Source organism: Chelonia mydas, chromosome 28 (assembly GCF_015237465.2).
Source record: "Chelonia mydas isolate rCheMyd1 chromosome 28, rCheMyd1.pri.v2, whole genome shotgun sequence".
Taxonomy (NCBI): domain Eukaryota; kingdom Metazoa; phylum Chordata; order Testudines; family Cheloniidae; genus Chelonia; species Chelonia mydas.
Window position 1 is genome coordinate 1,842,521 of NC_051268.2, and position 108,449 is coordinate 1,950,969.

At 59.4% G+C, this 108,449-nt stretch overlaps 4 protein-coding genes and 3 non-coding genes across 16 annotated transcripts; 5 read left to right on the plus strand and 2 right to left on the minus strand.

The window, feature by feature from the left end:
• The first annotated feature begins 13,034 nt into the window (after window positions 1-13,034).
• On the plus strand, window positions 13,035-43,553 carry LOC102946032 (hydroperoxide isomerase ALOXE3-like). Its single transcript, XM_037887271.2, has 14 exons — window positions 13,035-13,181; window positions 30,677-30,881; window positions 31,803-31,887; window positions 32,065-32,187; window positions 32,674-32,777; window positions 33,303-33,475; window positions 33,884-34,027; window positions 35,055-35,258; window positions 35,589-35,675; window positions 37,809-37,978; window positions 40,364-40,485; window positions 41,429-41,529; window positions 42,090-42,260; window positions 43,263-43,553. The coding sequence occupies exons 1-14, from the start codon at window positions 13,035-13,037 to the stop codon at window positions 43,440-43,442; spliced, it is 2,016 nt and encodes a 671-aa protein (XP_037743199.1). The 3' UTR covers window positions 43,443-43,553.
• A 10,099-nt stretch (window positions 43,554-53,652) lies between these two features.
• TRNAS-UGA lies at window positions 53,653-53,734 on the minus strand. Its single transcript has one exon. It is a non-coding gene; the product is annotated as a tRNA-Ser (tRNA).
• Window positions 53,735-54,793: 1,059 nt separating this feature from the next.
• Window positions 54,794-54,865, minus strand: TRNAA-UGC. Its single transcript has one exon. It is a non-coding gene; the product is annotated as a tRNA-Ala (tRNA).
• Window positions 54,866-55,645: 780 nt separating this feature from the next.
• Window positions 55,646-62,550, plus strand: TMEM107 (transmembrane protein 107). 6 transcript variants are annotated; one of them, XM_037887652.2, is made up of 6 exons: window positions 55,646-55,667; window positions 56,075-56,202; window positions 59,205-59,272; window positions 59,566-59,666; window positions 61,797-61,893; window positions 61,994-62,550. In XM_037887652.2, exons 2-6 carry the CDS (start codon window positions 56,116-56,118, stop codon window positions 62,061-62,063), a joined length of 423 nt encoding a protein of 140 aa, XP_037743580.1. In that variant the 5' UTR covers window positions 55,646-55,667; window positions 56,075-56,115; the 3' UTR covers window positions 62,064-62,550. The 6 variants fall into 6 exon arrangements, with proteins under 6 accessions (XP_037743580.1, XP_037743581.1, XP_037743578.1 ...); XM_037887653.2 differs by lacking the exon at window positions 61,797-61,893 and adding an exon at window positions 60,107-60,203 and having other exon boundaries at window positions 55,649-55,765; window positions 56,079-56,202; XM_037887650.2 differs by having other exon boundaries at window positions 55,649-55,765; window positions 56,079-56,202.
• A 3,099-nt stretch (window positions 62,551-65,649) lies between these two features.
• On the plus strand, window positions 65,650-65,776 carry LOC119564659. Its single transcript, XR_005223628.1, has one exon. It is a non-coding gene; the product is annotated as a U8 small nucleolar RNA (small nucleolar RNA).
• Window positions 65,777-66,928: 1,152 nt separating this feature from the next.
• AURKB (aurora kinase B) lies at window positions 66,929-85,570 on the plus strand. 4 transcript variants are annotated; one of them, XM_043537184.1, is made up of 9 exons: window positions 66,929-67,077; window positions 78,377-78,428; window positions 79,544-79,694; window positions 80,132-80,195; window positions 80,937-81,128; window positions 81,737-81,875; window positions 82,786-82,934; window positions 83,014-83,188; window positions 84,994-85,570. In XM_043537184.1, the coding sequence occupies exons 2-9, from the start codon at window positions 78,378-78,380 to the stop codon at window positions 85,168-85,170; spliced, it is 1,098 nt and encodes a 365-aa protein (XP_043393119.1). In that variant the 5' UTR covers window positions 66,929-67,077; window position 78,377; the 3' UTR covers window positions 85,171-85,570. The 4 variants fall into 4 exon arrangements, with proteins under 4 accessions (XP_043393119.1, XP_043393118.1, XP_037743567.1 ...); XM_043537183.1 differs by lacking the exon at window positions 66,929-67,077 and adding an exon at window positions 67,087-67,163; XM_037887639.2 differs by lacking the exon at window positions 66,929-67,077 and adding an exon at window positions 67,496-67,659.
• Window positions 85,571-86,378: 808 nt separating this feature from the next.
• VAMP2 (vesicle associated membrane protein 2) lies at window positions 86,379-98,207 on the plus strand. Of its 2 annotated transcripts, XR_006287718.1 has the most exons (6): window positions 86,379-86,549; window positions 92,768-92,885; window positions 92,969-93,127; window positions 94,243-94,294; window positions 95,884-96,482; window positions 96,602-98,207. XR_006287718.1 is itself a non-coding variant. In XM_043537187.1 (5 exons), coding segments are annotated over exons 1-5 (348 nt in total). In that variant the 5' UTR covers window positions 86,379-86,547; the 3' UTR covers window positions 95,901-98,207. The 2 variants fall into 2 exon arrangements, 1 of the variants encoding a protein (XP_043393122.1); XM_043537187.1 differs by having other exon boundaries at window positions 95,884-98,207.
• Window positions 98,208-108,449: the final 10,242 nt, after the last annotated feature.

Genomic DNA, 108,449 nt, shown 5'->3' on the forward strand with positions numbered 1-108,449 from the left:
TGGCTTTCGCCTGTAAATAACTCTCCAATCCCTTTGTCCTTGTAAATAAACCTTCAGAAAGTTTATTTCGGGATTGGCTACAGGCGAGACCTAGGGGAACCAGTTGACCTGGGGTAAGGGACTGGTCTCTTGGGACAGGAAGCAACTTGAACGTGGGGCCTAGGCGCTGGCTTTGATTTTTCCCCGCGGGTGCTCCGCCCCAAGGCCACGCCCCGCACTCCGCCCACTCCCCCTAAGCCCCGCCCTATCTCTCTCTCTCTCTCTCTTCCCGCCCCCTGCCCCAAGCACCTCCTACCACCCACAAAACAGCTGATCGGCGGCTTGGGCTGAGAGCTGTTAAAGTGCTTTGGTTGTTGCCCTGTTCATAACAATTTATGCCACCGCTTTAATCTCCCGCCAGGGAGCCGCCAGGCCCAAGGCGCCGAAATAAATGGGTTCTGTCTTTATTAAAACGTGCCCGAGCCAGGAGCTTACGGGCGGATGGGTCCTGAGAAGGTGCGAGGCAGGTGGAGTTGCTACAGACACCGATTTTGGCTGGCGAGCGGTGAGTCATTCCCCACAATCAAAGGGAGGAGGGCGGAGAAGGAAGACGCAGGCCAGGAGCTTTGGCGTTTCAGGGCTGAACGCGGGCAATTCGGGCTGGCATGTTCCGCCGAGCTCACAACAAAGTGGATGGGGATCAAAAGGAAACGGATGCAAAACGGGAACGGATGCAAAAAAGGATCAGGATCGAAAGGAAACAGAATCATTGGAGGGCCCAGTTTTGGCCAGGCTCTGCACTGCGCCTGGCACAATGGGGTTACCCCGATCTCAGCTGGGGTTTAGCCTGGCGCCCCAATCTCAGCTGGGGCCATCCCTGCAGCGCCCAGCATTAATGAGGCCCTGATCTTCGGGCCGCTAATAAATGGATCTGCAGCGTGTGAGGGTGTTTGGAGTTCAGCAGGAAACCCAGAGGAGAACCCAGGGAGAGGTGGATACGGGGCGAAAGGGGGTACACAGGGCTTCTGGTATGGAAGGGAGAATAGGGTACCTGGCGTGGGGGGCAGGGGCAAATGCAAGGCAGCCAGAGCCCCTGCCAGGGGGAGTTGGGGCGAGTCCGTGAAATAGTGGGGGATGGGAAGGGGCACCCAGGGAGGTGTGGGGGGAGAACTAATACAAGGCTCATTCCAGGTTCTCCTCAAGCCCTTGTCCATGCGAGGGGCCGAGCAGCGACGCATGCTGTCGCAACGCCCCCTATTGCCGGCACTTCTCGCAGTGTGTGGGGGGTCCTCCTGACCCTAGTGCCCCCTCTGCCCTGGACCCCAGCCAGCCCCTTCCCTCAAGGCCGCACCCCTGCCTGCCTCTTCCCACCCCACTCCCACCTCCACGAATATTAAAGGCACTGGCATGTGAAATTGCAAACCCGACAGCAATCCGTGAATGCAGCGTCGGCGCACCCTATGACTGGGGAATTGCTAACGTATTACCTATTTTTCAGAAAGGGATGGAAAAAGTGATCAGGGAAACTACCGGCCTGTTCGTTTGAGCTCAGTTGTACACCAGGACTTGGAACAAAAGTTTGAGGAGAGAAAGCAGTCAAGGACACAGAGGTTAACGGTAACTGGGATAAAGGACAAGGCGGTTTTACCAAAATCGGATTGTGCCAGACCCACCTGATCTCTGTCTTTGAGACGAGAACTGATTTTTTAGACAAAGAAAAGGCAGCAGATCTAATCCACCTGGATTTCAGTGAGGCATTTCATACCGTTCCATGTGGAAAATTATTCGTTCAACTGGAGACGATGGGGATTGAAAGGAGGATTGAAAAGTGGGAGACTGGATGGGGAGGGCTCTGAGTTACTACAGATAATTCTTTCCCCAGTGCCTGGCTGATGGGTCTTGCCCACACGCTCAGAGTCTAACTGATCACCAGATTTGGGATTGGGAAGGAATTTTCCCCTGAGACAGATTGGTAGAGACCCGGGGTGGAGGTGTGGTGTTTCGCCTTCCTCTGCAGATTGGGCAAGCGTCAGCTGCAGGTTTAAGCTAGAGTGAACGGCGGAGAATGAGTGGGCGAGGTTCTGCGGCCAGCAACATGCAGGATATCAGACTAGAAGATGGCAATGTGTCTGAGTCTCAGTGAAGGTGAGGCAACCGTACAAAAACCACAAAGTGTGTAATTATAGACCTGTCTGCCTGGCTCTGCTCCCAGGCAAGATAATGGAACAGCTGACATAGGTAATATCTATAATGCCAATCAACAAAGGTTTATGGAAACTAGATCCCGTCAAACTAACTTGATACCTTTTGATTTTATAATGAGATTACAAGTTCTGTTTGCCAGAAGCTGGGAATGAGCGACAGGGGATGGATCACTTGGTGATTACCTGTTCTGTTCATTCCCCCTGGGGCACCTGGCATCGGAAGACAGGACACTGGGCTAGATGGACCTTTGGTCTGACCCAGTCTGACTGTTCGTATGATAAAGGTCCCGGAGTTGATGTAATCGACCTGGACTTCTGTGCAGCATTTGGAGTAGTACCACCCGACGTCCCGATTAACAAGTTAGAAAGTAAGACGGGGCGTGTTCGACGGATTCAAAATTGTCACCAGGGAACACCATCGAGCGAGGAATCAGCCGAGTTACCTCGAAATAAAACTGATTCCGTCCACACGACCAAACCAGTTTTTTCAATGTAAAGGGCTCTTTACTCCAATTTCTGTACTCCACCTCGGCAAGTGGAGTAGCTTTAAAATCGAGATCGCAGTTCCGGGTTACAGGTACTGTGGACGCAATTCGACGATATTGGCCTCCGGGAGCTATCCCAGAATGCTCCCTTGTGACCGCTCTGGACAACACTCTGAACTCCGATGCACTAGCCAGGTAGGCAGTAAAAGCCTTGAGAACTTTTGAATTTCCTGTTTGGTCACCATCAGCACGGTCCACCATCACAGGCGACCATGCAGAGTCCACCATCTCAAGAGCCCACGCAGTCCTGGATTCGCAGACGAGCTCCAGCATGGTCCGAATGGGAGGTACTGGATCCCATCGCATGTTGGGGAGACGAATCTGTTAGGGCAGAACTACGTCCCAAAAAAGGTTTCAGAGTAGCAGCCGTGTTAGTCTATATTCGCAAAAAGAAAAGGAGGACTTGTGGCACCTTAGAGACTAACCGATTTATTTGAGCATAAGCTTTCGTGAGCTACAGCTCACTTCATCGGATGTTGAGCTGTAGCTCACAAAAGCTTATGCTCAAATAAATTTGTTAGTCTCTAAGGTGCCACAAGTCCTCCTTTTCTTGTTCCAAAAAAAGAAACGCAAATACATACGCTAAAGTCTCCCGGGCTATGACGGAAAGAGGCTACTCCAGGGACACAGAACAGTGTCGTACAAAAATCAAGGAGCTCAGACAAGTGTACCAAAAAGTCAGGGAGGCAAATGGGCGCTCTGGGTCACAGCCCCATACACGCCGCTTCTACCGTGAGCTGCATGCAATTATGGGGGGTGACGACACCACTACCCCACCACTGTCTGTGGACACCTGCCAGTGGGGAGTAGCACGGAGCGAGGAGGATGGGTTTTTGGAGGATGAAGAGGAGGAGGACAGTGCACAGGTGGCAAGTGGGGAATCTGTTTCCCCCCCTAGCCAGGAACTATTATTAACGCTGGAGCCAATAGCCTCCCCACACTTCCAAAGCATGCTCCCGGACCATGACCCTGGAGAAGGCACTTCTGGTGAGTGAGAGCTTGATGGATGCAATGCCGGGGGGGGTGGGGGGAAACCCAGCCACGCTGGGCTGTTCGCGTTTAGTTTAAAGGGCTCATTCTTGCTCAGAGCCTCATTGGAGCCCCACGGTGTGTGTGTGTGGGGGGGTGTGTGGGGAGGGAGGGTGTTTTGTGAAGCGATCATCCCAGAGAGCCCGCAGGCTGCCTGCAAGCTGAATTCTGTAGCCCGGCCGCACATGATGGCTTACTCACACCAAAGTGGCAGGCACTTCAGTATAAGAGGCAAAATGTGACATTGTACAGAAAGAACGTGTGCTGTGTACTATGAATTGCCTGTTTCACTGAGAAAGAGTGTCCCCTTTCTTCTCTAAAATGTCTCTTTTAAAATACGACCCTCCCTTTTTCTCCTCCTGCAGCAGGTGCAAATGTTTCAATGTGGCCCCTATCTACTACGTCCCAGAAGCTGGTTCAGATTAGAAGGCGGAAAAAAAGAACTTGGGATGACATGTTTGCCGAGCTCACGCAGTCCTCCCGCACTGATAGGGCCCAGCTGAATGTGTGGAGGCAAACAATTGCGGAGTCACGTAAAGCGTTACGTGAACACGAAGAGAGGAGGGACGCGCGCGACGAGAGCAGGCAGGATGCTAGGGTCAAGCTCATGGGGGAGCAAACTGACATGCTCCGCTGAATGGTGGATCTAATGTGGGAAAGGCAGCAAGACCACAGGCTGCCGCTGCAGCCTCTGAATAACTGCTCTCCCTCCTCCCCAAGTTCCATAGCCTCCTCACCCAGACGCCCAAGAACATGGGCGGGGAGGCTATGGGGACCCACACAGTCAACCCCAGAGTATTGCACAAGCAGCAGAAAGCTGGCATATCCTAAATTTTGATTTGGTTTCTGGACTTGTCCTTCCCTCCTCCTCCACCCCCCTAACCCAATACCGCCCCCCCCCCCGCCCACCCTTCTGGCTTCTGATTTCTTTCAATGTTTTGTGCAACAAATAATAAAGAATGGTTTTTAAACAACTGTGAATTTATTTCCTTTCATATATATATATAGGGGGCTGGTAACTTTAAGAGAAACAAACACAGCTCTCACACTGTACCCTGGCCAGTCATGAAACTGGCTTTCAAAGCTTCTCTGATACGCTCTTCTAATTGCCCTGTTGTCTGGCTGTGCGAAACTGGCCACCAGGCAAGTTGCCTCAACCTCCCACCCCGCCATAAATGTCTCCCCCTTACTCTCACAGATATTGTGGAGCACACAACAAGCAGCAATTACAATTGGAATATTGGTTGTGCTGAGGTCTAACCGAGTCAGTAAACTGCACCAGCGCGCTTTCAAACATCCAAACACACATTCTACCACCTTATTACTGTCTAGGGTGCCTGTGTACGGCTTCATGAGCCATGGCATTAAGGGGTAGGCTGGGTCCCCAAGGATAACTATAGGCATTTCAACATCCCCAATGGTAATATTCTGGTCTGGGAAGTAAGTTCCTTCCTGCAGCTGTTCAAACAGACCAGCGTTCCTGAAGATGCAAGCGTCATGCACCTTTCCCGGCCACCCCACGTTGATGTCAGTGAAACGTCCCTTGTGATCCACCAGTGCTTGCAGCACCATGGAAAAGTACCCCTTGCGGTTCACGTACTGGCCGCTCTGGTGTTCCAGGACCAAGATAGGGATATGGGTTCCATCTATCGCCCCGCCGCCGTGAGGGAACCCCAGTGCATTAAAGTCATCCACAATGGTCGGCACATTTCCCAGGGTCACTACCCTTGATATCAGAAGATCTTTGATTGCGTTGGCTACTTGCATCACAGCAGCCCCCACAGTAGATTTGCCTACTGCAAACTGATTCCCGACTGACCGGTAGCTGTCGGGTGTTGCAAGCTTCCACAGGGCTATGGCCACTCGCTTCTCAACTGTGAGGGCTGCTCTCATTTTGGTGTCTTTGCGCTTCAGGGCAGGAGACAGCAAGTCACAAAGTTCCATGAAAGTGGCCCTACGCATACGAAAGTTTCTCAGCCACTGGGAATCATCCAAGACCTTCAACATTATGCGGTCCCACCAGTCTGTGCTTGTTTCCTGGGCCCAGAATCGGCATTCCACAACATGAACCTGGGCCAACACCACCATGATCTCCCAATCGCCATATGCTGTGCCGTCTGTGTCCATGTCCTCATCAGTATAGTAATCGCGCTGTCGTTGCTTCCTCGCCCGGTTTTGCAGGGACTGCACATACTGCTGGATAATGCGCGAGGTATTTACAATGATCAAAACTGCAGCAGAGATCTGAGTAGGCTCCATGGCTATGGTGCCTGCACGGGTAATCCTGGAAAAAGGGCGCGAAACGTAGGAGAGCAGAGTGGCAGCGGACGAGGTGCTGTTCGGTTCACGGTAGCTGAACAAAGGCAGGAAATGATTGTCTTCTGTGGCTTTCACGGAGGTGGGAGCCCAGGACAGACAATGTGGAGAAGCTCGGAAGCGTGGCACCGGCGGGAGAGCAGAGTTGGCGGTGGAAGGTGTGCTGCTCGGTTCACGATGGCCGAGCAGAGTTGGCGGTGGAAGCATTCGATGAGGAAGAGAAAGAGTAGACAGTAGAGATTACATAGGAAGAGGAGAGAAAATGAGAGGTGGATTCAGAGTAGCAGGAGAGCAGCGGTGCACTGTCTGCTGAGACCAGTATGGCGTCTGCATGCCAAAAAAAGGCGTGAAACGATTGTCTGCCATAGCTTTCTGATGACACGCACCCAGAAACACCCGGGAGAATGTTTTTGCCCCATCAGGCATTGGGAACTTAACCCAGAATTCCAGTGGGTGGCGGGGACTGCGGGAACTGTGGGAGTGCTACCCACCGTGCACCGCTCCGACATTCGATGCTAGCCTCGGTACTGTGGATGCAATCTGCCGAATTCACGCTCTTTAGTGAATTCACAGAAGACCGAATGTATAAAATAGCTTCCGAAAATTCGAATAGAATAATTTCGAAATAATTTCGTACTGTAGACATACCCTTAGTCTTATGCTACTTAATGTTTTTAATCCATGAGCTGGAAGGAAGCATAAAACCAGCCCCGATATGGTGTGCAAAGGACATCCAAAATTTGGGGAGTGCTAAATAAGGAAGAGGATGGGACACTGATACAGAGCAAGGGGCTCCCACGCCCATCCCCACCCCCAGGATCTTCTCCAGCACATACCGCCTGATGCTACCGCTCCTGCCCCTGGAGTCACAGCATCTCTGCCAGCTCCTGCTCCATGGAAAAGGTCCTGGTTCTACACCCCCTGCCGACCCAGGGAGAAGCACCCCCCAGTTTGAAAACCCAAGCACCAGGGGAAAGCAGTTTTTATATCCTTGATATTTCCACAAAACCATCTCGGTTCAGTCTTGTAGCAGTGAAGGATTAAACTGCAGGTTCAAATCAAGTCTCTGGAGAACATCCACAGCAGGGATGGGTCATTCAGTCCTTTGTTCAGAGCTTCCGTTTGTAGCAAAGTTCCTCCAGAGGCAAGAAGCAGGATTGAAGACAAGATGGAGGAGCTTCCAGGGCCTTTTATATTCTCTCTCTTGTAGGTGGAAACCCTTTGGTGCATCCGATGAAGTGAGCTGTAGCTCACGAAAGTTTATGCTCAAATAAATTTGTTAGTCTCTAAGGTGCCACAAGTCCTCCTTTTCTTTTTGCAAATACAGACTAACCCGGCTGCTACTCTGAAACTTGGTTCTCCTGTGCAAGATCACAGCAAGATGGAGTTGGAGTCACCTGGGCAAGTCACATGTCCATGCATGACTCAGTTCTTTACAGGCCGATGCCATTGTGTACATGTTAGTTTGAACGTTCCCAGGAAAGCTCAGATGTGGATTGGCATCTCCCAAAGTCCATTGGCTGTTAAGTGTTTCTTGACTGGGCACTTACTGAGAATAGTCCCTTGTGAAGAAGCTGACCAAATGCTTAGCTGAGGCTACTTAGAATCAAAACACACGGAGAAACAAGTCCATAGCCAATATTCATAACTTCAACTACAAAGATGGTACACACATACAGACAGCATAACCATAATCAGCAAATCACAACCTTTTCATAGACGCCTCACACGACAACCTTTGGACAAGATTTGCTGCAAATATATAACAGTGGTTGCAACAATAATCTATATGGTCACAGTTTATGTCAATAACGTCACAGTGCTCTCCTTGGAGAAGCTATGGAAGTGGATTGGGACCAAGAATTTTTTTAGAGGCGAACAGCAAAGCCGGGAATCAACCCCCTACTCCCCAGTGCTGCATCCACTGAGTCACACTTCCCATTTGACAGGCAGGAAATAAATCGCTTTTGGAAATTTTTTCGGGTCTCTTAAAAGGGCACAAACCCTGCAGCCACCTGCGTGGAACTCAGAGGGAGGGGCACAGGCTGCAGGAGGGAAGCATTTGGAGGAGGCATCTGGAAGTCAGTCTGTGTGCCTGTGGCTGGAATGGCGCTGCCCAAGGAGCGTCTCTAGAAATAGCTCTCTTAATAAAGAGCCGATGTACTTATACCAATGCAGCGTCCTCTCCTCTCATTACCTGGCATGTGGCCCAGGAAACAAATTCTAGCTGGTCTTTCCTTTGGCAGGTCACCTTTCAAGATGATTCATGAGTGACCACCAGGATCTTCCAGACTGAACTGTGGCATGGCATGGGCCAGGGAGTTATTTCTGTACAGGGCCCAGAACTTGTACTGGATCTCCTAGAGCAGTGGTTTTCAAACTTTTTTTCTGGGGACCCAGTTGAAGAAAATTGTTGATGTCCACGACGCAGCAGAGCTGGGGCTGAGGGGTTTGAGGTGTGGGAGGGGCTCAGGGCTAGGGCAGAGGGTTGAGGTGCGGGGCTGCGGGATGTGGCCGGGAATGAGGGGTTCAGGGTTTGGGGCAGGGGGTTGGGGTGCGGGAGGGGGTCAGGGCTCTGGGCTGGTGGTGCAGGCTCTGGGGTAGGGCCGGGGATGAGGGGTCTGGGGTGCAGGAAGGGGTTCCGGGTTTGGGGGGGCTCAGGGCTGGAGTAGGGGCTTGGGGTGCAGGGTTGGGGTGCAGAGGTTACCTCGGGTGGCTCCCGGTCTGTGGCGCATTGGGGGTGCTAAGGCAGGCTGCCTGCCTGTCCTCACTCCGCGGACCACGATGTGCCCGGAAGTGGCCAGTAGCAGGTCCGGCTCCTAGGCGGAGGTACACAAGCGGCTCCTCACGGCTCTCGCCTGCTGGCACTGTCCCCTCTCCAGTGCGGAGCCAGTGATCAGGTCAGGGGCAGCGCACGGAGCCCCGTGGCCCCTCTGCCTAGAAAACGGACCTGCAGCTGGCCACTTCGTAACCTTTCTCCGCATACCTTACAAGGCATGCTTTATATGTAAGATCACGATTATATGAAAATGAGGCATCGGGGCTTACAATACGCTCCCCCAAGGTATAGAATGTCACAGCCAGGTGCCCCAGAGGGAATGAACAGGGCAGGGCAATTAATGAGTGATCCATCCCCTGTCGTCCAGTCCCAGCGTCTGGCTAGCGAACCCCAGAGCATGATGGGGTTGCATCCCAGAAAATCTTGGCTAACGGCCATGGACAGACCTATCCTCCAGGAATTTAGCTGATCTCTAAAGTGCCATATTTCCAATTGGAATTTGCTTGGTTTAAGCGCCAGCCATTGGTTCTTGTTCTGACTTTTGCCACGAGGCTTAAAAGCCCTTTAGTTCCCGGGATTTTCTTCCTGTTATACGACACGATCATCCTCTCTGTCATGAGCTAAACCATTCTCCCTGTCAGGCAATTTCTGCAGCCCTCAAATCACTTTTGGTGGATTAGAGATGGGGTATAGGGTTACAGTTATGGGTAGGCGTTAGTTTTAGGGTTAGGGATGAGATATAGGGTTACAGTTATGGGTAGGGGTTAGTTTTAGGGTTAGGGATGGGGTATAGAGTTATAGTTATGGGTAGGGGTTAATTTTAATACTTGGAGTTAAGTTTAGGGTTGAGTAGTTGCTTAGGGTTAGAGATGTGATTAGGGCCAGTATGTTGCTATTTACCCCTTTTTCATAACACGAGACCAAGGTGGCATGGCACAATGGGGGAAGTGCCCTGATCTGGCTTGGGGTCTGTGCAGCACCCGGGGGCCGTGGTCTCAGCTGGGACCTCTAGGCACTATGGGAATGATATCAATAGTGCAAAGAACTGATGTCCAATATAAAAGGAAATACATTTCCGATGACAGATAACTCATTTGTGGAACTCCCTGCTGCAGGAAATAATTGAAATCCAAAAGCTGATGTAGCCTCAACGCACTAGTCGAATTTTTTTCCTCATCATATGTCACTTTCCAAAGTACTGAAACCAGCTTTAACCACGCCTTCGTGCAAGCCCATGAGTCATATCCTGGCAACAAAAAGACCCTCCACTCCGGCGGACTCCTTGACATGGCATCAGAGTGAAGCAGATGGGTATGCCCTTTGATCTGGCGGCAACATTCATCCCGGCTATAAATCACAAGTTAATGAGCATTCTGAGGAGGCTGGGACCTTTTGCAACATGATTTGGGCAAGCACTTCCTGCGTAGCCACGGGACAGCGTGTCTGGCAGGAAGCGGATCTGGGGAGCTGGGTAGAAGGCTGGGAGGGAGGCGTGGATGCAAATAAGAGTGCAGGGGAATTCAGAGAAGAGCCACGCGAATGATGAAAGGGTTAGAAAATCGGCTTTGGAGTGACACTGAAAGAACTCGATCGATTTAGCTTAACAAAGGGGAGGTTAAGGTGTGTCTTGATCCCAGTCAGCAAATAGCAACACAGGGAACATGGGCTCCTCAGTCCAGCAGACAAAGTATAACACGATCCAGAAACTAGACGAACTGAGACTGGAACTAGTGGTGAGAGCAGTTAACCACGGGGACAATTTACCAAGGGCTGGAGTGGATTCTCGGCACCTGGCAGACCCACTCAGCTGAATCGGATCTCGCTGCTCGCCCGCCCCCATCTCACGCATTGTAAACTCCTTGGGGTGGGCTGGGATTCGCTTTCCTTTCCAGGTGGCCCCTGGCATCGTGGGGCTTTCAGAATAATCCCTGGCAGCTTTCACAAGGAGATCGCAATGGAGCCCAGTATCCTTAACCTCATTTTATAGATGGGGAAACTGAGTCATGCAACCACAGAAGGGAGTCAGCTGAGATCAGCCTGCAGGCCAGAGCTGGGAACAGAAAGCAGGTCAGACGACTGTCAGGCCATCACCCTACAATGCTATGGGACAGAGGTTTAGCTTCCCCATGCATTTGTAAAAATGAGGGGGGCATTCAGAGATTTCCAGGCCAAAAGGGACCTCTGTGATAATCTAGTCTGCCCTCCTATCGCAGGCCATGGGATTTCATGGGAAGAAATAGACATCTTCGCTGCCCCTTTCACAGCCACGTGCGGGATTTGAACCCACGACGTTTGACATCAAAAAGCAGGCATCAAAATCATAGAAATGTCAGATTGGCAGGACCAAGTAAACCTAGACCATCCCTGACCGGTATTTGTCCAACCTCTTCTTAAAACCCTCCAGTGATGCGGATTCTACCACCTTTCTTGGACACCTAGAATCATAGCAGATCAGGGTTGGAAGGGACCTCAGGAGGTATCTAGTCCAACCCCCTGCTCAAAGCAGGACCAACTACCTATTCCAGAAAGTTAGAAAGTTTTTCCGAATATCTACCCTAAATCTCCCGCGCTGCAGATTAAGCCCCTTACTTCTTGTCCTGTCTTCCGTGGACACGGGGGACAACGGATCTTTATAACAGCTCTGATCCTATTTGAAGACTGGTATTGGATCCCCCCCCAGTCGGCTTTTCCCAAGACTAAACATGCCCGTTTTTTGTAACCTTTCCTCGTAGATTGGCTTTTCTAACCTGCTGATCCTTTTCGCTGCTCTCCTCTGGACGTGGTCCAATTTGCCCACCTCTTTCTGAAAATGCGGCACCCACAATTGGCCCCAGGCCTCACTAGGACAATGACTTCCCATGTCTTGCGTATAACACTGCTGTGAATACACCCCTGAACGATATTTGCCTTTTCTGAGTTCTTTCCTCCTTTTTTCAGTCCAACCAGAACAATTGAACGAAACCGACAAAAATTCACGGAATGGGTCAGGGTCCTGAACACGGCCTTTTTTTTTTTTGGATGAAAAACGCTTTGACTGGAAAATTTCAACCCATTCTCTCTGTAATACACATAAGAACGGCCATACTGGATCAGACCAAAGGTCCATCTAGCCCAGTGTCCTGTCTTCCAAGAGTGGCCAATGCCAGGTGTCCCAGAGGGAATGAACAGAACAGGGAATCATCAAATAATCCATATCCTGTCACCTATTCCCAGCTTCTGGCAAACAGAGACTAGGGACACCATCCCTGCCCATCCTGGCTAATAGTCATTGGTGGACCTGTCCTCCATGAACGTATCTCGTTCTTTTTTGAACCCTGTTATAGTCTTGGCCTTCACAACATCTGGCAAGGAGTTCCCCAGGTTGACTGTGCATTGGGTGAAGAAATACTTCCTTTTGTTTGTTTTAAACCTGCTGCCTATTGATTTCATTGGGTGACCCCTAGTTCTTGTGTTATGAGAAGGAGTAAATAACACTTCCTTATTTACTTTCTCCACGCCAGTCATGATTTTATAGATTTCTATCATATCCCCCTGTAGTTATCTCTTTTCCAAGCTGAAAGTCCCAATCTTATTAATCTCTTCTCATATAGAAGTTGTTCCCTTCCCCGAATCATTTTTGTTGCTCTTTTCTGAACCTTTTCCAATTCCAATATATCTTTTTTGAGTTCTTCCTTCTCCCTACTCCAGGGCCTTCTGCTGGTATCTCTCTATTCACTACAGGTCGACTGCCTGAAAATCATTCCCTGCTACCAGCTCTGCTATAAGAAGCCCTTTGATCACCCGCTGAATTTTGTGAAGCAGCAAGAAGAACCCATAATGTGCCCCCCAAAATTGTGCAGTGGGATTTCTCCACTTTAGGGGCCCCCTGAGAGTCCCTGGGCTGTCACTGCTTTGTTTTGTCACCCTGTGTGGGCAGGGGGCGGAGGCCTCCTTAATCATATATTGGAAACGAAAATTAGCCAAGTCAGCCTCACCACCCTTTGCCTGTGTCCAACCCATCATGATGCTGGGGGTGGCTGATCCATGGAAGAACTCGCAGCTCACATCACTGGCTGCTTAATGAGGGCAATATAAAATCCAGCAGCGGGGCAGGGCTGGGAAATAGCACCAGCTCTCCAGCAAGGATAGACAGCCAGACAAGGGATCCTGCCAGATACGCTCCTCCCTGCCTCACCAACTACGATGGGCACCTACAAAGTCCGCGTCACCACCGGGAACTTCCTGCTAGCCGGGACGTTCAGCTCCATCTCCATCACCCTGGTGGGGACCCACGAGGAGAGTGACAAGAAGCCCCTCGACAACTGCGGGAAGGACTTCAACCCTGGGGCGGTGAGTACGAGTAGAACGGGGCCAGGCTCAGTGGACAGAACCTCCCAGTAGAAAGTGCAGGGGTCGCTGAAACGATGCTGCCCGTGGGAGCCAGCTGAGGTCACTGAATTAGTGTGAACAGCAAACAAAACGGGGCAGACCAACCCCAGAAGCTGGTGGATATTTTAATACTTAGATTTACCCAGCCAGCCCAAAACAGCTTCTGTAGCACCTCCCGGGTTACTCAGATGTCCAAACAACACAGTTCCCTTAAAGTACCCAGCCTCCGGCCTCCATCCAGACACACACGTCAAACATAGGATGATAAATTCTGAAAATCTTCTCTCATCATATAGAAGAAAAGGTTCTCCTGACCCCAAAGGACCAAGCCCCAGACCTAGGTCAAATGGTAACTTTACCCAAAATACACGCTTATAGTCAATTCTTGTTAACTAAACTAACATTTATTAAAAAAGGAAAGAGAGAGAGAGAGTCGGTTAAAAGATCAATGTACAGACAGACTTGAGTTCAATTTCTTGAGGTTCAGACACAGAGCAGAGATGAGTTTGTAGTTGCCAAAGGTTCTTTTAGAAATAGTCCAGAGGTTATAGTCCAATGTCCATGCTCAGGGTGACTCCAGTCAGTGACTGGGGATCTCCATCCTTATGGCTTAAGGTTTTCCTCTCTTTAAACTGTCATACAGCAAGGCCAGACGGCAGCAGGAGAGTGTTAGAAGGGAGCCTTATTCCCTGTAGAGGGAAGAAAGTTTCCTATAGATTAATTAAATCACCTGAAGCCAATTAGAGCACCTGAAGCCAGTCACCTGATAAAACCCCCCTGCTTCAATCAGACAAGGGAAGGAGTTGAAGCAGAGTGGATCGGCGTGGGAGCAGAGAGCAGTTTGGGGGAGTTGAAGCAGAGTGGATTCGCGTTGGAGCAGAGAGCAGTTTGGAGGAGTTGAAGCGGAGTGGATCGGCGTGGGAGCAGAGAGCAGTTTGGAGGGGTTGAAGCAGAGTGGGTCGGCGTGGGAGCAGAGAGGAGTTTGGAGGAGTTGAAGCAGAGTGGATTGGTGCTGGAGCAGAGAGCAGTTTGGAGGAGTTGAAACAGAGGGGATCGGCGTGGGAGCAGAGAGCAGTCTGGAGGAGTTGAAGCAGAGTGGATTGGTGCGGGAGCAGAGAGCAGTTTGGAGGAGTTGAAGCGGAGTGGATCCGCGTGGGAGCAGAGAGCAGTTTGGAGGGGTTGAAGCAGAGTGGATCGGCGTGGGAGCAGAGAGCAGGTTGGAGGAGTTGAAGCAGAGTGGATCGGCGCGGGAGCAGAGAGCAGTTTGGGGGAGTTGAAGCAGAGTGGATCGGCGTGGGAGCAGAGAGCAGTCTGGAGGAGTTGAAGCAGAGTGGATTGGTGCGGGAGCAGAGAGCAGTTTGGAGGAGTTGAAGCGGAGTGGATCCGCGTGGGAGCAGAGAGCAGTTTGGAGGCGTTGAAGCAGAGTGGATCGGCGTGGGAGCAGAGAGCAGTTTGGAGGAGTTGAAGCGGAGTGGATCGGCGTGGGAGCAGAGAGCAGTTTGGAGGAGTTGAAGCGGAGTGGATCGGCGTGGGAGCAGAGAGCAGTTTGGAGGAGTTGAAGCGGAGTGGATCGGCGTGGGAGCAGAGAGCAGTTTGGAGGAGTTGAAGCGGAGTGGGTCGGCGTGGGAGCAGAGAGCAGTTTGGAGGAGTTGAAGCAGAGTGGATTGGTGCGGGAGCAGAGAGCAGTTTGGAGGAGTTGAAGCGGAGTGGATTGGTGCTGGAGCAGAGAGCAGTTTGGAGGAGTTGAAGCGGAGGGGATCAGCGTGGGAGCAGAGAGCAGTCTGGAGGAGTTGAAGCAGAGTGGATTGGTGCTGGAGCAGAGAGCAGTTTGGAGGAGTTGAAGCGGAGTGGATCGGCGTGGGAGCAGAGAGCAGTTTGGAGGAGTTGAAGCAGAGCGGATTGGTGCTGGAGCAGAGAGCAGTTTGGAGGAGTTGAAGCGGAGTGGATCAGCGTGGGAGCAGAGCAGTTTGGAGGAGTTGAAGCGGAGTGGATCGGCGTGGGAGCAGAGAGCAGTTTGGAGGAGTTGAAGCGGAGTGGATCGGTGTGGGAGCAGAGCAGTTTGGGGGAGTTGAAGCGGAGTGGATTGGCGCGGGAGCAGAGAGGAGTTTGGAGGAGTTGAAGCAGAGTGGATTGGCGTGAGAGCAGAGAGCAGTTTGGAGGCGTTGAAGCAGAGTGGATTGGTGCGGGAGCAGAGAGCAGTTTGGAGGAGTTGAAGCGGAGTGGATTGGCGTGGGAGCAGAGAGCAGTTTGGGGGAGTTGAAGCAGAGTGGATTGGCATGGGAGCAGAGAGCAGTTTGGAGGAGTTGAAGCGGAGTGGATCGGCGCGGGAGCAGAGAGCAGTTTGGAGGAGTTGAAGCAGAGTGGATCGGCGCGGGAGCAGAGAGCAGTTTGGGGGAGTTGAAGCAGAGTGGATCGGCGTGGGAGCAGAGAGCAGTCTGGAGGAGTTGAAGCAGAGTGGATTGGTGCGGGAGCAGAGAGCAGTTTGGAGGAGTTGAAGCGGAGTGGATTGGCGTGGGAGCAGAGAGCAGTTTGGGGGAGTTGAAGCGGAGTGGATTGGCGCAGGAGCAGAGAGCAGTTTGGGGGAGTTGAAGCAGAGTGGATCGGCGTGGGAGCAGAGAGCAGTTTGGGGGAGTTGAAGCAGAGTGGATTGGCGTGAGAGCAGAGAGCAGTTTGGAGGAGTTGAAGCAGAGTGGATTGGCGTGAGAGCAGAGAGCAGTTTGGAGGAGTTGAAGCAGAGTGGATTGGTGCGGGAGCAGAGAGCAGTTTGGAGGAGTTGAAGCGGAGTGGATTGGCGTGGGAGCAGAGAGCAGTTTGGGGGAGTTGAAGCGGAGTGGATTGGCGCGGGAGCAGAGAGCAGTTTGGGGGAGTTGAAGCAGAGTGGATCGGCGTGGGAGCAGAGAGCAGTTTGGGGGAGTTGAAGCAGAGTGGATCGGCGTGGGAGCAGAGAGCAGTTTGGAGGAGTTGAAGCGGAGTGGATCGGTGTTGGAGCAGAGAGCAGTTTGGAGGAGTTGAAGCAGAGTGGGTCGGCGTGGGAGCAGAGAGCAGTTTGGAGGAGTTGAAGCAGAGTGGATCGGCGTAGGAGCAGAGAGCAGTTTAGAGGAGTTGAAGCAGAGTGGATTGGCATGGGAGCAGAGAGCAGTTTGGAGGAGTTGAAGCAGAGTGGATCGGCGTGGGAGCAGAGAGCAGTTTGGGGGAGTTGAAGCAGAGTGGATCGGCGTAGGAGCAGAGAGCAGTTTGGGGGAGTTGAAGCGGAGTGGATTGGCGCGGGAGCAGAGAGCAGTTTGGGGGAGTTGAAGCAGAGCGGATTGGTGCTGGAGCAGAGAGCAGTTTGGAGGAGTTGAAGTGGAGCGGATCGGCGTGGGAGTTTGGAGGAGTTGAAGCGGAGTGGATCGGCGTGGGAGCAGAGAGCAGTTTGGAGGAGTTGAAGCAGAGCGGATTGGTGCTGGAGCAGAGAGCAGTTTGGAGGAGTTGAAGCAGAGTGGATCAGTGTGGGAGCAGAGCAGTTTGGAGGAGTTGAAGCGGAGTGGATCGGCGTGGGAGCAGAGAGCAGTTTGGAGGAGTTGAAGCGGAGTGGATCGGTGTGGGAGCAGAGCAGTTTGGGGGAGTTGAAGCGGAGTGGATTGGCGCGGGAGCAGAGAGGAGTTTGGAGGAGTTGAAGCAGAGTGGATTGGCGTGAGAGCAGAGAGCAGTTTGGAGGCGTTGAAGCAGAGTGGATTGGTGCGGGAGCAGAGAGCAGTTTGGAGGAGTTGAAGCGGAGTGGATTGGCGTGGGAGCAGAGAGCAGTTTGGGGGAGTTGAAGCAGAGTGGATTGGCATGGGAGCAGAGAGCAGTTTGGAGGAGTTGAAGCGGAGTGGATCGGCGCGGGAGCAGAGAGCAGTTTGGAGGAGTTGAAGCAGAGTGGATCGGCGCGGGAGCAGAGAGCAGTTTGGAGGAGTTGAAGCGGAGTGGATTGGCGTTGGAGCAGAGAGCAGTTTGGAGGAGTTGAAGCAGAGTGGGTCGGCGTGGGAGCAGAGAGCAGTTTGGAGGAGTTGAAGCGGAGTGGATCGGCGTGGGAGCAGAGAGCAGTTTGGAGGAGTTGAAGCAGAGTGGATCGGCGCTGGAGCAGGGAGCAGTTTGGAGGAGTTGAAGCGGAGTGGATTGGCGTTGGAGCAGAGAGCAGTTTGGAGGAGTTGAAGCGGAGTGGATCGGCGCGGGAGCAGAGAGCAGTTTGGGGGAGTTGAAGCAGAGTGGATCGGCGTGGGAGCAGAGAGCAGTTTGGGGGAGTTGAAGCAGAGTGGATCGGCGTGGGAGCAGAGAGCAGTCTGGAGGAGTTGAAGCAGAGTGGATTGGTGCGGGAGCAGAGAGCAGTTTGGAGGAGTTGAAGCGGAGTGGATTGGCGTGGGAGCAGAGAGCAGTTTGGGGGAGTTGAAGCGGAGTGGATTGGCGCAGGAGCAGAGAGCAGTTTGGGGGAGTTGAAGCAGAGTGGATCGGCGTGGGAGCAGAGAGCAGTTTGGGGGAGTTGAAGCAGAGTGGATTGGCGTGAGAGCAGAGAGCAGTTTGGAGGAGTTGAAGCAGAGTGGATTGGCGTGAGAGCAGAGAGCAGTTTGGAGGAGTTGAAGCAGAGTGGATTGGTGCGGGAGCAGAGAGCAGTTTGGAGGAGTTGAAGCGGAGTGGATTGGCGTGGGAGCAGAGAGCAGTTTGGGGGAGTTGAAGCGGAGTGGATTGGCGCGGGAGCAGAGAGCAGTTTGGGGGAGTTGAAGCAGAGTGGATCGGCGTGGGAGCAGAGAGCAGTTTGGGGGAGTTGAAGCAGAGTGGATCGGCGTGGGAGCAGAGAGCAGTTTGGAGGAGTTGAAGCGGAGTGGATCGGTGTTGGAGCAGAGAGCAGTTTGGAGGAGTTGAAGCAGAGTGGATCGGCGTGGGAGCAGAGAGCAGTTTGGAGGAGTTGAAGCAGAGTGGATCGGCGTGGGAGCAGAGAGCAGTTTGGAGGAGTTGAAGCAGAGTGGATTGGTGCGGGAGCAGAGAGCAGTTTGGAGGAGTTGAAGCAGAGTGGATTGGCGCTGGAGCAGAGAGCAGTTTGGAGGAGTTGAAGCAGAGTGGATCGGCGTAGGAGCAGAGAGCAGTTTAGAGGAGTTGAAGCAGAGTGGATTGGCATGGGAGCAGAGAGCAGTTTGGAGGAGTTGAAGCAGAGTGGATCGGCGTGGGAGCAGAGAGCAGTTTGGGGGAGTTGAAGCAGAGTGGATCGGCGTAGGAGCAGAGAGCAGTTTGGGGGAGTTGAAGCGGAGTGGATTGGCGCGGGAGCAGAGAGCAGTTTGGGGGAGTTGAAGCAGAGCGGATTGGTGCTGGAGCAGAGAGCAGTTTGGAGGAGTTGAAGTGGAGCGGATCGGCGTGGGAGTTTGGAGGAGTTGAAGCGGAGTGGATCGGCGTGGGAGCAGAGAGCAGTTTGGGGGAGTTGAAGCGGAGTGGATCGGCGTGGGAGCAGAGAGCAGTTTGGGGGAGTTGAAGCGGAGTGGATCGGCGTGGGAGCAGAGAGCAGTTTGGAGGAGTTGAAGCAGAGCGGATTGGTGCTGGAGCAGAGAGCAGTTTGGGGGAGTTGAAGCAGAGTGGATCGGCGTGGGAGCAGAGAGCAGTTTGGAGGAGTTGAAGCAGAGTGGATCGGCGTGGGAGCAGAGAGCAGTTTGGAGGAGTTGAAGCGGAGTGGATCGGCGTGGGAGCAGAGAGCAGTTTGGAGGAGTTGAAGCGGAGTGGATCGGCGTGGGAGCAGAGAGCAGTTTGGAGGAGTTGAAGCGGAGTGGATCGGCGTGGGAGCAGAGAGCAGTTTGGAGGAGTTGAAGCAGAGTGGATCGGCGTGGGAGCAGAGAGCAGTTTGGAGGAGTTAAAGCAGAGTGGATCGGCGTGGGAGCAGAGAGCAGTTTGGAGGAGTTGAAGCAGAGGGGATTGGCGCTGGAGCAGAGAGCAGTTTGGAGGAGTTGAAGCAGAGTGGATCGGCGTGGGAGCAGAGAGCAGTCTGGAGGAGTTGAAGCGGAGTGGATCGGCGTGGGAGCAGAGAGCAGTTTGGAGGAGTTGAAGCAGAGTGGATCGGTGTGGGAGCAGAGAGCAGTTTGGAGGAGTTGAAGCAGAGTGGATCGGTGTGGGAGCAGAGCAGTTTGGAGGAGTTGAAGCAGAGTGGATCGGCGTGGGAGCAGAGAGCAGTTTGGAGGAGTTGAAGCGGAGTGGATCGGCGTGGGAGCAGAGAGCAGTTTGGAGGAGTTGAAGCAGAGTGGATCGGCGTGGGAGCAGAGAGCAGTTTGGAGGAGTTGAAGCGGAGTGGATTGGCGTGGGAGCAGAGAGCAGTTTGGGGGAGTTGAAGCGGAGTGGATTGGCGCGGGAGCAGAGAGCAGTTTGGGGGAGTTGAAGCAGAGTGGATCGGCGTGGGAGCAGAGAGCAGTTTGGGGGAGTTGAAGCAGAGTGGATCGGCGTGGGAGCAGAGAGCAGTTTGGAGGAGTTGAAGCGGAGTGGATCGGTGTTGGAGCAGAGAGCAGTTTGGAGGAGTTGAAGCAGAGTGGATCGGCGTGGGAGCAGAGAGCAGTTTGGAGGAGTTGAAGCAGAGTGGATCGGCGTGGGAGCAGAGAGCAGTTTGGAGGAGTTGAAGCAGAGTGGATTGGTGCGGGAGCAGAGAGCAGTTTGGAGGAGTTGAAGCAGAGTGGATTGGCGCTGGAGCAGAGAGCAGTTTGGAGGAGTTGAAGCAGAGTGGATCGGCGTAGGAGCAGAGAGCAGTTTAGAGGAGTTGAAGCAGAGTGGATTGGCATGGGAGCAGAGAGCAGTTTGGAGGAGTTGAAGCAGAGTGGATCGGCGTGGGAGCAGAGAGCAGTTTGGGGGAGTTGAAGCAGAGTGGATCGGCGTGGGAGCAGAGAGCAGTTTGGGGGAGTTGAAGCGGAGTGGATTGGCGCGGGAGCAGAGAGCAGTTTGGGGGAGTTGAAGCAGAGCGGATTGGTGCTGGAGCAGAGAGCAGTTTGGAGGAGTTGAAGTGGAGCGGATCGGCGTGGGAGTTTGGAGGAGTTGAAGCGGAGTGGATCGGCGTGGGAGCAGAGAGCAGTTTGGGGGAGTTGAAGCGGAGTGGATCGGCGTGGGAGCAGAGAGCAGTTTGGGGGAGTTGAAGCGGAGTGGATCGGCGTGGGAGCAGAGAGCAGTTTGGAGGAGTTGAAGCAGAGCGGATTGGTGCTGGAGCAGAGAGCAGTTTGGGGGAGTTGAAGCAGAGTGGATCGGCGTGGGAGCAGAGAGCAGTTTGGAGGAGTTGAAGCAGAGTGGATCGGCGTGGGAGCAGAGAGCAGTTTGGAGGAGTTGAAGCGGAGTGGATCGGCGTGGGAGCAGAGAGCAGTTTGGAGGAGTTGAAGCGGAGTGGATCGGCGTGGGAGCAGAGAGCAGTTTGGAGGAGTTGAAGCGGAGTGGATCGGCGTGGGAGCAGAGAGCAGTTTGGAGGAGTTGAAGCAGAGTGGATCGGCGTGGGAGCAGAGAGCAGTTTGGAGGAGTTGAAGCAGAGTGGATCGGCGTGGGAGCAGAGAGCAGTTTGGAGGAGTTGAAGCAGAGGGGATTGGCGCTGGAGCAGAGAGCAGTTTGGAGGAGTTGAAGCAGAGTGGATCGGCGTGGGAGCAGAGAGCAGTCTGGAGGAGTTGAAGCGGAGTGGATCGGCGTGGGAGCAGAGAGCAGTTTGGAGGAGTTGAAGCAGAGTGGATCGGTGTGGGAGCAGAGAGCAGTTTGGAGGAGTTGAAGCAGAGTGGATCGGTGTGGGAGCAGAGCAGTTTGGAGGAGTTGAAGCAGAGTGGATCGGCGTGGGAGCAGAGAGCAGTTTGGAGGAGTTGAAGCGGAGTGGATCGGCGTGGGAGCAGAGAGCAGTTTGGAGGAGTTGAAGCGGAGTGGATCGGCGTGGGAGCAGACAGCAGTTTGGAGGAGTTGAAGCAGAGTGGATTGGCGTGGGAGCAGAGAGCAGTCTGGAGGAGTTGAAGCAGAGTGGATTGGTGCTGGAGCAGAGAGCAGTTTGGGGGAGTTGAAACAGAGGGGATCAGCGTGGGAGCAGAGAGCAGTCTGGAGGAGTTGAAGCAGAGTGGATTGGTGCTGGAGCAGAGAGCAGTTTGGAGGAGTTGAAGCAGAGTGGATCAGTGTGGGAGCAGAGCAGTTTGGAGGAGTTGAAGCGGAGTGGATCGGCGTGGGAGCAGAGAGCAGTTTGGAGGAGTTGAAGCGGAGTGGATCGGCGTGGGAGCAGAGAGCAGTTTGGAGGAGTTGAAGCAGAGTGGATCGGCGCTGGAGCAGGGAGCAGTTTGGAGGAGTTGAAGCGGAGTGGATCGGCGTGGGAGCAGAGAGCAGTTTGGGGGAGTTGAAGCAGAGTGGGTCGGCGTGGGAGCAGAGAGCAGTTTGGAGGAGTTGAAGCGGAGTGGATCGGCGTGGGAGCAGAGAGCAGTTTGGAGGAGTTGAAGCAGAGTGGATCGGTGTGGGAGCAGAGCAGTTTGGAGGAGTTGAAGCAGAGTGGATCGGCGTGGGAGCAGAGAGCAGTTTGGAGGAGTTGAAGCAGAGTGGATTGGCGTGGGAGCAGAGAGCAGTCTGGAGGAGTTGAAGCAGAGTGGATTGGTGCTGGAGCAGAGAGCAGTTTGGAGGAGTTGAAACAGAGGGGATCAGCGTGGGAGCAGAGAGCAGTCTGGAGGAGTTGAAGCAGAGTGGATTGGCGTGGGAGCAGAGAGCAGTCTGGAGGAGTTGAAGCAGAGTGGATCGGTGCTGGAGCAGAGAGCAGTTTGGAGGAGTTGAAGCAGAGTGGATTGGCGCTGGAGCAGAGAGCAGTTTGGAGGAGTTGAAGCGGAGTGGATCAGCGTGGGAGCAGAGAGCAGTTTGGAGGAGTTGAAACAGAGGGGATCAGCGTGGGAGCAGAGAGCAGTCTGGAGGAGTTGAAGCAGAGTGGATTGGTGCTGGAGCAGAGAGCAGTTTGGAGGAGTTGAAGCGGAGTGGATCGGCGTGGGAGCAGAGAGCAGTTTGGAGGAGTTGAAGCAGAGCGGATTGGTGCTGGAGCAGAGAGCAGTTTGGAGGAGTTGAAGCAGAGTGGATCAGTGTGGGAGCAGAGCAGTTTGGAGGAGTTGAAGCGGAGTGGATCGGCGTGGGAGCAGAGAGCAGTTTGGAGGAGTTGAAGCGGAGTGGATCGGCGTGGGAGCAGAGAGCAGTTTGGAGGAGTTGAAGCAGAGTGGATCGGCGCTGGAGCAGGGAGCAGTTTGGAGGAGTTGAAGCAGAGTGGATCGGCGCTGGAGCAGGGAGCAGTTTGGAGGAGTTGAAGCGGAGTGGATCGGCGTGGGAGCAGAGAGCAGTTTGGAGGAGTTGAAGCAGAGTGGGTCGGCGTGGGAGCAGAGAGCAGTTTGGAGGAGTTGAAGCGGAGTGGATCGGCGTGGGAGCAGAGAGCAGTTTGGAGGAGTTGAAGCAGAGTGGATCGGTGTGGGAGCAGAGCAGTTTGGAGGAGTTGAAGCAGAGTGGATCGGCGTGGGAGCAGAGAGCAGTTTGGAGGAGTTGAAGCGGAGTGGATCGGCGTGGAAGCAGAGAGCAGTTTGGAGGGGTTGAAGCAGAGTGGATTGGCGTGGGAGCAGAGAGCAGTTTGGAGGGAAGCAGAGGAGAGTTTGGAGAAGTGCTGCAGTGGGCTAAGAAGACCAAGACCCCAGGTAAAGAGACACCTGGTTTGTGCAGGGGGAGGGCAGGAAGCCCCACAAGCTGAGGGGCAGGAGAGGGAAGTAGTCCAGGGGAAGGAACCGCTAGTTCAAGAGTTTTACCGCTATCCCTAGAGCCCCTGGGCTGGGACCCGGAGTAGAGGGCGGGCCCGGGTCCCTCCGTCTCCACTCCCCTCCTCTAGGACGCTAGTGGGGCAGTTAATACCCCAGTTCAGGGGCGAGAAACGGTGCCCTGAACCCTCCCCAAGAAGAGACAGCGCGAGACCCATCAAAGTAGTGCTGGCCATTTGCCACAAAACCCAAAGCAGATCTGAGATGAAGAAGGATCGTGTCCCAAGGTTTTTAGACATTTCCTGCAGCCTTTTGGCCTGAGAAAACAATCGGCTTATAGAATCATAGAATATCAGGGTCGGAAGGGACCCTCAGGAGGTCATCTAGTCCTACCCCCTGCTCAAAGCAGGACCAATCCCCATCTAAATCATCCCAGCCAGGGCTTTGTCAAGCCTGACCTTAAAAACTTCTAAGGAAGGAGATTCCACCACCTCCCTAGGGAACCGATTCCAGTGCTTCACCACCCTCCTTGTGAAAAAGTTTTTCCTAATATCCAACCTAAACCTCCCCCACTGCAGCTTGAGACCATTACTCCTTGTTCTGTCCTCTTCTACCACTGAGAACAGTCTAGATCCATCCTCTTTGGAACCCCCTTTCAGGTAGCTGAAAGCAGCTATCAAATCCCCCCTCATTCTTCTCTTCTGCAGACTAAACAATCCCAGCTCCCTCAGCCTCTCCTCATAAGTCATGTGTTCCAGCCCCCAATAGTGTTTCTTGCCCTCCGATGGACATTTTCCAATTTTTCCACATCCTTCTTGTAGTGTGGGGCCCAAAACTGGACACAGTACTCCAGATGAGGCCTCACCAGTGTCGAATAGAGGGGAACGATCACGTCCCTTGATCTGCTGGCAATGCCCCTACATATACATCCCAAAATGCCATTGGCCTTCTTGGCAACAAGGGCACACTGCTGACTCATAGCCAGCTTCTCATCCACTGTCACCCCTAGGTCCTTTTCCGCAGAACTGCTGCTGAGCCATTTGGTCCCTAGTCTGTAGCGGTGCATTGGGTTCTTCCGTCCTAAGTGCAGGACTCTGCATTTGTCCTTGTTGAACCTCCTCCGATTTCTTTTGGCCCAATCCTCCAATTTGTCTAGGTCCCTCTGTATCCTATCCCTACCCTCCAGCGTATCTACCTCTCCTCCCAGTTTAGTGTCGTCTGCAAACTTGCTGAGAGTGCAATCCACACTATCCTCCAGATCATTTATGAAGATATTGAACAGAACCGGCCCCAGGACCGACCCTAGGGGCACTCCACTTGATACCGGCTGCCAACTAGACATGGAGCCATTGATCACTACCCATTAACTTTCCTTCTCCCAAACATCATGGCAATTAGCACAGGGTAATTTATCCATTCAACAGTTCAGATACAGGTTACCACAACCTTCAAAGAGACATATAGACAATAACCCTATTTCACTCAAGTGTCTTCCTAAATGTTAATATTCCTTTTTTGATCTTTGAACCAAAGCTTCCCAATAGACAAGACTTGTTTGCTGACATTACAAGACCTGAGCGAACATCTCCCCTTCTGTCTCTAACAATGCCGGCTGCATTGCAAAGCTCTATTTATTTACATCTCTTCCTAACCAGGCTTTAAAGTTCGGCCATGGGTCAGGTAAGTCTGAGAGTTAATTAACTCTTTCTGGCCCTGTCCCCTTTCAATGAGATACTATATTACACGCAAAGCGTCACAGTTACCAAGGCTCGTGACTTGGGGCTGTTTGATCATCAGTCCCCAGCTTCTGGAGTCATGGGGTTACGCTGGGCGACTCTGCATTCATTTGAAAAAATATTGAAGTTTCTAGTCCTTGTGGTTGCACAGAAAACCTGGACTAAGTGCAGCTTAAAAGATCTCCTAATAGTTGGTGTTTTTTTTTCTTAAATCTCCAGTGCCTGGAGTCATGTGATTATGACAGGAGACTGGCAGCTTTTATTGTGAGAATGTTACTGCTGATCCTAGAGAGGAGAAAGGGGTGCAAATTTTCAACTGTAATTTTTTTTTTGTGGTGAAAAATGGCTATTTGGCACAACCTTTCACAAATGTGCACTGATTCCAGTGAACTGTTTTTTGAGCGCCAAAATAAAAAAAGCAGAATCTTTTGGTCTTCTCGTTTTCAGAATGAAAGCGTTCAATTTTTCTAGGCAAGGAGCATTTCCTTTTATCTGTCCTTTCGTTTAAAACATTTAAAAAATTAATGCTGGAGATCAAAAACAAAACGTTTTGTTTCAGGTCGAATGAAATATTTTGTTCCACCTGAAATGATGTCTCTTGGCTTTTTTTCGGTTTGACCAGAAGTGAATTTTCCCCCCCAATTTTGTTGGCATTGCCAGAACTGAAAAATCCATTCTGTACCCCGTGGGGAGGATGGTCCAGAGATTAGAGTAGTTGTCAGGGCTATGACAGATCCTGGTTCTATTCCCTATGCTACCGCAGTCTCACTGTGGGAAAGCCTTTCTGTGACTCAGTTTCCCCACTTGTGTAAGGGGGATAACAGCACTGTACTACTTCACAAAGTGAGGGTAAATGCATTAAAGATTCAAGGTGCCTCCGTACAGCAGTGGTGGGTGCCAGATAAGTACCGAAAATAGACCAGATGTAGAAATGCCTCAGAAATACAAAGCGCACCGGTTACCGCTTTTTAAAAAAATCTCATGATTTGTAAACCAAACTCATGATGGTTTGGGAGGGACACTAAGGGATGGTGCGCCTTAGGGGGCTTTCCCTTCACGCTAAGGGATGGTGCGCGTTAGGGGGCTTTCTCTTCACCCTCTCCCCTGGTTGTTGCCGTGCGGACAGAAAGCAGAAGACCAGAAGTCCAAAGTGCAGGCAATCTGATGTTTATTGGGGTTCGTGCCAAGCAAACATCCATCACTCTACACGCCGGCAGTGTCTATGTCTCAGGGTTCTGTTCCCAGCTCTGACGCTGCAGAGCCTGGCCTGTGTCCCCATTTCCCCCCTCCTCAGCAGCCCCAAATATACCAGCCGTGCACGCCCCGGGTCCCACCCCTTATGGTCATGTTCCGTTTGGGAGGGGCGTGGGTCTGGGGGTCTTTGTCCCACCGCTTTTGTACCCCGTGGGAGCGTGTAAGGGCGCCTCCTGCTGGCTGCCCCGGGAGTGAGCTCAGTCCAGCTCCGGGGCGCCCTCTGCAGGTGGGGTCTTGCACGTTGTCTGCTCTACTCCGCTGTTTCGGACCCGCTTTGCTCCCCCACTTGGCGGTGTCCTCTTTAGGACGCTGCCCTCTGGCAGTGCCCTCTACTTCTTCCTCACCCGCCTTCCGGGGGGGTCACGGCAGTCCGTTGGCTTGCCCCCGCCGCAGGGGCCAACCACGACCCAAAGTCTCACCCCTCACTGCAGGGGCAAGTTGCAGTCTGTATCAGCCACGCTCCTCCGTGCCCAGTGCAACGGGGGGACCCAGGCCCACCCTCTCCTCTGGGTCCTGACCCAGGGACCCTCTAGCGGCAGCCTCTCCACCCTCCTTGTCTGCCTATCATCCCTGGGCCACTTTCCCTTGGCCCTTGCACCTTCTTGGCCCCTTCCAGCTGAGGCCTGCAGCCTAGCAGGTAACAGGCCAGAGCGTCCCCTCCACTCCCCTGAGCCTGCCCATCTCTGCTCTGTCCCCGGTGCTATCCTTGGGAGCCTGTCCTCCTCCCTTGCTTGTTGGGGAGAGACTCCCCTCCGCTCTGCGGGGCCGCTCCTTATATCCCCCGCAGCCGCCTTCCCTCTGGCTCCTCACAAGCCTCGCCCTAATTATGCTCGTCAGTTACATTCCCTGTAACATTTTAATTCCATCGCTTATCACTGGCTGTGGGCAGATGTAACACGCCGTGTCTTTGTCTTTTGTTCCCACGGTGAAGAAGTGGGAGTGTTCTTAATGTTTCCTCTGAATACTGTAGGGGTGCCTCAGTTTCCCCTATGCATTTCTTAAGTCTCTAGGGGGTGGGATATGGGGGTGTAACTGTTGCAGAGCAAAGGGCCAGTGTACATAAATGGCCAACACTCTGTCTCCTCGCAACTGATGGCCTGGGCCCTTCCCCCCTGCAAGGTGAGAGCTAAAGGGTTGGAGAACAAAGGAATCCGGTGCCCTCCTGGCCCGGGAAAGGGACAAAGCCGGGGGGGGGGGGCGGGGGGAGCTGGAGAGAGTTTCAGTTTGGGACTGGCTGGGGACATGGAGTGAAGGGCAGACGGGGTTGTCTGGATGTCTGCCCCCAAAATGGACCCGGCTGAGGGGTCCTGTTCTCTGCACCTACAAGCTCTGTGTTAGACCATGTTCCTGTCGTCTAATAAACCTTCTGTTTTACTGGCTGGCTGAGAGTCGCGTCTGACTGCGGAGTTGGGGGGCAGGACGCTCTGGCTTCCCCTCAAGGTGGCATGTGTCCCACGGTCCCCTATGCCTGCCCCTTCCCCCGGACGGACATCCATATTCCAGTGAGCGTGCCAGACACCCCATAATGGTGTTCCCGAGAAGGTGGGGTCTCCGAGTTATCTGTCACATTGTGGTGGAGGGCCTCTTCCATGGCAATTAGCCGTTGTACCTTGTGGGTCTGTGCCCCGCTTAACCACCGCAAAATTAGCATACTTAACTATAGGCCGATAGCCACAATAATCCACAGTAACATCGGGATCGTTGTAATATGGTTCAACATCCGGGCCACCACCCGAACTGCTTCTCCTCCTTGGACAGGGGTCGAGGTCTTTTAACACCCTTCTGGAGTGTATATTTTAAATCTGTCTAGTTGGCAGTGCAGGTTTTGCGTGCTGTTGTCCGTATTATAAGTCCACTGGATGTCACAGACAAACGGGGTATGGTCCACAGTGGCTTGAGCACTTGGTATGGAACCAGGGAGCGTGCGCTGGTCCGATTGCACACAGCAATGAGTTCCACAGATCCATTCGTGCACCGTAGCCCCGATGGGAGCGGGTAGATGTGCCTTCACCCTCTCCCTTGGTTCTTGTCACACAGACAGAAAGCAGGCAGCCAGGAGGCCATAGTGCAGGCAATGTGAGGTTTATTGGGGTCAGTTCCAAGCAAGCATGTCCATCGCTCTGGACGCCGGCAGTGTCTGGTCCCCCGTGTCCCACTTCCTAGCTCTGACGCTGCAAAGCCCGGCCTGTGTCCCCCTTCCCTATTCCCCCCCCCCCTCCTCTTTAGCAGGCCCAAATATACCTGCCAAGCTCGCCCCTAGTCTTTGTCTTTTGTTTACACATATTAGTATAAGATTAAAGTGTATCAAAAAGAATTTGAGGTGTGTCTATCTCAGGCCTAAGCAAGCCTATACACTGATGGTGCGGGAACACTTGCGGATGGCACTGAAATAGTTAACAGCACTGGCATTTCTACAGCGCTGCTAACTTGCCTAACTTTTTTGAGCATCATGCGATTTTGGGAGTAAAGGCCCAAGCACCTGGAGTCATGTGAATCTGTGAGAATCTAGGTTCGGGTTTTTTGGGGTTTTTTTTTTTTTAAACTCCATTTCTACCCTTTGCAGGGCAGAAAAAATGTGAAAATGGAAAATGTGACCTCTTCTTATATTAATAATAATGGATAAATAACTAATGGGTCATTAAACAAAAGCAGCAAAAACTTTAATTGGATTAAAGGTTACATTCACAGTAGCATTCACTGCGACTAACTGGAAGAGCGAAGCAGGGTTGAGCAGAGAGATTAAATCATTCTATAAATCATTGTAATATCATCCAGATTTCCACCTGCTGCAATAAACAAGGGTTGTCTGCCCTGCGGTTCCTGGTCCCCAGCCAGTTCCCAAGTGCCTTGAGCGAGGGAGACGTGTCACTCGCGGGAAGGTTATTGCAAAATGTTTCTCCGTGGGTGGGAGACGGGATACCGGGCTAGATGGGCCCATTGGTCCCATCCAAGGGCAGCAGTTCCTGTATTCCTTTGTGGAGTCAGTCTAAAGAGACAGAAGAGAAGCTGCCAAACTGGCTTTGATATGTTTCACGGTAGGGCCTAGAGGCCAACCCCCTGACTCACGATCTGCGTCTACTCGGACAACTAATTCAGTCTCCTTTTTGTTAGCACTAGATTAAGAACATAAGAACGGCCATACTGGGTCAGACCAAAGGTCCATCCAGCCCAGTATCCTGTCTACCGACAGTGGCCAATGCCAGGTGCCCCAGAGGGAGTGAACCTAACAGGTAATCATCACGTGATCTCTCTCCTGCCATCCATCTCCACCCTCTGACCAACAGAGGCTAGGGACACCATTCCTTACCCATCCTGGCTAACAGCCATTAATGGACTTAACCTCCATGAATTTATCCAGTTCTCTTTTAAACCCTGTTACTGTCCTAGCCCTCACCACCTCCTCAGGCAAGGAGTTCCACAGATTTATATAAGGGCAAGAAGATATTCTCCGTCTTATTCTCTGTCCCTATTTTAATGATTCCTAACACCCCGTTTGCTTTTTTGACTGCCGCTGCGCACTGCGTCGACATCTTCAGTGAACTGTCCATGATGACTCCAAGATCTTTCTCCTGATTAGTTGTAGCTAAATTAGCCCCCATCATATTGTATGTACAGCTGGGGTTATTTTTCCCAAGGTGCATTACGTTACATTTAGCCACATTAAATTTCAATTGCCATTTTGTTGCCCAATCACTTCGTTTTGTGATTTCACCGCAGCGGTGTTAAGTGCCCTGCCAGCCCCGAGCTGCTGCCCCTTTGAGATGGCAGGCCTGGTGCTTTTGTGAGTCACCAGCGCCAGGGGCTGGAGATCACAGGGGAATGGTTGGTAGGGACCATAATGTCTGGGGGATGGGGCTGGCTAAGAGGGGCCGGTCTAGAGCAAGACTCAAGGGGTCGGATAGCCGGGAGGTCCATCAGTATCGGGGACATCCAGGGCTATGCTTGGAGGGTCGGTAGCCGGAAGATCCGGTGCATGGGGCCGGGTCAATGGATTGAGGGGGGAGGAGATCAGGTGAGGCAGTGGGGCAGGGCCGGGCGAGGCAAAAGGCATCGGTCTGTCGCTCAGCCAGCTTCCTGTGGCCCTTGGGGTCTTTATATAGTCCGGGTACCCACGGAGAGTGTGGCAAGCCCAGCCCATCGGGGGGCCTAGCCTGCAGCTGCCCCGGGGCTGCAGGTTCAAGGAGGGGCAGCGGCTCAGGAGGGCGCCCGAGGACCTGGCAGGCTGGGGGTTCAATACTGGGGCCCTGGCGGGGACCTGGGGAGTGGGCTGCGCCTCTCATTGACCCGCAAAGCATGGATGGGTTGGGCCGAGCCCACGGCAGCAGGCTTGGATGGGCAGGGGGGCAGGACATTGGCCCCTCCTTTAACTGAGGCTGACGCACACGGCTGCTCTGACCCATTTGTGGCAGCTTCTGAAACATGGGGGGCACCAACAGAGGGCTCACCAAGGCTTGAAAGGGATTGCGCCCATCTCCTAGACACTGCTAGGCTTCGCTGAGGTACCTCAAGCTGTAGCCAAACCGGTAAGCCTTGGCCTCTGCCTCCGGGCGAATGAACGGCAGGTGCCAAGTAGAACACTAGTTGCAACAGTGCCCGGGCTGATCTGTGTTTTCTTGGAGACTTCCACACAATGGGGGCACAGGAGGCCAATAAGTGCTTTATTTGTGGGGGGGAGACCGATGCTGCCAGTTAACCCCTGAGTTGCTGGATTAATCCCTGACCCACACCCTCATGCTCTGGTCCCCCTCCCTGCCCCCCGCTGCAGGTGGAGGAGTTCAAGCTGTGCAGCCGGCGCTGGCTGGGGGACATCGTCCTGGTGCGGCTACACAAGGAGCCCTACTCCTTCTACCCCAGCGACAACTGGTACTGCAGCTTCGTGGAGGTCGTCTCCCCCCACGGCCAGTGCTACAGCTTCCCCTGCTACCAGTGGATAGAGGGCTACCGCACCCTGGAGCTGCGGGAGGGCAAAGGTAGGGGGCTGCGGGTGGGGGGCAGGGCATGGGGGCCGACCTGGTGCCGCTTGGGGTCATAGCGAGCTAACTATCCCTGTACACGACCCCTCTGTCTATCCATCCCCGTACACAACCCCTCTGTCTATCCATCCCCGTACACGACCCCTCTGTCTATCCATCCCTGTACACCCCTCTATCCATCTCCATACACGCCTCTCTGTCTATCCATCTCCATACACGCCTCTCTGTCTATCCATCCCAGGACACGACCCCTCTGTGTATACATCCCCGTACATGACCCCTCTGTATATCCATCCCTGTACACCCCTCTATCTATCTCCATACACGCCCCTCTGTCTATCCATCCCCGTACACACCCCTCTGTCTATCCATCCCTGTACACCCCTCTATCCATCCATCCCCGTACACTCCCCTCTGTCTATCCATCCCTGTACACGACCCCTCAGTCTATCCATCCCCGTACACGACCCCTCTGTCTATCCATCCCCAAACATGACCCCTCTGTCTATCCATCCCCATACACGACCCCTCTGTCTATCCATCTCCATACACACCCCTCTGTCTATCCATCCCCGTACATGACCCCTCTGTCTATCCATCCCTGTACACGACCCCTCTGTCTATCCATCCCCGTACACGACCCCTCTGACTATCCATCCCCGTACACCCCTCTATCCATCTCCATACACACCCCTCAGTCTATCCATCCCTGTACACGACTCCTCTGTATATCCATCCCCAAACATGACCCCTCTGTCTATCCATCCCCGTACACTCCCCTCTGTCTATCCATCCCCGTACACTCCCCTCTATCCAACCCCATCCACCCCTCCATCTATCCATCCCTGTACACACCCCTCTATCTATCCCATAAACGCCCCTGTCTCTCTCTCTATCACCTTCTCTCCCCTCGCCCAGGCCAGACGGTTTGCGATGATGCCGATTCCCCGTGGCTGCTGGAGCAGCGGGAGGCTGAGTTGAAGCACCGACGAGAGTGCTATGGGTGAGTGAGACCCCAGTGGGGGTTGGGGGAGCTCTCCGGGGCTCAGACCCGCTCGGGGTCCCGGGGATGGAGGGGTGGTAGGAACCGCAGGACAGGTAGGCCCGGGACTGCGGCTGAGGGTTAGTTGGGGCAGCGGCAGGCCAGGGCTAACGTCCCCGGCGGTCTCTCCCTGCCCAGGTGGAAGGAGTACGCCCCCGGCCTGCCCCGGTGCCTGGCGGTGGAGAACATCATTGAGCTGGATTGCAACACCATGTACTCCTTCACCAAGAGCACCAACTTCCTGCTGCGCGGGGGGAACGCGTGAGTGCGGCTTCCCCACGGCCAGACCCGTCCCCAGCGCCGAGCCCCTAGGCCTGCCCTCAGAAATTACCCCTAACCCTGTACGGTAACCGCAATCCTGTACACAGCCCTGTCCAGTAATCCTAACCCTATGAACTCCTGCTTGCGGTGAACCACGTCAGTGCAGCTGCCCCACAGCCCAGACCCCTTCCCAGGGACTAAGCTAACCCCGGACCCAATCTACTAACCTCAACCTTAATCCGAGCTCCCTAACCCCACCCCATACACTGCAGCCTGACCCTAAACCTTCACCCAGGCCCGCACTTGCCTGCTGCAGGCCAGGAACGTCCTGCCCCGTCCAGCTCCGCATCCTTCCCAGGGACGGGCCAGAACCTCCGGCCTGCTGCCCCACGCTCGCCCTGCCCCCCGCCCCGTCCATCTCCGCCCCATTCCCGGGGAGCGGCCTGAACCCCTGGCCCGCCCCCACACACTCCCTCTGCCCTCCAGGCAGGTGGAGCTGCGCCTGAAGGGTTTCCTGAGCTGCACCAACTCCTGGGCGAAGCTGGACGACATCAACAAGGTTTTCTGCTTCAAGAAGACCCCGACCACAGGTGGGTGACCCCCCCACCCCCACCCCGAGCCCGCTCGCCTGGGCCCTCGGGAGCCCCCACGCACAGAGCAGGATGATTGGGATGGGTGTGATGCAAGCTGCTAGAGACCCCAGTGATGCTTGTGCCAGGCGCTGCCCAGACCCCCCCCCCCGACCGCGATCCGGGACCCCCTTGTGCCAGACCCCTCCTACTGCAATCAGGGACCCCTGTGTGCCAGGCACTGCACAGACGCCCCCCCGACTGTGACCAGGGACCCCCTTGTGCCAGGTATTGCCCAGACCCCCCCCGACCACAATCAGGGACCCCCATGTGCCAGGCACTAACCAGACCCCCCCCCCCGACTGGGGATCCCCATGTGCCAGACGCTGCCCAGAGCCCCCTCCCCCGACAGCAATCAGGAACCCCCTTGTGCCTGGTGCTGCCCAGACCCCCCCTGAGATCAGACCCCCCTCATGCTGGACCCGTCTCCCCTGAGTCCCGGCCCAGCGCGTTAACCCCGCGGCTGCCCTGCCCGTGTCCCCCCAGAGTACGTGCGGGCGCACTGGAGAGAGGACACGTTCTTCGGGTACCAGTTCCTGAACGGGGTCCACCCAGTGGTGATCCGGAAATGCACGGAGCTGCCCTGCAACTTCCCCGTCACGCCGGCCATGGTGGCCCCCTCCCTGGGGGAGAGCACCAGCCTGCAGGACGAGCTGGAGGTAAGTGGGGCGCCGGGGACACCCCTGGGGGGACTCGGCCGCGGTCTGGGCTCTCGGCTCCCTCTCCAGCGTCGCTCCGGGCATGAGCAGCCACGGGTCAGAGGTGTCCAGCCAGCCCAACTCCAGAGCCAGGGGCCGCACTCGCACTGGCCACTCAGCTCCAGGGGCTAGTCCCAGGGCACTGCTGTGGGGAAGCTCGCAGCCCTGGGAGAGGGCACTGCTGCGGGGAAGCTCGCAGCACTGTGAGAGGGCACTGCTGCGGGGAAGCTCACAGCGCTGGGAGAGGGCTCTGCTGCGGGGAAGCTCGCAGCGCTGGGAGAGGGCACTGCTGCGGGGAAGCTCGCAGCCCTGGGGTCTCAGCTTTCCCCCAGCCCCCGCACTCCGCTCTGCTCCCCCTGTGCCTTGCAGAAGGGGAACATCTTCCTCGCGGACTATCAAATCCTGGAGGGCATCCCGGCCAACACAATCAACGGCTACCAGCAGTACATCGCCGCGCCCCTCTGCCTGCTGCTCCTACAGCCCTCCGAGGAGCTCGTCCCCATAGCCATCCAGGTAACGGCCCCCGGCCCCCCCACGCTGCCCGGCGGGACCCCCCCACAGCCCCGGCCCCTGCACAGTCCCAGAGCTGGGCCTTGTGTCTAAGAGACCGGCCCAGGGAGAGAACCCAGGAGTCCTGGCTCCCAGCCCCCTGTGTTCTAACCACCAGCCCCCACTCCCCTCCCAGAGCTGCAGAGAGAACCCAGGAGTCCTGGCTCCCAGCCCCCTGTGTTCTAACCACCAGCCCCCACTCCCCTCCCAGAGCCAGGGAGAGAACCCAGGAGTCCTGGCTCCCAGCCCCGACCTGCTCTAACCCACCAGCTCCCACTCCCCTCCCAGAGCCAGGGAGAGAACCCAGGAGTCCTGGCTCCCAGCCCCCTGTGTTCTAACCACCAGCCCCCACTCCCCTCCCAGAGCTGCAGAGAGAACCCAGGAGTCCTGGCTCCCAGCCCCCTGTGTTCTAACCACCAGCCCCCACTCCCCTCCCAGAGCCGGGGAGAGAACCCAGGAGTCCTGGCTCCCAGCCCCGACCTGCTCTAACCCACCAGCTCCCACTCCCCTCCCAGAGCCGGGGAGAGAACCCAGGAGTCCTGGCTCCCAGCCCCCTGTGTTCTAACCACCAGCCCCCACTCCTCTCGCAGAGCCAGGGAGAGAACCCAGGAGTCCTGGCTCCCTAATCCCCCCACACTCTTCTGTGTGCCTGCGTGTGCCCAGTTGTGTGTGTGTGTGTGTGCCCAGTTGTGTGTCTATACACACCCCAGCTCTGTGTGTGTGTGTGCCCAGTTGTGTGTGTGTGTGTGTGCCCAGTTGTGTGTCTATACACACCCCAGCTCTGTGTGTGTGCCCAGTTGTGTGTCCATGCACACCCCAGCTCTGTGAGTCTCCTCTTCCTAACACTGGATTTGCTGCACCGTCATGTCCCCGCATCCTGGCAGCCAGGTCCCAGCCCCTGGGCCCGCCGGGGGAAGCAGCAGGATTCACACACCTGGTTTGTGCCAACCTGCCCCCCCCCCCCGCCCTCCTGTGTCTCTCCCCCCTGCAGCTCAGCCAGTGCCCGGGCCCCGACAGCCCCATCTTCCTGCCCAGCGACTCCGAGTGGGACTGGACCCTGGCCAAGACCTGGGTGCGCTACGCCGAATTCCTGGTGCACGAGGCCGTCAGCCACCTGCTGCTCACCCACCTGATCGACGAGGCCTTCGTCCTGGCCACCCTGCGCCAGCTGCCCCTGTGCCACCCGCTCTTCAAGGTGAGAGAGGGGCCGGGGCCAGCTGGGCCCAGCTGTGCGGGAGGGAAGAGCCCAGCCGGGGAAGCGTGCCGGACGGGCCCCGCCCCCGGCATCCAGCTGTGCCCAGCCGCCCGTGCGTGTGCCCGGCAGGGTGCGTGTGCCCGGTGTGCCAGGCTGGGCATGCCCCACGCCAGCACCTCCCCCACCTCGTGGATGATGGGGGAGAAGGAGCCGCAGCTGGCTTCTCGGTGGGGCCGGGTCCTTGCCCCTCCCCGGATACATGCGGGGGTGGGGGTGGGGGCTGGCTGCCTTCTTGCTCTCACCCACCCCTCTGTCTCTTCTCCGCCCTAGCTGCTGCTGCCCCACACCCGCTACACGCTGCACGTCAACGTCCTGGCCAGGACCCTGCTACTCAGACGTGGAGGGGTTTTCGAAAGGGTGAGAGGACGCCACGGTCAGGGGCATTGGGCCCCGCTCCCCTCCCAGAGCTGGGGAGAGAACCCAGGAGTCCTGGCTCCCAGCCCCCCCTGTTCTAACCCACTAGCCCCCACTCCTCTCCCAGAGCCAGGGAGAGAACCCAGGAGTCCTGGCCCCCAGTCCTCCTACTCTAACCACTAGGGCCCCTCTCCCGTCCCAAAGCCAGGTGGAGAACCCAGGAGTCCTGGCTCCCAGCTCTAACTACCAGCCCCCACTCCCCTTCCAGAGCCACGTACTTGGGAGTAAAATGTGCCTGTCACCCGACTTACCATCTCACCCGGAACCCCTGAAGCTCTCTTCCCGTATTGTCTCACTCTGAAAATCGCATCGGGAACCTCCCGGAGACCAGATCCTTCTGGCCATCCTCCATCTCAGTTGGTCCCAGTGTTTGCACCGGACGGCTCTGCGGATGCAGCCGCTTCTTCATAGACTCATCGAAGATCAGGGTTGGAAGGGGCCTCAGGAGGTATCTAGTCCAACCCCTTGCTGAAAGCAGGACCAACCCCAACTAAATCAGCTTTTTCAGCTTATCGGTACTGTCAGCAATTAACTTCAAGAACTCCTGGAGGACAGGTGAGGTCCCAGCAGGCTGGAGAAAGGCAAACATGGCGTCTGTCTTCAAAAAGAAGAACAAAGGACCCAGGGAATCATAAACCAGTCAGTCTAACTGGAAGATACTGGAACAAATTATTAAACAATCAATATGTACCCAGAGGATCATAGGGTTAGAAGGAATGGCCCAAATGGATTTGTCAAGAACAAATCATGCCAAACCAACCTAATTTCCTTCTTGGACAGTGTTGCTGGCCTAGTTGCTGGGGAGAAGCAGTAGATGTGATATATCTTGATTTTAGTCTTTCGACACATCCCACGTGCCAACTAGGGAAGTTTGGGCTGGATGGAATTACTATGGGTGGTTGAAAGACCAGACGCCAAGAGTCAAACAGGGAAGGCGAATCCAGTGGGGGTCCCACAAGAGGTCAGGCCTGGTTCGGCACTAGTCAAGATTGTCATGAATGACTTGGATAACGGAGTGGAGAGTTTGTTGATAAATTATGTGGCTGACACCAAGCCAGGAGGGGTTTCAAGCTCTTCAACGGGCAGGATGAGAACTCAAAGCGACTCGGAAAGTTGGGCTGAAATCAACAAGCTGAAATTCAATGAAGACAAGAGCAAAGTGCGCCACTGAGGAAGGAAAAATCCAATGCCAACTCCACAATGGGACATAACTGGCTGCTGGCTGGGGCGGGGTCGTACTGCTCAAAAGGATCTGGGAGTTATGGTGGAATATAAGACAACAATGGAATATAAGACAACAATGCAACGCAGTTGGGAAAATGGGTAATATCATTCTAGGCTGTATTAACGGGAGTGTCGTGTGTAAAACCCGGGAGGTTATTGTCTGGCCCTGGTGAGACCTCAGCTGGAGAACGGGGGTGGGGGTGTCACACGTTAGGAAAGATGTGGCCAAATTGGAGAGAGTCCGGAAAAGCGGAACAAATATGATAAAAGGGTTCGAAACCCTGATCTATGAGGCCAGGTTAAAAAGAACTGGGCACAAAGAGTCCTGAGAGAAGAAGACCAAGAGGGGGACCTGAGCGTCTTCAAATATGTTACAAAGAGGACGGTGCTGAAGGCAGGACAAGAAGTAATGGGCTTAATCTGCAACACGGGAGATTTAGGTTAGATATTAGGAAAAGCTTTCTCTCTCTAAAGATACTTAACTCTGGAGCAAGCATGGAGGTTGTGGAATCTCCGTCATTGGAGGTTTCTAAGAACTGGTTGGACAAACACCGGTCAGGCGTGGTCTAGGTTGACTTGGTCCTGCCTTGGCGCGGTGGGGCTGGACTCAGTGACCTCTCAAGATCCCTTCCAGCACCACAAGTCTACGGTTCTGTGAAAACACGGGTGTTGGGAGTGATCGGTCATTTTGGGGTACAACACAGAGCAAAACCTTGGGGAGGCACATTTGTCACGGGGCGTATTGTGCATCGATGTTTTGTGTTGAAATAGACCGCGGCGGTGTTTCATTCTAACCCGACCCCCGGCCCGGTGGCTCGGAGGTTGAAGGCTCTCTCTCTGGTGCCTTCCCAGGGCGTGGGCTCGGGGCTCGAGGGGACGAAGGTGCTGATGGCCAAGGGCATGTCCTGCCTGACCTATGCCTCCCTCTGCTTCCCTGATGACATCCAAGAGCGCGGGGTTGACTGCATCCCCAATTACTACTACAGGGATGATGGGCTGAAGATCTGGTCGGCCATTGAGAGGTAAGGAGCAGAAGCAGGGGCAGAGGCTAGCGAGGAAGCAGATGGCATGTGGAAAATTCCCACTGGCCCAGAGTTGCTTGGAAACACGGCTTTCCTACCACGGAAAGAACTCTGAGTTAAAGAAAACTGGAATTCCCCAAAAGGCACTTTTTGAAACACACCGGCCCCCACGTAGGCCGAACGGCGATGGGCCTCATAAACACTGCAACACCCTTGGCCCTACGTCCGCTCACCTGTTTTGGGAGTGTCCGCGTGTCAAGAATATCTGATAGGAGGTGGGTCAAAAGTTCAATTTGACATTGGTTGCTAAGTCAAAGCCTTCCTCCTTAAGTTTCATTCTTGGATATGGTGACGGGATCCTTGGGGTGCAACCTGGAACTGGGCTGTGCCCCTTAACTCTCCAGCCTAGGCTGTCTCTCATAATGCTCACAAATGCCACCAGACACTGTTCTCACTCAGCACAACAGCATCTGGAACCCCACACACCGAGCTAGATTGCACAAACGCTCCCAGAGCCACTCCTGAATCACACGGAGAAGGGCACCAGCCAATTCTCCCCAGCCTTGCACACCAGAACTATCCCATCTTGTCCTGCTCAGAAGCCTGACCAGTTTAAGTTTATTACCTACTCCGCCCCTCCCTCAATGTGGAGAGGACATGCACCAGTCTTTGTACCTGAGCTGCAATTTCCTGAGCACTTCAACCAAACCAAATTGTTTTAGGTAAAATATAAAACAGGTTTATTAACTACAGAAAGATAGATTCTTTTTTTTAGTGATTATACGTGATAGGCATAAGAGGTGAGAGATAGTTACCAAAGAAAATAAAAGGTAAGTGCACAGTCTAAATCTCAAACCTTATTACACTAGGCAGCATTTAGATCAAAAACTTTCTCATCCCACTGGATGTTACAGTTCTTAATACACAGGCTTCTCCCTGAAGCCTGGGACCAGTCTCCTCAGTCAAAGTTTTCGTCTTCCCAGCATTCTTGTTGCTTTCGGCGTAGGTGAGGGAGGAGAGAGGCCAAGGAATGATGCTGCTGTCCCTTATTTTTTACCCTCAGTCCGTGTGCCTAGAAGACACTTGCCCAGACATGTCCTGGAGGGCTTTGCTGAGTCACTGGGTTGAGCAATCCCCCTGGTGGGTCTTGTGCAACTGAGTCAGAAAGTGGAACAGTCCCCATTGTGTGGTGCTTGGGAAGCCCTCATTGAATTGTAAATCCCTTGATTACAACTCTCCTGTTTATTAATGATCATTCAACATCCTCTTGGGTGGGGGGAAGTTCTTTGACTGTCACTAGCAAATTTACAGCATATTTCAGTAACAACCACGCAGCAAAATCTCATAACTTCATACACACTAACGATATACATATTCATAGAATCATAGAATCATAGAATATCAGGGTTGGAAGGGACCTCAGGAGGTCATCTAGTCCAACCCCCTGCTCAAAGCAGGTAAAGAAATATTGGGAAAGAACAACGGGTTTCAGAAGATTGTGACCTTTCATATGATATCTTACATGGCATGCTTTGTATGAAATATCACAACCACACGTGAATGACTCATATGGATTTTACAGGGAGCTATTTTGAGGTACGATGTGTCACAGATTATATTCCTGATACCTGGAGGTTCCCTGGTAACAAGGCGGCGTGGTGCCAACAGGCAGCTTTGGGCACTAAAAAATTAATCCTACCACAATGGAAAAGTCAACCGCCATCAAATATGGATGCCTGGCTTGGGGATCTGGCTAATCATGCAGCTAACGAATCACTGGCAATCAGAGAAAGGGAATGCCTGAAAAATTCAAAGCAATTTCGGCTGACTTTTTAGAGGTCTATGATCAATATAGACACTGAAGATAGAACACCTTCCCTCCCCTGCCTTTATCCTAACCCCCTTTACTTACTTTGTGTGGTAGATTGGTTGGCTTTGGAAAAATGAATGAAAACTTATAAATACACAAAAATGGAGAGGAAAAGTCAAATGTTTGGGAATTTTTTCCCAAAAGCAAATTCCAGGGAAAGGTCTCATTGGGGGTGAATGGAAACACTTTGTTTCTGTCAAGCCAAGACGTTTTGTGTCAATGGCAACTCTTGTTTAATGTGGTAACTTCCACAAGAGCAAGTCCAATTTGAAATGAAAACTCTGCAGTAGACTGTGGAAGAGATCCAAGATCACCTGGAGGTGAGGCCAGGGGCTTGGCCACCAGGCCATGCTCCCACACCTAGAAAAGGGGAAAGTGGAGGGGACAGTAGGTACTGGCAAGGATGCGTGGTAGCACTGGGCCCTTTGCAGTCGCTGGCTGAGTGAGGCTGGTGCACTGGGGAGCGATGAGGCCTGCATTGACCCATCAAGCTGACACATCTCTGCTCTCTTCAGCTTCGTCTCCGGCATCGTCAGATACTATTACCCCAGTGATGCCCACGTCCTCGCCGACTGCGAGCTGCAGGCCTGGGCAGACGAGATCTTCAATCAAGGTTTCCTGGGGAACGAGGCATCCGGTAGGGGCCATGTGAACCCAGAGGTCTGCAGCCGCCAGTCACCGGGCTCCATGCGAGGTCGTGGGGAGCGTCTCCGGACTGCGTGTCTCAGGAGACTGAACGACTGTCAGCCAGATCCCGGCCGGTGTCAATGGGCGTCTCTCCATTGCAGTTATTGGGGCCAGACCCCGGCCGGTGTCAGTGGGCGTCTCTCCATTGCAGTCAATGGGGCCAGACCCCAGCTGGTGTCAATGGGCGTCTCTCCATTGTAGTCAATGGGGCCAGATCCCGGCTGGTGTCAATGGGCCTCTCTCCACTGCAGTCAATGGGGTCAGATCCCGGGTGGTGTCAATGGGCGTCTCTCCATTGTAGTCAATGGGGCCAGATCCCGGCTGGTGTCAATGGGCCTCTCTCCACTGCAGTCAATGGGGCCAGATCCTGGCTGGTGACAATGGGCGTCTCTCCATTGGAGTCAATGGGGCCGGAACCCGGCTGGTGTCAATGGGGCCAGATCCCGGCCGGTGTCAATGGGCGTCTCTCCATTGCAGTCAATGGGGCCAGATCCTGGCTGGTGTCAATGGGCGTCTCTCCATTGCAGTCAATGGGGCCAGATCCCAGCTGGTGTCAATGGGCGTCTCTCCATTGGAGTCAATGGGGCCAGATCCCAGCTCATATCAAGTGGCCCTGCAGGGGACAGGGAGCAAGATCTCTGTCCTCATAGGGACAGGGTGGTCTGGGTCATGGCAGTGGGACGGGGCTGTGGGGTGACTGAGAACGGCCCCGCCATGGGAAAGGTCAGGGTGGGGACCTGACGCGTGGCTGAGCTGAGGCCTGGAGCAGGGGAGCGACTCCCCGGGGCAGGCTCTGGCTGAGGGAGGCATCGAACCCGGCTCTAGGGGTCCCAGTGCCGAGGCCGCGGAGCAGGGCAGGACCAGGTCAGTGATGCCCGTTCTCCGTCCCGCAGGCTTCCCCTCGTCCCTGCAGAGCATCCCTGAGCTCATCAAGTACCTGACCATGTGGATCTACTGCTGCTCGGCCCGGCACGCCGCCCTCAATAACGGGCAGGTAGGGAGAGGCCAGCCTGGGCGCTCAGAGCCCCATTTCCTGCCCCCCCACAGGGCCCTGGGGTCCAGCCACCGACACCCCCACCCTGCCCCCCACACGGGGCCCTGGGGTCTGGCTACGGACACCTCCACCCTGCCCCCCACGGGGCCCCAGGGTCCAGCCACCAACATCCCCGCACCCCACATGGAGCTCTGGATCCCACCACCCACATCCCCACCCTGCACCGCACCCCACTGACACCTCAATCCCCAGGACCCTGCTCTAGCAGCCAATCCCCCAACCAGCACCCAACCCCAGGGAGACCCCGGACACCTCGGGACCCTCCCCCCACCACCACGCTCAGCACCCCCGACCCCCGCCTTGACTTTCCTACCCGATGTCCATGGGTGAGACTGTGACCAAGCCCCGGGTGTCCTGGTCTCTTGGCTGAGCCAGACCTTCCCTGTGCTGGTGCCCCCGGGCGGGGTGAGGAGGGGATCCCTGGCTGGGCTTGGGGAGGTTCCTGGCTGGGCTGGGGGGTCCCCGGCTGCTCTGACTGCGGGGGTCTCTCTGGGCTGCAGTATGACCTCGGCGCTTGGATGCCCAACTTCCCGGCCACCATGAGGAACCCCCCGCCCCAGGCCAAGGGCACCACCTCGCTGGAGAGCTACCTGGACACCATCCCGGAGGTCAACAGCACCAGCCTCGCTATCTACATCCTCTGGATCCTCTCCTGCGAGCTGGGGGACTCGGTGAGGACACGGGAGATAGGGGGCACTGTGGAGCAGGGAGTGGGGCAGGGGCTCAGCAGGGGGCGCTCTCCCTCGGCTAGCAGGGCTGGCTCCAGGGCGGCGCTAGGGGGCGCTGTGGGGCAGGGAGTGGGGTGGGGGCTCAGCAGAGGGCGCTCTCCCCTGGCTGGCAAGGCTGGCTCCAGGGCGGTGCTAGGGGGCGCTGTGGGGCAGGGAGTGGGGCGGGGGCTCAGCAGGGGGCGCTCTCCCCTGGCTGGCAAGGCTGGCTCCAGGGCGGTGCTAGGGGGTGCTGTGGGGCAGGGAGTGAGGCAGGGGCTCAGCAGGGGGCGCTCTCCCCTGGCTGGCAGGGCTGGCCCCAGGGCGGTGCTAGGGGGCTCTCGGCTGCAGCTGGGGGTGTCTTTTAATGAGCCGTTCAGCTGAGTTCTTTGCCCCCTTGTGGTAACAAAAAAGGACCCGCTGACGTTTCACACGAGCCGGGGCATGAAGCCAGGTGTCCCGGCCCAGCTGCACTTTGGGGGATTTCATTCAAACGCCCATAAATGCCCCCCTGTTGTTTCAACCGGCCGCAGGATTCTCCTTCCCTCCCTGGCCTGAACTCTTCCCAGTGTTGCTACACAGCTGGTAAACACCTGCCCTGTGCTCTCGGCCCAGGGCCTGAGGGATCCCTGTGTCACCGGCCGCCCCGCCCCAGAGGTGGCCGCATCTCAGCGCCGGGCGAGGGGTCCCTGGGTCACCGGCCGCCCCGCCCCAGAGGTGGCCACATCTCAGCGCCGGGCGAGGGATCCCAGGGTCACCGGCCGCCCCGCCCCAGAGGTGGCCGCATCTCAGCGCCGGGCGAGGGGTCCCTGGGTCACCGGCCGCCCCGCCCCAGAGGTGGTCGCATCTCAGCGCCGGGCGAGGGGTCCCTGGGTCACCGGCCGCCCCGCCCCAGAGGTGGCTGCGTCTCGGCGCCGGGCGAGGGGTCCCTTCCGGGCTGTCCCTCACCGCTCTCCCGTTCCCTTGCAGAGATCCCTGGGCACGTACCCCGATGAGCACTTCACAGAGGAGGAGCCCAAGCAGCTGATCGCAGCCTTCCAGGGGCGCCTGGCCCAGATCTCCCAGGAGATCCAAGAGAGGAACAAGTCCCTGCCCATCCCCTACCGCTACCTGGATCCCCACCAAATCGAGAACAGCACGTCCATCTGAGCCCGGCCGGAGAGCCCCAGGGACGGGCCCCATCTGGCCACTGGCACCGCTGTCCCTGCGATCCTGTCCCGGGAGCAATAAACCACAGCCTGGTTCCACTCTGAATGGCTGATTCTGTCTAGTGGGGTGCTGCGCGGGGGGCTGGCAGCCAGGACTCCTGGGTTCTCTCCCCAGCTCTGGGCAGGGTGAGGGGGCTGGTGGTTAGAGCAGGGGAGCTGGGAGCCAGGACTCCTGGGTTCTCTCCCCAGCTCTGGGAGGGGTGAGGGGGCTAGTGGGTTAGAGCAGGGAGGCACGAGAGGCTCAAGTGAAATGATCCAGCCAACACCAAGCCATGTGTTCATGGGTAGCAGAATACCTGTGTGTCCAAACCCTGCACTGACAGGAAGGGGTTAAAGGACAGCTGTGGCTTTAATTAACCGTGATTGGCTATTAAAAGGACATGACACCAAAGAGCGTGATTATCAGGACGCTCGACTGCAGAGTGGAACCATCCAAAATGGAAGGTACAGATGCAGCTCAGCCCTACATCCCAAGGTCTTGTGACAGGGAGAACAGAACTGGAAGGGTTTCTACAGCTGGAGGCCAACAGGTCTTGAAGTGACTTTGCAAAGCGTGCCGTGACAGACTGTCATAAGAACATAAGAATGGTCATACTGGGTCAAACCAAAGGTCCATCTAGCCCAGTGTCCTGTCTTCCAACAGCGGCCAATGCCAGGTGTCCCAGAATAGAACAGGTAATCATCAAGTGATCCATCCTGTCACCCATTCCCAGCTGCTGGCAAACAGAGGCTAGGAACACCATCCCTGCCCTCCCTGGCTAATAGCCATTGATGGACCTATCCTCCGTGAATTTATCTAGTTCTTTTTTGAACCCTGTTATAGTCTTGGCCTTCACAACATCCCCTGGCAAGGAGTTCCACAGGTTTAAAGAGCATCAAAGAATATGGCGGGACTTGTATGCATTATGGAGACGTTGAACTGGATATTTCAGCAGCTAGCGGCATGTTGATGGGGAAACGTTGCAGTGGGGGAAGGTCTAGATGATTTAGTTGGGGTTGGTCCTGCTTTGAGAATCTATGATTCTATGGACCACTCAGTACGTGACACCCTCCCACCTTCAGCATATTTGCTTCCAGAAAATCTGAATTCACCTGGAAGGATGTAGACTGAGGTCTTGGGTTGGACACCCTGGGAGCGCTCGTGGTGACCCCAAGTACCTACAGCTGTCTCTATTTTCCAGCAACATGGATGGCCTGCTGGCGTTCCAGGGAAGGACACTGGTGGCGTCTGTCCTTCACTCGCCCTGCGTTGACAATGTCAACTGCTGCTCTGGACAGCAACTGAGCAAAGAGCTGGGGATAAGTAATGCCTGGACGTTCTCTCGGGTGACGACCAATATTGGTCCGCCGACCCCTTCCTGAAACGGGGACCTAGTTAGTTTGTGTGTGGGTACGTCAAAGCTACAACGTGTGTCTTTGTTCAGTAACAGGTTCTGTCAAGGTTCCTTCCCCCCTCTGAACTCTAGGGTACAGATGTGGGGACCTGCATGAAAACCTCCTAAGCTTACTTAACCTAAGCTGGTAAAAAACTTCCCCAAGGTAGAAACTATTTTACCTTTTGCCCTTGGACTTATCACTGCCACCACCAAACGTCTAACAGCGATATAATTTGGAAAGAGCCCATCTGGAAACTTCTTTCCCCCCAAATCCTCCCAAATCTTACACCCCCCTTCCTGGGGAAGGTTTGATAAAAATCCTCACCAATTTGCATAGGTGACCACAGACCCAAACCCTTGGATCTTAAGAACAATGAAAAAGCATTCAGACTCTTACAAGAAGAATTTTAATTGAAGAAAAAGTAAAAAGTATCACCTCTGTAAAATCAGGCTGGTAAATACCTTACAGGGTAATCCGATTCAAAACATAGAGAATCCCTCTAGGCAAAACCTTAAGTTACAAAAAGACACAAAAACAGGAATATCCATTCCATTCAGCACAACTTATTCTCTCAGCCATTTAAACAAACAGAATCTAACGTATCTCTAGCTAGATTACTTACTAAGTTCTCAGACTCCATTCCTGTTCCGTCCCCGGCAAAAGCATCGCACACAGCGAGAGAGAGACTTTGTTTTTCCCTCCCCCCAGCTTTTGAAAGTATCTTGTCTCCTCATGGGTCATTTTGGTCAGGTGCCAGGGAGGTTATCCTAGCTTCTTAACCCTTTACAGGTGAAAGGATTTTTCCTCTGGCCAGGAGGGATTTTAAAGCGGTTTACCCTTCCCTTGATATTTATGACAGGTTTCAATCAAGGTTGCCGTAAAGTAGCTTTAAAATTGAACCAAGTACCATTGCTAACAAAGATTGCTGGACACAGGACTTGTATCTACAGTGGTGAATGGTTTCATGCTGCCTTTCACCTTCTAGGTGTGTGTGGACGTAAAATGAGACCAAGCCTGTGCCTTTTTAAGCTGCACTCTGTCTGTCATAAATGATGGAGTTTCTATTAGATAGTGTTGTGGCCTGGGGCTAGTATCGTTCATTTGGAAATCGGTGACAAGGGTGGCCAACACATCCCTTGGGAAGGAGACCGTGGGGAACCGGCATGCAAGTAATTGACCAGATTGTCTTGTGATCTGGCTTTGGATCATTTTCCCTCTGTTGTGTTAGCAGCGCCGGTGTTGAGAACCAAATGTGGCCGTGTCCTGGGGGATTTGGAGTCAAAAATCTGAACAAAGTCACCTTCCAGAGATAGTCCTGGATGAAGTATAAGAGTGACTTGCCGTCGTGGTTGAGTGATTAGATTCTGAAAACCTGAAGGGTCAGATTGACCGATTTTCTAGTTTGACGTTGGCCAGATCATATTACTTTTCTCTTCTTTTATGGACACTATGAATTGCCATTAAGGACTCTTAATAAAACTCAACCACACTACAGCGTCCTTTTCTTTCTCCAAGGAATCGAAATTAACAGAACCCAAAGAAAGGGGATGTGGATAAACAGCTCGGCAGTTGCTTGATTAAGGTTTGTTTTATACCCTGCCTTTCTTGTGGCCACTACAACACCTGCTGTAAGGGACTGCTAAACTATATTACAGAGACAAGGTGGGAGAGGTAATATCTTTTCTCTTTACCAACAGCTTGGTAGCCAGTCCTTGCCTGGGGCAGGAACCTGCTTTGCTAGTAGGAGCTCTGTGACCTACTGTGTACAGGAGAGTATGGGGCATGGGGTCAGGAGTACGTAGTCTGCTCCCAGTGCTGGATGAAGGCTTTCAAAAAAGGAAGTGCCATGCATCTAAGAGGCGCATTTAGATACTTCCAGGGATTTAGATACTCCCAACTCTGCAAATTTTTCATGGGTATTTCTATACAATTCTTCCCACGGTGGCCAAGCGGATGGCGACAGTGCTCCAATCTTCAATCACTGGTGGAGGACTTGCCTTTTAGCGATTCTTAGCACTCTGCTTAGCAGCCCATGTGTGATGGGTTCGGTCACGGAGACCCCCTTGGGACTATCACCTGACGTGCTGGAATTACCTCTGAGCCCGTTTTCCCTGCCAGCTCGGGACTCCAGAACCCTGCCTTGTTGAGCCAGACACGCCAGCCTGCTGCAACCCAGACCCAGGTCTGATCATAGACTCATAGAATCTCAGGGTTGGAAGGGACCTCAGGAGGTATCTAGTCCAACCCCCTGCTCAAAGCAGGATCAATCCCCAACTAAATCCACACCCCCAAAGCTGCAGACTTTAACCAAAAACTGCTCAGTAGGTCACCTATCTCCAGCACCCAGACACCAGTTCCCAATGGGATCTAAACCCCAAATAAATCAGTTTTACTCTGTATAAAGCTTATGCAGGGTAAATTCATAAATTGTCCGCCCTCCATAACACTGATAGAGAGATCTGCACAGCTGTTTGCTCCCCCAGGTATTAATACGTACTCTGGGTTTACTAATAAACAAAGTGATTGTATTAAATATAAAAAGTAGGATTTAAGTGGTTTCAAGTACTAACAGACAGAACAAAGTAAGCCACCAAGCAAAATAAAACAAAAACACGCAAGTCTAAGCCTAATACATTAAGAAACTGAATACAGGTAAATCTCATCCTCAGAGATGTTCCAATAAGCTTCTTTCACAGACTACACTGCTTCCTAGTCTGGGCCCAATCCTTCCCCTGGTACAGCCCTTGTTAGTTCCAGGAGGCATCTTAGGTGAAAAGCAGGGGCTTTCTCATGACTGGGACCCCCTTTGTTCTCTTCCACCCCCTTTTATAGCTTTGGCACATGGCAGGAACCCTTTGTGTCTCTGGGTCCCCAGCCCTCCTCCTAAATGGAAAAATGCCAGATTTAAGATGGATTCCAGCATCATGTGACATGGTCACATGTCCTGTGAAACCTCCATTCTCCCTGGGCTGGCTCACTCGAACACAGGGAGGCTTGGAAGTAAACAGAGCCATTTACAATTCATTGATTCTGAAGGGCCCTTAATGGGTTCCATTTAATATGTTTACCTCAGTAATACAAAGTTTATATCTTATTCTCCTAACTCTAGCCGTAGAAATAATACATGCAAACAAATAGGATGACCACACTCAGTAGATCATAAGCTTCGTAATGACCCCTGTCATAAATATAAAGGGAAGGGTAACCACCTTTCTGTATACAGTGCTATAAAATCCCTCCTGGCCAGAGGCAAAGTCCGTTTACCTGTAAAGGGTTGAGAAGCTCAGGTAACCTGGCTGGCACCTGACCCAAAATGACCAATGAGGGGACAAGATACTTTCAAATCTGGTGGGAGGGGGAAGGCTTTTTTTGTCTGTTCCATTTGGCTTTTGCTGGAGACAGAACAAGAAAGCAAGCACTCCAACTCCTTAGTAAGTATTTAGCAAGGAAATGCCTTAGATTATCTTTTGTTTTGGCTTGTGATTTTCTCTGTGCTGAGAGGAAGGTGTAGTCCTGGTTTTTCTTTTTGTAACTTTAAGGTTTTGCCTAGAGGGAAAGTCTCTGTGTTTTGAATCTAATTGTCCTGTGAGATTATCTCCCATTCTAATTTCACGGAGGTGCTTCTTTGACCTTTTTTCTTTCTCATAAAGTTCTGGTGTTTTTTTTTAAAGAATCGGATTGGTTTTTTTAGTGTCCTAAAAAAACCAAGGCTGGTCTGTGCTCATCTTGTTTATTCTCAAGCCTCCCCAGGAAAGGGGGGTGTAGGGCTTGGGGAGATATTTTGGGGGAATAGGACTCCAAGTGGTCCTTTCCCTGATTCTTTGTTAAATCACTTGGTGGTGGCAGCGTTGACCTAATCCAAGGTACAAGGGAGAATTTGTGCCGTGGGGAAGTTTTAACCTGAGATGGTAGAAATAAGCTTAGGGGGGTCTTTCATGCGGGTCCCCACATCTGTACCTTAAAGTTCAGAGTGGGGAGGGAACCCTGACAATACCTTACAAGAGACCTTTTGCATAAAGCATATTCCAGTTACATTATAGTTACACTCATAAGCCTATTTCCATAAAACATTATGGAGTCCAATGGACACACCACGTTTCTCCGATTTAGTCACCTGCTAATTAACAGCCCTTGGGTTTCCAGTGACACGTTGAACCCACCACACAATGTTATTGAACAGGAGAAAAATTAACTCCGCAATGAAGCCCTGCCCAAAGCACGCAAACAGTTTTGCAGACACATAGAAGAACATAAATTGTTGGGCAAAAGTCAACATGGTTTCTGTAAAGGAAGATCGTGTCTCACTAATCTCTTAGACTTCTTTGAAGGGGTCAACAAGCGTATGGACAAGGGGGATCCAGTGGACATAGTGTACTTAGATTTCCAGAAAGACTTTGACAAGGTCCCCCACCAAAGGCTCTTACGTAAATTAAGTTGTCATGGGATAAGAGGGAAGATCCTTTCATAGATTGAGAACTGGTTAAAAGACAGGGAACAAAGGGTAGGAATAAATGGTAAATTTTCAGAATGGAGAGGGGTAACTAGTGCTGTTCCCCAAGGGTCAGTCCAAGGACCAATCCTATTCAACTTATTCATAAATGATCTGGAGAAAGGGGTAAACAGGGAGGTGGCAAAGTTTGCAGATGCTCCTAAACTGCTCAAGATAGTTAAGACCAAAGCAGACTGTGAAGAACTTCAAAAAGATCTCACAAAACTAAGTGATTGGGCAACAAAATGGCAAATGAAATGTAATGTGGATAAATGTAAAGTAATGCACATTGGAAAAAATAACCCCAACTGTACATACAATATGTTGGGGTCTAATTTAGCTACAACTAATCAGGAGAAAGATCTTGGAGTCATTGTGGATAGTTCTCTGAAGACGTCCACGCAGAGCACAGTGGCAGTCAAAAAAGCAAACGGGATGTTAGAAATCATTAAAAGAGGGATGGAGAATAAAATGGAGAATATCTTCTTGCCCTTATATAAATCCATGGTACGCCCACATCTTGAATACTGCATACAGATGTGGTCCCCTCATCTCAAAAAAGATATATTGGAATTGGAAAAGGTTCAGAAAAGGGCAACTAAAATGATTAGGGGTTTGGAACGGGTCCCATCTGAGGAGAGATTAAAGAGGCCAGGAGTTTTCAGCTTGGAAAAGAGGAGACTAAGGGGGGCTATGATAGAGGTCTATAAAGTCGTGAGTGGTGTGGGGAAAGTGAATAAGGAAAAGTTATTTACTTGTTCCCATAATATAAGAACTGGGGGCCACCAAATGAAATTAATGGGCAGCAGGTTTAAAACAAATGAAAGGAAGTTCTTCTTCACTCAGCACACAGTCAACCTGTGGAACTCCTTGCCTGAGGAGGTTGTGAAGGCTAGGACTATATCAGGGTTTAAAAGAGAACTGGTTACATTCATGGAGGTTAAGTCCATTAATGGCTCAGCACCCACCTAGGGTGACCAGATATCCTGATTTTATAGGGACAGTCCTGTTATTTGGGGCTTTGTCTTATATAGGCACCTATTGTCTATCACCTCCTGTCCCGATTTTTCACACTTCTTGTCTGGTCACCCTACACCACCAGCCACACACTGAGCAGCTGTTTGGCGGCGGGCAGGAGGCACGGGGGCGGGGGTGGAGCGGGGGGTGGGAAGAGGTGGATCGAGGGTGGGGCCTTGGGGGAAGGGGCGGGTCCTCGGGGCTGGAGCACCCTCCCAGAAAAATGAAAATCCAGATCAACGTGCCTCCTAGATCACTCACCAAAGACAACGCTGGTAGCCAATTCTATAGTAAAGGTGTATTAGCTTGGAAGAAGAAATGGCAGGCATTGAGAGGTGAAAGCAGGTCCAATATACGTACAGGTGAGTCACGGTCTGTAATTCCACATGGTAGCAGAGATTTAGTAATTTGCCAGTTTCCCAAAAGTCTCCCAAGGCTACCCAGAGTTAGAATCCGAACAGTCCACAGATGAAAAATGTTTCCGCCTGCCCATATTTACAGCAACAGCTCCCACGTGGGTCTTCTTGTGGGCAGGGGGAGGAGGGGACGCCCGTAACAAAGTCTTTGATCCTCATTTGGGTTCAGCAGACAGGATTTACCAGCTTCTCGCAAGAGCTCGTCAGCTGCATTCCGCGAGGCTTCGTTCTCGTTGGGCGGGTTATTTCGGTACAGGGGTATGCGCAAGGCAAACATTTACTGTTACATTATAGCCCGGGGTATCGCTGGGTGAGAACAACACACACAGCGCATCCTGCGAGCAGTTTATAAACCGCTTAGCGACACAATGTCTGATGTTTATTCTGATGACGCGGACACCCAGGTGACCGAGAAAGGTTTCCAGCTAGGCGTTTGTCAGGGTTCAGGGAGGCCTGGGACCTCGGCACAAGCTAGCCTCTGGTCTGCCAGTGTCACAGAAAGGAAGATCACGCAAGAGGGTGGATCGGCAGTTGTCAGAATTGCCGGGTGGCCGGAGGCAGGAGTGGGCACAAGCTGGTTCGCAGTTACATGGCTAGGGCAGGAGAGACTCTTGTTTTATGCTCCTGTTGGGTGCGGGCTAAGGTTCTCTGTTACCCTAGAAGGGCCGGGTGGACTGAATCACATTTAGAGCTCCGGTGGGGAAACTGAGGCAGAGCCGCTGCATGGCCACAAGGGGGTGCACCAGGATGGCGCAGCTGTTGCAATGTCCTAGCCCAAAGAAGTGAAATACTTTTGCCTAGCTAAAATCTCTGGCTCAATACAGGGGTATCGGGGGTGAAACTGATGAGCCAGGAAATCAGTTTGATGCTCTAACAAACTCTGAAATCAGAACTCCAGCAAACCGGTTTCCTCCCCAAACTTGCCAGGAAAATACCACCCTGGCCTACGCACACCCATTATGAAATGGGGTGCTTGAATGCTTGGAACAATTGGGCTGTGCCACGGAAGCGTGGTGGAGAAAGCCACCCCTAGCTTGTTTGCAGGGCCGAGACTAGACTAGTGCCCGTGAATTCAGAGGAAAAGTTGCAGGGGAAGGACAGCCCAGGACCTGGGGATTGAGGGGGGACGGGTGGGGAGCTAGATGCCGGCTACCTATGCTCAGTGCAGCTCCCTGGAAGAAAAGATCTTGCCAGAGGAAAAACCAACGCAGGATGTAAGAACATAAGAACGGCCAGACTGGGTCAGACCAAACGTCCATCTAGCCCAGTGTCCTGACTTCCGACAGTGGCCGATGCCAGGTGCTTCAGAGGGAATCAACAGAACAGGTCATCATCAAGCGATCCATCCCCTGTCGCTCATTCCCAGCTTCTGGCAAACCGAGGCTCGGGACACCCCACTCTGATTGCAGACGAACCAGGGTAAAATCCCTGCAGGGTGCAACACCCCTGAAACTGCTAAAGGCAAATCTCACAAGGCCGGCAGTCGAATGTTAATTAGCAACTGTGGGTTGTATCGGAGGGACAGATAGCACCATGGAAGGGAAAGGGCGACCCCTTGAGGTGTCACTGAAGAGCCGCATCTTATTAAGATTAGTTAGTGTTGTTCCATCACGTTTTAAGAGCCCACCGGAGCATCTACTCTGACCTCCCAGCTGGTAAGTTTCAAGCAGCTACCCCTAGATCGACTTTAGTTAGACCAAAGCAACTTAGCTCTCAGGAGACGAAACTGGCAGAGAACAGGAGGGGCCGAGACATACTTCCTGACCGGCTGCAGGCGACCGGCTGCAGCCCTGGAGCATGAGAGTGGATTGGAGTCGCGGTCCAAATGCCGGGTTGCAAACACGGCGATCATACCAAGGGCAATGCAGGCAATTCTGTTCTTCCCCATGAGGGGGACCCGGAGTGGTTATCGACTGCCACGGCTGGACTTTAGCGCAGGTCCATGGGTTCCTCCAGCCAGTCGGGCCTTCTGGCTAAGGGAAGGGCTTCTGCCACCAGCCCTAATTCTTGACAACACGCTGCTCAATTTCCTAGTGTAGACAAAGCCAGTGGCTCAAATGGGTGGAGCTTATTTGGTGGGAGGGGCTCAGAAGAGTGTCATCAGGGATGACCGTGTGAAGGCAGCTTTTGGGCTGATGCCCTCTGCCCTCCATCCCATGTGCTGGCCCAAAGACTGGGGTGAGCGAGAGGGGAATCAGTGCCTCTGATTCCAGTGGAGTGACTCCTGATTTACACAGGGCATCAGCCCCCGCCCCCCCTCCTCCCAGGCCCTGGCAGGGGGCAGGCAGCACAGAGATCTGAACCCCCCTGGCTCTCTGTGCTATGGGGGGTCTTGCTCTGAGTTGGACAACGCCAGCTGTTCAGTCCTGCAGGGGCCATTTCCAGCCTGCATCTGCCAACCCAGCCGGGCATCTCCGCGGTACCTCTGTCCCGGCCTGTCGGCAGCCACATCCCTGCCGGCGTTTGGCTGGGGAGGCCGCTCTGCGTCGATCGGGGCTCCGGCACTGGGCTCACGTCCCCAGATCGGCCCCGGGGCAGGCTCCCACCAGAGCCGGGGCCACCCCAAGTGGTGGGTTTTTGGCTGGAGAGTCGATGACGGGTTTGTTGGGTGCCCTGGGTCAGAGAGCGAGTCCTGAATGCTGGCCTCCCAGGGCGTGTGTCTCCAGGTGTTGGGGGATCCCCTTGCCAGCCCCACTAAGGAATTTGGGGGTCATTCCCCATGGCCCCAGAATTTGCTTTTCCTGAACCCAGTAGTGCCAGCCCCACAGGTCCCTGCCTGGCATTTCACCACCGAAAATGCCCTGAGCCAGCAAGATCTCCAGGCGTCACCTTGCTGAGCAAAATCAACTAACCGCTGTGAGCAGGATTTGAACCTGCGCAGGGAAACCCTATTGGATTTCAAGTCCAACGCCTTAACCACTCGGCCATCACAGCTGGGTGATATTAGGGCTTCTCCCTCCTGCTGTAGAAAGTCTGTTCTTTGTGGGCGCAATGGGGGTGTTATGGCTCAGAGCTCTGGCTTTCTAAGTAGGTACACTTCTGGGGGGGTGAGTAGATCGGTAAATAGAGAGGGGTATCAGCGAAGGGGTGCATAGACAGCTCGGGTGGGGTAGATAGAGAGATTCTGTTTCTTAACGTTTACTTTATAAAAGCAAAACTTGACGAGAAATACATTTTTTCCAGATTTCCCCCCTCTGCCCATAGTTTCAAGACTCAACCATTCTTCAAACGCAGTCAGCGAGGAGCCTTCGCTGACCATGTTGTTTTGTACGTTGATTGGAGCGTAGCCAGGTGTAAATCATTTTGCCCCTTTCTGATCGAAGCGTAGTTGGGTGTAAATTGTTTTGTCCAATGATAATGGAAGGATAGTTGCAGATAAATCATTTTGTTCCTTGCTGATTGGCGGACACCTGGGTATAAATCATTTTGGTCCTTGCTGATTTGTGGACACCTGGGAATAACTCATTTCGTCCCTTGCTGATTGGAGTGTAGCTGATGTCAATCATTTTGCCCCTTGCTGATTGGAGGATACCTGGATATAAATCATTGTGTTCCTTGCTGGCTGGCAGATACCTGGGTATAAATCACTTTACCTGTTGCTGATTGGCCGATACCCGGGTATAAATCATTTTGCCCCTTGCTGATTGGCAGACACCTGGGAATAACTCATTTTGCCTCTTGCTGATTGGAGGATACCTCGATATAAATCATTGTGTTTCTTGCTGGCTGGCGGATTCCTGGGTATAAATCACTTTACCTGTTGCTGATTGGCAGATACCTGGGTATAAATCATGTTGTTCTCGCTGATTGGCGGATTTCTGGGTATAAATCATTTTACCCATTGCTGATTGGCAAATAGCTGGGTATAAATCATTTGCCCATTGCTGCTGGATCTTGCCTTTACTGAAACCTTCATTTTTTCAGCTCCTCACGAGAGCTGCCTGGAGTTACAGCCTCACAGGGAAACAGCTCCAGCTGCAATAACAAAACCCCTGGAGATGCCGGGGATTGAACCCGGGGCCTCATACATGCAAAGCATGCGCTCTACCACTGAGCTACATCCCCCACACATAGCTAAGCCCTACCCCTGTGAGAACTCCTCTCTATGCCTGGTTCTCAGCCCAGCTCCCCAGGTCCATTTCCTACCCCATCCACCTGGAGAGCCCAGGGCTGATCTCACACCACCTTCTGCCCCCAGGGTGCAGTCAGGACTGGGCATGGGCCTGGGGTTAAGAGGGACTGAACAAAAATTTGGAGAGGGGCCTGATGTGGGGGGGAGGCTCCTTGATGCTGTGGGAGCCAGATTTGCGCTCAGCGGACTGGAAGCCCTTAAGCCTCATGGATACCATATGACCCTAGGAGGAGAGGGGGACCTGTATGGCCCTGGGGGATGGGGTCTCTGTATTGCCCTGGGGAGGGGGAGTCTCTATATGTCCCATATGGCCCTGCGGGCAGAGGTCCCCTATGGCCCCAAGGGCGGGGGAGTCCCTATATGTCTCCTATGGCCCGGGGGGAGGGGGTCCCCTATTGCCCTGGGGAGGGGGAGTCCCTATATGTCCCCTATGGCCTTGGGGGAGGGGGTCCCCTATTGCCCTGGGGAGGGGGAGTCCCTATATGTCCCCTATTGCCCTGGGGAGGGAGAGTCCCTATATGTCCCACATGGCCCTAGGGGAGGGCACAGAGTAGGGGGGAGGGGCCCCTGCCCTTCGTCCTGCCCTCACTCAAGATGGCGGCTTGGGGCTCGCCGCCGCCGGCTGCGCCGTTCTCGCGGGATCTCCTCCGAGCGCACGGGCGCGCTCTCTCGATCTATCTCTCTCTCGCGCGCGCAAGCGCTAGGGGCGGCGAGGGGCGGGGCCGGGAGGCGCTGGTCGGTTGCCAGGGGCAACGTGGGGGCCTAGGGCCGGGGCGCGGAGCCTGAGCGCGAGAGAGAGAGAGAGAGAGAGAGAGAGCGAGCGCGAGCCCGGGGTGGGCGCGCGGGGCTGGGGTTCCACCGGGGGGGGCATGAGGGAGGGGGGAGCCTCTATGGGGGGGCGCAGGGAGGGGGTCTCCACGAGGGGGGGCGCGGGGATGGGGGAGGGCGTCTCCACGGGGGGGCGCGCGGGGAGGGGGTCTCCACGGGGGGGGGCGCGCGGGCAGGGGACGGGGGGCCGTGAGGAGGGGGGGTCCCCTGGGGGTCTGTGGTGGGGACGACGGGCGATGGGGGGCTCCCCAGGGAGGGGGCCTGGTGCTGCCTCCGGTCACCCCAGCCTGACGCCTTCGCTTCCCCCGCCCCAGCCAGGCCCTGCCGCGACCCCCCGGCCCGGCGCTGCGGGGCCATGGCGCTGGTCAGCGGGCTGGTGCCGGCCCGGTTCCTGACCCTCACGGCCCACCTCGTGCTCGTCGTCACCCTCTTCTGGTCGCGGGTAAGAGACCCCGACGGCGCGACGACCACGCCCTGACGCCCGCCCCGACGGCCCGCCCCGACACCCTGATCCGCGCCCCCGCCCCGACACCCTGCCTCAACGCCCCGCCCCGCCCCGACGCCCCGACCCGCCCGTCCTGACCCTAACCCTTAACCCTAACCCTAAACCCTAACCCTAACCTCGTGCTCGTCGTCACCCTCTTCTGGTCCCGGGTAAGAGACCCCGACGGCGCGACGACCACGCCCTGACGCCCGCCCCGACGGCCCGCCCCGCCCCGACGCCCCACCCCGACACCCTGATCCGCGCCCCCGCCCCGACACCCCGCCCCGACGCCCCGACCCGCCCATCCTGACCCTAACCCTAACCTCGTGCTCGTCGTCACCCTCTTCTGGTCCCGGGTAAGAGACCCCGACGGCGCGACGACCACGGCCCGCGCCCCCGCCCCGCCCCCGCCCTGACACCCCACCCCGCCACCCTGATCCGCGCCCCCGCCCCGACACCCTGCCTCAACGCCCCGCCCCGCCCCGACGCCCCGACCCGCCCATCCTGACCCTAACCCTAACCCTAACCCTAACCCTAACCTCGTGCTCGTCGTCACCCTCTTCTGGTCGCGGGTAAGAGACCCCGACGGCGCGACGACCACGGCCCTGACGCCCACCCCGACGGCCCGCCCCGCCCTGACACCCCCGACCCGCCCGTCCTGACCCTAACCCTTAACCCTAACCCCTAACCCTAACCCCTAACCCCTAACCCTAACCTCGTGCTCGTCGTCACCCTCTTCTGGTCGCGGGTAAGAGACCCCGACGGCGCGACGACCACGCCCTGACGCCCGCCCCGACGGCCCGCCCCGCCCCGACGCCCCACCCCGACACCCTGATCCGCACCCCCGCCCCAACACCCTGCCTCAACGCCCCGACCCGCCCTGACACCCTGATCCGCGCCCCTACCCCGCCTCCGGACAGCCCGCCCCGCCCCGACGCCCTGATCTGCGCCCCCGCCCCGCCCCCGGACAGCCCGCCCCGCCCTGCGACCGCCCGCCCCGACACCCTGCCCCGCCCCCGGACAGCCCGCCCCGCCCCGCCCCGACGCCCTGACCCGCGCCCGCCCACCCTCCCCGAAGCCCCGCCCCGCGCCCGCCCGCCCCGATGCCCCGCCCCGATGCCCCGCCCTGACGCCCTGACCCACGCCCCCCCGCCCGCCCCGACGCCCTGACCCGCGCCCGCCCGCCCTCCCCGAAGCCCCGCCCCGCGCCCGCCCCGACGCCCTGCCCCGCGCCTGCCCGCCCGCCCCGACGCCACCGCCCGCCCCGATGCCCTTCCCCGCGCCTGCCCGCCCCGCCCCGACGCCCCCGCCCCGCCCGCCTGCCCCGACGCCGCACCCCTGCGCGACGCCCACAACGTATACCTCTACAGCACACCTGCCCACGCGTACAGCATGCCCACCCATCCACCCCGACGGCACACACCTGCAAGACACCCACAAGGTACCCCCATGTAGCACACTCTGACAATGCACACCAACGCAGCACTCCCACCCAGAGACACCCGCCCACCCTGACAACACCCAGCCGAATGGTGCTCGTGAGGTACGCCCATACCGCATGCCTGCATGCTCACCCAAGGGTGTACACCCCTGTGACGTACACCTGTACAACCTGTCTGCCCCGATGACACGTGCCTTTACGACACCCGCGCCTCTGATGTACACCCGTACAACACGCCGACCCTGATGACACACAGCCGCACGATCTCTGTTACGTACACCCATATGACGACCATGCCTTCAACACACACCTGCCCTTACAACGTCCATGCCTACAATACATGGACAGTGGACGAGAAGCTGGATATGAGTCAGCAGTGTGCCCTTGTTGCCAAGAAGGCCAATGGCATTTTGGGATGTATAAGTAGGGGCATAGCGAGCAGATCGAGGGACGTGATCGTTCCCCTCTATTCGACACTGGTGAGGCCTCATCTGGAGTACTGTGTCCAGTTTTGGGCCCCACGCTACAAGAAGGATGTGGATAAATTGGAGAGAGTCCAGCGAAGGGCAACAAAAATGATTAGGGGTCTGGAACACGTGACTTATGAGGAGAGGCTGAGGGAACTGGGATTGTTTAGTCTGCAGAAGAGAAGAATGAGGGGGGATTTGATAGCTGCTTTCAACTACCTGAAAGGGGGTTCCAAAGAGATTGGATCTAGACTGTTCTCAGCGGTGGCAGATGACAGAACAAGGAGTAATGGTCTCATGTTGCAGTGGGGGAGATTTAGGTTGGATATTAGGAAAAACTTTTTCACTAGGAAGGTGGTGAAGCACTGGAATGGGTTCCCTAGGGAGGTGGTGGAATCTCCTTCCTTGGAAGTTTTTAAGGTCAGGCTTGAAAAAGCCCTGGCTGGGATGATTTAACTGGGGATTGGTCCTGCTTTGAGCAGGGAGTTGGACTAGACACCTCCTGAGATCCCTTCCAACCCTGATCTTCGATGATTCTATGATTCTATGAATACATCCCCGTACCATATGCCCATCCCGGCAACACCCACCTGCCACTACCACGCACACCCCTGCGACACACATACCGCTCTCCCAGCCCGCTCACCACCTAACACGGTGTACAGGATCCTCCAACCCCACCCCTCGCACAGCAGGGCCTTCCATCTCTCTCACACATCAGGCCTCTCCCAGCCCCCAGCGTGTGCACCTGAACACACACTCACCGCACACACACGGTCGCTTTCCAGAGGTGAGAGGAGGGGTGTGGGGAGCGCTGGCTGCAGGAATCCGGGGGGGAGGTTATGGCTGCAGGGAGGTGGGCAGCCACCATGTGGATCAGGACTCCTGGGTTCTCTCCCCCGCTCTAGGAGGGGTGTGGGGGCTGGTGGGTTAGAGCAGGGGAGGGCTGGGAGTCAGGATGGCATCCTTTCCCCGGCCTCTGCTCTGCCCCCCTGATTCTACCCCAGCCCGCCCTCCCTGCAGGGCTGCTCTCACCGCCCCCTGTCTTCCAGGACAACAACGTCCTCGCCTCGCTGCCCCTGCAGTACAGCCAGCAACAGTACGAGCGCCAGGACCTGGAGTGAGTCAGCCAGGGACTGTGGGGGGGACGGGTCTGGGTCTGCAGGGGGACAGGTGGGAGGAGGATGGGCCCAGCAGGGCATGGGGGGGAGGAGGATGGGACTGCAGAGGGGGCGGAAGTGGGCTCAGAGAGGTGGGGGAGGCATGAGATTGCAGGGGGCTGGGCCTGTGGGGAGACCGGGGCAGGCAGAAGTGGCCTGGGAGTGAGGGAAGGCAGGACCCGGGGGGCGGGCTGGCCCGGCCTGGGCCCGTGTAACCCTGTGTCTCCCGTCCGGCTGTCGGCGCTGACCCCAGGCTGGTGGTGGCCCTGTCAGTGACGCTGGGCTTGTTCGCCGTGGAGCTGGCCGGCTTCTTCTCCGGGGTGTCCATGTTCAACAACACGCAGAGTCTGCTCTGTATCCTTCCGCCCTGCTTGGGGGGGAATGAACTCTCCCCTCCACCCCCCGCGTGGTGTTACAGCATCCCCCGGGACCTGCCTGCTCTTCCCCCCCCAGCACAACGACTGTCATCCCCAGGGGGCGCCACCGCTGATCTGCACTTGCTGGCTCAGGGGCAGGGGAATGGGGCGCGGGGCCTGTCCCCTGTAGGGGGCGCCAGCTCCCATCCAGGCCCCGGGTGGCGGACTGGCTGGCTCGGGGGGGTGGGGAATGGGAAGGAGGGGGTGTCACTCAGCTGACCCCAAAGATCACCCTGGTTAGCACTGTTGGCATCCACAGCGGAGAGATCAGGGATGGGTCCGGGAGAGGGGGACTGGGGCAACCCCTGCCCTGTCCCAGCGGCATCCGCCCCCCACATCGGTCCCCGTTGTTGGTCCCTGACTCTGCTCCCCCCCCAGCCATCGGGGCCCACGCTGCCGCTGCCGTGGCCCTCCTCTTCTTCCTCTTCGACCAGTGGGACAGCAGCCTCTACTGGTGGATCTTTGCCTTCTGCAGGTCAGTGGCGCCCCCTGCAGGAGCCGCAGCCCCTGCCCTCTGCCCAGCGTCAGAGACTGGCGGGAGCACAGCACTCCGGGAACTGGCGCCCCCTCGAGGGGACAGGCCCCGTGCCCCATTCCCCGCCCCCTGAACCAGCCGTCCCGGCCCTGGGGCCGGGTGGGAGCCGGCGCCCCCTCGAGGGGACAGGCCCCGTGCCCCATTCCCCGCCCCTGAACCAGCCGTCCCTGCCCTGGGGCCGGGTGGGAGCCGGCGCCCCCTCGAGGGGACAGGCCCCGTGCCCCATTCCCCGCCCCCTGAACCAGCCGTCCCGGCCCTGGGGCCGGGTGGGAGCCGGCGCCCCCTCGAGGGGACAGGCCCCGTGCCCCATTCCACGCCCCCTGAACCAGCCGTCCCTGCCCTGGGGCCGGGTGGGAGCCAGCGCCCCCTAGAGGGGACAGGCCCCATGCCCCATTCCACGCCCCCTGAACCAGCCGTCCCTGCCCTGGGGCCGGATGGGAGCTGGCGCCCCCTAGAGGGGACAGGCCCCGTGCCCCATTCCCCGCCCCCTGAACCAGCCGTCCCTGCCCTGGGGCCAGGTGGGAGCCGGCGCCCCCTTGAGGGGACAGGCCCCGTGCCCCATTCCCCGCCCCCTGAACCAGCCGTCCCTGCCCTGGGGCCGGGTGGGAGCCAGCGCCCCCTAGAGGGGACAGGCCCTGTGCCCCATTCCCCGCCCCCTGAACCAGCCGTCCCTGCCCTGGGGCCAGACGGGAGCTGACGCCCCCTTGAGGGGACAGGCCCCGTGCCCCATTCCCCGCCCCCTGAACCAGCCGTCCCTGCCCTGGGGCCGAATGGGAGCTGACGCCCCCGAGAGGGGACAGGCCCCGTGCCCCATTCCCCGCCCCCTGAACCAGCCGTCCCTGCCCTGGGGCCGGATGGGAGCCAGCGCCCCCTAGAGGGGACAGGCCCCATGCCCCATTCCCCGCCCCCTGAACCAGCCGTCCCTGCCCTGGGGCCGAATGGGAGCTGACGCCCCCGAGAGGGGACAGGCCCCGTGCCCCATTCCCCGCCCCCTGAACCAGCCGTCCCTGCCCTGGGGCCGAATGGGAGCTGACGCCCCCTAGAGGGGACAGGCCCCGTGCCCCATTCCCCGCCCCCTGAACCAGCCGTCCCTGCCCTGGGGCCGGGTGGGAGCCGGCGCCCCCTCGAGGGGACAGGCCCCGTGCCCCATTCCCCGCCCCCTGAACCAGCCGTCCCTGCCCTGGGGCCGAATGGGAGCCGGCGCCCCCGAGAGGGGACAGGCCCTGTGCCCCATTCCCCGCCCCCTGAACCAGCCGTCCCTGCCCTGGGGCCGGGTGGGAGCCAGCGCCCCCTAGAGGGGACAGGCCCCGTGCCCCATTCCCCGCCCCCTGAACCAGCCGTCCCTGCCCTGGGGCCGAATGGGAGCCGGCGCCCCCTAGAGGGGACAGGCCCCGTGCCCCATTCCCCGCCCCTGAACTAGCCGTCCCTGCCCTGGGGCCGGATGGGAGCCGGCGCCCCCTAGAGGGCAAAGGGCCTGTCTCCCGGTGCCTGTTCTCACCACGACGGGTTATTTCCCTGACGGCTCCTCCCCAGCACTGGCCGCTCACTGCAGTGCCTCCATCTGCCTCTCCTTCTTCGTCCTGGAGCGCTGGGAGAGCGCCACCTACTGGTACATCCTGGCCTTCTGCAGGTAGATGCCCCCGAGGGGGAGGGCTGGGGTGGGCCCCTCGGGAACGTCCTGCCCGCGGCAGAGCCCCTGGCACTGACCCCGCCTGCCCTTCTGCCCCCAGCGCCCTGCCCGCGGCCTTCGAGATCCTGCTCTTCGTGTCCGTCTTCGGGTTCAAGAGGAAGCCCCTGTGAGCCGGAGCCGGCCCCCCGGGAGGTCTGTTCCGCTGGCCCCACAGGCTCTGAGCCGGGGGGTGGATACGCCGGACGGGGCGCTCGCCAGCGCCCGCCGCTGCTCCTCAGCCCCACAGGCCCGGCGCTGGACGGGGCAGCTGGTGGTGGGGTGGCTGCATGGGGCAGTCAGGACCTGGTGCTCTGCCTCTAGGGGGCAGGGCTGAATTAGCCCCCTAGGAGCCTGCAGCGAGCTGCACCAGGACGCCCCAGCGGCGGCAGGCGGGACTGCCCCCTGCGTCAGCCCCATGGGACCCTGCAGCGCCCCCCAGGGGCAACAGGCTGGACTGCACCCTGCGTCAGCCCCATGGGACCCTGCAGCGCCCCTCAGGGGCAACAGGCGGGACTGCCCCCTGCGTCAGCCCCATGGGACCCTGCAGCGCCCCCCAGGGGCAACAGGCTGGACTGCACCCTGCGTCAGCCCCATGGGACCCTGCAGCGCCCCTCGGGGCAACAGGCGGGACTGCCCCCTGCGTCAGCCCCATGGGACCCTGCAGCGCCCCCCAGGGGCAACAGGCGGGACTGCCCCCTGCGTCAGCCCCATGGGACCCTGCAGCGCCCCCCAGGGGCAACAGGCGGGACTGCCCCCTGCGTCAGCCCCATGGGACCCTGCAGCGCCCCCCAGGGGCAACAGGCGGGACTGCACCCTGCGTCAGCCCCATGGGACCCTGCAGCGCCCCCCCCAAAGACCATCCATGGCAGCGCCTGTGCATGGCAGTGATAGGATCAGTGGGGCGGAGCCCCTAAGGAGCGTCTGACGCAGCGAGGGAGAAGAATTATTCCTGTTTCGACCAGCTGCTCCCCCTCTGGCTGTGTCCCCCTCCCCCAGGCCGGGGCCGACGCCATGCCCCAGACCCCGCCCTGCCCCATGAATAAAGCTGACTTTCCTAGCCAGAACTGGGGTCTGTTCCAGTCTGCTCCCTGCTTGGCTGTGGGCTGGGGGGCAGAACTCACGGCGGTGATCCCATGAGAAGGGGGCTGATTCAGCAGAGGGTGCTCTCCCTTCACAGTCACTGCTGCCCCACTGGCTCCAGGGGGCTGTGCATCAGGTTTGAGGGACAAATGCAGTGTGGGGCTGGGGCTGGGCTACCAAGGGGCTGCGGGTCGGGAGTGAGGGGCACTGGCAGAATGGGCTGGGCTAGCAGAGGCTGCGGGTCGGGAGTGAGGGGCACCGGCAGAGCTGCGGGGGCAGGGGCTGCGGGTCAGGAGTGAGGGGCACCGGCAGGGCTGGGCTAGCAGGGGTGTGGGGCTGGAGTGAGGGGCACCGGCAGGGCTGGGGGGGGGCCCAGGGCCCGCAGGGGTTGTAACAATTCCTAGTGGCCGCTCCAGGCTGGAGTTAAGCTCCCGCGGTTGCAGCTTCTCTCTGACCTTGGCTTGGTAAACGCTCCCACCACCCAAAAGCAAAAACCCCTTGAACCCAGGAAGCCCGCTTGGGAATCCCGCCCTGTGGGGCGCCCTGAAGCCCTTTTGCCCCCCTCCGGGGAAGAGCTGAGACAGAAAAGGGGCCACCAGCAAATTACACAACCGGTGCACAAACCCCTTAGGCCACCAAAAATCCAATCCCGTTCTTAAAAAAGGGAAATTTTATTAAAACCAAAAAGAAAGCCTGGAACTGAGGCTTTGGCTGGATTTGAAAGGAGCCGTTCCGAACATCAAGCGGGGCCCCGATCTCGGTCGGGGGGTCTGGGCAGCGCCCGGCGCGACAGGGCCCCGAGCTTGGTTGGGGGGCTCTGGGCAGCGCCCGGCACGACGGGGCCCCAAACTCAGTCAGGGGGCTCTGGGCAGCGCCCGGTGCAACGGGCCCCGAACTCAGTCAGGGGAGTCTGGGCAGCGCCCGGCGCAATGGGACCCCGAGGTCGGTCGGGGGGTCTGGGCAGCGCCGGGTGCGACGGGGCCCCGATCTTGATTGCGGGGGGTCTGGGCAGCGCCCAGTGCAACGGGGCCCTGAGCTCGGTCGGGGGGCTCTGGGCAGCGCCCGGCGCGACGGGGCCCCGAGCTCGGTCGGGGGGCTCTGGGCAGCGCCCGGCGCGACGGGGCCCCGAGCTCGGTCGGGGGGCTCTGGGCAGCGCCCGGCGCGACGGGGCCCCGAGCTCGGTCGGGGGGCTCTGGGCAGCGCCCGGCGCGACGGGGCCCCGAGCTCGGTTGGGGGGCTCTGGGCAGCGCCCGGCGCGACGGGGCCCCAATCTCGGTCGGGGGGTGTCTGGCCAGCGCCCAGCGCGACGGGGCCCCGATCTCGGTCGGGGGGCTCTGGCCAGCGCCCGGCGCGACGGGGCCCCAATCTCGGTCGGGGGGTGTCTGGCCAGCGCCCGGCGCGACGGGGCCCCGATCTCGGTCGGGGGGTTCTGGCCAGCGCCCGGCGCGACGGGGCCCCGAGCTCGGTCGGGGGGCTCTGGGCAGCGCCCGGCGCGACGGGGCCCCGAGCTCGGTCGGGGGGCTCTGGGCAGCGCCCGGCGCGACGGGGCCCCAATCTCGGTCGGGGGGTGTCTGGCCAGCGCCCAGCGCGACGGGGCCCCGATCTCGGTCGGGGGGCTCTGGCCAGCGCCCGGCGCGACGGGGCCCCAATCTCGGTCGGGGGGTGTCTGGCCAGCGCCCGGCGCGACGGGGCCCCAATCTCGGTCGGGGGGCTCTGGCCAGCGCCCGGCGCGACGGGGCCCCAATCTTGGTCGGGGGGTGTCTGGCCAGCGCCCGGCGCGACGGGGCCCCGATCTCGGTCGGGGGGCTCTGGCCAGCGCCCGGCGCGACGGGACCCCAATCTTGGTCGGGGGGCTCTGGCCAGCGCCCGGTGGAAGGACCGCCCCGTACCAATGTTAACTAGCAGTGATGTGGGACGCTGTGCGGCCCTGCCCGTCACTCCGACGCCCAGCGAGCTGTGGGGCAAAAGGCAGTCTGTGAAACCCCCAGAGCTGGGGGGCAGTCAAAAGGCCAGTGCTCGTCCTGGGGTCCCCGCCCCGCACAGGGGGTCACAAGCGTCGTGCCCTGGAGCCACAGCGACTGCCGGCTCAGTGCCCCTGTGTGACATGAGTGTGATGGGGCTCAGAGGCCAGAGACTGGGGGAAGCGGGGCCTCCACCCCTGCTCCACAGCCCCATGGAAGATGCAAACCCGGCCCCGCAGGACCAGAGGTGGGGGGTGGGACGGGGGGGGCTGTCAGGTCACACGCACACGGGACGGGGGGGCTATCAATTCACACGCACACACACACACACACACTTAACTGCAAATCCGCTTGCCTGACTTTTTTGGTAGCTACGGTCACAGCCGTGACCCCGCTGTTAACGAAAAGCCCAATGCCCCTCTTTCCTGAGACGTACGGTCGCTACCGACTTGCGGCATATGCAAATGTGTTCCGCGGGGCATTGTGGGAGGAAAGAGAGCGGGGCCGGTACTGCGAGGTCTGTTGCCATGCGGGGCCTCCGACCCGCTCCCCGCGGGGTGAGGGGGGTAGGAGCGGCGACGGGAGGGGGGTGTCTCCCGGGGTGGGTTACGGCGCTCACCCTGAGGGGGAGAGCGGTGGGCGGCCGGTGGGTCCCGGCGGCGGGGCACGCTCTGTATCGTCAGTGAGGTACATCCTTACCTGTTCCCCGCCGGGGGCAGCACGTGATGATCGGAGAGCGCATGAGACGTGATTAGAGTCTCCGCGGCCGCGGTCCGCAACGCCGCGGCCCGCTCCTGTCTGATCCTCCCTGGCGGGGGGGCCGCTGGGACGGGGGCCCGCGGGGTCCCCCGAGCGGTGGGGTGTGGGGCTGTGCTGGGGGCGGCCTTAGAGGAGTGATTTTTTACAGTCATGCTCCACTTCTTGCACTAGCGGGGGGACAGTAGTGCAAGGTTACAAGCACGCTCCGCTCTTTGCACGAGCGGGGGACAGCAGTGCAAGGTTACAGGCACGCTCCACTCCTTGCACTAGCGGGGAGACAGCAGTGCAAGGTTACAGTCACAGTCGATTCCCTTCTAATAGCGGTGGGGGACAAAGCTACAGTCACAATCGATTCCTTTGCAACAACAGCAGACAACATAACGTTACACTCACAACCCTTGCACTAGCGGTGGACACTGTAACGCTACAGTCACAAGCTCCCTGCTTGCAATCGCGGGGGACAATGTTGAGAGCGTCCTTCACCCCCTTCGCACAACGCACGGCGAGCCGGGGGTCACCGGATGCAAACCAAGCGCTCGGTTAACCCGTGGAACTCCTTGCCACTGGATGTGGGGGAAAGCTAGAAGCCACAGGTCCAGCTGCCGGCTATGAGCCAAGCCGGCCAGGGACGCAGCCGCACGCTCCAGCTGCCCCTGGGACCCCCGCCTCCGATCCCGGGACCCCCGCCTCCGATCCCAGCCCCCCCACAGCCCTGGGGCCAGGGTGAGGGGCTTCCAGAGGGGAGGAACCAGCTCCATCCTCGCTGCTCTGATTGGCTGGGGGGTGGGGTGATTGCAACAGCTCTTCCCTGGGATTGGCTGGGCCCAGCCCTCTCTCTTGCTTGTGATTGGCTGAGGGTTGCCCCCCCTTCCCTCTGATTGGCCGGGTGCTACAACAGCTCTTCACTCTGATTGGCCGGCTCCTTCCTTTTCTCTTGCTCCCCTATGATTGGCTGGACGCCCGCGCATCTGTTCCCTGCCCTTGGAGGAGAAGGAGGGGGATGGGGCCCTCTCATCACCCCTGATTGGCTGGGGGCCTCCCCTGCCCCGCCCTCCACTAGATGGCTATCCTCCCCCCTTCTGTGATTGGCTGGTCTCCGCGTTCTGTTCCCAGGCAGAAGCCGGACCCCTCACAAAATGGCGGGGGCGCCACGCTTCCCTCCTCTGATTGGCCGCAGCACGGAGTGATTGACAGGAGCTTCCGGTTTTTTTCTGTTTAATCCTAACGGCGCCGGCGCGAGCCCCGCCCGCTCCCCAGTGACGTTACAACAGACACAAGCACAGCAGCAGCACGAGGCTCCCCAGCTCACGATCCCCCGCGCCGCTCGCGCGAGCCTACCCAGACGGTGTGTTCGCCGGGGCGGGGATAGGCGGCTGGCAGAGCCAATGAGGGGACGGTCACGCCCGGTAGCCAATAGCGAACGAGCGGGAGGTGAAGAGCGTGCTGTGCCAACCAATGAGAGGGCGCAGTCCCAGATGGAGAGAAGGGCGCGGCGGCCAATGGGATGGTTGGAGGGGCGGGCTCGGTTGCCAATGGGAAGTCTGAGTGGGTGGGGTTGGCCGCGGTTGTCTTCCAATGGCAGGGCGGAGGGCGGGGAACGACCAGAAGAGGCGGACACTCGGGGGCGGGGTCGGTCGGGCGCGGTGGCTAATAGCAGGGAGGTGGGCGGAGTCTTTCGGATGAGGCCGCCAATGGCGGGGCCGGAGGGGCGAGGCCAACTGACTCTAGCCCCTCCCTCCCCTTTCCTGCCTGCCCAATGAGCCGCCAGGAGCGTTTTTGAACCGCGAGCTGAGGCCTCTGATTGGTCGGTTCACCCCTGGCTGGGCGCCGCCGGTCTCCGCGATTGGCTGGTGGCCGCAGAGCGCGCGGCCTGTCAGCGCCCGCGGGAGGCCGGCTCGGCAGAGCGAGCGGAGCGCGCGAGCCCCGGGTAGGTAGCGCCGGGGCGCTGGGGCTGTGGGGGGGCGGGGCGCGGGGTTATGGGGTGGGGGAGCTGGGGGGTTACGGGGATGTGGGGTCCTGGGGGAGCTGGGGGGTTACGGGGATGTGGGGGGCTGGAGCAGCTGGGGGGTTACGGGGATGTGGGGGCCTGGGGGAGCTGGGGGGTTATGGGGATGTGGGGGGCTGGAGGAGCTGGGGGGTTCTGGGGATGGGGACTGAGGGGTTATGGGGATGTGGGGGCCTGGAGGAGCTGGGGGGTTACGGGGATGTGGGGGGAGCTGGGGGGTTACGGGGAAGTGGGGGGGCTGGAGGAGCTGAGGGGTTATGGGGATGTTGGGGGCTGGAGGAGCTGGGGGGTTCTGGGGATGGGGACTGAGGGGTTATGGGGATGTGGGGGGCTGGAGGAGCTGGGGGGTTCTGGGGATGGGGACTGAGGGGTTACGGGGAAGTGGGGGGGGGCTGGAGGAGCTGGGGGGTTCTGGAGATGGAGACTGAGGGGTTATGGGGAAGTGGGGGGCTGGAGGAGCTGGGGGGTTCTGGGGATGGGGACTGAGGGGTTATGGGGATGTGGGGGGCTGGAGGAGCTGGGGGGTTCTGGAGATGGAGACTGAGGGGTTATGGGGAAGTGGGGGGCTGGAGGAGCTGGGGGGTTCTGGGGATGTGGGGGGAGCTGGGGGGTTACGGGGAAGTGGGGGGGGCTGGAGGAGCTGAGGGGTTATGGGGATGTTGGGGGCTGGAGGAGCTGGGGGGTTCTGGGGATGGGGACTGAGGGGTTATGGGGATGTGGGGGGCTGGAGGAGCTGGGGGGTTCTGGGGATGGGGACTGAGGGGTTACGGGGAAGTGGGGGGGGGCTGGAGGAGCTGGGGGGTTCTGGAGATGGAGACTGAGGGGTTATGGGGAAGTGGGGGGCTGGAGGAGCTGGGGGGTTCTGGGGATGGGGACTGAGGGGTTATGGGGATGTGGGGGCCTGGAGGAGCTGGGGGGTTCTGGGGATGTGGGGGGAGCTGGGGGGTTACGGGGAAGTGGGGGGGCTGGAGGAGCTGAGGGGTTATGGGGATGTTGGGGGCTGGAGGAGCTGGGGGGTTCTGGGGATGGGGACTGAGGGGTTATGGGGATGTGGGGGGCTGGAGGAGCTGGGGGGTTCTGGGGATGGGGACTGAGGGGTTACGGGGAAGTGGGGGGGGGCTGGAGGAGCTGGGGGGTTCTGGAGATGGAGACTGAGGGGTTATGGGGAAGTGGGGGGCTGGAGGAGCTGGGGGGTTCTGGGGATGGGGACTGAGGGGTTATGGGGATGTGGGGGCCTGGAGGAGCTGAGGGGTTATGGGGACGTGGGGGCCTGGAGGAGCTGAGGAGTTATGGGGATATGGGGGGCTGGAGGAGCTGGGGGGTTATGGGGATGGGGACTAAGGGGTTATGGGGCTTGGGGGGCTAGCGGAGCTGGGGGTTATGAGGGTGTGTGGGGGGGTTATGAGGGTGTGTGGGGGTGTTGTGGAGTGTGGGGGCTGGGGAGAGGAGGGTTATGGGGGGCTGGAGGAGCACGGGATTCTGGGGAAACGGTAGGATTATGGGGGCTGGAGGATCAGTGGGTTATAGAGGAGTGGGGGGCCTGTCACGGAGTCCCCGGGCGATGCTCTGGAACTGCTCCCCATGAAGCCAGTCAGGACTCTGGGGCAGTCCCCTTTCTGTGAACAGCCTGTCTGCAGGACACACAGGTCACACGGCTTCCACCTTCCTGGGTCTGACCTCGGAGCATTCAGCCTCCTCTGCCCCTCCGTGCGCTTCCCACAGTGAGTCCGCCCAGGCGGGGTCCTGGGGAAGCCAGAGGGTCCTGCCCCCCAACTCCGCAGTCAGACGTGACTCTCAGCCAGCCAGGAAAACAGAAGGTTTATTAGGCGACAGAAACACAGTGTAGAACAGAACTTGTTAGCACAGAAATCAGTGACTTTCAGCCAAGTCCATCTTGGGGAGTCCCACCCTGCAGACTGCCCTGGCATCCCCTTCTGCCAGTCCCACCCCGCAGACTGCCCTGGACTGGGGTGTGGGAGGCTGGAGGAGCAGCGGGATTATGGGGATGAGGAGCAGAGGTACAGGGATGTGAGGTTGGGGGGGGGGCTTTGGCATGGGAGGGGGTCTTTGAGCCAGGTGGAGCATGGGTAGGATGGGCGACTCAGGATTAACTGGTATGTGGAGGACTGGGATCTGGGATGGGTGAGTTGGGGCTGGGGATTTGGAGAGGGGCTGGGATGAGTTCTAGGGGACAGATTCTAGGGGTGGGGGTCAGTGAGTTCGGGAGCAGGGGACTCTGGTGCTAGAGGTGGGAGTGGAGGACCCAGGGAGGGAACTGGGGTATTGGGATGCTGTGCAGGCCTCAGGTGGCTGGGCTGGGTGAGTGTGGGGTTGGGGGCCTCTGAGGCAGCCTGGCACAGGGGCTATTCGCTAGGGTGGGATGTGTGGGATGGAGGTGGAGGCTCTGGACTGGTGCAGGGGGCTGAGTGGGGGTGCTTTGGGGTTGGGGCTGCTCCAGGAGTTGGGGGGCATTGAGGGGTGGGCTTGGGGCCTGTGACAGTCGAGTCCTGGGGTACGCCACAGAGTAAGCAAGTGACTGGGCTATTAACTTTAATAGGGAAACACTGAGACAACTTGCAATTGGACAGGACCCCCAGACATGGGGCCATCGCTTGGCTTTTCCCGGGGTGGTTGAAGCGTCCCTCGTCCGGCTGGGGGGCAGCACCTTGGCCCCATTGGGGAGTGGGATACACAAATTGAACTCAGCTTTCTAGTGACCCAAATGCATCTTCTCCTGAGCCCCGTCCGTGCCCAGCTCTCGCTAGGATGTTGCTTGATGTACCAGGTGGCTCAGTTGCTTACTCCATGGGGTTCAGACCCTCTTCTCCCCATGGGGGGTCTGCATCCTAATTGTCGCAGGGGCCTCTGGGGGGGCAGGAGTTAGGGAGCTGGTTGGGCAGGTTTCCAGCCCTGCATTGCTCCCTGTGGTGTCTAATTCAGCAGGGGAGTGTAGTGCTGTGAGTCCCTGGGGTCGTGCCAGCGTGGGCTAGTGGCTAGGAGACTGGAGGAGGCGGTCAGGATGCTGGGGATCTATTCCTGGATCTTTGGGTAATCTTTGAGAACTCATGCCCCCCTACCCTCCATGCCTCAGTTTCCTCTCCTGCCCTCTGTCTGTTCAGATGACACTTCCCAGGGCAGGCCCTGTATAGCCGGCACAATGGGGCCCTGATCTTAGCTGGGATCTCCAAGCACTGTCGTAATACCCATAACTAGGGTGAAAAAAGAAAAGGAGTACTTGTGGCACCTTAGAGACTAACAAATTTATTTGAGCATAAGCTTTCGTGAGCTACAGCTCACTTCATCGGATGCATGCAGTGGAAAACACAGGGGGGGGACGGGGCGGGACGACCTTTTGTAGTGATAATCAAGGTGGGCCATTTCCAGCAGTTGACAAGAACATGTGAGGAACGGGGAGGGGGGAATAAACATGGGAAAATAGTTTTACTTTGTGTAATGACACATCCACTCCCAGTCTTTATTCAAGCCTAAGTTAATTGTATCCAGTTTGCAAATTAATTCCAATTCAGCAGTCTCTCCTTGGAGTCTTCTTTTTGAAGTTTTTCTGTTGAAGAATTGCAACTTTTAGGTCTGTAACTGAGTGACCAGAGAGACCGAAGTGTTCTCCGACTGGTTTTTGAATGTTATAATTCTTGACGTCTGATTTGTGTCCATTTATTCTTTTACGTAGAGACTGTCCAGTTTGGCCAATGTACACGGCAGAGGGGCATTGCTGGCACACGATGGCATATATCACATTGGTGGATGTGCAGGTGAACGAGCCTCTGATGGTGTGGCTGATGTGATTAGGCCCTATGATGGTGTCCCCTGAATAGATATGTGGACACAGTTGGCAATGGGGTTTGTTGCAAGGACAGGTTCCTGGGTTAGTGGTTCTGTTGTGTGGTGTGTGGCTGCTGGTGAGCATTTGCTTCAGGTTGGGGGGCTGTCTGTAAGCAAGGACTGGCCTGTCTCCCAAGATCTGTGAGAGTGATGGGTCGTCCTTCAGGATAGGTTGTAGATCCGTGATGATGCGTTGGAGAGGGTGGTGCCCTTCACAGCTCCTGTCCCTCCATTACCTGCTTCCCCCTCCCGTCGCCCCTCTATTTCAGGGCTCCCTGCAGCTCTCCCCGTAAGTATCTCCATTCTCCGCACCATGCCAGGGACCGGGTGCCCCCTTCCCCCCAGGCCAGGGTGTCACGGAGTCCCCGGGCGATGCTCTGGAACTGCTCCCTACGAAGCCAGGCAGGACTCTGGGGAAGTCTCCTTTCTGGGAGCAGCCTGTCTGCAGGACACACAGCTCACAGAGTTTCCACCTTCCTGGGCCTGACCTTGGAGCATTCAGCATCCTCTGCGCCTCCGTGCGCTTCCCACAGCGAGTCCACCCAGGCGGGGTCCTGGGGAAGCCAGAGGGTCCTGCCCCCCAACTCCGCAGTCAGACGTGACTCTCAGCCAGCCAGTAAAACAGAGGTTTATTAGACGACAGGAACATGGTCTAACACAGAGCTTGTAGGTGCAGAGAACAGGACCCCTCAGCTGGGTCCATTCTGGGGGGCAATGAGCCAGACAACCACGTCTGCCCTTCACTCCATGTCCCCAGCCAACCCCAAACTGATTCCCCCTCCAGCCCCGCCTCCTCTGGGCTTTGTCCCTTTCCTGGGCCAGGAGGTCACCGGATTCCTTTGTTCTCCAACCCTTTAGCTCTCACCTGGCAGGGGGGAAGGCCCAGGCCATCAGTTGCCAGGAAACAGGATGTTAGCCATTCTCTGTGTCCAGACCCCTGCACACACCTGCCCTCTAGGGCTCTGCAACGATCATACACCCTTATCCCACTACCTAGATACTTAAGAACTGTCTAGGGGAAACTGAGGCACCCCCACACTATTCAGAGGAAACATTAAGAACAGTCACGCTTCGTCACATCTCTCCCCCCTTCGAGACTGAACTGAGCGGGGTCACTTTAGCCGGTGACCTGGGGAAGTTCGAAGCCACCAACATTCCCATGGATGCCCCAGCATCTCTCCCGTTCCTTGGTGGGAGTTACACCAGGCCCTTCCAATTTCGCACCCTCCCTTAGGTCGGGGGTGGTCGATAGCACTCGCATGCCACATGTGGGAAGGTTTATGCGGCCCGTGCCCTTTGGCCACCCCAAAACCCCCGGGGGTCAAACTGGGATTGGGTCTTCTCCCAGCGCTCCAGTCTGGAGGCCTGCAATTCGGGCTCTCTTGGTTAAGAGCCCCCATCTTGACCTGGGCCACAAACTGTTCACTTACAGAACTAGCATGGAGACATCCCTTTCTCAACAACCTTGTCTCCGCAACAAGCTGGCTAAACACAGCCACTTGGTTATAGGACTGTTTAACTTTCTTAACAGCTTTCACTTCATCTGAGACCTTCTCAAAGCTATCCACACTGGATCTTTCAACAGGGAAGTCAGTGGCTTCAGTCACAACAGAAAATTTCTGGCTGTTAGGAACTGAAACTGTCTTGATTAAATCACTTTCACACCCTTCAGTGACAGTAAACTGCTTGCAAAGACTACTATGAGGATTCCTTTCCCTAGGAGCTTTTCTATGCAACAATTCACCCTTCACAGAAATTCTGCTCTTACCCTCTTCACCGAGGGCTTGCTCTAAAGGAACACTTTCCTGAGCAAAAGCAGACTCTTTCTGGGTCTCACTTACATCCAGAATTACCTCTGGCCCATCAGGTGGATTCCTACACAATCCCCTTTCAGGCAAACTGGCAGACTTCCTAGATAAAAGGCTAGAAGCATTCTCCTTCCCTTTGCCACACACAAGTTCAGGAATCTTTTCCTTCTTGCGACAGGTTTCCACACCCTCAGTAGGTAAAACAATCAAATCACCTTCCTGCTCTCCTTGTGCCCTGGCTAGGATCTCACCCTGATTAAACAGAGTTGTTACACCCTTTCCGAACAACACACTAGCAATAGGCAAAATATAAGCACCAGAATTGTCTGGTCTCTGGGATTTTACGTAGACACTAACTGGATGCGACCTAGTTACAGGGCCATTCTCCCTAGCGGACACAAACTTAGGACCATTCCCTTCCTGGGCTTTAGCTGAATCCAGAACCAACTCTGAGACAACTGCACGACCCTCAACCATCACAAGCTGAAAGGCCCCTTCTGTCTACTCTACAGACAAAGAAGAGCTGGACACACTTTCTCCTTTCCCAGACACCCAGCTTGGGATCTCTTTCCCCTTGTCCCAGCACACAGGGCTGGTCACAGACAACTGCTTGGAGTCTGGGGTAGCTCCCTCCATAGGCAAGTCAATACCCCTGGCAGACACAGGCACGTTTCCTTCACTGTCACAGTTCTCCACCCAGGTAACAGGTAAGGTCCAGGGACACTCATCTTCCACTCTCCTCGCCTTCCCACCCTGCTGACTAGACAAAGCCATCAACTCACAAGGCTGCCTAGGCTCATCTAAACTTTCCTTACCAAGCACCTTGCCACTCCCAACAGATCCCCTGCCCTGCCTGTGTCTCCCCCCACTCAGCTGGGGTCTCAGCTCCCCCTGTGCTCAGCGCTGCCCTTGCTGTCCCAGTGGGGGTAGGCAGCAAGCTCGCTGCTTTCCTCGCTGTATCAGAGCCAGCATGAGCCCCCTGAGCCCCCCTCTCCGGTGTGCAGGGGGGCGGGGAACATCTCTCTGTCCCAGGATCTCGCCGTCCCAGGAATGTCTCCCCATTGACCATCACCTTCCGTTCTCACTGGGGCGGGGCTTGACCCCAGGAAACTTGCTCTCTCAGACTCAGCTCCAATCCCGTCTGTCTCCGATCCCCCGATGGGGAACCCGATCATGAAGACCCCCGTCTGGTCGGGGACAGGAGTCTTAGGGATGCCTGGCTACCACTCCAGCTGCTCCCAGATCCTGCTATAGCCCCATTTGGGGTCAGGAATCTGCTCCTTAGAGGGATCATCCTCCTCCAGCTGCACGATTAATTGTGCTTTGGTGAACTTTCCAATGTGTAACCCTCTGTTTGTCCTTTGCAATGTCCTTCTTAAGGAGATGGTGACAGGCCATCACTCCGTTGTTCCCAGGTTGCTGTGGACTCACAGGCCTGTGTGCTGTCAGCTCCCCACGGTTTCCAGGGAGAACCCCTAGTGAGCCAGCCCTTCTCGAGGTCACCACCTCTTTGCCAGGGTCGAGCTGCAGACTCCTCCGCCCCTTGGACCGCTCGCTGCAATCCCCAGGGGAACCCTGTTACTGCAAAAGTCCTTCTCTCTCCCAGGGCCAAGCCACAGGCTCCTCCGCCCCTGAGACTGCTCACCGCAGTCCTCAGGGGGACCCCATTACTGCACAGTCCTTCTCGCTGGTCACACACTCCCAGGGGTTAACCGCCCCCCGAAACCGCTCCTCTCTGAGCCTTCAGCATGCCTGGTCCTCGTCAGTCCCCCTTTGTTTTACTGCTCCCCAGTCACTTACTGCAGGAAGCGCCGTCCACGGGGTGCAGTACATCCCACCGCTACCACCAGTTGTCATGGAGTCCCCGGGCGATGCTCTGGAACTGCTCCCCATGAAGCCAGGCAGGACTCTGGGGAAGTCTCCTTTCTGGAAGCAGCCTGTCTGCAGGACACACAGCTCACACAGCTTCCACCTTCCTGGGTCTGACCTCGGAGCATTCAGCCTCCTCTGCCCCTCCGTGCGCTTCCCACAGTGAGTCCACCCAGGCGGGGCTCCTGGGGAAGCCAGAGGGTCCTGCCCCCCAACTCCGCAGTCAGACGTGACTCTCAGCCAGCCAGTAAAACAGAAGGTTTATTAGACGACAGGAACATGGTCTAAAACAGAGCTTATAGGTGCAGAGAACAGGACCCCTCAGCTCGGTCCATTTTGGGGGGCAGCGAGCCAGACAACCACGTCTGCCCTTCTCTCCATGTCCCCAGCCAGCCCCAAACTGACTCCCCCTCCAGCCCCTCCTCCTCTGGGCTTTGTTCTCCAGCCCTTTAGCTCTCACCTTGCAGGGGGAAGGGCCCAGGCCATCAGTTGCCAGGAAACAGGGTGTCGGCCATTCTTTGTGTCCAGACCCCTGCACACACCTGCCCTCTGGGGCTCTGCAATGATCATACACCCTTATCCCACCCCCTAAATACGTAAGAACTGTCTAGGGGAAACTGAGGCACCCCCACACTATTCAGAGGAAACATTAAGAACAGTCCCGCTTCCCCCCAGGCCAGGGCCCCGTCTTTCCTTCCCCGCCGCCCCACCTCCAGATTAGAGCAGGCTTTGGGGAAGAGTGGGGGCTTGTTCCGCAGCAGGGTATTGCTGGGCGCCATTGAGTTAAGCGTTCCCGTGGGTTTCCAGCTGTTTCATCAATCTATTTCAATGATTCTCGTCAGCCAGAGAGATCTTCTCCTTTCTGGTAGAGTCACTGATGCACATTTTTTTGGAAAATCTGAACGGTTTTAAGAAAAAACCTCTCTCCCCCCCCCGGCTCTGCTTGACCTGGGCTGAGTTCTGTTATCCTCACCCTGTAAAAACCCCATTGCTGTCTGGGTGGGGGGAACCGGTCGAGGTTTTAACAAGACCCAAAATAACATACTGTGCAAAATGAAAACCTTTGCAGTTCTGTGAGGAAAGCTGCCGAGGGCCTGACTGTTGGCGTTGGTTATGCAGGCAAGATGGTTTTCACTATAAGCAAAGGAGTGAATTGAACCCAAACGCTTATTAGAGACGCCCTGTTTTGGTTTGCTTGTAACTAGACTTGGACAGGTTAGATTTTTATGGGTGAATGTTGATTTCACCGCCCGCAATAAACTGATGAAAAATACTTCCATGCGTAACAATCGAAACTGACAGGCAAAGTAAGAAGAATGCTGCTTGAGAGCTTATTAGTTTGATTTAAGGGTCTTTGCTTTGTATTTTGGCACGTGATATAGACATTCTGTGGTTTAACGATCGCAAAGCTTTCACTTTTCCAATCTGTCTGGTCGTTAAATAATTGATGCCCGCTAATTTCCTGTGACTGTGGAAAATTTAAAATGAAAAACATTTGGGGGCAAAATGCTTGAAACCATCATTTTGCACAGCTGGGATTTAAATATGCAAACACTGGGGGGAAGTGCTTCAAAATAAATATTGATATTATCCATTGAAATTAAAACAAACAAACAAAAACTTCTGCCAGGCCTACTTATAACTTTGGCAAACTTTTAACTGTTTGCATTAAATGGTCCAGTCCAGGTCTTTGCCTCAGGCTGACTTTTGGGAGACAATTTCAGCCAAAATAGCTCAGCCATTTCTGAGAACGAAGATAGGAACAAAATATGGCATTTTCCCCGTGTGAAATTCTTAGGACTTTCTTTGAGGCGCTCCAGCGCACCCCCCCCCCCCCCCCCCCAGCTTTGGAGCAGGGACTTGAAATCTGGCGGGGATCACGGCCGTGGTATCAGGGACGTGGCTTTTGCTGTTCCTGGGGAGCGGGATTCTGCCCTTGTCTGTGTCACGGCGTTCCCCGGGAGACGTTGGCCACTTACACCAAATGCTTTCCAGATGGTCTTCCTCCGTTTCTGGGTGCCCAAAGTGAGCAGCCGGCCGCGTGCTTGCAGCTGGAGTCGCGGGGAGCTGGGCTGTGAACACACCAGGCACTATGTGACACAACACATTGCTGCCTCGGTGCCTCTGCTCTCCCTCTGTAAAATGGGAGAACAAGCCCTCAGCTGGCAGGGCCGGTAAGAGAAGTCAAGGCACGGGAAGCACTCGGCTCCTGGAAGGCCAAGCATTGGGGGAGCTGGAGCATTGCGTCTCCAGCACAGCTATGTCACTCCAACACCTGTCAAACAGCTGGGAGGAAAAACTTCTGTGTTAAAGTTTCCCTTCAGATTTGGGTGATCCCCAGTCCGCGTCTCTGGTCCTCCACAGAGACCTCTGGCAAACGCCGGGGTGGGGGCGGGGGAAGCTGAATTAGCTTATTTTGGGGGAGGAAATCAATTTTCCAGCCTTTGTCATAAAGGAGGGTTAATCATTCCCTCCCCAAATTGGTCCCGCGGGAGCAACTGTCTCTGTGCGGCAGGTCCCCTGGGGTGTGCTGACGTGGCTGATTCAAACAGCCGGTCTGTTTCCAGTGGGGTCCCACTGGGATCGGGGCTATTTAACATCTTCCTCAGTGGCCTGGAAGAAAACAGCAAATCGTCCCCGCTACAGCCTGGAGGTGACCTGACAGCTGGGGGCGTGGTGAATAACGAACAGGTCGGGTCACTGATACAGGGCACTCTGGATCGCTTGGTGACCTGGATGCACGCGAAATACGTGCTTTAATACAGCTAAACTCCAGAGGGACATGGGTTAATTGGAGAGGGGACAGAAAAGATCCATAAGAATGATTCAAGGACTAGTAACCGGTCTGGAAGTGAGAGACGCCAGGAGTTCAGTCGGTTTAGCAGGGGAAGGCTGGGCTAGTGGTTAGGGCACTGGGCTGGCACTTGACTCCCGACTCCCCGAGTGACCCTGAATCGCTCTGATCTCTTCTGTAAAGCGGGGATCCTGGTGTCTCGTGGGGATTTCCCCTCTCCCGATCCAGGGCCCTCTGGTGATCAGGGTCTCCGCGGGCAGGCAGTCTCGGTTGGGGATTCCGGGCGACCACGGGCTGGTGCTGACGCTGTGTCTGCTTCTCCCCACAGAATGGCCTACAAGGAGAATGTGACCCCTGGTACCAGCATCAGCCTGGCCAAGGTGAGCTGAGCTTGCGGGCCTATGGTGGGAGGGATTCCGTCGTGCCAAGCACTGCACAAAACCCTCTTCCCCCGCCTGAGATCGGACACACCCCCACCCCCCAGGGCACTGCACAAAACCATCTTCCCCCCGCCCGAGATCGAGGCCCCCACGCGGGTGCCGCCGGGGACCCTTTCTCCCCCCGAGATCAGGGCACCATGCGGACTCCCCTGTCCAAGATCAGGTGCCCCCCCCATGCCAGGTGCTGAGCCAAAGTGAAAGCCCCCACTCAGCACCTGCAGCACCTAGCTAAGGTACAGGAGCGGTGGCCAGCTGCCACAGACTAGTGATAAATAAGGAAGACGACAGGGCCCTGATTCCGAGCGATTGAGTAAACTGGGTGCAAGCGACCGATGTGTGTTTAACGTGGCTAAGTGTAAATGGAGAGGTCTAGGAACATCGGATGTGGGCCACACTTACAGGTTGGGGGAATCAGAAAAAGATTTGTGGGAGGAGGGTGTGGATAATCAGCTGAACGTGAGCTCCCAGCATGACCCTGATGTGTATAAACAGGGGAATCTCGAGTAGGAGCGCAGAGGTGACTTGACCTCTGGTTTTGGCCCTGGTGCGGCCACTGCTGGGATCCTGAGTCCACTTGGGGTGGATGCTGATAAATTGGAGAGCGGTCAGAGAAGAGCCCCGAGAACGATTAAAGGGGGAGAAAACCGGCCTTGGGGTGAGAGACGCCAGTAGGTTGATCTATTTCGCTTACCAAACAGAAGGTGAAGGGGTGAAGTCTCTAAATATCTACACGGGGAACCGATATTTGACAATGGGGATTCTCCATCACTGACCATTTCCAACTCGAGATGGGCTGGTTTTCTAACAGATCTGTTCTAGGATTTCTTTTGAGGCTGGGTCCTGGAGAATCATAGAATAACAGACTTGGAAGGGACCTCTGGAGGCCATCTAGTCCAACCCCCTGCCCAGAGCAGGACCAATCCCAACTAAAGCATCCCAGCCAGGGCTTTGTCAAGCCTGACCTTAAAAACTTCTAAGGTCAAAAACCTTCTAAAACCTCCAGTGCCTGCCTGTAACCCTCGGTTTCTCTCTCCCCACCCCCCCACCCCCCGCAGTATGGGGTGCTGAACGGGCCAGGCCCCCAGCGAGTCCCCCGAAAGGATCCCTACATGCCCAGTGGCACCCCCTCCGAGTCGCTGCTGGCGCAGAGAGCCATGGCCAGCGCCAATAAGATTATCCTGAAGTCCTCCAGCATCCAGAAGCCAGGTAAGGAGGGGCAGGTTGGAGGCTGGGGGTACACTCAGGGGGAGGGAGGATCTGTGCTCCCCATCCCCCCCCCCGACAGATCTGCTCAGGCTCGGCCAGGCGTTAATTCAGGGCAGTTTTGAGGCCTGCATTAGACAGGAAGGCAGAGCAGGTGATCTCGGGGTCCTTTTTGGCCTAAATCTATGGGTCTAGGAGCTAAGAATGGGGGAGAAACACGGAGTGGGGATTTCCGACCGTCCAGTAGGGCCCATTCGATCAGCCAGCCCGACCTGGCTTGCCCAGGCCAGAGATGGCGGATGGGGCATTGCCCGCACTCTGACGGGACGTCGTCTAGCTCAGCCGGGAGCTGTGGGCGGCCCGCCGGGACCTGACTTTGGGGAGGGTGGGCACGGTGCAACGGGGAATGCCAGGATGTGACTCTCTCTCCCTCTCCGCAGCTGTCCCGGGCAGGGTGCCCGCTGAACCCAGCTCCGGTCCCCAGGCGGCTCAGCCCACCCCACAGTGAGTGCCTCTGCGGGGGCTGGGGTGGGGGGCCAAGGTGGCACTTTCCCTTAGAGAGCTCTGAGATCTGGCTCCTGTGGAGGGGAGAGCCCTTGCTTTGGGGCTGCCCGTCCTGGCTGACATCCCCCTCACCCCGATCCAGGCGGTTCCCTGGAGATCTGCTGTCTGGGCTAGGGAGATCTGGGGCCAGGGGAGGGGATTTGGGGTGGCGGGGCCCTGGGGGAGCGCTGCTGGGGGGGGCTACCAGGGGGAGGGGAGATCTAGGGCAGCCGGGCCCTGGGGAAGGGCTGCCGCGGGGAGGGGAGTTTCTGGGGCAGCCGGCCCCGGGTTGGGGGGCAGGTTTCTGGGACGGCCAGGCTCTGGTGGGGGAGGGGGGATGTGGGGTGGCTGGGCCCCGGGGGCAGGGCTCCCCAGACGGGAGGGGTATGTGGGGCGAGTGGTATCCAGGGATCTGGGGTGGCCAGGGGGGATCTGGGGTGGCTGGGCCCTTTGCGGGGAGGTCTGCCCAGGAGGAGGGGGGAATCTGGGGTGGCCAGGCCCTGTGGGTGGGAGGGGGGATCTGGGGCGGCCAGGCCCTGTGGGGGAAGGGCTGCCTGGGAAGCAGGGAGGGGGGGATGTGGGGCAGCCAAGTCCCAGGGGGAGGGTTGGGGGGGGAGGGGGATCTGAGGGCATGCAAATCCCCTGCTGTCCCTTGGCACCCCTTGTTCTGCACCCCCCGACTCTAACCCCGTCCCCCCCCAGGCGAGTCTTTACCATCAATGACTTTGAGATCGGGCGCCCGCTGGGCAAGGGGAAGTTCGGGAACGTGTACCTGGCCCGGGAGCGGGCGTCCCGGTTCATCGTGGCGCTCAAGGTGCTCTTCAAGTCGCAGATGGAGAAGGAGGGCGTGGAGCACCAGCTGCGGCGGGAGATCGAGATCCAGTCCCATCTCCAGTGGGTGGGGACGGGCGCGGGCGGGGGGGACCCGAAATGGCTGGGCACGGAGCCCTGCCCCCCCGCAGGCCGTGTGGGGCAGGGTCCTGGCTGGGGGCTCGACCCTGGGAAGGGATTGGTGGGGGGCCCCCCGAAGCCTGGCGTGGAGATAAGGGACCCCGGAGATCGGGAAGCAGAGAGGAGTGGGGGTGTCCCGGGGGCTGTCCTGCACTGGGGCACCCCCACGACACCCCCCCCCAGTAACCGATGTCCCAGGCCGTGCATGTGGGGGTCTCTCTGGCGGGGGGATCTGGGGCAGGGATGAGTGCTGGCGCCCCCATTGGGAGGGGAGACCCCCCACCCCAGCTGCCCTGGCCCTAGGTGGTCTGACTCCAGCCCTCCCAGAGTAGCCTTGTAGCTGGGATGCTGCAAAGGGTCCCGGGCTTCTAAAAGGGGTGGGGGGTGCTAGCCCCTGGGAGGGGGGGCTGACCCCGGGGTGGCGCCAGGGGCTGCTGTGCTGCAGGGAGCGGGGCGGGGGGCTCCCTAGGGGTCACTGTGCTGCGGGGTGGGGGGCACTCTCTCCCTGCTCAGGCCCGGCTCTGACTGCCCCCCCCGCCTTTGGCCCGCAGACACCCCAACATCCTGCGCCTCTATAATTACTTCCACGACAAGAAGCGGGTGTACCTGATCCTGGAGTACGCGCCCCGCGGCGAGCTCTACAAGGAGCTGCAGAAATGCCGGCAGTTCAACGAGCAGAAGACCGCCACGGTGAGCGTGCGGGGGTCCGGCAGGCGCAGCGCCCCCCAGGCCAGGGCAGATGGGGGCGCCATTCCCAGCTCAGAGCACCTGGGCTGCAGCCCCCTGTTAGATACAGGCCTGGCACGTGCCATCTCCACCTTGGCTGTGAGGGCGGCATGGTCTAGTGGGTAGATCGCTGGCTGGGAGTCAGGACGCCTGGGTTCTCTGCCAGGTTCTGAGAGGGGTGTGCGGTCTAATGGTTAGAGCAAGGGGGCTGGGAGCCAGGAGTCCTGGGTTCTCTCCCCGGCTCTGGGAGGGGAGTGGGGGCTGGTGGGTTAGAGCAGCGGGGCTGGGAGCCAGGACTCCTGGGTTCTCTCCCCAGCTCTGGGAGGGGAGTGGGGGCTAATGGATAGAGCAAGGGGGGCTGGGAGCCAGGACTCCTGGGTTCTTTTCCTGGTTCAGGGGGGAATGGGGACTAATGGCAGCTCTGCTCCTGGCCTCCTAGGTGCCCTTCTGCAAGTCACTTCCCCTCTCTATTGCCTCAGTTTCCCAATCAGCAGACTGGCCCCAGCGTGGCACTAGGGGATGCTGTGGGGCAGGACTGGGGGGCTGAGCAGGGGGCGCTCTCCCCTGGCAGGCAGGGCTGGCCCCAGGGCGGCACTAAGGGGCGCTGTGCTGTGGGGAGTAGAATATGGTTGAGCTTTTTCCGGTACAGGCAGAGGAACTAAGTGACATTTTCCCCCTAACGTTTATTTTTAACCTGTGCGCCCCCGTTTTTCAGGGGCAGTAAGAAGGGGGCAGGTGGAAACAAGTGGGTATTTTCCTTGTTTCAAAGGCCTTCCACCCACCCCCCAGTGTTTTTTAAAAGCGTGGATTTCAGAGGGGAAATGGGGGGTTTCGGCCGGCCCAGCCCCCTGACAGCCCGCGCTCTGCCCCACAGCTCATGGAGGAGCTCGCTGACGCGCTCATTTACTGCCACGCCAAGAAGGTGATCCACCGCGACATCAAGCCGGAGAACCTCCTCATGGGCCTAAAGGGCGAGCTCAAGATCGCCGACTTCGGCTGGTCCGTGCACGCGCCCTCGCTCAGGTGAGAGCCGGCCGGGGGCGGGGGGGGGGTCCCTGCCCCGTCCTCAGCGTGGCGCTCACCCCGCACCGCTCCCCCGCAGGAGGAGGACCATGTGCGGCACGCTGGATTACTTGCCCCCCGAGATGATCGAGGGCAAGACGCATGACGAGAAGGTGGATCTGTGGTGCATCGGGGTCTTGTGCTATGAGCTCCTGGTGGGGCAGCCGCCCTTCGAGAGCTCCACCCACACGGAGACATATCGCCGCATCACCAAGGTGAGACAGGGCCGCCCCGCCCCAGAGCTGGCCGCATCTCGGCGCCGGGCGAGGGGTCCCTGAGTAACCAGCCGCCCCGCCCCAGAGCTGGCCGCATCTCGGCGCCGGGCGAGGGGTCCCTGAGTAACCAGCCGCCCCGCCCCAGAGCTGGCCGCATCTCGGCGCCGGGCGAGGGGTCCCTGAGTAACCAGCCGCCCTGCCCCAGAGCTGGCCGCATCTCGGCGCCGGGCGAGGGGTCCCTGAGTAACCAGCCGCCCCGTCCCAGAGCTGGCCGCCTCTCGGCGCCGGGCGAGGGGTCCCTGAGTAACCCGCCGCCCCGCCCCAGAGCTGGCCGCATCTCGGCGCCGGGCGAGGGGTCCCTGAGTAACCAGCCGCCCCGCCCCAGAGCTGGCCGCATCTCGGCGCCGGGCGAGGGGTCCCTGAGTAACCAGCCGCCCCGTCCCAGAGCTGGCCGCATCTCGGCGCCGGGCGAGGGGTCCCTGAGTAACCAGCCGCCCCGCCCCAGAGCTGGCCGCATCTCGGCGCCGGGCGAGGGGTCCCTGAGTAACCAGCCGCCCTGCCCCAGAGCTGGCCGCATCTCGGCGCCGGGCGAGGGGTCCCTGAGTAACCAGCCGCCCTGCCCCAGAGCTGGCCGCATCTCGGCGCCGGGCGAGGGGTCCCTGTGTCACCAGCCGCCCCACCCCAGAGCTGGCCGCATCTCGGCACCAGGACGGGGTCCCCGTGTAACCAGCCGCCCCACCCCAGAGCTGGCCGCATCTCGGCGCCGGTACGGGGTCCCCGTGTAACCAGCCGCCCCACCCCAGAGCTGGCCGCATCTGGGCGCCGGTACGGGGTCCCTGTGTAACCAGCCGCCCCACCCCAGAGCTGGCCGCATCTCGGCGCCGGGCGAGGGGTCCCTGAGTAACCAGCCGCCCCACCCCAGAGCTGGCCGCATCTCGGCGCCGGGCGAGGGGTCCCTGAGTAACCAGCCGCCCCGCCCCAGAGCTGGCCGCATCTCGGCGCCGGGCGAGGGGTCCCCCTGTCACCGGCCGCCCCACCCCAGAGCTGGCCGCATCTCGGCGCCGGGACAGGGTCCCCGTGAAACCAGCCGCCCCGCCCCAGAGCTGGCCGCATCTCGGCGCCGGGCGAGGGGTCCCTGAGTAACCAGCCGCCCCGTCCCAGAGCTGGCCGCATCTCGGCGCCGGGCGAGGGGTCCCTGAGTAACCAGCCGCCCCGTCCCAGAGCTGGCCGCATCTCGGCGCCGGGCGAGGGGTCCCTGAGTAACCAGCCGCCCCGTCCCAGAGCTGGCCGCATCTCGGCGCCGGGCGAGGGGTCCCTGAGTAACCAGCTGCCCCGCCCCAGAGCTGGCTGCATCTCGGCGCCGGGCGAGGGGTCCCTGAGTAACCAGCCGCCCTGCCCCAGAGCTGGCCGCATCTCGGCGCGGGGTCCCTGAGTAACCAGCTGCCCTGCCCCAAAGAGATGTGGCAGAATAATTCATGGCACATTGTGGGGGGCCGCACAGGCAATCCCCCATCACCCTAAGGCTGCTGCTGTGGGCTTTGGCCGCCAGGGGGCCACTAGCCCTTTGGCATCCCTATGAGGGGTCCCCCAAGTCTGGGATGATCTGTGCTCTTGCTGAGGGCGTTACCCTAGCTCCAAGTTGGAAGACGGGCGCAAAGGAGCATCCTCCCCTAGTTCCCACGGCAGAGAAGAGAACCCAGGAGTCCTGGCTGCCAGCCCCTCCTGCTCTAACCCCGAGGCCCACTCCCCGAGTCGGGGCTCGACCCCAGGCGTCTGGGCTCTCTGACTCTGCGTGCCCCCGGCAGGTGGATCTGCAGTTCCCGCCGTTCATGTCGGAAGGCTCCCGGGACCTGATCTCCAAGCTGCTGCGCCATAACCCCGCCGAGCGGCTGCCGCTGCAGGCCGTCCTGGAGCACCCCTGGGTGAAGGCCCACTCCCGCCGGGTGCTGCCGCCCGTCTTCAACCCCACCCCTGCCAACTAGCCCTGCCCCGCGGCCTCTTTCATCCCTCGGCCGGGGTGGGGAATGGGGCCAGTCCTCGCCTCCTCGGTGCTGCCCCCCCTCGGCCGGTCCCGGGCAGGGGGCACGGGGCCGACACGCCCTCTCGGGCCTGTAGATAAAGGTGCTGCTGCCAGTCCCTGGCTGGTTTCCCAGCTGGGGGGATCTGGCTCCAGGACCCCCTCCCCAGTTGGCCCTTTCGCTGGCTGCCTTCCCAGCTGTTGGGCTAGCCCCCCTCATGCCCAGAGGGGCAGCGGGTCCCTGCCCGCCTCTCCTTTCCTGCCAGGGGGCCGGGGGATGCCCCGGCACGGCCTGTTTTAAATGTCCCCGCGGGAAGCTGCGTGCCCCCCGCCCTCCTTTTAATAAAATTTGGAGTTACTTTGCCGTGGGGTCCTATTGTGTCTGTCTGTGTTGGGGGGGGGGGGCAGAGAAAACGGTGTGGGGCAATGGGGGGCAATTTGGGGCCCACAGAGCCGGGATCCCCTGTGGGGGGTGGGCATATGGATCTGGTTCCGGGGTGGGTGGGGTGGCGAGTTCAGCAGGGGGCCCTCTCTCCTGGCAGGCAGGGCTGGCCCCAGGGTGGCACTAGTGGGTGCTATAGGGCAGGGACACAGCAGGGGGCGCCCTCCCACACCATGCCCCCTGCCCTGAAATACAGCCATTGCTGGGGCCCTCTCCCCGGTGCCCTTGGCTGCCTGGCCCCCCAGCCCTAGCAGGGACTCGCCCACCAGACAGTGCCCCGTGCCCCTGCCTGCTGACTTGGGGGGCAGAGCCTCTTCTCACCCACCGCTTGCCCCATCTCCTCCCCCCAGCCTCAGCCTCAGCTCGGGGTGGGGGGATCCCTCTGGCCTCGTCTGTGTGTAGGGGACTGACCCAGCCCCACGGCTACAGGGGGCCGGGCACCTTCTGCCCTCCATCCCAGCATCTCACCTGTCCTGGGGGGGAGGAGGGGTAGAATAGGACGGACAAGGTCCTTTCTTGGTCCCGTTACCCCCTCCCTTTATCTGCCCTCCCCCCTTATTTGCCCCCATCTCCCTGGTCTCCCCCCCCTTATTGCCCCATGACCCTTTCTCACTCTTTGTCTGCCCCCAGCGTTATCTGCCCCCTCCCCCTTCATCTGCCCCTGGGTTGCCCCGCCCCTCCCCATGCGGCCCCGCCCCCTCGCGCGGCCCCGCCCCGCGCTGATTGCAGAGGCCGCGGGTGCAGCCGCTCCCCCTCCTGGCCCCCGCCCCTCACCCGCCCAGGTGCCCGGATGCGCCAGCCCGGCCGCCATCTTCCCTGCTCGGCTCAGGGACCCGCGCCACTCGACGAGCGCCCGCCCCGCCGCAGACCCCGGCCCGCGCCGCCGCCGCCGCCCCCGACATGTGAGTAGCCCCGATGCACGAAGGGGAGCAGCGTGCAATGGTCCCCGGGCTGCATCGCCTCGGGTGCATGCCAGAGCCGGGCTCCCCCCGCCCCCGCAGGGGCTGGGCGCTCCGCCGACCCCGGGGCTCAGCAAAACGGGGGGCAGGGGGCTGCTCAATGCAAGGCGGTAACGGGCGTGCAGTGCTCCGCGGGCTGCATAAAGCCGGGGGGAGGCGAGATCCGGGCCCTTCCCCCGCCCCCGCAGGGAAAGGGGGCTCATCCACCCTCCCAATGGATGGGTGCAAGGCGGTAAATAGCGGGCAATGCTCGCCAGGCTGCATAAAGCGGGGTGCATGCAAGATCCGGGGTTCCCCCCCGTCCCCGCAGGGGATGACAGCTTGTGCACCCTCCCAGTGGATGAGCTCGGTAAAGCCAAGGCTGGGGTGTGCTCAATGCAAGGAGATAAATAGCGTGCAATGCTCCCGAGGCTGCATAAAGCGGGGTGCACGCAAGGTCCGGGGTTCCCCTGTCAAGGGAAGGGGGCTCATCCACGCTCCCAATGGATGGGCTCCGTGGGGCAGGGTAGAGGCATCCTCAGGGCAAGGAGAAGAATAGGCTCTGGTGCGGGATGATGCCCTGGCTGCATCGCCCCGGGTGTTTCCTTGCCCGTTTCCCCATTTGGGGGGCTTATTCCCAAAAGCCAGGAGCCCCCGGGGCTGGGTGCAGCCGGGCAAGGGCAGGGACAGGACTAGGGGATCGATAGCAAGGAGATCGATAGCTTGCAATGCACCTCTGCTTGCATTAACCCGCCCCCCCCGCCCCAATGCATCAACTAGCCGCAATCTTCCTGCCCCACCCGTGGGGGGGTCCGATCACACCCGTTGGCACCCGCGTCAGCAAAGCCCAGTTGCACAGAAAGGACCGGCGTGCCCCCTGGCTGCGTTCCCTGCCATGCACGAAGGAAAGTGGGTGCCAGGGGGCTGGGTTGGGGGACCCCTGCAAAGGGGCAGAGGGAGGGCTGCATTGTTCCTCGGCGGTGGGGGCCAAGAGGCTGGAGAGAGAAGAATGGGGGGGAGGGACATAGGGCTATGGGGGGAGCCTGGGATGGGGAGGAAGAGGGAGATTTGGGGGCAGGGGCTTGTCGGGGGGGGGGCGGGAGTCTTGTGGGGGGACTGAGGGAGGGGGGCGGGAGCCTGGCATGGGAGGGTAGCCTTGGATGGGGAGCAGAGGGAGATGGGGGCAGAACCCTAGGATGGGGAGCAGAGGGAGATGGGGGGCAGAACCCTAGGATGGGGAGCAGAGGGAGAGGAGGATGGGGGGCAGAACCCTAGGATGGGGAGCAGAGGGAGAGGAGGACGGGGGGCAGGAGCCGTGGGTGGGGGGCAGAGGGAGAGGAGGATGGGGGGCGGGATCCTGGGATGGGGAGCAGAGGGAGAGGGGAATGGGAGGCAGAACCCTAGGATAGGGAGCAGAGGGAGAGGAGGATGGGGGGCAGGAGCTGTGGATGGGGGGCAGAGGGAGAGGAGGATGGGGGGTGGGATCCTGGGATGGGGGGCAGAGGGAGAGGAGGATGGGGGGTGGGATCCTGGGATGGGGAGCAGAGGGAGAGGGGAATGGGAGGCAGAACCCTAGGATGGGGAGCAGAGGGAGAGGAGGATGGGGGGCAGGAGCTGTGGATGGGGGGCAGAGGGAGAGGAGGATGGGGGGTGGGATCCTGGGATGGGGGGCAGAGGGAGAGGAGGATGGGGGGTGGGATCCTGGGATGGGGAGCAGAGGGAGAGGGGAATGGGAGGCAGAACCCTAGGATGGGGAGCAGAGAGAGAGGAGGATGGGGGGCAGGAGCCGGGGATGGGGAGCAGAGGGAGAGGAGGATGGGGGGCAGGAGCCGGGGATGGGGAGCAGAGGGAGAGGAGGATGGGGGGCAGGAGCTGGGGATGGGGGGCAGGAGCATCATCCCATCTCTTCCCCCCTGCCCCAGCAGACCTAGGCAGCTGAAATCCCCCCCCCCACCATGTCATGCAGAGGGGACCCCCCCAGTGTCCCCCCATAGACAGGGGGCATCAGAGGCCTTGCCCAATATGGGGATCTGGGGTGGGGGGGCTGCGTCCCCCATTTCTCCTGCCGGGTATTTTTAGCTCCGGCGGCAGGATGACGCTGAACATGGCTGCCCATTGGCAGCCCGGCTCTCCCCCCGCACCCCACCCCCACACATGTTTTGCTTTCCTGGGGGGGGGGGGGGGGGAGTTCTCCAGCGCCCCCCGGCCTCCAATGCGGAGGCCGCGTGGCCAGTTGTAGCCCAGCCCCCGACCAGCCGGGATCGTTTCGGGGGGGGGGGGGGTCGTTTTTTATTTTTAGAGGAGACGGGAAGGTCACGAAGAAACAGATGGAGAATGGAGTGGGCCGGGTTGGGGGGTAGGATGTGGGGCGGGCTGGGGGATGGAGGGAGGACAGGGCAGCAGTGGGGTGTGTGATGGGGTAGGATGGGGGCGGGTTGGGGGATGGAGGGACGACAGGGCAGGTGGTGGGGTTTGGGGGGGGTAGGATGGAGGACAGGGCAGCAGTGTGAGGGGGGATGTGAGGCTAGGGGGCGGGTTGGGGGTGGAAGGAAGATGGCAGCAGTGGGGTGTGAGGGGGTGGGATGTGGGTCTGGAGGGCGGGTTGGGGGATGGATGGAGGATAGGACAGCAGTGGGGTGGGGGATGGAGGGAGGACAGGGCAGGTGGTGGGGTTTGGGGGGGGTAGGATGTGGGGCTGGGGAGTGGGAGCAATGGAGGACAGGGCAGCAGTGTGGGGGGGGATGTGGGGCTGGAGAGCTGGTTGGAGAGTGGATGGAGGACAGGGCAGCAGTGGGGCGTGGGGGTTGGGATGTGGGGCTGGCAGGGCCCTGGGTAGGTTGGAGGGGCATAGGGCATTGGGGCAGAGCAAGGCTGTGGTCCTACCCCTCCCCAACTCAGACCCCCCCTCCCCTCCCAGAGCTGGGGATAGAACCCAGGAGTCCTGGCTCCCAGCCCCAAACCCACCAGCCCCCTCTTCCCCCACAAGCTGGGAGAGAACCCAGGCGTCCTGGCTCCGGGGTCCCTCCCTGGCCTGCAGTGGACGAGCAGCAGGGCTGCTGTGGGTCTTTGGCCGTGTGATGCTGGGTGGGGGGGGGGGGGGATTTGTGCCTGTTTTGGGGCCCCCCGGGAGCTGTGTGCGTGTTGGGGAAGGGGGCTGGCCGATCTCACTGCCCCCCAAACCCCTTCTCTAGCAGGGGCAGCTGCCTACCCCTCTCCCGGTGACCTCACCCCCCTACAGCCGGGGATTCTCTGCCCACGGACGCTCTAGGGCCCCGGGGCGGTCTGCACACGCCCCCAGGGACGCTCTAGGGCCCCGGGGCGGGGGGGTCTGCACATGCCCCCAGGGACGCTCTAGGGCCCCGGGGCGGTCTGCACACGCCCCCAGGGACGCTCTAGGGCCGGGGGGGGGGGGTCTGCACACGCCCGGGGGGGGTCTTTACACGCCCCCAGGGATGCACTAGGGCCCTGGGGGGGGTCTGCACATGCCCCCAGGGATGCTCTAGGGCCCCGGGGCGGGGGGGGTCTGCACACGCCCCAGGGATGCTCTAGGGCCCTGTGGGGGGGGCTGCACACACCTCCAGGGATGCTCTAGGGCCCCGGGGGGGGGTCTTTACACGCCCCCAGGGATGCTCTAGGGCCCGGGGGGGGTCTGCACACGCATCTCTGTAGGACGGTGTCTGGAGTTGGGGCGTTTAACGCAACGAAAACCTTAGTACAGTATAAACCAGAGAGAATTTCCCTTCCGCACATGCTATGGAATGCGGGGGCTGGGCGCCAGGACTCCTGGGTTCTCTCCCTGGCTCCGGGAGGGGAGTGGGGGCTGGTGGTTAGAGCAGGGGGGCTGGGAGCCAGGACTCCTGGGTTCTCTCCCTGGCTCCGGGAGGGGAGTGGGGGCTGGTGGTTAGAGCAGGGGGGCTGGGAGCCAGGACTCCTGGGTTTTCTCCCTGGCTCTGGGAGGGGAGTGGGGGCTGGTGGTTAGAGCAGGGGGGCTGGGAGCCAGGACTCCTGGGTTCTCTCCCTGGCTCCGGGAGGGGAGTGGGGGCTAGAGGTTAGAGCCGGGCGGGGGGAGCTGGGAGCCGACCTCCTGGCTCACCCAGGCCAGAGAATCTCCCCCTGGCTGGAGGCCAGTAACTTGGGTTTGGCTAAAGCGCCCTCTCGGCCGGATCTGAGCCCCCAACGCTGGACTGCGCCGCCCCCCGCTCCCCCCGCCCCGGGCAGCTTGTTCCAAGGGTCCCTCCCCCTCCCGGTTAAACACCGGGACCCGATCCTGTCCGGCGCCCCCAGGATTTCCTCCCCGGGCCGCTCCCCAGATGGAGCCGCATCCCTGCTTGCTCCGGCCCTCGGCTCGGTTCTGGGGCTTGTCTCTGCCCCGCGCTCCGGCGTCCTTTTGAAAAGCTGCCCCCCGGCCCCGCCCCACGCGCTGGAAGCAGGGGCCGGTCACGGGCTAACCCACGCCGCAGCCGGGGCAAATCCCATCCCGGCTCCCCGGAAACACGGCCCCGGGGTGGGGGGAGTTCTCTGCGGATGGTCTGGGGGGCCCGTCCCGCCTGGAAGTTGAATGAAAGTTGAATCCTGGCTCCCAGTCCCCCCCTCCTTGCTCTGACCACTCACCCCCACTCCCCTCCCAGAGCTGGGGAGAGAACCCAGGAGTCCTGGTTCCCAGCCCCCCTGCTCTAACCACTGGATCCCACTCCCCTCCCCAGAGCTGGGGAGAGAACCCAGGAGTCCTGGCTCCCAGCCCCCCTGCTCTAACCACTGGATCCCGCTCCCCTCCCCAGAGCTAGGGAGAGAACCCAGGAGTCCTGGCTCCCAGCCCCCCCTGCTCTAACCCACCAGCCCCCATTCCCCTCCCAGAGCTGGGGAGAGAACCCAGGAGTCCTGGCTCCCAGCCCCCCTGCTCTCACCACTGGATCCCACTCCCCTCCCAGAGCCCTCCCCAGTGCAGTCCCCGTTTGCTCTCTCCCCGGCACTTGGTCGTGTCCCAGCTGATCGCAGCCTACCCCTGCAGGTGGGGATCAATTCTAGGGGTTCATTCCCCGGTGCTGCCCCAGCAGTGCCCCACAGCCCCCCTGCCCAAAGAACCAGGATAGAGGGGCACCCGAGGAGCTGGGGGGGCTGTGGGGCGAGGCTGGCTGCGGGGCAAGATTTTGGGGTACTGGCAGTGCAGGAGTGGGGGTCATCTATGGGGCGGGATTGAGGGGCAATGGGGCACTATGGGGCAGGAGGGAGGGGCTATGGGGGGATTGAGGGTTGCTGGCAGCGCAGAGGGGGGCTATGGGGCAGGATTGAAGGGCAACGGGGTGCTATGGGGCTGGAATGAGGGGCTATGGGGTGGGATCGAGGGGCGCTGGCAGCGCAGAGGGGGGCTATGGGGCAGGATTGAGGGGCTATGGGGTGGGATCGAGGGGTGCTGGCAGCGCAGAGGGGCGCTATGGGGCAGGAGTGAAGGGCAACGGGGTGCTATGGGGCTGGAATGAGGGGCTACGGGGTGGGATTGAGGGGCACTGGGGTGCTATGGGGTGGGATCGAGGGGTGCTGGCAGCGCAGAGGGAGCTATGGGGCAGGATTGAAGGGCTATGGGGCGGGATTGAGGGTTGCTGGCAGCACATAGGGGCGCTATGGGGCAGGATTGAAGGGCAACGGGGTGCTATGGGGCTGGAATGAGGGGCTATGGGGTGGGATTGAGGGGCATTGGCAGCGCAGAGGGGGGCTATGGGGCAGGATTGAGGGGCTATGGGGCGGGATTGAGGGTTGCTGGCAGCGCAGAGGGGGGCTATGGGGCAGGATTGAAGGGCAACGGGGTGCTATGGGGCTGGAATGAGGGGCTATGGGGTGGGATTGAGGGGCGCTGGCAGCGCAGAGGGGGGCTATGGGGCAGGATTGAGGGGCTATGGGGCGGGATTGAGGGTTGCTGGCAGCGCAGAGGGGGGCTATGGGGCAGGATTGAAGGGCAACGGGGTGCTATGGGGCTGGAATGAGGGGCTACGGGGTGGGATTGAGGGGCACTGGGGCGCTATGGGGTGGGATCGAGGGGTGCTGGCAGCGCAGAGGGGCACTATGGGGCAGGAGTGAGGGGCACTATGGGGGCGGGACCGGGGGGCAGCGCCCGCTGTGGCTGGCCGTGTTCGGGGCTGTTTCCCCCTCGCGGGGTCACCGTGACCTTTGCTCTCTGCCCCCCCCAGGTCGGCCCCCGCCGCCGCGCCCCCCGCCGCCGGAGGAGAAGGGGGCGGCCCCCCCCCACCGCCCCCCAACCTCACCAGCAACCGGAGGCTGCAGCAGACCCAAGCCCAGGTGGACGAGGTGAGCATGGGGGGCGGCGTCCGGACGCCGGGGTCCCTTGCGCGGGCGGGGCCCCCCGTGTCTGACTCTCCCCCCGCCCGCAGGTGGTCGACATCATGCGGGTGAACGTGGACAAGGTGCTGGAGCGGGACCAGAAGCTGTCGGAGCTGGACGACCGGGCCGACGCCCTGCAGGCCGGCGCCTCCCAGTTCGAGACCAGCGCCGCCAAGCTCAAGCGCAAGTACTGGTGGAAGAACCTCAAGGTGCGGCCCCCCCGTCTCCCCGCGGCCCCCCCCGTCTCCCCCCCGTTCCCCCCGCAGCCCCCCGTTCCCCCTGCGCTCCCCCCATCTCCTCCCGCGGACCTCGTTCCCCTCCACACAACCCCCCGTCTCCCGACACCCCCTCACAACCCCCCCTCCCCGCGGCCTCCTGTTCCCCCCCCCGCAGCCCCCCTGTCTCCCGACACCCCCCCCCCGCAGCCCCCCGTTCCCCCCGCGGCCATCTCCTCCCCTGTTCCCCCTGTGGCCCCCCATCCCCCCCCCGCGGTCCCCCGTTCCCCCCGTCGGCTCCCCATCTCCCCCCCATTCCCCCTGTGGCCCCCCCTCCTCCCAGCACCCCCCCGTTGCCCCCTGTGGCCCGCCGTCTCCCTGCAGCCCCCTGTGGCCCCCCGTCTCCTCCCCCCGCGGCCCCCCGTGTCCCCCCCACAGCCTCCCCTCCCCGCAGCCCCCCGTTCCCCTCCACGGCTCCCCATCTCCCCGCAGCCCTCCGTTCCCCCCACAGCCCCACTGTCTCCTGACACACACACCCCCCCCGCGGCTCCCCGTCTCCCCGCAGCCCCCCCCCCCCACGGTCTCCCGACACCGCGGCCCCCTGTCTCCCCACAGCCCCTCGTTTCCCCCCCCCGCAGCCCCCCGTCTCCCCACAGCCCCCCTGACTCCCCGTCTCCCCCTGTAGCCCCTGATCCTCCCCCTGCGGCCCCCCCTTCTCCCCGCAGCCCCCCATCTCCCCCCGTTGCCCCCTCCCCGCCGCCCCCCATCTCTCCCCGCTGCCTCCTGTCCCCCCGCCGCGGCCCCCATCTCTCCCCCCGCATCCTCCCATCTCCCCCCGCTGCCCCGACCCCCCGTCTCCCCCTGTAGCTCCTGCCCCACCCCCCGCAGCCCCCCATCTCCTCCCACTGCCCCCTGACCCCTCCCCGCTGATCCCCCGTCTCCCCCTGCAGCCCCCTGACACCCTCATCCCTGCCACTCTCTGCCCCATAGCTGCCCTTCCTGGCTCCCTCTGACCCCCTACCCTCCCCCATGGCTCCCCTCCTGGCCCCAAGCCCCTGCCCCCCACCTTCCCCGCGCGGCCCCGATGCTCACGGCCTCTCTCCCCACAGATGATGATTATCCTGGGGGTGATATGCGCCATCATCCTGATCATTATCATTGGTGAGTGGGGGCTGGAGGGGGGGTTGGGGGGGGGGGGCCCGTCGGGGCAGCATGTGACCCCCAGCCCCTTGGGATGTGGGAGCGGCAGCCAGGCACCTGTCATGGGGGTGTGGCAGCAAGGAGGTGGGGCTGCCCTTGGCCCCGCCCACAGACTGGCCCCGCCCACAGCCACCCCTCAAGAGGGCAGGGAAGGGTTGCTGGAAGGGGCGTGGCTTCCCTTAGCCCCACCTACCCAGAGATCCACCAGGCTCCCCTTAGTGCAGAAATAAAAGGGGTGGAGCTTTTTTTTTCACCCCACAGGCCCCGCCCACCGCTGCAGCTACAGGGTCCAGCCAATAGTGCAGAAATAAGATATTCGAGGGGGTGGGGCTTTCTTTGGCCCTGCCCCCAGCCACCCCTCCTACTGCAATGAAACAGGCACAGGGTTATTGGGAAGGGGTGTGGCTTGTGAGGCCCCGCCCACAACCGCAGCTGGACGCTGTGGGGTGAAACAGGAGAAGGGTTATTGGGAAGGGGCGTGGCTTTCTTTGGCCCCGCCCACATGGTGGCAAGTAGCCTTAGCACAAAGGAGCCAAATTAGACCCGGATGGCCTGAAATTTCCTTCCCTCGCTCCCTGGACTTCCCCTTCTCCAGCTGCTGGAGTCTGCTGGGTCCCCCCCACACGCTCTTCTTCCCCCCGAGCCCCTTCTGTATTTTTGGGGCACCCATCTGAATGAAGCAAGAGAAATGTCTCATCTCCAAATGCCACTGGCTCCCTCTCCCATCCAGTTCACCCATAGACATGGCAACATCCACCACCAACATTAGGTTCCAGGGTTAACACCCACTTGAGATAAACAGGGAGACTTCCTCTTTGCTGTGAAGAAAGCGTCACTTCCTGTCCTAAACTGTGGTGCTTCCTGTAGGGCTCTTAGGCTGTCCTGGGTCCCCAGAGGTGGCTGCATCTCAGCGCTGGGCAAGGGGTCCCTGTGTAACCAGCTGTCCCACCCCAGAGGCTGCCGCATCTCGGCATCAGCCAAGGGGTCCCTGTATAACCAACTGCCCCGCCCCAGAGGTGGCCGCATCTCAGCGCCAAGTGAGGGGTCCCTGGGTCACCAGCCGCCCCGCCCCAGAGGTGGCCGCATCTCAGCCCCGGGCGAGGGGTCCCTGGGTCACCAGCCGCCCCGCCCCAGAGGTGGCCGCATCTCAGCGCCGGGCGAGGGGTCCCTGGGTCACCCGCCGCCCCGCCCCAGAGGTGGCCGCATCTCAGCGCCGGGCGAGGGGTCCCTGGGTCACCAGCCGCCCCGCCCCAGAGGTGGCCGCATCTCAGCGCCGGGCGAGGGGTCCCTGGGTCACCCGCCGCCCCGCCCCAGAGGTGGCCACATCTCAGCGCCAGGCGAGGGGTCCCTGGGTCACCAGCCGCCCCGCCCCAGAGGTGGCCACATCTCAGCGCCGGGCGAGGGGTCCCTGGGTCACCAGCCGCCCCACCCCAGAGGTGGCCACATCTCAGCGCCGGGCGAGGGGTCCCTGGGTCACCCGCCGCCCCGCCCCAGAGGTGGCCGCATCTTAAACTAACTCCCTTCTGCTCCCGTCTCTCTTTCCTTTCCAGTTTACTTCAGCACTTAATGGACCCTCGGAAGCCAAAGCCCCCCCTCCCTCCCCCCAAAGGAGCTGCGGCCGGGAGAGGCGCGAGGGGCTGCGACCCCCCCCTCCCATGATCTCAGCCATATCTTCCAGCCTCCCCCCCCTTCTCCCCCGGGCCCCCCCGTGGCGTGTGTGTGTGTGTTGAGGTGCGTGTGGCCGTCCTGTATATAGGCTAACTTATTTATACATATATACATATTCTATATTTTGTCTGTTTGTAGATTTATTACTAGATTTACAGCTGTCATGGACCCCCCCCCCCCCCCCAATACCTGCTCCCCACCGGTGTTTTCAGTGTCTACTGATTTAATTTAAATATTTTAAGGACCAATTCCCCCCCCCCCCCTAAAAAAAGTAAAATAGGGGGAACCCAGAAGCCTGAGAAACTCAAGCGCCCCCCCCTACCCCCCCGCCCTTTCAGAGCGATGCCGAGCAACGCGAGAGCCGGGTCCCCCGGCTTGGCTATGTCTCGGCGCCTGTATAAACAGCCGCCCCACCCCAGAGATGGCCGCATCTCAGTGCCGGGCGAGGGGTCCCGGGATAACCAGCCGCCCCGCCCCAGAGGTGGCTGCATCTCAGTGCCGGGCGAGGGGTCCCGGGATAACCAGCCGCCCCACCCCAGAAGTGGCCACATCTCAGTGCCGGATGAGGGGTCCCTGTATAACCGTCACCCCGCCCCAGAGCTGGCCGCATCTCAGTGCCGCATGAGGGGTCCCTGTAGAACCGTCACCCCGCCCCAGAGCTGGCCGCATCTCAGTGCCGCATGAGGGGTCCCCTGGATAACCAGCCGCCCTGCCCCAGAGATGGCTGCATCTCACACCATGCAAAGGGGGGGTGTCATAAGTGTCTTTACCTTCCTCTTCTCCCCCCCACATCCCGATCCACCCCCCTCCCTGACCTTGTGAGGTTTTGTAACATTCCTGGATCTGTACTGTGCAATCTGGCTTTGGGGGGGGCTGGGGGTTGATCTTCCTACCCCCCCCCCCACACCTCATGTGTGGGAGGGGGCAGTGCTGTCACACCCCCAGCTCCAAGCCCTTTAAGAGTCTTAGGGTGGGTTGCATGGGGAAGGGGGGAGCCCCTAAATCCACCCCTCCCCCATGGCCCAGCGGTTCCAGCTTCTCTCCTCTGGGGGTGGAGGGAGGGGGCAGGCTGGCTCCCCATTAACTGTCTGTCTGACCCCAGAGAGCCCCCCACCCAGCAGCAGGGCCCAGGCCTGGCTGGGGCAGGGGGCTCGGTGATCCCGTAGCGGGGGGGGCTGGATAAATCTTGTCTTGGGCGAGGGGAGAAGCAGGCACAGCCCAGAGCCAGCGACCTCCTTCCCCCCACCCCACCTCCCCCAGAGTGTGGGCACAGAGGGGGCATTCCCCTCCCCCACCCGCTAATGGGGGGGGGTTCCCCTGGTGGCCAGCAGGGGGCGATCCCTGAGCAGCTCTGCAACGTATCCCTGTGTCGTGTGATGAGTGACCCCCACCTTGCCCTGTCCCCCTCCCCCAGCCCCTCGAGGCAGTCATCTGTAGCATTAAACCTTCCCTGCTAGCCCCATAGCGCTAAACCTCTCCCAGCTCCGAGACAGCCCCATAGCGCGACCCCTCCCCCCGCCAGCCCCATAGCGCGACCCCTCCGCCCGCCAGCCCCTACAGAACGATCCCCCCCCACACACACACCCACTTAGGAGATATGACGTGTGACTGTGTCCCTCTGGACTCTCCGTGCCGAGCGCTCGCTGGGGGGGGGCGGATTGGGCCCCCCCTGCCAGCTGGGAGGGACATAGGCGCGGGGTCCCCTGCGAGGCCCGTTTTGGAGGGCGCAGCCTGGCGGGTCCTCTGCTCCCCATCTGGAGGGAACGCGGGCGCAAAGGACCTGGCTGGCTCTGCCCCCTGTGAGGCTGGCTTGGCAGCGGGGTGCCCCGGGGGTCCCTTCAACCAGGCTGCGTGGATTGTGAACTGCTGGGGAACAGAGAGTGAGGGCCGGGGGCAGATCCCAGGCTGTGTTTTCCTTGAGCCGGGGGGCAGGTGTCACTGCTGCCCCTCGGCTTTGCGGGCACAGGGTCCACCGTGCCCCACGGTGGGACCAGTGCCCCCTAATTCTAAAGACACCTGGGATGAGGGTGGAGGGGGGGCAGAGCTGGCTGGATTCCCCTAGACCTAGCTGGAGGGAGGAGGGGGTCGGTCTTGCCCCCCACACGCTCCCCAGCAGCAGGCGGGGGGCGAGGCACCCCCTGGAGGGAAAGGGGAGTGACTTTATGCTGTGAAAATGTACAATAAATGTCCTGTGGAGAAAGCCCAAGCTGCTGTCCGTCCGTCTGTCTGTGCTGCCGTCCGTCCTGGGGAGGGAGCCCTGGATAATCAGTCGTCCCAGAGGCGACCGCAACTCAGCGCCGAGCAAGGGGTCCATGGATAACCGGCTGCCCTGCCCCAGAAGTGGGTGCATCTCAGCGCCGGGCGAGGGGTCCCTGGGTAACCGGCTACCCTGCCCCAGAGGTGGGTGCATCTCAGCACCGGGCAAGGGGTCCCTGGGTAACTGGCTGCCCTGCCCCAGAGGTGGGTGCATCTTGGTGCTGGGTCCCTGTCTAACCAGCTGCCACGCCCCGGAGGGCTGCATCTCCGCGCTGGGAGACGGGTCCCTGGGTAACCAGCCGCCCCGCCCCAGAGGTGGCTGCATCTTGGTGCCGAGCGAGGGATCCCTGGCTAACCAGCCGCCCTGCCCCATATGTGGTTACATCAGCACTGGGCGAGGGGTCCCTGGATAACCAGCCGCCCAGCCCCGCCCCAGAGGTGGCTGCATCTCTTCTGTCCACACAACCATCTGGAAATAAGGGGGTTAGTGTCTGAGATTCACCGCACCCCCTCCTGCCACGAATCCCACTACCCTCTGAGAACCAGGGGGCGAACCCTGGAGTCCCAACACCCAGGTCCAGCCGCCTCCCTCCCCGCAATCACTAGCCCCCACTCCCCGTGCCAGGATTGGGGCATGGTCCCGCTTTGACCCAAGCGGCTAGTGAAATCTCAGCGCCCCGGGACTATTCTGGTTGGACGTAGGGCCGGCTGGCGTCGGCCGTTCTCGGACCTGCCCTCCACTTCCAGCATGCTGCTCTTCCAAAATCGGCCCCAAGCCTCTTCTCCCGCTCAGGTGCTGGGGGGGGGAGGGTTGCCCTTCCCGTAACCCCCCCCCCCCCCGGGAATGCGTTTGGCTTCAGGGGGGGCTCATGCCTATCAATCTCAGTGAGGTTTTAACTCAACCCATAACAAGGTTTGGCCCAGTTCATAACAGAACCCAGGAGTCCTGGCTCCCAGCCCCCCGCTCTAACCCACCGGCCCCCACTCCCCTCCCAGAGCCAGGGAGAGAACCCAGGAGTCCTGGCTCCCAGCCCCCTCTGCTCTAACCCACCGGCCCCCACTCCCCTCCCAGAGCCAGGGAGAGAACCCAGGAGTCCTGGCTCCCAGCCCCCCCTGCTCTAACCCACCGGCCCCCATTCCCCTCCCAGAGCTGGGGAGAGAACCCAGGAGTCCTGGCTCCCAGCCCCCCGGCCCCCTGCTCTAACCCACTGGCCCCCACTCCCGTCCCAGAGCCAGGGAGAGAACCCAGGAGTCCTGGCTCCCAGCCCCCAGCTCTGACCCACCAGCCCCCACTCCACTCCCAGAGCCAGGGAGAGAACCCAGGAGTCCTGGCTCCCAGCCCCCAGCTCTGACCCACCAGCCCCCACTCCACTCCCAGAGCCAGGGAGAGAACCCAGGAGTCCTGGCTCCTCTTCCCCACAACTGACCTTGTTAAAAAACCAAGCCTCCCACTCACTCAGTGGAGCTGGGTGAGTGCCAGGGCCTGCCAGCAGGGGGCGACCTTCCCCACCCCTAGAGAAAGGGGGCGGGGCCATAGCCCCATTCCCACCTGGCTACACCCGGGACCAAGGGAGCCTTGACTGGTTCCAGTGCTGAGCTGGGAACTGGAACCCAGGGGGACACTGGGCAGCACCCACGGCCACGGGCTCTCTTGTGGCTGGGAGCCAGGACTCCTGGGTTCTCTCCCTGACTCTGGGAGGGGAGTGGGGTCTAGTGGTTAGAGCAGGGGGACTGGGAGCCAGGACTCCTGGGTTCTCTCCCTGGCCCTGGGAGGGGGGTGCGGTCTAGCGACTCTGGCTAGCACGGACCCATCCATTTCACTCAGCCCCCCCCCCCCCCCCCCCAATGCGTCCCATGCCCAAAGCCTTTCACCCCTCGGCTAACTAAACTGGCACAGATCACAAGAGACCGAGGGCGGGGGGAGCCCTGATGTCCCTGCAAAGGTGAGCCCGGCAGGGCATCGGTGCCCCACGCTGGACAAGAGGGCAAACTCCCCCCATGGGCCCTGCCCATCTGGCTTAGGCAGGCAGGGCTGAATGCCACCTTGCTCCAGGCAATGAAAGGGGACGGAGGGGTTGGCTGGGTCGGCTCTTCCCTTTGCCTACAGCTGGGCAAGGGCACAGCGGGCACCGCTGGCCAAAAGAGCCTGATCTCATGGGCACAGGGCGGGCCCCACGCGGATACGCGCTTGAAGAATCCACCGATTTCTCCTTCGCCCGCTCTGAACGCTGCCTCAGCAACCAATCTCCACCTCCCCTCCGGTTTCTACGGCACGCCTTCGGGATTTGGCACCCAGGCCCCCTGATTTCTGCACGGCATTTCCCTGACTTTTGCGTGGCACACACTGAATTCTGCATCAGCTTGCCCCGATTTCTGTGTCACCTGCTTGATTCTGCACCCGTTCCCCTTGCCTTGGCTCACATGCTGAATTCTGCATCCAAATTCCCCGATTTCTGTTTCACACTTACTGAATTCTGCATCCAAATTCCCTGATTTCCCCATCACCGATTCTGAATTCTGCATCACACACCCGATTTTTGTTTCCAACATACTGAATTCTGCACCAGTTTCTCCTGCTTTCTAAGTCACGCTTACTGAATTCTGCACCCAGATCCCCCCGATTTCTGTTTTGCACACTGAATTCTGCACAGAATCCCTGATTACCAGCGCCCATGCTGATATCTGCACCAATTCCCCACCAAAGACCCCCTGATTATATAAAGTCACAGCACTGAAGGCCAGAAGGGAGGGACTCTGACTTCCTGTACCTCACCTCACAGGCCACCAAGCCCCGCACACCAAACGGCCCAGCCAGCCAAACACTGGAGAGAAACAACTCTTGGTGCCAACTCAGATCCCTGGCCCAGCCACCCACCCACCCAGCATCCCATCTCTGGCATGGCCATCCCTGATGCTCCAGAAGAAAGAGAGAAAAACAAACAGAATATACTGGGCAGGTGTGGGGGGGGATTCCTTCCTGACCCCTGCAGGCGACCAGCCAGCGCCCTGAAGCCTGAGATCTTCAGAACGTAAGAGCGAAATTGGAACGTGTTTCCCTCCATCCCAGGACTCCCAAGCCCCACCCTCCACCCTCCCAAGCAACCCTGCCATACTATGGCCCTCGTCCATTTGCCCAGCTCCTTCTAACAACTAATTAAGCTGTTTGCCCCCCTGCAATTCCCAGTGGGAGACGGTCCCAGAAGATCACCCTGCGGATGGTGAGAAACCTTCTAATCTCCAGCCTGAATTTGTCCAGGGCCGGTTTCTAGACACTTGTTCTTGTGGGAACGTTCTCCTTCAGCTTCAGTCGCTCATTGTACCCCTTGGTGTTCCCCCCAATTTCAGAACCACACGAGCTGGATCCTGCCCCAAATCCCCCCGATTTCAGCACCACACGCACTGGATCCTGCCCCAAAATCCTCCCGATTTCTACGTCTCTCACGCTGGATCCTGCCCCAAAATCCTCCCGATTTCTAAGTCTCTCGCGCTGGATTCTGCCCCAAATCCCCCTGATTTCTACGTCTCTCACCCTGGATTCTGCACCAAAATCCTCCCGATTTCTATGTCTCTCGCGCTGAATTCTGCCCCCAAATCCTCCCGATTTCTACGTCTCGCACGCTGGATTCTGCCCCCAAATCCTCCCGATTTCTACGTCTCGCACGCTGGATTCTGCCCCCAAATCCTCCCGATTTCTACGTCTCGCACGCTGGATTCTGCCCCCAAATCCTCCCAATTTCTACGTCTCGCACGCTGGATTCTGCCCCCAAATCCACCCGATGTCTATATTTCTCGCCCTGGATTCTGCCGCCAAATCCTCCCGATTTCTACGTCTCGCACGCTGGATTCTGCCCCCAAATCCCCCCGATTTCTGCATCTCGCACGCTGGATCGTGCCCCAAATCCCCCCGATTTCTGCATCTCGCACGCTGGATCCTGCCCCAAATCCGCCCAATTTCAGCATCACACGCGCTGGACCCTGCCCCAAATCCTCCCGATTTTGGCATCACAGACGCTGGACCCTGCACCAAATCCCCATGATTTCTACGTCTCGCACGCTGGATTCTGCCCCAACTCCTCCCGATTTCTACGTCTCGCGCTGGATCCTGCCCCAAAATCCTCCCGATTTCTACGTCTCGCATGCTGGATTCTGCCCCAAATCCCCCCGATTTCTACATCTCGCACGCTGGATTCTGCCCCCAAATCCTCCCGATTTCTACGTCTCGCACGCTGGATCCTGCCCCAAATCCCCCCGATTTCTGCATCTCGCACGCTGGACCCTGCCCCAAATCCTCCCGATTTCGGCATCACAGACGCAGGACCCTGCACCAAATCCCCATGATTTCTATGTCTCGCACGCTGGATTCTGCCCCAACTCCTCCCGATTTCTACGTCTCGCACGCTGGATTCTGTGCCAAGTCCCTCAGGTTCCTGCACCTGATTTGCAGCTGAGGGAAGGGCCAGGACTGGAGATAAGGTTGAAGCTACACCAGGGAGGCAGGGTCAGGGGATTGGAGTGATCCCTGGTGTAGGCCCCATCCAGCTGCCAGAGCCGGATTGCTGCTTGCCTGGTTGGTGCCACAGAGCCAAAGCCTGGGGCTGTCTCAGCTCCGGATATTAATAGATGTCCCAGAGCAGCAGGAACAAGGCGTTCTGGCCTCCTAACCTAGCTCCCCAGACCCCACCCCGGCTCCTACCACCCACGGAGTGGGCAGGGCCTGCCCCAGGTCTGGGACCTCCTATTCCTGAATGCAGCCCCATGAACCGTGGGGAGGGGCTGCGGGAAGCATCACCTGCCTCCTGCCCCAGAGGACTGGCTGAGACACATTTTCCTGGACAGCGCTGGTTGGAGACTGGGGCCTAGTGGTTGGAGTGGGGGCAGGGAGCCAGGACTCCTGGGTTCTCTCCCGGGCTCTGGGAGGGGAGTGGGGGCTGGTGGTTAGAGCAGGGCAGGCTGGGAGCCAGGACTCCTGGGTTCTCTCCCCGGCTCTGGGAGGGGAGTGGGGGCTGGTGGTTAGAGCAGGGCAGGCTGGGAGCCAGGACTCCTGGGTTCTCTCCCCGGCTCTGGGAGGGGAGTGGGGGCTGGTGGGTTAGAGCAGGGGGGGCTTGGAGCCAGGACTCCTGGGTTCTCTCCCCAGCTCTGGGAGGGGAGTGGGGGCTGGTGGGTCAGAGCAGGGGGGGTCTGGGAGCCAGGACTCCGGGGTTCTCTCCCCGGCTCTGGGAGGGGAGTGGGGGCTGGTGGTTAGAGCGGTAGAAGGAAGGCCCAGGGGCTCTGCCAGTGACAGGCTGTAGCTGTGGGCGTCCCCCTGCCTGTGCCTCGGCCTCAGTTTCCCCACCCGTTCCAGGTGGATACAGAGTCAGGCTGGCTGGGGCTGAGAAATGCGGCTCCTGGGGGCAGTGCAGCTTCGCCTGCTCTCCCAGACCCCCTCCTCCCCTCCCGGAGCCCCGCCCCCTCACTAGCCCCGCCCCCGCCTGCTGCCCGCCGCTTGCCACGTGCGCCGGGCCCGCACGTGTCCCCCCAGCTGCCGCTGCGGAGAGGCGCTGGCCAATGGGCGGCCGGCGGGGCGGGGCCGGGCGTGGCGCGGGCCAATGGGCCGCAGAGGGGGGCGGGGCCGGGGCACGCGCTGCCCTGCATGCCCGGCCGGGACACGCCCCTCGAGGGCGGGGCCGGGCGGCCTCACGCGGCCGCCTGCATGCCTGGGGCCCGGCCGGCCAATGGGAGCCGCCGAGCTGCCGGACGGCCAATGGGCGGCGAGAGGGGCGGGGCCGGCGGCGGCCAATGGGGGCGAGCGGCGGGGGGCGGGGTTGGGCATGGGGCTGAGCCGCCGGAGGGACAGACGGGGAGCGGCGCCGCGGTGAGTGGGGCCGGGGTGGGGTGATCCGTGGGGCCGGGGGTCCCGTAGGGCCGGGGTGGGGCGATCCGTGGGGCCGGGGGTCCCGTGGGGCCGGGGAGGGGTGATCCGTGGGGCCGGGGGTCCCGTAGGGCCGGGGTGGGGCGATCCGTGGGGCCGGGGTCCCGTGGGGCCGGGGAGGGGCGATCCGTGGGGCCGGGGGTCCCGTAGGGCCGGGGAGGGGCGATCCGTGGGGCCGGGGGTCCCGTGGGGCCGGGGTGGGGCGATCCGTGGGGCCGGGGGTCCCGTAGGGCCGGGAAGGGGCGATCCGTGGGGCCGGGGGTCCCGTGGGGGCGGGGAGGGGCGATCCGTGTGGCCGGGGGTCCCGTGGGGGCGGGGAGGGGCGATCCGTGTGGCCGGGGGTCCCGTGGGGCCGGGGAGGGGCGATCCGTGTGGCCGGGGGTCCCGTGGGTCTGGGGAGGGGCGATCCGTGGGGCCGGGGGTCCCGTGGGGGCGGGGAGGGGCGATCCGGGGGTCCCGTGGGGGCGGGGAGGGGCGATCCGGGGGTCCCGTGGGCCGGGGAGGGGGGATCCGTGGGGCCGGGGGTCCCGTGGGGCCGGGGAGGGGTGATCCGTGGGGCCGGGGGTCCCGTAGGGCCGGGGTGGGGCGATCCGTGGGGCCGGGGGTCCCGTAGGGCCGGGGTGGGGCGATCCGTGGGGCCGGGGGTCCCGTGGGGCCGGGGAGGGGCGATCCGTGGGGCCGGGGGTCCCGTGGGGCCGGGGAGGGGCGATCCGTGGGGCCGGGGGTCCCGAGGGGCCGGGGCGGGGCGATCCGTGGGGCCGGGGGTCCCGTGGGGCCGGGGAGGGGCGATCCGTGGGGCCGGGGGTCCCGTGGGGCCGGGGAGGGGCGATCCGTGGGGCCGGGGGTCCCGTGGGGCCGGGGAGGGGCGATCCGTGGGGCCGGGGGTCCCGGGGGGCCGGGGGGGGGCGATCCGTGGGGCCGGGGGTCCCGTGGGGCCGGGGAGGGGCGATCCGTGGGGCCGGGGGTCCCGTGGGGCCGGGGAGGGGCGATCCGTGGGGCCGGGGGTCCCGTGGGGCCGGGGAGGGGCGATCCGTGGGGCCGGGGGTCCCGTGGGGCCGGGGTGGGGCGATCCGTGGGGCCGGGGGTCCCGTAGGGCCGGGAAGGGGCGATCCGTGGGGCCGGGGGTCCCGTAGGGCCGGGGAGGGGCGATCCGTGGGGCCGGGGGTCCCGTAGGGCCGGGGAGGGGCGATCCGTGTGGCCGGGGGTCCCGTGGGGCCGGGGAGGGGCGATCCGTGTGGCCGGGGGTCCCGTGGGTCTGGGGAGGGGCGATCCGTGGGGCCGGGGGTCCCGTGGGGGCGGGGAGGGGCGATCCGGGGGTCCCGTGGGCCGGGGAGGGGGGATCCGTGGGGCCGGGGGTGCCGTGGGGTCGGGGAGGGGCGATCCGTGGGGCTGGGGGTCCCGTTGGCCCGGGGAAGGGCGATCCGTGGGGCTGGGGGTCCCGGTGGGGCCGGGGAGGGGCGATCCGTGTGGCCGGGGATCCCGTGGGGTCTGGGGAGGGGCGATCCGTGTGGCCGGGGGTCCCGTGGGTCTGGGGAGGGGCGATCCGTGTGGCCGGGGGTCCCGTGGGGGCGGGGAGGGGCGATCCGTGGGGCCGGGGGTCCCGTGGGGGCGGGAGTCATGTAGGACTCAGGGGCTGGTGGGTTGGAGTCCGTGGGGGCTGGCGGTCCCGTAGGGCAGAGGGTCTGGTAAGGTACAGGGACTGGGTGGCTGGGGTCCCATAGGGCAGAGAGGCTGTGGGGGTGTCATAGGGCAGAGGGGCTGGGGGTCCCTAGGGTGAGGGAGTAGAGGGGCTGGGTGAGAGCCTAGGATTTGGGGAGTTGGGGGTCCCATAGGGTAGAGAGGCTGGAGAGCATGGGGGTGCAGAGGAGCTATGAGGGGGTCCATAAGGGGAGGAGCTAAGAAGTTTGGGGGATTTCATAGAGCTGAGGGGTGGCTGGAAAGGTCCTTTATTGTGGGGGGCAGGGGTGGCTTGGAGGCGTGCCCATAGGGGGAGGGGCTGGCATGAGGGGGTCCCATAGTGCAGAGAGGCTGGGATTTCTATTAGGGGGCATCCATGGGGAGGGGAAAGGGATTTGGGGCTGTCTGTAGGATGGGGAGGAGCTGGGAAGTCAGGGGCTGGCCTCGGCGTCTCTGTGGGGGGCTGGGGGTTATGTAGGGCAGAGGGGATGGGGAGGTTCTGGGGGGCTGGGTTTATGGGGGTGGGGGTCCCGTAGGGCATCAGTGGGGGGGGTGGAGTTGGGGGTCTATGGGGGAAGGCGCTGGGGGGGAGCACCTCCCCTCAGCCACCTCCTCATGGACACAGCTTCACACCCCTCTCCCCTGAATGTTCCTGACATGGGGGGCAGGCTGGGGGTCACTAGGAGCTGGAGGCTCTGTATGGGGGGCTGGGGGCATGCTAAGTTGCTAGGAGTTGTGCATGGGGGAGGGGCTGATGAGGGTGCATTGGGAGCTGACGGCGTCGTGGGGGAGTTTTGGGGGGCGGCTCCCAGACAGGGCTTGTGGGGGTCTGAGAAGCGGGAGGGTGGGTTCCTCTTGTGGGGTGAGTGGAGCTGTTCAGGGGCCCCTCCCCTGCTACAATCAGTGCCCCACCCCAGAGCTAGCTGCATCTCAGCTGCCCACACCTGGCTAGCCTCTCGCCGCGCTCTGGGGCGGGAGGGGGGGGAACGGAGAGAGCCCCCCTGCAGGTGAGCTGGCTGGCCCCTGTGGCTGGGGCTGACAAGTGCCTGTGGGCCCCTTTCATAATCGCCACGAGTGGTTTATGTAATCCGGGCCGGCTCGCCTCGGCGACTGAGTCATTGTGTGATTTTACCCCCAGCCAGCCGGCCCACAGCCCCGGGAGAGCAGCATGTCGGGGGGCGAGGGCTGTTCGCGCAGCGCGGCCCCAGGAGGCTCCCGGCGCGTTTTCCCTCCACCCTTGCTCTGTGTGTGAGCTGCTCTCTTTGTGTGTGTGTGCGCGTCAAGGATAGTGACGCAGGAGCACACAATGGCAAAGCCCCAGGAGTCCTGGCTCCCATCCCCCCTGCTCTAACCACTAGACCCCACTCCCCTCCCAGAGCTGGGGAGAGAACCCAGGAGTCCTGGCTTGCAGCTTTTCGGGGTTACTAGACTCCGTGAAGACCCAGAGGGGCAGGTCTCACAGTCCTTCCTTGCCAGTTACTGGGCCTAATAAATACCCCCTCTCCTTTTGGGAAATCTCTCAGCTTTGTACCGAAAAGAGCCGGGCTGACATTTTCCGTCCCGGTCCCTCCTGGGCCCAAAGAAGAGGAGCCCCGTCCGCCAGCCAGAAGGCAGCATGCACCCTGCAGGCCTGCCCGGTGCTGGATTCTTCAGTGCCCTTTGACCTTTGTGGGGGGGCGGAATAGTACACACCGGACGGGGGACGGATTGGGGCACAAGATGTGCCGCCTAAAAAAGCCAGCTTAGCCGATGATGGGCTGCCGGCGTACGGATTATGGCAGAGAACATCCATGCCCCGGACTGTCAAGAGGATCAAGGGTTCTTCCTGGGAGCCTTACCGCTCCCCAGGCCCGAATTAAACGCCATCGGTTCCGTTCCTAAAAGAGGCTGGTTTTGTCCGGCTCGGGATGACCCGGAGGAACGTAACCACATCTCCTCCTTCCCCTCCAGGAGAGAGCCCGATCGTCTGGCATTAGCTCCGGGGCTTTGCACAAAGCCAGCGAAATTCTGCCCCGTGTTTGGGGACGCCAAATCTCCCGCGCGTCCCAGGAAATCGAGGGCTGTTCGCACCGGGCTGGCTAAAAGCACGCTGGCGAGCTTTCTGCACGTCACGGGTTGTTTTGGAAAGAGCCAGCGTGCCGGGGTTACTGTAAATGTTGCAATCCTGCCCTAGCCTCGGTGTGTGTTAGCCTTCGAAATTGCCATAATAAAAAATACAGTAGGGCAGAGGTTACTGAAGCGGTCGGTATTTGTTGGCACAGAGGGGTGTGTTAGCAGGGCGGGGGCACGGTTCCGTGTTTTCCCACGTGCAGGGCTCCTCCGCCTGCTTCCTGCTTCGCCGCTGGCTGTTCTCCAGTCCCACCTAGCTACGAGTCCCGGTTCGCTCGACCTGGCAGATTGGGGCTGCTGTCGGTTCGAGGCCCGACGGCAGGGGTGGTGCTGGAGTGGGTTTTGGTGGGGCAGAGAAGGGGTGAGGTCCGGGGCACATCTACACTGAAGCTTGGAGCATGCTAAGACCAGCTGTATACAACAGATGGGCAAGAAACCCACCCGGACATCATCCCCCCCCCCCGCCGCCACCCGAGCCGCTGATTTCAGCGAGCTAGC

Bases quoted from the DNA above. Each gene is read 5' to 3' on its own strand.
- AURKB (XM_037887638.2), top strand. The intron at 81,129-81,736 runs GTGGGTGGGGAC...TTTGGCCCGCAG, and splicing joins GAGATCCAGTCCCATCTCCA to ACACCCCAACATCCTGCGCC. The intron at 82,935-83,013 runs GTGAGAGCCGGC...GCTCCCCCGCAG, and splicing joins GTGCACGCGCCCTCGCTCAG to GAGGAGGACCATGTGCGGCA.
- VAMP2 (XM_043537187.1), top strand. The intron at 92,886-92,968 runs GTGAGCATGGGG...CCCCGCCCGCAG, and splicing joins CCCAAGCCCAGGTGGACGAG to GTGGTCGACATCATGCGGGT. The intron at 93,128-94,242 runs GTGCGGCCCCCC...CTCTCCCCACAG, and splicing joins ACTGGTGGAAGAACCTCAAG to ATGATGATTATCCTGGGGGT.
- TMEM107 (XM_037887652.2), top strand. From the start codon at position 56,116: ATGGCGCTGGTCAGCGGGCTGGTGCCGGCCCGGTTCCTGACCCTCACG. The intron at 56,203-59,204 runs GTAAGAGACCCC...CCTGTCTTCCAG, and splicing joins TCACCCTCTTCTGGTCGCGG to GACAACAACGTCCTCGCCTC. The intron at 59,667-61,796 runs GTATCCTTCCGC...GCTCCTCCCCAG, and splicing joins CAACACGCAGAGTCTGCTCT to CACTGGCCGCTCACTGCAGT.
- LOC102946032 (XM_037887271.2), top strand. From the start codon at position 13,035: ATGGGCACCTACAAAGTCCGCGTCACCACCGGGAACTTCCTGCTAGCC. The intron at 35,259-35,588 runs GTGAGAGAGGGG...TCTCCGCCCTAG, and splicing joins TGTGCCACCCGCTCTTCAAG to CTGCTGCTGCCCCACACCCG. The intron at 35,676-37,808 runs GTGAGAGGACGC...GTGCCTTCCCAG, and splicing joins GTGGAGGGGTTTTCGAAAGG to GGCGTGGGCTCGGGGCTCGA.